The following is a 144,179-nucleotide window of genomic DNA, read 5'->3' on the forward strand; positions in this document are numbered from 1 at the left end:
GCTGCAACTAAAAGAAAGCCCATGCGCAGCAACGAGGACCCAACGCAGCCAAAAATAAATAAATAAATTTATTAAAAAAAAAAGAAAGTGAGGTAATAAATAGATGTTATTTTAAGCTGCTAAGTATGTGATAATTTATTAACCACTGTAAGAAAGTAATGAAGCATTCGTTCATTAAAAAAAAGGTCTGAAGAATGCTTTGAAGTGAATACCCATAGAACTACTGCTCAAATTAAGAGATAGTATCAATATATTGTCAACCAGCACCTTAAATGAACTTGTGGGTCCCATGTTCACACCATAGAACAAACACTTTCTGGTTTTATTTTATACCTTTACTATCTGGGAACACATTCCTAAGTGCAAGTTTTTAAAGTTTGTTTGAATAAAATTGTATATAGATGTAAAAATATACAGGAAAGGTATCTATTAATTAGATCCACTGGGGTATATATATGTGAAACTGTTTATGGGGTTTTCATTGAAGGAATTACCAAATTGTATCTCTGGTCCTGGAATCATTTTAAGGTTTGAGGTGAGTGAGAGGCAGGCCTTTCTTTTGTAAGTTGGGAGCCAAGTGAGTGTAAAAGACTGGGTGTATTATCAGTAAGAACAATTACAGGGATGAAAACTCGTTGCTTTAAAATTAGCTGTGACCTTGTACTCAAGTCTATAATCTTCGCACACCTCCAGGGTGAGCATGGGTGTCTTCCGTGGGAGACTGCTGCTTGTTTCTGTCAAATAAGGTTTCAAAGTTACCTTGTTTCTCTCTAATGTCTTGGTTGCTGACCTGGTTTGGACTTAGTGAATTGGGACAAACGCTCTGGTTTCTGCTTGTTTAATGGCTTCCGTTAATTGAGGTGTATTGTTTCGCTCTGATCTTTGGAGTCTGTCTATTCTGGGTCTATCTTCCTGGAGTTTTTGAAGTCTCCTGGCCCAGCAGGTTCCTTGGCTTCCTAGCTTTGTAACTGGATGGCCTCATCTTCCATTATACACATCTCAGGATGCACGGCTGCTTACGGTCCCCTCGGGTGCTGGAGGTAGTGACCTCAGTGCACCTGCCAGCCACCTTGCTTTCATTGACTTTATCATGAGGTACCAACGAAGTTAAACAATACTTTGTTGTCCTGCTTGGAAATCTGGCCCCTTTGTCTCCTTCAGTCTGTGTTCGTTTATCCTGCTTTATTCCTACTTAACCTCTTGGTCGTCTTTGCCCTTTTAGGCTTACGTGCTTTTTACATTTCCTTCTGAGATTTTAGTTTGCCCTGTTTCACGTTTTCTGAATGCTAGTGAAGATAAAACCATAAAAAATTCAAAATTTACCAAATTTTAGACATTGAGGGAATATTGTAAGTCATAATTTCTGTGTGTGTATGAAGTAGATTTGGGCATTGTGCAGAAGTCATTTAAGCCTGGGGGGTCTGAAGCTGTGAGAGAGAAGTTTGAGGACCAGCATTCCTGTAGGACTTGCTCATTCCTCTGTGATAGCACATGACATATATGCGTCCTTCACTCTTTCCGTCTTGCCAACCAATGTTATTGACCTGGGCAGTTGAAACAGAAAGGAGGGAAAAGAGATGAGGAAAGGGACAAGACACTTCTTGCTGGACATCTACTCTTGCAGAAGGGGATTTGCCAGTTTTCAAAATGGACTCTTTCTCCTGGAACGCTTTCTTGTCTTCTGTGGACACCCGTTTCCTCTCATGGTGAGGGGCTGCTCATCTGTAGTTCTCGCGTTCCAGCGAAACGCTCTTGCTTATGGCATCTGCAGACTCTTAAAGTCTGGTGGTCCACCTCTGGCTTCTGTTTGCGTTTGCTGAGGTCTCATGAACCTCTCCAGCTCGACTGAATGGGATTCAAGGTAGTCCCTATGCTGGCATTCTCTCTCTCTCTCTTTCTCACAAAGCCTGCATAGTGCCATTGCTTGCCCATACGGTACTTTTGTGTTTATTAGGAAGACGTGCACATTCCTCAAGACACTTTGGTTCTACCTGTTGGGAAATTGTGGTAATGTATGCTGGTTTTGTTAGAACAAGACCCTCTACTGCCGTGTGCAGAAAATATATATTCTACCATGTGACGACCCCACCCCCACTTAGTTAGATGCTGTACTCTTTTAAAAAAAATTTATTGAAATATAGTTGATTTACAGTGTTGTGTTAGCTTCAGGTATACAATAAAGTGATTCAGTTATATATAAATATATATACTTATTTTTATATTCTCTTCCATTATATGTTATTACAAGATATTGAGTAGAGTTCCCTGTGCTATACAGTAGGTCCTTGTTGGTTATCTATTTTATATATAGTAGTGTGTATATTTTAATACTAAACTCCTAATTTATCCCTCTACTCCTCTCCCCTATGGTAATCATAAGTTTGTTTTCTATGTCTGGAGTCTATTTCTGTTTTGTAAATAAGTTCATTTGTATCCTTTTTTTAGATTCCACATATAAGTGATATCATATGATATTTGTCTTTCTCTGTCTGACTTACTTCACTCAGTATTACAGTCTCCAGGTCCATCCATGTTGCTGCAAATGGCATTATTTCGTTCTTTTTTTATGGCTGAGTAATATTCCATTGTATATATATATACCACATCTTCTTTATCCATTCTAGATGTTGTACTCTGTTTTTTTTTTTTTTTTTTTTTGGCTTTGCCATGCAGCATGTGGGATCTTAGTTCCCCGACCAGGGATTGAACCTAGGCCAGGGCAGTGAAAGTGCCGAGTCCTAACCACTGGAGCACCAGGAAATTCCTGAGATGTTGTACTCTTATTTTTAAAATTTTTTATCCTTACCCTAATAAATTGCAAAGACATTCTTTGTTCTCTTTATTCTCAGTTTTACTGATTTTATTAGGCAATGGGGCTTCCTTTTTCCATGTGAAACCTGGGTCAGGCTAAGGCTAACCTCTACTCAACAACAATGCAATTAAACCTATTCTGTGCCAATTCAGTTTCTATCTATAAATAAATTGAAAAAAACTACTAAGAAGAATACATACTTTATCATTACATTTGTATTTGAGTAATGTGGAATTTTTTTTTAAATTTTTGAATTTTATTTTTTTATACAGCAGGTTCTTATTAGTTATCCATTTTATACATATTAGTGTATATATGTCAATCCCAATCGCCCAATTCATCACACCACTACCCCTACCCCGCCACTTTCCCCCCCTTGGTGTTCATACATTTGTTCTCTACATCTGTGTCTCTATTTCTGCCCTGCAAACTGGTTCATATGTACCATTTTTCTGGGTTCCACATAAATGTGTTAATATATGATATTTGTTTTTCTCTTTCTGACTTACTTCACTCTGTATGACAGTCTCTAGATCCATCCACATCTCTACAAATGACCCAATTTCGTTCCTTTTTCTCGCTGAGTGATATTCCATTGTATATATGTACCACATCTTCTTTATCCATTCATCTGTCGATGGGCATTTAGGTTGCTTCCATGACCTGGCTATTGTAAATAGTGCTACAGTGAACATTGTGGTACATGTGTCCTTTTGAATTATGGTTTTCTCTGGGTATATGCCCAGTAGTGGGAGGGCTGGGTCATATGGTAATTCTGTTTTTAGTTTTTTAAGGAACCTCCATACTGTCCTCTATAGTGACTGTATCAATTTACATTCCCACCAACAGTGCAAGAGGGTTCCCTTTTCTCCACACCCTCTCCAGCATTTGTTTGTAGATTTTCTGATGATGCCCATTCTAACTGGTGTGAGGTGATACCTCATTGTAGTTTTGATTTGTATTTCTCTAATAATTTGTGATGTTGAGCAGCTTTTCATGTGCTTCTTGGCCATCTGTATGTCTTCTTTGGAGAAATGCCTATTTAGATCTTCTGCCCATTTTTGGATTGGGTTGTTTGTTTTTTTAATATTGAGCTGCATGAGCTGTTATATATTTTGGAGATTAATCCTTTGTCCATTAATTCGTTTGCAAATATTTTCTCCCATTCTGAGGGTTGTCTTTTCGTCTTGTTTGTAGTTTCCTTTGCTGTGCAAAAGCTTTTAAGTTTCATTAGGTCCCATTTGTTTATTTTGGTTTTAATTTCCATTACTCTAAGAGGTGGATCAAAAAAAATCTTGCTGTGATTTATGTCAAAGAGTGTTCGTCCTATGTTTTCCTCTAAGAGTTTTATAGTGTCTGGTCTTACATTTAGATCTTTAATCCGTTTTGAGTTTATTTTTGTGTATGGTGTTAGGGAGTGTTCTAATTTCATTCTTTTACATGGAGCTGTCCAGTTTTCCCAGCACCACTTATTGAAGAGACTGTCTTTTCTCCATTGTATATCCTTGCCTCCTTTGTCATAGATTAGTTGGCCATAGGTGTGTAGGTTTATCTCTGGACTTTCTATCCTGTTCCATTGATCTATATTTCTGTTTTTGTGCCAGTACCATATTGTCTTGATTACTGTAGCTTTGTAGTATAGTCTGAAGTCAGGAAGTCTGATTCCTCCAGCTCTGTTTTCTTCCCTCAAGACTGCTTTGGCTATTCTGGGTCTTTTGTGTTTCCATACAAATTTTAAGATGTTTTGTTCTAGTTCTGTGAAAAATGCCATTGGTAATTTGATAGGGATTGCGTTGAATCTGTAGATTGCTTTGGGTAGTATAGTCATTTTCACAATATTGACTCTTCCAATCCAAGAACATGGTATATGTCTCCATCTGTTTGTGTCATCTTTAATTTCTTTCATCAGTGTCTTATAGTTTTCTGCATACAGGTCTTTTGGCTCCCTAGGTAGGTTTATTTGTAGGTATTTTATTCTTTTTATTGCAGTGGTACATGGGAGTGTTTCCTTAATTTCTCTTTGAGATTTTTCATCATTAGTGTACAGGAACGCAAGAGATTTCTGTGCATTAATTTTGTATCCTGCAACTTTACCAAATTCATTGATTAGCTCTAGTAGTTTTCTGGTGGCATCTTTAGGATTCTGTATGTATAGTATCATGTTATCTGCAAACAGTGACAGTTTTACTTCTTCTTTTCCAATTTGGATTCCTTTTGTTTCTTTTTCTTCTCTTATTGCCATGGCTAGGACTTCCAAAACTGTGTTGGATAATAGTGGCGAGAGTGGGCATCCTTGTCTTGTTCCTGATCTTAGAGGAAATGCTTTCAGTTTTTCACCATTGAGAATGGTGTTTGCTGTGGGTTTGTCGTATATGGCTTTCATTATGTTGAGGTAGGTTCCCTCTATGCCCTCTTTCTGAAGAGTTTTTATCATAAATGGGTGTTGAATTTTGTCAAAAGCTTTTTCTGCATCATATGGTTTTTCTTCTTCAATTTGTTAATATGGTGTATCACATTGATTGATATGTGTATATTGAAGAATCCTTGCATCCCTGGGATGAATCCCACTTGATCATGGTGTATGATTCTTTTTTTTTTTTTATAAATTCTTTTTTTTTTGCATGGTTTTATTATTATTGGTTTTTTAAATTAATTAATTAATTAATTTATGGCTGTGTTGAGTCTTCGTTTCTGTGCGAGGGCTTTCTCTAGTTGTGGCAAGTGGGGGCCACTCTTCATTGCGGTGCGTGGGCCTCTCACTATCGTGGCCTCTCTTGTCGCGGAGCACAGGCTCCAGATGCGCAGGCTCAGTAGTTGTGGCTCACGGGCCTAGTTGCTCCACGGCATGTGGGATCTTCCCAGACCAGGGCTTGAACCCGTGTCCCCTGCATTGGCAGGCAGATTCTCAACCACTGTGCCACCAGGGAAGCCCTATGATTCTTTTAATGTGTTGTTGGATTCTGTTTGCTAGTATTTTGTTGAGGATTTTTGCATCTATATTCATCAGGGATATTGGTCTGTAATTTTCTTTTTTTGTAGTATCTTTGTCTGGTTTTGGTATCAGCGTGATGGCGGCCTCATAGAATGAGTTTTGGGAGTGTTCCTTCCTCTGCAATTTTTTGGAAGAGTTTGAGAAGGATGGGTGTTAGCTCTTCTCTAAATGTTTGATAGAATTCACCTGTGAAGCCATCTGGTCCTGGACTTTTGTTTGTTGGAAGATTTTTAGTCACAGTTTCAATTCATTACTTGTGATTTGTCTGTTCATATTTTCTGTTTCTTCCTGGTTCAGTCTTGGAAGGTTATACCTTTCTAAGAATTTGTCCATTTCTTCCAGGTTGTCCATTTTATTGGCATAGAGTTGTTTGTAGTAGTCTCTTAGGATGCTTTGTGTTTCTGCGGTGTCTGTTGTAACTTCTCCTTTTTCATTTCTAATTTTATTAATTTGAGTTCTCTCCCTCTTTTTCTTGATAAGACTGGCTAATGGTTTATCAATTTTGTTTATCTTCTCAAAGAACCAGCTTTTAGTTTTATTGATCTTTGCTATTGTTTTCTTTGTTTCTGTTTCATTTATTTCTACTCTGATCTTTATGATTTCTTTCCTTCTACTAACTTTGGGTTTTGTTTGTTCTTCTTTCTCTAGTTCCTTTAGATGTAAGGTTTGATTGTTTATTTTAGATTTTTCTTGTTTCTTGAGGTAGGCTTGTATAGCTATAAACTTCCCTCTTAGAACTGCTTTTGCTGCATCCCATAGGTTTTGGATTGTCATGTTCTCATTGTCATTTGTCTCTAGGTATTTTTTGGTTTCCTCTTTGATTTCTTCAGTGATCTCTTGGTTATTTAGTAATGTATTGTTTAGCCTCCATGTGTTTGTGTTTTTTATGTTTTTTTCTCTGTAATTGATTTCTAATCTCATAGCAGTGTGGTCAGAAAAGATGCTTGGTATGATTTCAGTTTTCTTAAATTAACTGAGGCTTGATTTGTGACCCAAGATGCGATCTATCCTGGAGAATGTTCCATGTGCACTTGAGAAGAAAGTGTAATCTGCTGTTTTTGGATGGAATGTCCTATAAATATCAATTCAATCTATCTGGTCTATTGTGTCAATTAAATCTGTCTGGTCTATTGTGTCATTTAAAGCTTGTGTTTCCTTATTAATTTTCTGTTTCTATGATCTGTCCATTGGTGTAAGTGAGGTGTTAAGGTCCCCCACTATTACTGTGTTGCTGTCGATTTTCTCTTTTATAGTTGTTAGCAGTTGCCTTATGTATTGAGGTGCTCCTATGTTGGGTGCATAAATATTTACAATTATTGTATCTTCTTCTTGGATTGATCCCTTGATCATTATGTAGTGTCCTTCTTTGTCTCTTGTAATAGTGTTTGTTTTAAAGTCCATTTTGTCTGATATGAGAATTGCTTCTCCAGCTTTCTTTTGATTTCCATTTGCATGGAATATCTTTTTTTCATCCCCTCACTTTTAGTCTGTATGTGTCCCTAGGTCTGAAGTGGGTCTCTTGTAGACAGCATATAGATGGGTCTTGTTTTTGTATCCATTCAGCAAGCCTGTGTCTTTTGGTTGGAACATTTAGTCCATTCATGTTTAAGGTAATTATCGATATGTATGTTCCTATTACCATTTTGTTAATTGTTATGGGTTTGTTTTTGTAGGTCCTTTTCTTCTCTTGTGTTTCCCACCTAGAGAAGTTCCTTGAGCATTTGCTGTAGAGCTGGTTTGGTGGTGCTGAATTCTCTTAGCTTTTGCTTGTCTGTAAAGCTTTTGATTTCTCTGTTGAATCTGAATGAGATCCTTGCTGGGTAGAGTAATCTTGGTTGTAGGTTCTTCCCTTTCATCACTTCAAGTACATCATGCCACTCCCTTCTGGCTTGTAGTTTCTGCTGAGAAATCAGCTGTTAACCTTATGGGAGTTCCCTTGTATGTTATTTGTCATTTTCCCCTTGTTGCTTTCAATAATTTTTCTTTGTAATTTTTGCCAATTTGATTACTATGTGTCTTGGCCTGTTTCTCTTTGGGTTTATCCTGTGTGGGACTCTCTGCGCTTCCTGGACTTGGGTGGCTATTTCCTTTCCCATGTTAGGGACGTTTTCGAGTATAATCTCTTCAAATATTTTTTCGGGTCCTTTCACTCTCTCTTCTCTTCTGGGACCCCTATAATGTGAATATTGTTGCATTTAATGTTGTCCCAGGGGTGTCTTAGGCTGTCTTCATTTCCTTTCATTCTTTTTTCTTTATTCTATTCCATGGCAGTGAATTCCACCATTCTGTCTTCTAGGTCACTTATCTGTTCTTGTGCCTTAGTTATTCTGCTATTGATTCCTTCTAGTGTATTTTTCGTTTCAATTATTGTATTGTTCATCTGTTTGTTCTTTAATTCTTCTAGGTGTTTGTTCTTTAATTCTTCTAGGTCTTTGTTTAACATTTCTTGCATCTTCTTGATCTTTGCCTCCTTTTTTTTTCCGAGGTCCTGGATCATCTTCACTATCATTATTCTGAGTTCTTTTTCTGGAACGTTTCCTATCTCCACTTCATTTAGTTGTTTTTCTGTGGGTTTATCTTGGTCCTTCATCTGGTATGTAGCCCTCTGCCTTTTCATCTTGTCTGTCTTTCTGTGAATGTGGTTTTTGTTCCACAGGCTGCAGGATTGTGGTTCTTCTTGCTTCTGCTGTCTGTCCTCTGCGAGATGTACTCTTGACAGCATACAACCTGCACACCATATGTGGGCTGTAGGCCCACATATGGTCTACAGGAAACAGTCTTTGATTAATTAAATTCTGGAAATGAAGGCTGATCCCACCAAGGCAGCAAACTCTTTATCATCTTGTTGCCAAATGAGTTAGCAGAATTGTTTTCTCTTAGAGTAGTCTCCTTGATGCTCTTTTTGCCTTAAGGGTAAGGGTAAGTCTTTCCCCCAAACCCAATGGGATATTAAAGCACTGGGATTTAGAGGTATAACAGCTACCTTCAAAGAAATCCTCTTCACAAATTTTAAACTCTACCTAACAATCTGTTCTTTTATAATCTTAATGCTCATAAGGAATTTCAAGAGTAATGTACCAGGTTTTTGGTTTACTCCTTTGTAAATTTTGCATGTGGGTCTCATACCACCTTTTTCATCTGTTTTTATCATGGTGCTTTATTTGGAACTTCTATTTTAACATTCTGTTTTAAATATAAAATGCAAATATTTTTCCAAAGATGATAAACATCTTTCAGTTTACTTCATTGAGAATAACTTAACACGGATAGAACTTGTCTTCATTGGAAAACTAAAATATACCAAAGAGTCTTTTTTATAGGTTTTGTGTAGCAATGACAGGCAAATTTGTTTTAGAACAATTTATTAAGGAGGAATATCATGAGAGTCTTGTATTTTTGTCCCTTCTGTAAGGCACAAAGGATCATGTGAGAGATATCCCTGGGGACAGTTTAAGAGGAGATGGGTTAAAGCTGCAAATAGCAAGATTTAAGTTTAAGTATGAAGAGTTTCCTGACATAGAAAACTCTTTAATACTAGAATGAAATATCAAAAGGACCCTCCCTCCAGCAGTGCCTGCCAAGCTGACTTCTTGTGGGCTATTTAAACTGCTTTGTTTTCTGTAAGTGTTCATTGATCTCTGCAAGTTGATGATTGTTAATTATACTTAGTCTCTGATTAAACTAGGAAACTTCTGCTAAAAAGATCTAGTTACAATTTCTTTTTCCACAGGTACATAGAATTACCTAGCCATTTTAACCCATATAAACCAATATAGCCTTGTGATTCAGATTCTGTCAGGTGTCATAGTAAACAAAAGAAAAACAATAGTACGAGAGCAAACATACAATCTAAAGCAATTAAAATCTCTACTCAGTTTCTTATGTAAATATATGGGGGTAGCAAGTGGTGATGAGTATTGGGGGACAGTTTTCCATGAGTGTCTCACATTTTCTTGTGAAGGAAAGGACTGACTGCCCTTTATTCTGGACTATCTTTTCAAGGATGTTTGTACATCTAACAGCCTTGGAAGTTAGAGATTATGTTTCCTTCTGGAACAAAGGACAGTCTTGAGTGGTAGGCAGAATAATGGCTCCTCCAAAGATGTCCATGTCTTCATTCCAGGAACCTTTGAATATGTTACTTTATGGGAAAAATGGGAATTAATGTTGCAGATGGAATTAAGAATGCTAATCAGCTAAGTGATCTTGAAATAAGGAGGTTATCCTGGATTATCAAGGTGGGTGCAATGTAATCACAAGAATCCTTTAAAGTGGAAGAGAGAGACAGAAAAGGTTAGACTGATTTGATGTAAGAAGGACTCATCTTCTGATAATTTTGAAAATGGAAGAAAGGGGCCATGAGCCTATGAATGATGGTGGCCCCTAGAAACTGGAAAAGTCAAGACAGTAGGTTCTCCTGCCAACACCTTGATGTCAGTCCAGTGAGATCCAGTTTGAACTTCTGACCTCCAGAACTATAAGACAATAAATTTCTATTGGTTAAGCCACTAAGTTTGTGGTAATTTGTTACAGCAGCAACAGGGAACTAATATTTCCTGGTAGATAGGGGTAGTGTTTCCCTCTGGGGCCAAGGGTAAGTAAGCACACTCACTATACAATATGACAAAGAAAATGTTTCTTTTCAGGGCAAAGGCAGGCATACTATTTTCCATTATAAAATATTCAGGTTCCCTGAGTTGAGGTTTTCTCTGCTGTAACACAACTCACTGTGGATGCAGGTATGATCTGACTTTCTTTTCATTGCCCTGTGGGTGTTGGGGCTTGGAGCACCTGACTCAAATGCTGACACTCCAGCTACTGCTGTTGTGGGGAGTAATGCCCTGTCGTTTGTCTCTGACCCAGGAGTGTCATGCCTTTTGCCAGCATCTGTAAAGCTCCCGCAGGCCAACTTGTTAGTTTGCAAGTAGGCTTTTCACATTTGTTCACTGTTAATGCACTTCTGCAAAGTTTCTTTGAAAATCCTCTAAACCAGGGCTGAGCAACTAGGTAATTATTGCTTTCACGATACTGTGTACTTTCTTCTCATAATATAGGGATGAAGTGTCTCAATGTCTCTACCTTTAGAAAGATCAGAGATCAGTTGGCAACAGATTGGAAATTAAAAAAAAACAACAAAAAACTGGGACTTCCCTGGAGGTCCAGTGGTTAAGACTCCGAACTTCTGCACTTCCCCTGCAGGGGGTGAGGGTCTGGTCCCTGGCCAGGGAACTAAGATCCTGCATGCTGTGCAGAGTGGCCAAACCGCACCTCCCGCCCCCCTGTCCCCCCCCCCAAAAACCCCCCTCCCCCAAAACAGAACGTTGTTGTGTACCACAGATCCTTTAAGAAGCATTTCTGTGTTCTGAAAATTGACTGCTGTGATAGCTGCTAGAAAGTATCTTGGCTTTTGATCTCATCTACAGAATTTCCTTACTGCCTTGCTTCTCCTGTTTACCTTTTCTTTCTCCACGCGGTGCTGAATGAAGAGAAAATCCGTGGGAATTAGTTTCTCAGAGCTCTTCTCCCATGAGATAAGCTTTCCCATTCTCAATTTTTGATGAATTAGATTTCCTTCTTGGTTATACCATAAAGCTCCCTGGCTTCTATAGCCACTTTCTTGTTTTTATCCTAAGCTCTGTGGCAAAAGTCATGTCAGTGGTTCAGAAGCCATCCAGACCAAGGATTTTGTTGCATAGATGGGAAAACCAAAGCCTCTAATGAGCAGACAAGCTATTGCCTTGTTTAATTCTTTTCAGACCTAACTATCAATACATCGTGTCTTGGGAGAAACTAAGCTACTTTCACTCCCCTTTTCCCTGACACAAGGTCTGGCTCAGTTGTTCGTTTGTTAAACAGTATTGCTTCCCTCCACTCCTCCAGAAATATAACTGTGAAATTGAAATTACTGTGTTTTACAGGCTGACTGTGGCTAGAGAAATTGACCTATGAAAGAAGTTGGAAAGAAACTTACAACTATGCTTATAATTAATTAACTCAAGCATTTTTTGAGGGTCTGATACAGACAAGGCACTTTAGAAACTGGAACAATGCTTGGAATAAAGGCTGGGAGACAAACTTCCTGAGGAAGGTTGAAAAGGACTTTATTTGGGGAGAAATTGACATGTATTCCAGGGTCTGGAATTGTGAAGGAGTTTGGGGATTCTATTGAAGGGGAATTTTGTGCGGTTTTATCCTTGGATTTTTTTGCCAGGAGCATGTCATTTTTTTTTTTCCAGAGTCAGAAGTTTGACTGAAACATTTCTTTCTCTTAACAGGTGTAGTAAGAAAAGCTAGAGATTTTTAAAAAAATTTTCCAATTATCTTTGAGTGAAATAATTTAAAAATCTTAACTGCGTGTGCTCTTGGATGTCACTAATAGATAATGTGGGTCAGAACTTCGTCTATTAAGCAGTGGACCTGTTACCCAATGCAAGTTCATGTGCCTGACAGACAGTGAGGCCAAACAAATCGAAACGTCGGAGTTTGGAGTTTGGAGCGGAGAAAGGGCCACGCAAGGAGAATGAGTGGCTCACGCTCAAAAAACTCCGAACTCCCCAAAGGCTTTCTGCAAAGCCTTTTTAAAGGCCAGGTGAGGGAGGGGCGTCCCAGGATGTGTGGTCAGCTCGTGCACAGTTCTCTGATTGGTTGATGGTGAGGTAACAGGGCAGTTAACATTATCAATGCTTAGGCGCCAGTAGGTCTGGGGGCTACGTGCTCATGATCATCAAGTAGTTAACTTATTCCATTTGGTGGTGGTTTTTAGCATCTGAAAAACTCAGGAAATATGCATGAGATACTAATATCTGAGTACTTCAGAGAGGAGCTACAGCAGAGGAAATGGGGCAGGGGTCTGTTCCGGGAAGCCCCGCAGGGTCCTTCTGGGTTACAGACCCACTGAATTCTCCGTGCTGCTTCTGGGTTAGACATCTAAAATGTGTGCTCCATTTGTTCTGAGGACTGCAAAAAAAAAAAAAAAAGGAGCTGGGGATTACCGTGTTGGGTAATGTAAAATCTTAATGTAGTCTGTGCAAAATACATTATGCATAAAATATCCAATTTTTAAGGAAAGACAGTTGGGTTGTATAGAATTTTGATTCATAAAAGAATCATTTCTTGATGGAAAAACATAAAGAGTTTTGTGCGTTTTGGTAAAGTTATGTAATCTAAGCTTTTCTATTCTGACCACTACAAAAGAAAGAAGCTTCCATGTGTAGCAAAAATTGGTTGCAAAAGCAGGAGACCAGTCGACTCTACTCCATATCTGTTCAGTTTTTGAGTGTGAGGATGTCCTACATAGCAACAGAAGATGCTTCAGAACAAATTATGAGTCCTTAAGAGGCAGATGAATGTCTTTTTTATTAGTTGCAAAGGAATGGTTATTACCAGAAATATCCTGTATTGAGCTTACATCCTGAAGCTGTCTCTCAAACTGAATTTATGTATAGACAAGAGACCACATGTAATTCATTAACTGATACAACTGTAGGTGAGGACAAATATGATTTCTACCATTTTTATAAAACTACATTCGGATTTAGGAGCAGTTTGTGTTTATTGGTTGATAATTAGCTAGTTAAGGTGATTAACACATAATATTTAACCAATCTTCCTTCAGTGGGAAATATAGAGCAATGCTTATAATAAATTTTTACATGAAGACATTTTGCTGTAGAAGAAACATATATTGTGATTCATATTCCCATTCTTGGTATTGGCCGTTTGACCTACTAAACTTAAGCCAGGCACCACTCTATACCTGGTAACTTTTTCTAGAATTGGAGAAATGATGTTTGGAAAGAGAAACTATTTGGGAGTATACCTTATAAGTCTGTAAAGTACTGGTAAAATTCAGTGATGGAATAAAGATGTTTGGAAAAAATACTTTTCCCAGATGAGCAAGATAAGAAAGCAAAGAGCAAGACAGAATTAAGGAATATGTAAAAATAAGTAAACATGCTGTATTTCCTCTCATGGGATAGATTTTTCAACAACTCCTAAGGACCAAAATATAAATGATGACGTCTTAAGTTCCTTTGTGGTTCTGTTCTAAGAAGTAATTAAATCCATTTAGTATTCCTGCCTTTTTACAACATTAATTTATTCCTACTTTGACCTTAAGGGTTCTAACAGAATTTATGGTTCATTCATTTGCATAAATTATTTTTTTATTTTTTAAAATTTTTTAAATTTTAGGCTGCGTTGGGTCTTCATTGCTGCGCGTTGGGGCTTCTCATTGCAGTAGCTTCTCTTGCTGCAGAGCGCGGGCTTCAGTAGTTGTAGCTCGAGGGCTCTAGAGCGCAGGGTCAGTAGTTGTGGCTCGCGGGCTTAGTTGTTCCGTGGCATGTGGGATCTTCCCGGACCAGGGCTTGAACCCGCGTCCCCTGCATTGGCAGGCGGATTCTTAACCACTGCGCCACCAGGGAAGCCCCTGCATAAATGTTATAGATTATATAAAAGTATCTTTAAATGAGTTAATGTATATGAGGCACTTGGATGCGGGTCTGGTACATGTTTGTACTATGTAAATGTTATTTTTTCACAAGAGGGAAAAAAAATCGTAAAATCTCAAAAATCTTAAAAATCTAAAAGCGTTTAAGCTGTTTATGGTCAATCTTTAGAGTGCCTTTTGGTCAAACTTTCTGCAGCTCAGCATGACATTGGATTGAATGCAGTGAGCTTGTTTCCCAGATGGCTGGATGGCGTTTTTGACTTTTTTAGAATGACTTTGAGGCTGTCTTTGTCTGATGGTTTATGTCAAAGAATCTCTTTTCTAGCCCCTTGAGTTTTGGGGGCAGATGGAGTTGTTTTGAAGTAACCAACCATTAGATGTCGCTTTCTTCTCATCACTTTTGGTTTAGGAACAATATCCTGGGTTTAAGCTTTTTAGTTTTCTTCTTTTTTAAAAAAATGCCTATAAATAGTCTTTATGTCAAAGCTAAACGGGAAATTTAATTTTAGATTAGTAGATAAGAGGCACAGTACTCAACTCCTTGGAATGATTAAACTTTGTGCCTGTTTTAAGTGGCCTGACTCAATGTCCCTAGTTGACTAAATTTGGAAATGCAGTATTTGTGTTTTTCTTTCTTGCTGAAATTAGCATAGTCCTGTTTCTACACCAGACATGTTTGCCTGGGAATACCTTTATTCTGGTCAGAGTTCATGGGTTTTTATCTGTTGATCGCTGGGTAAAAAGTCTGTTCTTCAGATACCCGTTTAGAGTTGCTCCTCCGGGAAACCTCAGTGACCCGCCCCCCTCCCCTCCCCCAATTCGCTTAGGAAAAGCCCTGTGCTTACCCCGTCTTAGCGCTGATGACACTATATTGAAATTGTTCACTTATCTTTCAGCTGTATTGAACCTTCAGTATCCTTGGAAATGTAGACTCTGTCTTTTTCACTCTTATTACGTTCCCAGTTGTTGAAGGAGGTCATTGAGAGGATGTGACCGCTGGTTGACCCTCGAGCTGGACCCTGGCAATCAAATGCTCCTCACCCCCTCCCCTGCCCTTGGAAATGTACGTTCTGCCCACCGTTCACACACTAGGAGCCGTTTTCTAGGTTCTGGCTTTGAGAGACTGAGGTGGTGTTGAGACCATCTGGACTGTTTATGTGTCTTAACCTTGTTAAAGCCCCTCTGTAAACTCTTAAGATTCTGGAGGGCGGGTTTGGAGATCTATTCATTTTTCGACCACCCAAGACAAACCTCGTATGTAAATTCCCTTGCTTGTTAAATCTGCCACCTACTCATCTGGATGGGTCTGCCTTTCCTTCGGTCTCTCCTCGCCCTCAGTGTACAGGTGGCCAGTTTCAGATTTCAGCCAGGGGAACTCTTGAAGCTTCCAACCAACACCAGTGCATTTCACAGCCTTCTTCTATCAGGTGCATCATCAATAAGTATTTGTTAAACGAATGAATAAATAATTAAATGGGGCAGAAAATAATTTGGGAATGGTTTGATCTTGTTGCCTGCTATGTATCCAGAAGTTCTAGCTCTTTTCCTCTGCTGGAACTGACCACACAGAGACTTGTTTTGAAAAGTAAGTCATAGTCTGGATGGCATGAAGCTAATAGGAGCATTCTTCAGCAAGAGGCAGAATTGGGGCAATACTGGTTTTCACTTGGCTTCTAGGCTCCTGTCCATCTTTTACCTGGGCGTTTCTTTTAGTGTACACAGTACCAGCTTCTAGATGAGGTGGGGTTTTGTTTTGTTTTGTTTTTCAGGAATTGCTCATCAAAAATTTCCTTGGGAAAGAAAAAAAAAGTTCCTTGGAACTTGGAAGAACAGAACCTTAGACAGAAGGGTGAGGGTAATTATAAATTAAAGTGAAGTTTTTACTTGCAGTTTGAGTAATTGTTTCATTGCTCCAATTTACTGTAACTGGGAGGCCTGGCCTGATGCCGATGCTGGCTTTGTCCCCTGGAGGGGAAAAATGTCACCTAAAAAACTTGTGGAGATTATTTCCCAACATTTAAAGGACTATATCCCAAACGCTTCTCTAAACCTCAAGTTCAGAAATAGCACTAGATGATAGAATTTCCCTCATAGAATTTGATAAATTAAAACAAAATGTAAGTGGCCTTCGTAAATCTCCAATACTGGTATAAATAGCAGACTAAAGTCATTTATCAATTATCACAATAAACTCAGCTACAGTAAATAAAGTCCTTAGCACGGCCATGTTATATGACCTCATTGCTGTGTTATTAACTCAGTTTTTAGTCCTAAAGATATGCTTACTTACTTCCTTGGTATATTGTACAGTGACCTTGGGAGTGTTGCTTCCTCTGCAGTTTTTTGGAAGAGTTTCAGAAGGATAGGTGTTAACTCTTCTCTAAATGTTTGATAGAATTCGCCTGTGAAGCCGTCTGGGAGTTTTTAATCACTGTTTCAATTTCAGTACTTGAGATTGGTCTGTTTGTATTTTCTTTTTCTTCCTGGTTCAGTCTTGGGAGGTTGTCCGTTTCTAAGAATTTGTTCCTTTCTTCCAGGTTGTCCATTTTCTGGGCATAGAGTTGTTTGTGGTATACTGCACAGTGAGATCGAGTCAGGTTAGTTAAAGCAAAGCCCTCTAGACCTGCTGGCGGTTTCTTGGTGTCACATTTCAGCAGAAGCAGCTTTAACAGCAGTGGAGATGATTCGGGAGACAGTTATGAAGCAGAAGGTGTGAGACTGGAGACAAGATACTCTTGAATTGAGTTCTTTCTTGAAATAATAATTGACATTATTTTTTCTCTTTTGCAAAATTTTATGTGTTTCTGGTGTGGAGTTCTTTGAGATTTATTTCTTCGGTGTCATAGGCTTTGCTCCTTTGAAGAATTGTAACTAGTAAAGATCATTAGGAAGTTTAGGTATGAGAATGTGTTCAAAATTTAGGAAAAGCTCATCCAATATGACAGGATGAAAATTTATATAGATGTCCAAAAACAAAAATGTAGCTTTTTCCATTTTATGTAACTTGACCTCATATTGCTTTTGTTCTTACTGGCGTGGAAGGGAAAAACTGTAAAGTGGCCAATTAAAAGTAAAACAGTTTTTCTCTTAGAACCATCTCTTTTAATCTTTAAAAGGGGTCTCCCCTCATTCCTCCTTCCCAACATAGTGTCTGGATTCAAGCATAAGCTTCATATCTTGATAAGCTTGGTGCCCTCGTGGTGGGCTGGTTGGATCCTGTTCAGGGCATTTTCCTGACTTCCACTGCTAATGACCTTGAGATCTGCCATTGCCTCTGGAGGTGAGGTCTCTGTAGGCTTTCTGCCTTCTTCTCCAGATCCCAGGCCTCTTCCAGTCATTCTGAAAGACTACACTGGGAAAAAGATTACTGGGTGCCTTAATGGAAAACAAGGCATAGTCTAGCACACTCTTTTGGTTACCTGATTCTGTGGGGGCTCTATCCCTTTCATTCTCTTTGAGCTATTTTACAGTTCTGTAAATTTTGGAAAACTAATAATGATGCAAATGACTCTTATCTACAGAAATGCAAATTAATTGTACCCAGTGGAATGCACTAGTTCATTGCCCTGTGGATACATCCATTTTGCATCTATTTGTAAATTTATTGCAGCATTCATATATATGTGTGTGTATATATATATATATTTGTTTAAAAAGTATAGTTCCCTGTGCTATATAGTAAATCTTTGTCGCTTATCTGTTTTATGTATAGTAGTTTGAATCTGTTAATCCCATACTCCTAATTTATCCCTCCCCCCCTTCCTCCTTTGGTAACTGTAAGTTTGTTTTCTGTCTGTGAGTCTGTTTCTGTTTTGTATATAGATTCATTTGTATTATTTTTTGAGTCCATATATAAGTGATATCATAATAGTTGTCATATATATAAGTGATAGTAGTTGTCATATACATATACTTTGAACCAGTCATATCTTACCGGTTCTCTCCTTAATTAATGAGTTAAATACAGTCTTTGAGTGTTCACTTTATATTTGTGTCAGAGTCAATATTATAAAAATATTATCCTTTTTTAGAAAATAAAATTATCCTTTAACAAGTCCATCTTCTTCTCAGAATGTCCATGCTTCCCATGGGGGCATATGCAAGTTTTAGGACTCCCTGCATGCTGTACACAACTAACTGTGGGCAACTAGAAGTGCTGTCATTTAACTAGCCAGGCCTGAGGGGCAAGAGAGCTGTGGTCTGGACATTCATGGACTTTCTTCCATTATTTGGGAAGTCATGGTCCGGGAGGGTGATACGTGGGCCCTGATTTATTTCTTGGGATCCCAGACAGCATGTTGTCCTAGTCTTTAACCTTCCAATTTTTTCTACCTTTTGCTGGCTACTTGAACTTTTATTTCTTTTTCTGTGCATGGGAAAGCTGCTTTGATGTCATAACCTGGCATCTTCTCTACTTTGTCTTATAGAGAAATTCTATACTCAGAACTTAAAGCTCTGTGTTAATAGGAAAAAGAAAGATTTTAGGATTGAAAAAATCTGTTTCCCTGAAAGTAAAGCCAGTTATCTTAGTTGTATTCAAATATAATCTAAAACTTAAAGTTGACTTCTTATATGTCATTAGTACCATTGATTTTTACTTAAAATTACTTAATGATTAATCATACTTAAAATTACTTTAAAGAAATTAATACCATGTTATTGGTGTGAAAAATACATTGGCCTTATATCTAAAAATATTATCCTTTTTTTTTTTTTTGAAAAAGACATTTTTAGGTTTACAACAGAACAGAGATTTCCCGTTTACCCCTGTCCCAATGCATGCATAGCCTCTCCCATCATCAGTATCACTCACCAGAGTGGTACATTTTTTTACCAAGGACAAATCTGCATTGACATAGCATAATCACCCCAAAGCCCACATTTTAAAGTTTCTCTTGAGATTTTCTTCTTTAACCCTAAATGTGTTATTTAGAAGTGTGTTGTATCATCTCTACATATTTTGGGATTTTACAGCTATAGCTGTTATTGATTTCTAATTTAATTTCACTGTGGTCTGAGAATAGACATTGGCTGATTTCTATTCTTTTAAATTTAAGGTGTGCTTTATAGCCCAGATTGTGGTCTGTCTTGGTGAATGTTCGAAGTGAGCGTGATAAAAATGTTTGTTCTACTGTTACTGGATGAAGTAGCCTATATAGATGTTAATTATATCCGTTCGATTGATTGTGTGGTTGAGTTCAACGATGTCCTCACTGATTTTCTGTTAGATCTGCCACCTACCCTGCCTGCAGTGCCTGCTTGTTCTGTCTCTTCAAATTGTGTTTTTTTGTCTCTTGGTATGTCTTGTGATTTTTTTCTTGATAGCCAGACACGATGTCCTGGGTAAAAGTAACTGCTGTAAATAAGCCTCCAGTAACGTGGTGGTGAGGGAGGGCTTAGACTTTTAGTGAGCCTGTGCCTCTGAACTGTGAATTTAAGTGTTTCTCAGTTTTTTCTTCCCTGTAGGTGGAACAGGATGGCTAGAATGGGCTGGAGTTGGGTGTTTTTCGTCTCCCTCGTGGAAGTTAGACCCAGCTGGGGTTGGGTATTTCCTTTCCCCAGGTCAATTAGGTTCTGATCGTACCCGGCAGGTTAGGCTCTGGTTAGGCTCTGGTTAACTAGTTTCCCCTGAGGTCAAATCTTGTTAAGAAGAACCGAGTGCTCTTGTGTATTTAAGAATGTTTCTTTTTCTCCCTTTGCTGGAATTTATTTATTTGGGAATCTGGTTGAGCTCCTGAAGGCAAATCTCACAATATTGTGGAGGGTCCCCCGTGACTGGGTCCCCCTGAAGTTTTTTAACTCTCAGACTTGTTCACACTGAACCTCCAGCAATTCATCAATTACAGTTTAGGTTTTCCTACCCCTGCACTGGTTCTCACAGTGGTTTCTGCTAGTAAGTCTGTAACAGTAATCTGTGACTCCCTTGTTTTTGTCTGTCTCGCCAGTCTTGTGACACAGGTTTGCCCTGTGTCCTCCTCTCTCTTACGCATCCACAAAGAGTTGTTGCTTTTTCTGCCTGTTCAGCTTTTTACTCATCAGAACAGTTAGGGACGAATTCCAAGCTCCTTGCCTGTGGAACTGGACACCTACTATCATTATCTTCTTTTCATTATTGTGATTTTTTTTTGTTGGCTCCATTTGTTCCAGTGTATAACCCAATGTGTTCTTTGGCACTGGAGAAAATGCTTCCATTGCAGCATGTTCAATTAATGCTGTATCTCATGTGTACTTCATATTCTGGGCTGAAAATGCTTTGCTAACACTTTGAATCTACCTTTTTTTTTTTATAACAAAGGTCAGTATAGTTCCTTTGCTCTCTATTGCTTCACTGAAACTGGGGTTTTTTTGTTTTTTGTTTTTCCTTTTTCTTTCTTTCTTTTTTTGATACTGATCTCTGGCTTTTTTTCTCTAATCACATTTATCCCAAGGGTCATCTGTTTTTTATGCATCTCTTCATTTTATAAGTTGACCCTCTTGATATTTTTGCTACAGTTTGATTTCTTATATGTAAGCAATTTTTGTGCTCGGCTGGAAAGCTCCTTGAGACAGTCTAAAACATTGCTTTTTCTCATTTTTGTGTAGAGCATATGATGAACTTTATATCATATATCTTGCCTTTTCCTGAATTCAACATTTCATGCTTTAATTTATCCAAAACATAAATTTTTTGGCTTCTAACCATCTTTTCTCTTTATTAGATTTATTTACTTTATCTTCTCTTGCATCATCAGCCAACTTTTTTTTTTTGGGGGGGGGAGAAGCATATGGGAGGGCATTTTCACAGAGAATCAAAGAAAGTTTTATTACTTAACAAGAATAACTCTGGAGATCAGACCGTAGGGAGCTGTGTTGAACTGTAGATTTTGGGCCATTGTCCAGGGCCAGTCACTAAAATCATACTCACCTTGTACTCAGTTTAATTCCTTTCTTTGCAAAGTTAGACATTATCAAGACGTCATAAAGCTTCCATGTTTTTCACATTTAGTTACACCCATGGCTGTTAAATCCTTGAATGTCAAAACTAAAAGTAACCCAGACTTTATAAACTATGCTGGTGTAGAATGCTAATTTTAGAATCACTTATTTTTATGACTTGGCATTAAGCACAATAATACTAGCTAACAGCCATTGAGTGTGCCCTATGTATTGAGTACTGGTCTTAACATTTTCTGTGTATTAATTACCTTAATGTTATAACAATATTTTGAGGCAGGTAATATTATTACAATATCATTGTAAACACAAGGAGCTTGAGTCATAGGGAGCTTAGAATCTCCCCCAAGGTCACAGCTTTAAAATGTACCTGGTTTTTGTCTTAATCAGGTATAGCAAGATGTGTACACATAGAAATGATTATCATGAAGGAAGAGGTTTTTACTCACAATTCTCTGGAAATACAGGCACAGTCCATCACACAGGGCCACATGGGGAAGCACCAGGGTCAATCAGGAGGCAGAAGGAGCTGGAGGAAAACATGGGCAAGAGTCTTCATTGCAGTGTCCAAGGGAAGGAAAGAATGGGAGAGGCAGGGTAAGGAAGCAGAGGACTGGGTAGTTTGAATAATTTCAGTGGGCTCTGGGGCCTAGGGACTCCCCTGGTTTTCTGGTACCTGACCCTGGGACGATTAGGGCAGAAGAATATTGCTCCCTGGTGCGTAAGAGCCAGATACAGGGGTTGGTTCTGAGTATGGGCTCTGGATTAGCTGGATTGCATATGAAGGGTACATTTGAATTGACTAGCTTTCGGAGGGGCAGTCTCTCCCCGTCAGGAAGGCCCTAGATGCTGGACCATCAAGAATACAGGAAATAAGAAAATACTGTTAATACAGTCACACAACTAGTAAATAACAGAGCAAGGATTCCTCTGTAATATTTTGATCTATGGCCTTCTGACATCATCTTAGTTGGTACTGATGGATTGTAGATAACTATAAAATATGACATATGGATTAAAATGCCTTCCCAAGTAATATTACTGTGCTCCCACGTAACTGAATGAAGAGCTTCAAAAGAGATATAGTACTGCTGCTCTAAAGCTGTTACTTGACATTTATCGGTTCCCAGCAGTGTACTCAGTCCATCCCCGTATATTGAGGTGCGGCGGCAGCTGGTCCTACTTTGTAGACTTTGATTGACCTCAGTTGTGATCGTCAGCCAGGCCACAATGGACAAAAAGCTATTAGCTTTTAGGTTACGGGAACCACTATAAAAAATAATGATCCTGACACGTATTTCAATGCAAAGCTATAATCAGTTGTAAAAGGGCCTTTTATGAATTACTTTAACTGACCTTAAGCTAGAATTTTAAAACATTTATGCTTTTCCCAGCTCTATGCAAGATGCTGTAGTAAAACAAAAACAAAAACACCCCGCATTTGTCCCAATCAGGAGACAGGGTGATAAGGGCAATAATAAGTGTCAAGCTTTGGATGATACAGACTAAAAGTGCAATGTGAATTTAGATAAAGGATTTCAGATTGTTTTGAGATGAAGATAATGGGTTACTTAATGTCTTTGAGCTTTAGTTGTTTCATTTGTAAATTCAGAATAATTACACTTAACCCCTAGTATTGTGGGATGAAAGTGAAATAATGTGTGTAAAATAGAGTACTGACTTATCATTATAAGTCAATTCAAATGGGCTACTATTATGTTTTACATGTATTATATACATTGTATGTATATAAATTCTGTATACGTACAGATCTGTCTATCAATCACAGATAGAACAGCTTCACTACTAAGATGTTAACTCTTCCTTTTCCCCTCTCTCCCACTTTGTCTTCTCTTTCCTATCAGTAAAAATAAAGGCATGTTATTTCTGGAGTTCGTTGGTTTAGGTTACTTTAAAGAGCTGATTACAACCATACACAGGACATGGGATGGGAATTGATAACTGATAATACTACAGATACTCAATTTTTCCTTATTAAAACATGCAGTAACAATAGCTATTCTGAGTTTGGTTACATTTGAGGGTTGGTGCCACTGTCCCGACTTCTGGATAGGTCCCGTCTCACCAGATAGGCTGTATCTTACTGGGCAAGGGCTGTCTTCCTGAGTCACCTCAGGACAGAGGACTTCCTTGGGTTCTGAGAATCTGCTAGATCAGAGACTCAACCTGATGTGTATCAGAAGGGACTTGATCTCCATGAAATTACAGCTATGTGTTTTTAAAAACATTGTATATTGTGGTAAATACTAAATAACATGAGCTCTACCTTAAGTATACAATACGTATTGTCACCTGTAAGCACAATGCTTACAAAGCAAATCTCTAGAACTTTTTCATCTTGCATGATTGAAATTCAGTACCCCTTAAATAGCAACTCCCTACTCTCCCCCGTACCCCTGCCCCCGGCCTTGGCAGCCACCATTCTACTTTCTCTTTCTCTGAGTTTGATTGCTTTTGATACCTTGTGTAAGTGGAATCATGCAGGATTTATCTTTCTGTGACTGGCTTATTTCACTTGGCGTAATTGTTTACTGCTATGGAAAACTGTATAGAGGTTCCTTGAAAAATTAAAAATAGAACTACCATATGATCCAGCAATCCTACTTCTGAGTATTTATCCAAAAGAATTGCAATCAGGATCTCAGAGATACGTGCCCTCATATGTTCATTTCAGCATTATTTACAATAACCAAGAGGTGGAAAAAACCTCAATGTATACCCACAGGTGAGTGGATGCTACAACATGGATTATAACTATGTTTCAAGGGAAAATTTGGGGGGAGAAATTTGTACCTTTCTATCATCTTCTCAAAGGGATCTGGGGTCCCAACAAAGTTAAGTATCACTGCATCAGGGTAGGCCTAACATTGAACAGATTTGAGATAGGTTAACCTGCCCTCGTGCTTCCTGGGCCTGCTCCAGGTAATGACGTGCTCACGACACTCCTCTCCCTGCCCCAGACTTTAAAGGGTCCTTCTCTGTAGTTGCGCACTTCAGTCTGCACTTTCTGGATGGAGCGCTAATAGGGACACTACCATCCTATCCTTTAAAAGCATCCTTGTCCCAGCACTACTGTTTTCCAGGGAATGAAAATGTACAGAGCCCAGATGTAATGACTTGCCTTTCTCAGATGTGAGTATTTCTATGGAATTTCAAGAACCGAAGCTGAAGAAAGCAAATGGTAGATTTGGGGCACAAGGGCAAATTAGAATGGTGGAAGAGATTATGTCAGCTTTTTCAGGTCATAGGGCATACAGATTCTCCACGTGCAAGACAGATCAGCCTACTTAAAAAAAAAAAACAGATCTATTTAACAATGGCATCTAAAATTCATTTCTGGATCTTCAAGAAGGTCTCCTTAAAATGAATGTTACTTTGGGAAGTTCCCTGGCAGTCCAGTGGTTAGGACTCAGTGCTTCCACTGCAGCGGGCATGGGTTCGATCCCTGGTTGGGGAACTAAGATCCCGCATGCCACACAGCGGCCAAAAAAATAAATGAAAAAGGAAAAAAAAAGAATGTTACTTTGTAGGAAATGTATCCATTATTATAGTTGCCTTTTTTAGGATCACAGTATCAGGGGTTAAGGGTTCTGTTAGTTTTTCCTCTGTGTAAGAGCTTGTGGCCGGAGGTTTCTGTCACACAGGACTGAAGAATAAATCTCCGGTGAAAGTTTAACTTTTTTTTAACGCTCAGGACACTTCTAATGAACTTCATTTTTTCCAAAGCAGTTTCCTAGTAACATAAAGACTTGGTAGTGAGAGAAGAAGTTCCAAATTTTTTTTACTTATAGCTCCCACCTACCTTTTAATGTTTTCTTAAGGGATACCTTAACCTTTTGCATGATCTTTAGTAAAATTTGTGTAATTTATGTAACAAAAACAAAGTTACACTGTATTTCCTATAGATTTAAAGTATTGGGATGGGATGCGGGGGAGAGATAGGGACATGTACACACTGCTATATTTAAAAAGGATAACCAACAAGGACCTACTGTATAGCACACCTGAACTCTGCTCAGTATTCTGTAACAACCTAATCGGTAAAAGAATTTGAAAGAGAACAGATCCATGTATATGTATAACTGAATCACTTTGTTGTACACCTGAAACTAACACAACATTGTTAAGTATACTCCAATATAAAAGTTAAAAAAAATAAAGTATTGGGATAAACTCAAGTGTATTCTGTATAGACTACTTTGTTCTTAGAGTTTAAATCACTTTCTCATTCAGAAACTAAAGAGAAGCCTGTAGTCACTGGCTTAAAGATTGATTCCAAATAAATTTGTAGACATAGTACTTCCCACCCCAACTTCATTCCCATTTTACCCCCTTTATTTCCTTACAAAACAGACGCGAAATTTAAATATTTCTCTAATGTTATTGGCATAACCAACTTTGTCAAAGAGCCATATGGTTTATGCAAACACAAAGATAATCTTGGAACATTGACATATGTAAGTTTAATTTAAAAAGCCTATGCAAACAGTAGGAAGCAGATGGAGCGTTGCCATGGAAATCACTAACAAGTAGAAGAAGAGGAATGTTACTTTCGGGTCATTGTTATTTCTAAAGGAATGGTCAGACTTGCAAGGGTTTTTCCCACCCAGTTTTCAGTCATAAAAACAGTTTTTTGCATGTCATTATATTTTTTGTTTACCTATGATTTTGTAACGCTTCTGTTGCACTCAGTGCATTATAGGTATGCATATTTTCATTGGTAAAGATATTTTTTGGTAGTGAGAGAGAATTAGACCAATTATTCACCAGTATTTTAAATTAAAACATTATTTTCCATTGTTTTTTGAATGAAATTTTAAGTTGTCGCTTATTTTTGTTATCTATAAGCAAGTTTTCATCTTTTTTTATGTTATTATTTCTGCTTTTAATTTAATTTATTTATTTGTTTATTTATTTATGGCTGTGTTGGGTCTTCGTTTCTGTGCGAGGGCTTTCTCTAGTTGTGGCAAGCGGGGGCCACTCTTCATCGCGGTGCGCGGGCCTCTCACTATCGCGGCCTCTCTTGTTGCGGAGCACAGGCTCCAGACGCGCAGGCTCAGTAACTGTGGCTCACGGGTCCAGTCGCTCCGCGGCATGTGGGATCTTCCCAGACCAGGGCTCGAACCCGTGTGCCCTGCATTGGCAGGCAGATTCTCAACCACTGCGCCACCAGGGAAGCCCACAAGTTTTCATCTTAAGTCTCAGAATTACATAGTCTTTAAAAGAAGATACATTAAATGCATTTATGGGTTAATTGTATTAACTGTCAAAAATGGAGACTTAAGTCTGGATAGCTCAATGAAAGTGATAAAAAAAATTGCTTAGGCCAGATTCTTTATTAGAAATCATAATTTCTAGGCACTGCTCTTTGCTACAGTTTAATCATAGAGAAAGTTAAAAAAACCCCAATAGGAAGTCATTTGCATTGCTCATTTTGCACCAGTGATTGATTATTTATCACCTGATTGTTTTATGTATTCATTACTATGCCCTTTGGAAAAGTCAACAACTGAATTCTACTTCTTTCTCCTTTCTTCTGAGGCAATTTTAGTTGCTATGGTTCTGATGGAACAGACTCATCAAAAGAAGGAAAAGAATTAGAATTGGGCCACAGGAGATCCTGGAACATCAACATATTTAATAAAATGTGAAGTTGAATGAATGCTGCTTTTGACCTTGAAAATGGAATATGAAGAATAAAGGGATAAACATCTAACAGTTTTTCCAATTTGCAGTAGGAATTCATAAAAATTTACTCTTTTGCAAAATACTAAAATTGCACAGTGAAAATCAATGGGAATTTAAAATGAGAATGTAGGAATCAAAGTAAAACATGCTAAATTTTTAAAAGAATATAGATGGGTTAGCATCTAGATAATTAGTTTTTGTGTTTTTTTGGTAGATTTGGATGGCAAATTGCCTTTCTGTAATTGTGTTATGGCTACCATTGCAATTAAGAAATGGAAAATGAATTTCTGAGATGCAACAAAGTCTGTTCTCATCAGCATCAGAGCCATGTAAGGAAAGCAAAAACAAAACACAGATTTAAGAAAATGGCAAAAAAGATCCATGACTGAGAATGGGAAAAAATACTCAAAAGTGGCACAGCTGAACCTTGTGAATAAATCAGCCTTAGGAAAATTGCAGCCTGAGAGATCTGTCATTTGTGAATGGGCAAAGGTTTCGTTGGATTTATACCTGAGCCAGGAGTTCTTGAGATCCTTCATTTGTTGTGGGCAAAGAAAAATGAATGTTTCTATTTTGTGGAATGCTTTGGGAATTTAAATGTTTTATTGAAGTATAACATAGATACTGAAAAGGGCACAGACCATAAGGTGTAAGGCGTAGCTCAATTTCCACAAAGTGAAGGCAGTTGTACCCAGAACAAGAAACAGGCTGCTACCAGAAACCCCAGTGCCCCCCTTCCCCACCAGTATAACCTCCTGTCACTGTGGTCCCAAATGTAACTACAACCCTGACTTCTAAGCCCTAGAGTAGTTTTGCCTGCTTCTGAATTTTATATTAATTTAACCACAGAGGATGTGCTTTTCTGTCTTTGTTAGCTGAGTATTATGTTTCTGTGATTTATTTCTTTGTGGTATGTAACAATGTTAATTCTCAGTGCTCTGTAGTTTTCTGTTGTATGAGAAATCCACAGTTTTTGGCTAATACTAATAGTGCTGCTGTGAATATTCTTATAAGTGTCTTTCTCATAGGGAACAGAGGTACACATTTCTTTTTGCACATACCTAGGAGTGGAACTGCTGGGGCATACGGTAATCATCTTTAGTGGAGACTGCTGAATAGTTTTAACAAAGTGGTTTTATGAGAGTTCTGTTCAACTTCTTGTCCTTGCCAACTCTTGGTATTACCAGTCATTTTTATTTTTGGCCATGATGGCAGATGGTAGTGGTATCTCATAGTGGTTTTAATTTGTGTTTCAGCTAAAGAAGTTGAGCATCTTTAGATGTATTTGTTGACTCTTCAGATATCCTTTTGCAAAGTGCCTGTTCAAGGTACTTGACAAGTTTTTCTATTGGATTGTCTGTCTTTTTCTTATTGATTTTGGAAGTTCTCTTGGTTCTGGATATGAGCTTTTTGACAGTAAGATGTATTGCAGACATCTTCTTCCACTGTGGGGCATTATTTTTCTTAATGATGTTGTTGACAGACAATCTTAGTTTTCATATAGTAAAATCTATCAATTTTGTTACACTTATGATTAGTGCTTTTTGTATTCTGTTTAAGAATTCTTTTTCTATCCAAAGTTCATAAAAATATTCTCTTACGATATATTCCAGAAGCCCTAATGTTTAGCTTTCACATTTAGATCTGCATTACACCTGGAACTGATATTTGCATATGGTATAAGGTAAAGGTTCAAGATTCAAATTTTATATAATTGACCCAGCAACACTGACTAAAAACCATCCTCTTCCTAATTCATTGTGTTATAAATCAAGTGGATACTTTGAATGTTTGACTCAGCCTGTCAAGGTCCTTAAAAAAAAAATATCCAGCTGGGATTTTGATTGGGATTCATGGAATCTACAGATCAGTTTTGGAAGACTTGATATTTTTACAACACTGAATCTTCAAATCCATGAATATGATACATCTCTCCCAATAATATTTTCTAACTTTTTGAGTACATAGTGTTACATATCACTCAGTGAATTTATTCGTAAGTCATTGATTTTTTTTTGTTTTCTTTGAATTATTGAATTTTATTTATTTATTTTTTACAGCAGGTTCTTATTAGTTATCCATTTTATACATATTAGTGTATATATGTTGATCCCAATCTCCCAATTCATCACACCACCACCCCTACCCCGCCACTTTCCCCCCTTGGTGTCCATACGTTTGTTCTCTACATCTGTGTCTCTATTTCTGCCCTGCAAACTGGTTCATCTGTACCATTTTTCTAGGTTCCACATATATGCGTTAATATACGATATTTGTTTTTCTCTTTCTGACTTACTTCACTCTGTATGACGGTCTCTAGATCCATCCATGTCTCTACAAATGACCCAGTTTCGTTCCTTTTTATGGCTGAGTAATATTCCATTGTATATATGTACCATATCTTCTTTATCCATTCATCTGTTGATGGACATTTAGGTTGCTTCCATGTCCTGGCTATTGTAAATAGAGCTGCAATAAACATTGAGGTGCATGTATCTTTTTGATTTATGGTTTTCTCTGGGTATATGCCCAATAGTGGGATTGCTGAGTCATATGGTGGTTCTATTTTTCCTTTTTAAGGAACCTCCATACTGTTCTCCATAGTGGCTGTATCAATTTACATTCCCACCAACAGTGCAAGAGGGTTCCTTTTTCTCCACACCCTCTCCAGCATTTGTTGTTTGTAGATTTTCTGATGATGCCCATTCTAACTGGTGTGAGGTGATACCTCATTGTGGTTTTGATTTGCATTTCTCTAATAATTAGTGATGTTGAGCAGCTTTTCATGTGCTTCTTGGCCATCTGTATGTCTTCTTTGGAGAAATGCCTATTTAGGTCATCTGCCCATTTTTGGATTGGGTTGTTTGTTTTTTTAATATTGAGCTGCATGAGCTGTTATATATTATGGAGATTAATCCTTTGTTAATTCGTTTGCAAATATTTTCTCCCATTCTGAGGGTTGTCTTTTCGTCTTGTTTGTAGTTTCCTTTGCTGTGCAAAAGCTTTTAAGTTTCATTAGGTCCCATTTGTTTATTTTGGTTTTAATTTCCATTACTCTAGGAGGTGGATCAAAAAAGATCTTGCTGTGATTTATGTTAAAGTGTGTTCTTCCTCTCTTTTCCTCTAAGAGTTTTTTTTTTTTTTTTAAACATCTTTATTGAAGTATAATTGCCTTACGATGGTGTGTTAGCTTCTGCTTTATAACAAAGTCAATCAACTATACATATACAATATGTTCCCATATCTCTTCCCTCTTGCATCTCCCTCCCTCCCACCCTCCCCATCCCACCCCTCTAGGTGGTCACAAAGCACCGAGCTGATCTCCCTGTGCTATGCGGCTGCTTCCCACTAGCTATCTATTTTACATTTGGTAGTGTATATATGTCCATGACACTCTCTCACCCTGTCCCACCCCCTCCCCATATCCTCAAGTCCATTCTCTAGTAGGTCTGTGTCTTTATTCCCGTCTTGCCACTAGGTTCTTCATGGCTTTTTTTTCCCTTAGATTCCGTATATATGTGTTAGCATACTGTATTTGTTTTTCTCTTTCTGACTTACTTCACTCTGTATGACAGACTCTAACTCCATCCACCTCATTACAAATACCTCCATTTCATTTCTTTTTATGGCTGAGTAATATTCCATTGTATATATGTGCCACATCTTCTTTATCCATTCATCTGTCGATGGACATTTAGGTTGCTTCCATGTCCTGGCTATTGTAAATAGAGCTGCAATGAACATTTTGGTACATGACTCTTTTTGAACTATGGTTTTCTCAGGGTATATGCCCAGTAGTGGGATTGCTGGGTCGTATGGTAGTTCTATTTGTAGTTTTATAAGGAACCTCCATACTGTTCTCCATAGTGGCTGTATCAATTTACATTCCCACCAACAGTGCAAGAGTGTTCCCTTTCCTCCACACCCTCTCCAGCATTTATTGTTTCTAGATTTTTTGATGATGGCCATTCTGACCGGTGTGAGATGATATCTCATTGTAGTTTTGATTTGCATTTCTCTAATGATTAATGGTGTTGAGCATTCTTTCATGTGTCTGTAGGCCATCTGTATATCTTCTTTGGAGAAATGTCTATTTAGGTCTTCTGCCCATTTTTGGATTGGGTTGTTCGTTTTTTTGTTATTGAGCTGCATGAGCTGCTTGTAAATCTTGGAGATTAATCCTTTGTCAGTTGCTTCATTTGCAAATATTTTCTCCCATTCTGATGGTTGTCTTTTGGTCTTGTTTATGGTTTCCTTTGCTGTGCAAAAGCTTTTAAGTTTCATTAGGTCCCATTTGTTTATTTTTGTTTTTATTTCCATTACTCTAGGAGGTGGATCAAAAAAGATCTTGCTGTGATTTATGTTAAAGTGTGTTCTTCCTCTCTTTTCCTCTAAGAGTTTTATAGTGTCCAGTCTTACATTTAGGTCTTTAATCCATTTTGAGTTTATTTTTGTGTATGGTGTCAGGGAGTGTTCTAATTTCATTCTTTTACATGGAGCTGTCCAGTTTTCCCATCACCACTTATTGAAGAGACTCTCTTTTCTCCATTGTATATCCTTACCTCCTTTGTCATAGATTAGTTGACCATAGGTGTGTAGGTTTATCTCTGGGCTTTCTACCCTGTTCCATTGATCTATATTTCTGCTTTGCTGCCAGTACCATACTGTCTTGATTACTGTAGCTTTGTAGTATAGTCTGAAGTCAGGAAGTCTGATTCCTCCACCCGTTTTTTCCCTTCAAGACTGCTTTGGCCATTCGGGGTCTTTTGTGTCTCCATACAGATTTTAAGATGTTTTGTTCTAGTTCTGTAAAAAATGCCATTGGTAATTTGATAGGGATTGCACTGAATCTGTAGATTGCTTTGGGTAGTATAGTCATTTTCACAATATTGATTCTTCCAGCCCAAGAACATGGTATATGTCGCCATCTGTTTGTGTCATCTTTAATTTCTTTCATCAGTGTTTTATAGTTTTCTGCATACAGGTCTTTTGTCTCCCTAGGTAGCTTTATTACTAGGTATTTTATTCTTTTTATTGCAGTGGGAAATGGGGTGTTTCTTTAATTTCTCTTTCAGATTTTTCATCATTAGTGTATAGGAATGCAAGAAGTTTCTGTGCATTAATTTTGCATCCTGCAACTTTACCAAATTCGTTGATTAGCTCTAGTAGTTTTCTGGTGGCATCTTCAGGATTTTCTGTGTATAGTATCATGTCATTTGCAAACAGTGACAGTTTAACTTTTTCTTTTGCAATTTGTATTCCTTTTACTTCTTTTTCTTCTCTGATTGCCATAGCTAGGACTTCCAAAACTATGTTGAATAATCGTGGTGAGAGTGGACATCCTTGTCTTGTTCCTGATCTTAGAGGAAATATTTTCAGTTTTTCACCTTTGAGAATGATGTTTGCTGTAGGTTTGTCATATATGACCTTTATTATGTTGAGGTAAGTTCCCTCTCTGCCCACTTTCTGGAGAGTTTTTATCATAAATGTGTGTTGAATTTTGTGAAAAGCTTTTTCTGCATCTATTGAGATGATTATATGGTTTTTCTCCTTCAGTTTGTTAATATGGTGTATCACATTGATTTGTGTATATTGAAGAATCCTTGCATCCCTGGGATAAATCCCACTTGATCATGGTGTATGATCCTTTTAATGTGTTGTTGGATTCTGTTTGCTACTATTTTGTTGAGGATTTTTGCATCTATATTCATCCGTGATATTGGTCTGTAATTTTCTTTTTTTGTAGTATCCTGTCTGGTTTTGGTATCAGGGTGATGGTGGCCTCATAGAATGAGTTTTCTGCAGTTTTTTGGAAGAGTTTGAGAAGGATGGGTGTTAGCTCTTCTCTAAATGTTTGATAGAATTCACCTGTGAAGTCATCTGGTCCTGGACTTTTGTTTGTTGGAAGATTTTAAATCACAGTTTCAATTTCATTACTTGTGATTGGTTTGTTCATATTTTCTGTTTCTTCCTGGTTCAGTCTTGGAAGGTTATACCTTTCTAAGAATTTGTCCATTTCTTCCAGGTTGTCCATTTTATTGGCGTAGAGTTGCTTGTAGTAGTCTCTTAGGATGCTTTGTATTTCTGCGGTGTCTGTTGTAACTTCTCCTTTTTCATTTCTAACTTTATTGATTTGAGTCCTCTCCCTCTTTTTCTTGATGAGTCTGGCTAATGGTTTATCAATTTTGTTTATCTTCTCAAAGAACCAGCTTTTAGTTTTTCTGATATTGCTATAGTTTTCTTTGTTTCTATTTCATTTATATCTGCTCTGATCTGTATGATTTCTTTCCTTCTGCTAACTTTGGGTTTTGTTCGTTCTTCTTTCTCTAGTTCCTTTAGGTGTAAGGTTAGATTGTTTATTTGAGATTTTTCTTGTTTCTTGAGATAGGCTTGTATACCTATAAACTTCCCTCTTAGAACTGCTTTTGCTGCCTCCCATAGGTTTTGGATCATCGTGTTTTTGTTGTCATTTGTCTCTAGGTATTTTTTGATTTCCTCTTTGATTTCTTTAGTGATCTCTGGGTTATTTAGTAACGTATTGTTTAGCCTCCATGTGTTTGTGTTTTTTACGTTTTTTTCCCTGTAATTGATTTCTAATCTCATAGGGTTGTGGTCAGAAAAGATGCTTGATATAATTTCAGTTTTCTTAAATTGACTGAGGCTTGATTTGTGACCCAAGATGTGATCTATCCTGGAGAATGTTCCGTGCGCACATGAGAAGAAAGTGTAATCTGTTGTTTTTGGATGGAATTTCCTATAAATATCAATTAAATCTATCGGGTCTGTTGTGTCATTTAAAGCTTGTGTTTCCTTATTAATTTTCTGTTTCACTGATCTGTCCATTGGTGTAAGTGAGGTGTTAAGGTCTCCCACTATTATTGTGTTACTGTCGATTTCCTCTTTTATAGTTGTTAGCAGTTGCCCTATGTATTGAGGTGCTCTTATGTTGGGTGCATATATATTTATGATTGTTATATCTTCTTGGATTGATCCCTTGATCATTATGTAGTGTCCTTCTTTGTCTCTTGTAATAGTGTTTGTTTTAAAGTCCATTTTGTCTGATATGAGAATTGCTTCTCCAGCTTTATTTTGATTTCCATTTGCATGGAATATCTTTTTCCATCCCCTCACTTTCAGTCTGTATGTGTCCCTAGGTCTGAAGTGTTTCTCTTGTAGACAGCATATAGATGGGTCTTGTTTTTGTATCCATTCAGCAAGCCTGTGTCTTTTGGTTGGAGCATTTAATCCATTCACGTTTAAGGTAATTATCAATATGTTCCTATTACCATTTTCTTAATTGTTATGGGTTTGTTTTTGTAGGTGCTTTTCTTCTCTGTGTTTCCCACTTAGAGAAGTTCCTTTAGCATTTGTTGTAGAGCTGGTTTGGTGGTGCTGAATTCTCTTAGCTTTTGCTTGTCTGTAAAGCTTTTGATTTCTCCATCGAATCTGAATGAGATCCTTGCTGGGTAGAGTAATCTTGGTTGTAGGTTCTTCCCTTTCATCACTTTAAGTATATCATTCCACTCCCTTCTGGCTTGTGGAGTTTCTGCTGAGAAATCAGCTGTTAACCTCATTGGAATTCCCTTGTATGTTACTTGTCGTTTTTCCGTTGTTGATTTCAGTAATTTTTCTTTGTCTTTTATTTTTGCCAGTTTGATTACTATGTGTCTCGGTGTGTTCCTCCTTGGGTTTATCCTGTGTGGGACTCTCTGCACTTCCTGGACTTGGGTGGCTATTTCCTTTCCCATGTTAGGGAAGTTTTCGACTATAATCTCTTCAAATATTTTCTCGTGTCCTTTCACTCTTCTCCTTCTGGCACCCCTATAATGCGAATGTTGTTGCATTGAATGTTGTCCCAGCGGTCTCTTAGGCTGTCTTCATTTCTTTTCATTCTCTTTTCTTTATTCTGTTCTGCGGCAGTGAATTCCACCATTATGTCTTTCAGGTCACTTATCCGTTCTTCTGCCTCAGTTATTCTGCTATTGTTTCCTTCTAGTTTATTTTTCGTTTCAGTTACTGTATTGTTCTTCTCTGTTTGTTCTTTAATTCTTCTAGGTCTTTTTTTTTTAATACATTTATTTTGTTTATTTATTTTTGGCTGTGTTGGGTCTTCGTTGCTGCGTGCGGGCTTTCTCTAGTTGCAGTGAGCGAGGGCTACTCTTCATTGCAGTGTGCAGGCTTCTCATTGCGGTGGCTTCTCTCGTGGTGGAGCACGGGCTCTAGGCACGTGGGCTTCAGTAGTTGTGGCACACGGGCTCAGTAGTTGTGGCACACGGACTCAGTAGTTGTGGCTCACGGGCTCTAGAGCACAGGCTCAGTAGTTGTGGCGCACGGGCTTAGTTGCTCCGTGGCATGTGGGATCTTCCCGGACCAGGGATTGAACCTGTGTCCCCTGCCTTGGCAGGTGGATTCTCAACCACTGCGCCACCAGGGAAGCCCCTCTTCTAGGTCTTTGTTAAACATTTCTTGCATCTTCTCAATCTTTGCTTCCGTTCATTTTCTGAGGTCCTGGATCATCTTCACTGTCATTATTCTGAATTCTTTTTCTGGAAGGTTTCCTATCTCCACTTCATTTAGTTGTTTTTCTGCAGTTTTATCTTGTTCCTTCATCTGGTACCTAACCCCTCTGTCTTTTCATCTTGTCTGTCTTTCTGTGAATGTGGTTTTTTTTCCACATGCTGCAAGATTGTAGTTCTTCTTGCTTCTGCTGTCTGCCCTCTGGTGGATGAGGCTATGTAAGAGTCTTGTGCAAGTTTCCTGATGGGAGGGACTGGTGGTGGGTAGAGCTGGGTGTTGGTCTGGTGGGCAGAGCTCAGTAAAACTTTAATCCGCTTGTCTGCTGATGTGTGGGACTGGGTTCCCTGCCTGTTGGTTGTTAGGGTGAGGCGACCCAGCACTGGAGCCTACCCAGCTCTTTGGTGGGGCTAATGGCAGACTCTGGGAGGGCTCACGCCAAGGAGTACTTCCCAGAACTTCCACTGCCAGTGTCCCTGTCCTCACAGTGAGACACACCCACACCCCACCTCTGCAGGAGACCCTCCAACACTAGTAGGCAGGTCCTGTTCAGTCTCCTGTGGGGTCAGTGCTCCTTCCCCTGTGTCCTGATACACAGACTCCTTTGTGTGTGCCCTCCAAGAGTGAAGTCTCTGTGTACCCCAGTCCTGTTGAAGTCCTGCAATCAAATCCCGCTAGCCTTCAAAGTCTGATTCTCTAGAAATTCCTCCTACTGTTGCTGGACCCCCCAGGTTGGGAAGCCTGATGTGGAGTTCAGAACCTTCACTCCAGTGGGTGGACTTCTGTGGCATAAGTGTTCTCCAGTTTGTGAGTCACCCACCCAGCAGTCATGGGATTTGATTTTATTGTGATTGCACCCCTCCTACCATCTCATTGTGGCTTCTCCTTTGTCTTTGGATGTGGGGTATCTTTTTTGGTGAGTTCCAGTGTCTTCCTGTCGATGATTGTTCAGCAGTTAGTTGTGATTCCAGTGCTCTCACAAGAGGGCGTGAGCTCACGTCCTTCTTCTCCACCATGTTGAACCAATCTCTTGCATTATATTTCTATTAGACATCTCTGGTCTATCCTGCCCTGGCCTCCCTTCTCCCACCTTTTCCTGTTCTCCTCGACTCTCTAATCAGAGTAGAGATGCCCCTTGTTCTGGGCATCTAAAGCCCTCAGACTCTGTTATTGGCCAGTAGGATCTCCTGTGTCAGTCATTAATATTTTTTAACTGCTGTTTAAAAAATCTCATCTTGTTTGTTTGATGCCAGTATATACAATTACAATTGATTTTTGTATGTTGGCTTTGTGTTTGGAAACTTTGTTGAATTCTAATAGTTTGTCTGTAATCTTTTGGATTTTTTTTATATACACAGTCATGTTATCTGCCAGTAATGAAAGACTTACAGTTTTATTTCTTCCTTTCAAATAGTCAGACGTTTTATTTTATACCCGTTACTGGTTTTATTTTTATTTTTTTATTTTTTTGCCTTTTTTGCAGTGACCAAGTTCAAGACCCCAGTACCATGTTGATTAGAAGTGGTGATAACAAGTCTCTTTTCTCCTCTATCTCAAGGGGAAAGCTTTCAGTATTTTATTACTCAGTATGTTTTCTGTGAGTCTAGAAAGGTTTCATGTAAATATGTTAACTTTATTATGTAAGTTTTTTATTTTTAAGTGATCTGAAATTTTTATATCTTCTTTTTGATAACCAGGGAGCATCTGCCATTTCTTTCCCCACATAAAGAAAAAAAATTGTTTCTAAGATCCCAGACAATGTGTGCAAAGTTGTCTTCAGAGCTGTTTATATTCTTCATGAGGTCTGAAATTCTGGAAGCTGCCATTATGTTAAAGGTGGTACCTGGCTGCATCATTTGGCTAGGCTTTTACACTAATGTGAATGTTTGAGAAAGAAGGAAGATAGTATGTTATCCAGTCATACAATTTCTAGAATGATAGAACTTTAATAAAGCCCAAACATTAATTATTTACTTCTAACATCAAATACTGACTAATTATTAATGACATACATATTTAAAAGGTGACAATTAGAGTAACCCCTAAAATCTTCAACTGTTTCCAGCCTTTGCCTAGTCTGATTATGGTTCTTACTCTCCTGTAAAATTTTTTTTTCATTTTATTTATTATTATTATTTTTAATTGAAGCATAGTTGATTTACAGTGTTAGTTTCAGGCACACAGCACAGTGATTCATTTTTTTTTTTTTTTTTTAAAGATTGATTGATTGATTGATTGATTGCTATGTTGGGTCTTCGTTTCTGTGCTAGGGCTTTCTCTAGTTGCAGCGAGCGGGGGCCACTCTTCATCGCGGTGCGCGGGCCTCTCACTATCGCAGCCTCTCTTGTTGCGGAGCACAGGCTCCAGACATGCAGGCTCAGTAGTTATGGCTCACGGGCCTAGTTGCTCCACGGCATGTGGGATCTTCCCGGACCAGGGCTCAAACCCGTGTCCCCTGCATTAGCAGGCAGATTATCAACCACTGCGCCACCAGGGAAACCCATCATTTTTATATATATATGTACATGTATTATATATGTGTATATATACATATTTCTCTTCAGATTTTTTTTCCCTTATAGATTATTTGTTCTTATTCTGCTTTGAGCAGGAACAAGTAAACAGTTCATCTTTTTTTTTTTTTTTTGGCCGTGCCCCATGGCATGTGGGATCTTAGTTCCCCGACCAGGCATCGAATCTATGCCCCCTGCATTGGAAGCATGGAGTCTTAACCACTGGACTGCCAGGGAAGTCCCAAATAGTTCATCTTCTGAAAGGTCTTTAATGGTGGAAGATGCCTAAGCCTGTGCATGTTCCCCAGATCTCTTAAAACTTGCTACAACTTGTTACATACTGATGGACTTTTGGTAACACACTGATGACCAGTGACCAGCTCTTTTTTTTTTTTTTTTGGGGCGGCAGGGGGAGTTTGTCTTTTTTTTTTTTTAACATTTTTATTGGAGTATAATTGCTTTACAATGGTGTGTTAGGTTCTGCTTTATAACAAAGTGAATCAGTTATACATATATCCCCATATCTCTTTCCTCTTGCATCTCCCTCCCTCCCACCCTCCCTATCCCACCCTTCTAGTTGGTCACAAATCACCCAGCTGATCTCCCCGTGCTATGCGACTGCTTCCCACTAGCTATTTTACATTTGGTAGTGTATATATGTCCATATATACACTACCACCCTCTCACTTTGTCCTAGCTTACCCTTCCCCCTCCCCATGTCCTCAAGTCCATTCTCTAGTAGGTCTGCATCTTTATTCCCGTCTTGCCCCTAGGTTCTTCATGACCATTTTTTTTTTTTTTTTTAGGTTCCATATATATGTGTTAGCATACGGTATTTGTTTTTCTCTTTCTGACTTACTTCACTCTTTATGACAGACTCTAGGTCCATCCACCTCACTACAGGTAACTCAATTTCGTTTCTTTTTATGGCTGAGTAATATTCCATTGTATATATGTGCCACATCTTCTTTATCCATTCATCTGTCGATGGACACTTAGGTTGCTTCCATGTCCTTGCTACTGTAAATAGAGCTGCAGTGAACATTGTGGTACATGACTCTTTTTGAATTATGGTTTTCTCAGGATATATGCCCAGTAGTGGGATTGCTGGGTTGTATGGTAGTTCTATTTTTAGCTTTTTAAGGAACCTCCATACTGTTCTCCATAGTGGCTGTATCCATTTACATTCCCACCAACAGTGTATGAGGGTTCCCTTTTCTCCACACCCTCTCCAGCATTTACTGTTTGTAGATTTTTGATGATATGGCCATTCTGACCGGTGTGAGATGATATCGCATTGTAGTTTTGATTTGCATTTCTCTAATGATTAATGATGTTGAGCATTCTTTCATGTGTTTGTTGGCAATCTGTATATCTTCTTTGGAGAAATGTCTATTTAGCAGTGACCAGCTCCTGGTAGTGAATTAGACCCTTTTGTACCTTCTTTTCCTTTTTGCCTGAGGCCAAAGTTATTTTTCTGTACTACGAAGTCTACAATTTTGTCCCTCAGGGGAAGGAGTTAGGAGCTCCATTTCCATATCCATGACCTTCTTTTGTTCTAATTAGGAGATTTCTTTTCCACTCACATCCTCTTTCTTCCTCACTGAGGCCTCGGAAGTGCACACTTGTATATATTGATACAATATTTATTTCACTTTATGATATGTGGATATAAACCACTGGCTGGTTTAAGATTTTCTTTTAATCCATTTTTTTCTCAAAATATGGTTGCGAACTACCTGCATCAGAACCAGTCATGGTGATTGTTAAAAATGCAGATTTCATAGCTCTACAGTGGATCTATGAGTCAGCAATTCTGATGGGGTTCAGGGGTTGTATTTTAAAAACAACATGCCACTTAATTCATGTGCACACTAAATTTTAACATTAAGTCACTTGTGTAAGCTTCTAGTGTATTCCAAATGTGTTCTGTATTTTTCTAACTTGCATTTCAAAATGTAATTTTTTTGCAAGAAGATAATGCAAAGTGTTACACAAAATGTAGCTTAGTTGAAAGTCCAGCCCTGAAGGGATTATAATGGTTTATCTTTCATCTGTGAATGTGATGTTATTAACCTCTTATTAGTAGGATGTGTCCCTTTTGTTTGGCTGAGGATGGAAATAGGTGGTGATGGTTCTGGTCCCTCTTGTGTCCTTCAGCCTAACTTTGCTTGCTCAGTCTCTGACAGTGGAGCAGCAATTTCTTTCCCTACTCTTGGTGAAAAAATCCCTATGTTATTTGCACCAAAAACAAAAACCAACACAAAAAAATCCAAAACAAAACTAAATCTATTTACAGACTAAACTAAAAAGTATTAAAAGTAACACTTGGCATCTAATAAAAAATTATATTTTTATTAATGGCTTCAAGATTGGATGGTGTCAGAGAATTTCAGAAATGTTCTCTCTCTCCTGTCTCTACTCTTTTGACAGCTTTAAGAAGAGGAAGGGAAGCAGAGTGAGAGGCTGTAAAGGCTTTGCTTTTACTCATTATATGATGTTTGGAATGTCTCAGACCCCTCTAAGGTTCACTTTCCTCATTGTAAAATGGGAATATGTGATACAAGAATCCACTTTATAGATTTGCTGGAAGAATTAAATTAGGTAATGCGTGTAAAGCACTTGCCATAGTACATGGCACATAGTAAGTAGTTTTATTATCATATGCAAGATTTGTGATGTGTCTAAATCAGAGATTTAAGAAAATGCCAGCCTCAAGCTGCTTGTACGCTGGTTGTAAAGATAGTGCAGAGAAATACAATTATGGAGGACTCCAGGATGGGGGTGATGCCTTTGCATGTGTGTACAAAGTCCTGTGTCATCATTATGACAACTCTGATGAATGTGGTGTAATCCCTATTTTACTAGTCAAGGAAAGTTGGACTCAGAGACTTAGTGAAATGTTCAGTATCAGAAGCTAAAAGCAGCACAAGCAGAACTTAGACCAAGGATATTTGACTCCTAAGTGTAGTATTGAACATCCTACCTGCACCCTCATCCATTTCTCATAGCAGGTTGTGATCTCCTGAGACATCTGAAGGGCCCCGTCTGATTTGGAGGTGCCAAGATATGATCTCATCTATTTGTCTAATATATCTATTGAATCAGCAGGTTAGGGAAAAGGGCCATTTCCTGGCTCCCGAGAAATTGTAATGATTGTTCATTGCAACCCTTTGTGAAAGGGCTATAGTATGTGATTGTCATAAGAATCAGGATTTCTCCTGTCTCTTTCCGAAGAAACATTAAGGGAGAAATACATGTATTAATTACAAATCTTTTAAACAAATAAAATGACCAGTTTGGAAGCAGTTTATTCTGACTGATCAAACTATAAACATGAAGAAACCCTAAGAAGTGCCATTTGAGGGGTTAGAAATAATTTCACATAGACATTCCTGCTTCATTGTAGCGGTGAGTCATTCCATAAATATCCAGTGCTTGAAATTGGAGGAAGTGAAAGATAGTAATGCTGTGCTCTTTTCGGCAACTTAAAAACTGCTGGTTCTCCTAGAGAACGGACTTGTGGTTGCCGAGGGGGGTAGAAGGAGGGATGGATTAGGAGTTTGGGGTTAGCAGATGCAAACTGTTATACATAGGATGGATAAACAACAAGGTTTACTGTATAGCACAGGGAACTATATTCAATATCCTGTGATAAACCATAATGGAAAAGAATATAAAAAAAAAATGTACCAACTTCCCTGGTGGTGCAGTGGTTAAGAATCCACCTGCCAGTGCAGAGGATACGGGTTCGAGCCCTGGTCTAGGAAGATCCCACATGCAGCAGAGCAACTAAGTCCGTGTGCCACAACTCGTGAGCCTGTGCTCTAGTGCCCCCGAGCCACAACTACTGAGCCTGTGTGCCACAACTACTGAAGCCTGTGTGCCTAGAGCCCATGCTCTGCAGCAAGATAAGCCACCACAATGAGAAGCCTGTGCACCGCAACGAAGAGTAGCCCCTGCTCACTGCAACTAGAGAAAGCCTGCGTGAAGCAACGAAGACCCAATAAATAAAAAATAAATTTCTAAAAATAAGAAAAAATAAATAAAGTATACATATGCGTAACAGAATCACTTTGCTGTATAGCAGAAACTAACACAACATTGTAAATCAGCTATACATCAATTAAAACAGAAGAAAAAATAACAACCAAAAAAAACCCTGCTGGTTCTTGGCTGAGAAATGCTCTGGCTTAGCTCTTACCATCTTGTTTCTTGTGAAGGTAGGTGAACCAGATGTTGTGATGTGTGCCCAGGTCCCCCTTCAGGGCTGAGGAGCTTAGCCATCAGCAGCCCTGGGCTGAGGAAAGCCACCTCGCCAAGTTCATGATCCCTTCCGGGGGTAGGGAAACATCCAGTGACAGGTTAGCACCAGGTATAAAACCCAGTCCCCTTGTCCCAACTTGAAACAACTCGAGAACTGTTCCAGCCTCAGAGCTCCCTGTGAGTCAGCTTCAGCCTTTCTCTCGGCAGTATCTCAACCCAGTTTCTCCCTCTGCCCAATCCTGCTTCATTTCCTTACCCGACAATTCACATCCGCCAGTAAACTTCCTGAATCCTAATCTCTGACCTAAAACCTGTTTCCCATGGAGCCCAACCTGCAACAGTGGGGAACTGAGAAGGCTTGTTCTCACAGTTGTAGGGTGATACTCACAATTAGTGTACATAGTTGGCGTAAATACTAATAAGTGTAGTGTGATTCTGGATTGGAGCATACTGAAGACACACTTAGAGACTTTAGAAGTTATTTAGACCCATGGTGCCTAAAATTGAGATGTATATCAGAATCTCTTGAAGAGTTTTTTTTTTTAATTTGACTTTCTAGATTTTTGGAATAATAATCTTTAGAGGGGGGGCCCAGAGCTAACCAAAATAATTCTGATGAAACCAGTCTATGACTGACAAAGAAAAAATACTTCATTTCTAGATGACAAAAAATTATAGTCTCAAATGCCTACACCCTGATTTTTGTTGTATGTATTTTCTTTTCTTTGGCCACACCTTGAGGTTTTCGGGATCTTAGTTTCCTGACCAGGGATTGAACCCAGGCCCTCATCAGTGAGGGCACAGAGTCTTAACTCCTGGACCACCAGGGAATTCCCCCTGTTGTACATATTTTTAATGGCTGAAGGTGGAGGTTCTATAGATATGAAGGCATGTAGAAAGTGCTGGATAAATGGAATGAATGAGAGAATAAACCTGCCATTTACATAGGGGTTAATGATTACTGCTGAGTGGATGTGGATGTGTCTAATAACCCACGGGACGTTTAAGCAAACATTACCAGACTCTCAGTGACTAACACAGGGAAAAATTCCTAGTCGAGCTGCCCCCCTAAAGCACAGATTGCCGCAAGAAGTAATGGTGAGTTTTACATCATTTGAGGCTATTCAAGCAGAGTATGGCCTTTTGCTCCTTAAGTGGGGATTTCTGTACAGCGATGTAACTTTAGCCAAATAGTCTGGAAGAGTCTATGATGCAAGAGGCAGATGAGGAATGTATGTGTTCAGAGAAAGGCCAATTTCGGTGGGATCGTGTCAGTCAGTCTTGGGAGCATTTATTTAGCTGTGATTTTCAGTGGGTCAGCTTTGGATTAAGGCATGGCCTTTTCTAGGTCTTTAGTCAAAAATGAATGAATGCTCTGATAATTTCCTTTCTTTAAAAAAAAAAAAAAAGGTTAACTCTGGTCAATCCCAAATGGAAGGGATACTGTATGTGTGTATGTGTGGGAAGGAGTGTATGTGTGTGGGAGGGTGGAGTGGAGTGGGGAGATACAGCATGAGTGGTCTTTCTCCCACTGTGTGCCCTGGAGATCTCACACAGTCAGATTCCTCTGGGACTCTAATTGGGAGAACAAAGCTGTTTTTCTTAATGGAATTTGATCTTTTTGCTCCAGAGATGAGCTCAGAACAACAACAACAAAAGATTATCTTGTCTTAGAGAACAACTCAATATAGGTCACAGTGGCATAAGTTTCATATACTTAATTGAATCTTTTTATGAATGGCATTCCTTAATGAAATTTTTTATAGAAGATACAGTGTTTTCATTTACTAGCAACAAAAGGGAGAATTGCTTCATAGACATTTTAATAGAGAATTTATATATTGAAAACTGTGCTGCCTATTCAAGTGATTGTTCTGTAGATGTTCCCAAAAAGCAGGTGGGCTATCAGTTTGTGGCCTCAGGTATTGTCTTTAAAGAGCTCCAGTATTCAGAACTATGTGAACAGACATGTGAACCTACATATATATATATTTTATATATATATATTATATATATATATTATATATATATATTATATATATATATAATATTGATATATATACACACATATATATAATCTTTTCAGAAAAAACCATTTCTATATATATGTATATGTGTGTGTGTTTTATATATATCAATATATATAATATATATATATAATGTGTAATCTTTTCAGAAAAGAAACCATTTGGGGAGGAGTGTACTGTTAGGGTAATTTTTGAAGGCAAATATTCAATCATTTTGATTTGAGTTTTGAATTCAGTGATTGAGTTGAAGTGTGGTATAGTGGAAAGAATGATGAAACAATAATTCTGGTATTGATGTCATTCCCATTATCTCGGTGTGTGGTCATCAACAAGTCTGTTTTCTCTCTGAGTACTGGAATTTCCTTATCTCTAAAATGTTGGGGTAGGTGATCTCCAGGGACACTTCCAGGTGTAAAATAGAAGCTCATGTTATCTGAGTATTTAGTTTAAGACTTATTGGTAAACATATTCTTTTGGTTCTACATGAAGATGAAAAGCTATGGATCCATGCTCTTAACCACTACTGCAAATAATGATGTCTGTGTTGTAGAGCTACTCTGAGGATTAAAATGAGATCATATATTTAAAGTAATGAGTACAGCTCATAGCTATAGCATAGAAAACATACAATAAATGCTATTTTTAATGTCTTACAGATTATACTACCTTAACAAATTCCCCCCTCCCCCAAATATTTTTATTACTTAGACTCGTTAATCTTAGTGACAATGAACCTATTTGTTTTCTAGGAATGAATTAAGATTCCTAAATGGATGTTTCAATTTTTTGGGTAGTTGTGACTGATGAAAAATTATACCTAAGGTCCCCATTTTCAAGGCCTTATTTGAAATTTGGTGAAAGTTCTCTGATCAGGGATAAGATGTATTAGCATTTATGTACAAATATAAAATATTTTTATTTAAATTTTTTTTATTATAAAACCAACTTATAAAACTTAGCATATGAGGAAAATTCAACCGTCAAAACACATTGACCATTATCATTGTAGTGTGCCTCTTAAATCATTTATTACGTATTTAATTTTTAAAAATTTAAACAATCCAGTAGGTAGAATTTGGAATTCTGTTTTTATCATTTAATATGATATTATAAGCATGTGTCATGTAATTTGGTATCTTTACAAACATCACTTTTTAAAAAAAATAATTTTTATGTGGTCACTAGTTCCCTGCTCGCTATCACTTCTATTTATTGCCACCATTTATTTATTTTTTGGCCTCACTGCATGGCTTGCAGAATCCTAGTTCCCCGACCAGAGATTGAACCCGGACCCTCGGCAGTGAAAGCTCAGAGTCCCAATGGCTAGACCTCCAGGGAATTCCCTACAAACATCATTTTAATGGATGCACATATTTTAACTCTTGTTCTTATCAGCAAACCTGTTTTTTAAAAAAAATTTTTTTCTAGGTGTACAGTTTTATGATCCACACGTGATTATGTCTTTTAATAATTTCATATTTTCCTGTTGCATATCATATCGCATTGTCTAGAGCTCAAGAATTGCTAGTAGTTTAACATATTTGAACTAAGGCTCCACAGGATGGCGGTGAAAGATGACATAGGAGAGATAAAGTAGATTTAGATCATGAAGATCTAAATGCCCTTGAATGTTATGCTAACAATTTTGAACTTTATTCTGTAGAAAAGAGATGTGTGAAAAATGAAATTAGATCCTTATTTCACATCATTCAGTTCCATATGGATTACGGAGTAGATATGAAAGGCAAATATGTAATATACTTAGAGAAAAAAGAAAGAAGACTATCTTTATGACCTCAACATATGGAAGAATTTCTAAAACAAACATGAAAAGCAAAATCCATAGATTCTTATCAACAAATGGTTATTGAATACCTACTAAGCAAGACACTATTCTTTGTCCTTGTGATGTATCAGTGGTCAGAACAGAAAAGACAAAAATCCCTTTCATTATGGGATTTTTTTTTTTTTTAAATTTTTGGCTGTGTTGGGTCTCTGCTGCTTGTGGACTTTCTCTAGTTGCAGTGAGCAAGGGCTACTCTTCGTTGCGGTGCTCAGGCTTCTCCTTCTGGTGGCTTCTCTTGTTGTGGAGCGTGGGCTCTAGGCGCACGGGCTTCAGTAGTTGTGATGCGCAGGCTCAGTAGTTGCAGCGCACAGGCTTAGTTGCTCTGCGGCATGTGGGATCTTCCTGGACCAGGGATCGAACCCGTGTCCCCTGCATTGGCAGGCGGATTCTTAACGACTGCATCACCAGGGAAGTCCTCATTATGCGATTTTACATTCTTATAGTTTATAAAATACAAGACATAATATTGTAATACATAATTTGTAGTATTGTAAAATAAATACAATACATAATAAATTACAGTCAGCCCTTCCTTTCTGTGGGTTCCACATCCACAGATATAGAGGGCCAACTGAATGTACTATGACATTTTATGTAAGGGACTTAAGCATCCACAGGTTTTGGTATCCATGGCGTCCAGGAATCAATCTGTATCCATGAGGGACAACTGTATACAGTATATAAGAAGGTGGAAAATGCTATTTTCTCCCGAATCATTCTCCAAAACTCAGTCCTAGTTGTCTGTGTTTTTCTGTCAGTCTCTTTCCCTTAGTGATCTTAATGCGGTTCCCTGGCTGTAAGTACCATTTATATGATGATGGTTCCCACATTTTAATTTCTGGCCCAGAATTCCACGTTTGTATATTCAGTTGCCTACATGACAACTTCATTTGGATGTCCTATAAACATCTTAAACTTAACATATTCAAAACTAAGCTCCTGATTTCATCTACCAAACCTCCTCCACCCAGTCGTCCTCCATTCAACTAATACCAGTTCCATCCAACCAGTTGCTCATTATTTGGCTCCTGGTACAGTCTGGTTCCATCTCCTGTCATTATTTTTCCTAGCCTCTTGGGTCTCCTTTTTGTACTTTTTAACAAAGTGTTAGACTCCCACTTAGTCAAGGGCCTTTGCAGTGATTGTTTCCTCTGCCTGGATTATTCTTCCCTGAGCAATTGACATGGTGAACTCCCTCACCTTTTCTAAGTCTTAATGCCATTTTTAAAACGAAGCCCATGATGACTGCTCTATGCAGCTTTATAGCCATTGATCATTATTGCCTAGATTTGTTATTTCATTAATGATTTCAAGTCATGGTGTTTAATTCTATAAGTTCTTCTTTGTTTATTAGCTGGAATACTTTTATAAAAAGAAATAATCCTTCATCAATTATTTGGTTATCCTGAGGTATAATTATATAACAAAGGAGAGAGAAATGCTTGATTCTTTTTATGAAAAGACTTCTAACTTTTGATTGAATGCCTTCAATCATTATAGGATCATTCATATTTTATGTCAGTCCTCTTCCAAGTTATATTCTAATTTGCTCTGAATTTTATTTTTTCTACTAATTTTTAATTCCATAAGCTAGTCACTATAGATATTATTATTTGCATTTTATGTATTAAAATTGTTTTAATATAAGCTGTAAATGGTTGATTTTATCTTTTAACAGAATAGTTTATTCCATTTACATTTATTGTAATTAATATACTTGAATTCATTTCTACCATCTTAATTTGGGCCTTTTTTTCAACCCGCTTTTTTTCTTTTCTGTTATTGTCTACTTTTAGATTAAGTTGTTTTTCTCATTTTCCTCTTCTACTAATAAAGATATATGCACTTTATTCTAATCTTTTTGTAGTTACCCTCCTGCTAGACAATATAAAGACTTAGAATGCTCAAATTTTGATTAGTATTTTTGTTCTATCTTAATATTTTAACTGCCACATTAGATGCTGTCGCTATTGATTTATACAGTGCTTTTTCAGATTCACCTCATGTTTGCCATTTTCATTGATTGTTGGCATATCTTGCATCTTAGCCCTTCCCTAAGAAGTTATTTTCCTTCTTCATGAAGTACTTACTTTATACATTCCTCTAGTGATGGCTGTTATTAATAAACTCTTTGAGGTTTTATTCTTTTGTAGATGCCCTTATTTCACCTTTATTCTTGAAAGATAGTGTTGATGGGAATACAATTCTGTCTGAAAATTGTTCTCTCAGTGTTTTGAAGATATTCCACAATTCTTTTAGCTTCCATTGTTACTTTTGAGAGATTAGTCATCAGTCTGTCATTCTGTTGTAGGAAATCTATTTTCTCTCTCTGGTGACTTGTAAGATCTTCTTTTTGTTTTCAGTCTTCTATAATTTCACAACAATGTGCCTCAGTGTGGATTTCTTTTGATTTTACCCTCCTGGGGTTTGTTGCCTCCTGATTGTGAGGATTTATATATATATTTTTTACTTTAAAAAAAGTCTGGAAAATTATCAGCTCTTATCTATTTAAAAATTTCTTCCCATTCTCTTTAGTCTTTCTTGTAACTCTATTTCATCTTATACACCCTACCTCTTAAACTCTTTTATTTTCCATCTAATGGTTTCTCTGTGATACATTCTGTGTATTTTCTCACTCTGTTTTCTTGGTTTCTTAGCTCTTCTTTTCTCCCTAATTTTCCATCTGAGAAATTCTTCTGAATAAGTTCTTCAAAAATATTTTCTAGTTCTCTAATTCTCTTTTCTACTTTGTTTATTCATATATTTTAACCAATATTGTTTCTAATTTCAATTATATTTTCATTTTTAGAGGTTGTATTTGGTTTTATCTTCAAATCTGCATGGTCAATTTTGTTCCTTCATTTATACTTTCAGTACACTATTTCTTATATTACTACATAAATATATTTATTTTTATTAATTATATTCTTATTATATAATTACTTTTTATTCAGTATCTGGTCATTCTAATATATGTAATTGTTGCATGTGTGATTTTTTTCTCTTCTTGATTCTGCTAGTTTTTACTCATAGTTGCATGTTTCTTCTTTTCTTTGTTTTTGTTGTTGAGCTCCTAACCTTGGAAATTTAGATTTGGAAATTATTTGAGAGAGGGTTGGAATGTATTTCTCCAGAAATAATGTTTGTTTTTGTCAGGTGCCTGGGGGCACTACTGTCCTAGGGCTACTTTAAACTTCATTTCAGTTTGGAGTTTTTCCAATAACAGAGGTAATATAAATTTCACTTCTGATTCCACCATGGGACAGCCTATAAGTATGAGTTCTCCAGGGGGAATGTCTATCCCCCTTCTCCCAGAGCCAAGGCTACAGCAGTATACATTTGGTATCTTCCTGTAATTCTTTCCCTTTACTTCACTAACTTATGCTTTTATGCAGGATTCTTTGATTTGCTTTTCTACTTTGTAAAGAATCAAGGCTTTGTGTTCTTTCCCTTATGTTTGAGTCCCATTAAAACCCAATCACCAGAGAGCTATCCAGCTGGATTCCAACTTTTATGTGAATTTAGGCCTCTTAGGATTTCTTTTTTTGGGTCCTGCTAACCCAGTCATGTATTTTAAAACATGGTTTTGCATTTTATCTAGCTAAATTGACATGTAAGATTAAAAAATCTGAATAGATGAGAAACCATGGAAGAACTGTGAAGTTTTAAGAACTACCTTAAAAATGAGTTTTCTAGACTCAGAAGATGGTGTGGACAAGTACTTGGAACTGTTATGAAACTGACACTTCTCATATTCTATAAAAATTTTTAGATCATAGGAAAAAATAGCCTTAATACAAAACCTAATGGAAGATAGTTTCAATAAAGTTTGTGGGTCAGTCTCATTTGTGCCTATCAATTTAGGAATCTGGAAAAAAAGCACAACATTTTAAATCAGGGTTTATTTCAGGAAGACAAAGATAGTTGACTATCAGGGAATCTAATATGTAAAGGATAAAATATATATTGTCAGTAAATCCTGAAAAAGCATTGATTATATTGAACACAAATTTAGCATAAGTACTTAGTAAACTGGGAATAGAAACATTCACAACATAATGAAATATAGTTATTTTAATTCAGTAATTAATATATTTTTCATGGTAAAAACTTGAGTTTAGAGCCCAAATAAAAGTGTCAAATTAGTGGTTTTACTTTTGAGAATCATAGTTTTGTAGTTCAAGATGGGGAAAAAAGGAATCACTAAAAGAGGAAGATTAGAATTGAAAGAGAAAAGAACCAAGAACAGAACTTTGAAAGTGCCCATAATCGGGGTTAGTGGGGGGGTAGAAACTGAAAAAGATGTCGTTAAAGAGTTTGAGAACCTGGGCAAAACAGCTTCTTGGAAAATGTAATGAAAGAATTTTAAGAATAAGACAAGACCAAATGATGTAAAATATAGAATGGTTGAGAAAAAAAAGGACTAAGGAAAAAATCATTGGATTTGACTATTAGGAAGTCATGGTGACTTTTCAGAGTGATATTTCAGTAGAGAGATGTGGATAGAATACAGATTGTAGTTTATTGAACTGTGGACTCAAAATGGAGTAGATACGTGATTATACGTTTCCCCACCTTGTTTGTTGGTAAAGAATAAGAGAGAAACAAGATAGACCTCAAGTTTTGTTTTTGGTTTTTAAATAAGCAATGGTATTTATAGACTAAAAGGAAAGAAACTTGTATAGAGAGATTAAAGACTTTGATGGAATATGTTTTGGATATTAATACACTCAAAGGAAGTAAACTTTCAGATGGAGAGATTAAAGACTTTGATGAAATATTGTTTTGGAGAAGTCAGGAAACCATAGAGTAAAGAATTAAGTAGTAAGAATTAACCTTGCTATGGAAAGAGACACTTTATTATCTGAGAAAGAAAGAAAATATAAAAATATGTGTTGAGCACACAAAGAAATTTAGGAGTGGGAGGAAAGAGATTAAGAGAATTAATGTTTAGCCTTGATTTCAATGAAGTGAGGTCATTTACTGAGACAAAAGAAAGTATGAGTAGGCTTTTGGAGACTTGAAAAATGTAGGAAAAGTTCTCAATTGGTGATGTTTCATAGTAAATTAATCTAGGATGATTAAAAGATAAATTACCAGAATTAAGAGGAGCTGAAATAACATTAACTTACAGAGAAGAAGCTTAAAATGTAGTGTTTTCCATTATGGTATAATTATAAATGTTGCGGGTCAGGTTGCCTAGAGAGCACACTCTGAGACAGAAATTTGCAAACAGGATGTTTATTTTAATTTTTAAAATTTATTATTTTTTAAAGTGGCTCTTGTTTACATGTTTAATCTTAATGAACAGACCAACTCGGCACACTAATCTTCAGGACACAAACAAGGAGCAGGCAGCCAGGGCCACGGAGCCCAAGTCCACCGGGACAGCTGGTCGACCCGGCAGCAGGGGCCGTGGAGCCCAAGTCCGCCGGGACAGCCTGTCGACCCGCAGCAAACAGGATATTTATTGAGTGAATGCTCTTGAGATCAACACCTGTGGTAGAAGAGAAGGAAGCAGGATTGGGCAGAGAGAGCTGTGATGCAATCTCGGCCAAAGCTACCACTAACCTCAGAGGATGGGTGCCCTGCCGAGCTGTCCTGCATTGAGGACAGCTTGAGGGGGCCAGGCTGCTATAGCCCCATGTTGATCTGTCATTAATGCAGGCAGCCCCTGGTAAGAGGATGTGACCTTGGGCAAGAAGGCTGTCTTTAACTGAGGGCATTTATAGAAAGGCCTGATGGCTAAGGGCTGTTATCTGACAATACCTCTGTAGTGGGAGAAGCAAGTCTGTAGTCCTGAAGGGACAGAGCTTCGCATTATAGCATCCACTTCAGTCTACCCCTTACGCTACTTAAATCCACTTTTAAAGTATCACTTCTGGGAGGAGGTCCTCCAGCATTCTGTTGGACCCGTTTCTGTGGGGGAAGCTTACAAGAGGATAGTTAGTGGGATAAACCAAGGTCTGTATTAGTAAGCTGGGCTTGAGTGGCAATTGACAGTCATCCACTCCCATCTCTTTATCTATTATATGTTGCCCTCATCCTCAGCTTGCATCTCTTCTGGTCTAGTTGGCTTATCTTCTGAGCTAGTTGAGCCCCTGGTCACCATGCCCTTTTCAGGCTATGGCTGTTGCACTCACTGGTTTACCTTCAAATTTGGGCAAAAGAATACCCAGAGGTGCCCAAATGGATCACCGGGGTGCCAAATATATTCCACCCTGCCTTATCTCCTAATGATGATCAGGGTCAGTTATTCTTGACAGGATGATGATGCCCTTCTTGCATACTGCTGCTTTGGCAAAAGGATGCCAAAGTGCTTGGGTACCAACTATAGATTAAAAATTGCTGAGTCTCCTTTGGGAGCAGGAGGGAAGCCTCGACATCTAGTTTGAGCCAAGTGGGAAGCATTTGTCCTTAACAGGGAGGAGTGGGCCACTTCTACACATACTTGGAGGACTTAGAGGAGTCTATGGATTCTGGATTTATAATGCATCAACTTAGATGACTCCTATCCCATATCTCATAGTCCCATTTTTTGCCAGCAACAGCCTTGACCTTGGCATAGTGGATTGAGAAATTAATTTTCTTTGGAACTCTGCTAAGTACTGGGCCTATTCCTCAGCGTTTTCTGTCCTGCAGCTGCAGGAGATAAGATTATGTGCTGCCACGGAGACCTCCTGACTTTCACCCTTAGCTGTTTATTTTTTCCCCAAACTTTGGATTTTAAAGAATTGAGATGTAATTCACATATCATAAAATTCACCCTTTTAAAGTGTAAAATTCTGTGGTTTTAGTATACTCATGAAGTTGTACTTCTAATTCAAAACATTTCTATTTCAAAACATTTCCATCACCCCAGAAAGAAACCCTGAGCCCATAATACTCTTCATTCCCTTCTTCTAGCTTCTGTAAAGCACTAAGCTACTTTGTCTCTATGGATTTGTCTATTCCACACATTTCATATAAGTTTTAATGAAATACGTGATTTTTGTGTCTGGTTTCTTTTACTCAGGATGTTTTCAAGGTTCATCCATATTATAGCATGTATCAGTACTTCAATTCCTTTTTATGATTAAATAATAATCCACTGTTTGGATATAGCATATTTTGTTTATCCACACATCAGTTGATGGACATTTGGGTTGTCTCCACCTTTTGGATGTTACAAATAATGCTGCTGTGAACATTCATGTACAAGTTTTTTTGACATATATTTTTAAATTCTCTCAGGTATACACATAGGAGTAGAATTGCTGGATCATATGGTAACTCTATGTTTAACTTTTTGAGGAACTGCCAGACTGTTTTTCAAAGCAGCTGCATGATTTTACATTCCCATCAGCAATGTAGGAGGGTTCCAATTTTTCCACATTATGGTCGACACTCGTTATTGTTTATATTTTTGACCAGTCACCTAGTGAGTGTAAAGTGGGATCTCATTGGGGTTTTGAGTTGCATTTCCGTAATGACTCAAGACAGCATGTTCCTTTTGTCCATTTGTATATCTTCTTCGGAAAAATGTCTTAGTCCTTGCTCATTTTTTACTTGGATTGTCTTTTTGTCATTGAGGCGTTCTTTGGATATTAAACCCTTATCAGATATGTGTTTGGGAAATGCTTTCCCCCATTCCGTGGTTTGTCTTTTCACTCTTCTGATAGTGTACCTTTTTTTTTTTCTTTTGCAATGTTCGTTTATCCTTGTAGATATGCAATTATCATAATTTACAGGACTTTTTTTAGTAATTAATTGGACTATAAGAAAAACCATACAGAAAGTTTGTACCACAAAATTATGTCCCTAAGGGATTAGGGTCCTCAGTAACAGAAATAAAGAAGCTCAAAAGGGTCACTGCTCAGCAACTTCTGGTAACTAAAGAGAGCAGAACACAATCTGCTATTTGTGGAAATGAGACTTCATAAAAATATCTTCCAAATGTTCCCTATTACAAAAGGGAATGCCTATTAAAATGCCATTGTTTATTCTATATAAAATATCCTTTCTACCCCCTCAAAAACTTTTTTTTTGCTTTAAGATAAAGAAAAGGCCATATTCCTAAGATACACTTTGTGGACATTATCTCAATACAAGATCCAAAGATTTCCATTATTTACTGTCCTTACTCAAAATCACCTGCATGTACCAGATGCAATTTTCTAAACTTCATCATTGATGAGCCTATTCCAAAGCAGAATTCTTCAGCAATACAAAAGACACAGACTAAAATAGTCCTCACAGTTATACTTTAAAATAGATGTATTCAAAATATAAATATAATAATTCCCCAGACCATTATTTTTCCTAACGACTAAACTCTAAATTTAAAAAAAAAAAAAAATGGAAGTTTTCAAACCAATGATGTGTGCAGCCCATTCTCATGACACAGTCATTTAAACTTCTCATTCTGCATGAGAAAGTTTCATTTCTTCCCTTTGTCTTGCAGAATAATTTAGGTTCCCACCTTGGGCACGCTTCACCAAGTAGAGTAAGACCACAGATAAAAGAGAGAAAGAAACACAGGCAATGAAGAAAACTTCTAAAAACAGATATCCCCAAGTATCCAATATCATGCCAGCAGTGATGGAAATGACTGCCAACCCAAGATTCTGAATGGGCTGCATGAAGCCATATGCAGTTCCCAGTTGATGTTTGGGAACTACAAATGCCACCGTTGGCCACAATGCACAGGCAAGCAATGAGTAGAGAGTCCCAGGAGACACATAGCAATCCAAGGGTTCCACAGCCTGAAGGCCAGCATCATGTGGGAAGCAAGAGTGGTCACCACTGCACACACAACCCAGATGATGTTCTTTCCTGTTTTATCCACCAGAAGCCCAAATACTGGGGACATGGGAGCTGATATTACATATACAATACTGTTAATAGCACTCGCTCCCTGGGAGGAAAAGCCAAATTTCTCTGTAAAGAAAACTTTCCCAAGTCCAGTGAAAGGGAACACAGCAACATAATAGCAGACACAGATGATAAATATGAGCCACAGGGGTAAGGAGAAGTCCTTCACATCAGTTAACTTGATAACTTCAGCTGTTTTTCCTTGTTCTTTATGAAGGATTCATTCTGCTCTCTGATCCAAGTAAGCAAGGGCCAAGGCACAGACTAGTGAAAGAATACATGTTATACCCCTGATCATAAGTGTGACCCCAAGGGTTGTGTGACCAGCAGAACCCAGTGAAGCTTCAACCTTAGAATACAGCCATCCCATGAGGTTCACGTTTACTGTACTTACAATTCTAGCCATGCTAAGTTGGAGTCCAAACACCAAGTTTAATTCTTTGCCTTTAAACCAACTCACAGCATATGTATTCTGGGCAACTGCTAAGGACTCCCGACCAATCCCAAACACAAACCTTCCAAATTCCATCAGCCAAAAAGCGTGAAATATTCCACCCAGAGCAAAAACAACCTGTCCAATGCAAACAAAGCAACTAAACATAACGGCGCCCCATCGTATTCCAAATACGCAGTTTATCAAAAAGCCACCAAAGAAACACAAAACTACATTGGGCCAAGAATGCCAGGCATACAGCATCATGAATTTCGTGGTATTCACCTGCATATCCCGTTTAACCTGAGTCTGAAGGGCAGCAGGATTGTCATAGCAAAAATAGCTGCCGAAACCAAGGAAGCACATCAGCAACAGCACCAAAAGCCGGTGCTCCAGGCGACTGGGGTCGCAGAGGGCCGGCAGCGCCCCGGGGGCAGGGGGGGTAACGGGGGCGCCTCTGCTGGCCTCGTTGGGGCCGCCAGGCAGCAGCGCCCTCGCTTCCTCCTCCTCCTCCTCCATCGGGCCGATGGGAGACCGAGAGACGACAGTGACTCCTGATAGTGTACTTTTGATACACAGAAATCTTTCATTTTAGTGAAGTTCAGTTTATCTAATTTTCTTTTGCTGCCTGTACTTTTGGTTTCATGTTTAAGAAACCATTGCCAAATCCAAGGTCGTGAGGGTTTGCCCCTATATTTTCTTCTAAGAGTTTTATAGTTTTAGTTCTTTATTTATTTATTGAAGTATAGTTGATGTACAATGTTGTGTTAGTTTTAGTTGTACAGCAAAGTGATTCAGTTATATATATATCTATTCTTTTTCAGATTCATTGTTAGATTATTACAAGATACAGAGTATAATTCTCTGTGCTGTACAGTAGGTCCTTATTGGTTATGTATATATATATATATATATATATATTTTGTTTTTTGTATTTCTTTTTTTTTTAATTTATGGCTGTGTTGGGTCTTTGTTTCTATGCGAGGGCTTTCTCTAGTTGCGGCAAGTGGGGCCACTCTTCATCGCGGTGCACGGGCCTCTCATTATCGCGGCCTCTCTTGTTGTGGAGCACAGGCTCCAGACGCGCAGGCTCAGTAATTGTGGCTCACGGGCCTAGTTGCTCCGCGGCATGTGGGATCTTCCCAGACCAAGGCTCGAACCCGTGTCCCCTGAACTGGCAGGCAGATTCTCAACCACTGCGCCACCAGGGAAGCCCTATTTTTTATATATAGTAGTGTGTGTATGTTAATCCCGAACTCCTAATTTATCCCTCTCCCCCTTCCCTTTTGGTAACCATAAGTTTGTTTTCTGTGCCTGAGTTATTACTCAGCCATAAAAAAGAATGAAATAATGCCATTTGTAGCAACATGGATGGACCTAGAGATTATCATACTGAGTGAAGTAAGCCAGGTAGAGAAAGACAAATATCATATGATATCGCTTATATGTGGAATCTTAAAAAATGATATAAATGAACTTATTTATAGTTTCAGTTCTTAAATTTAAGTATTTGATCCACTTTGTGTTAATTTTTGTATATTCTGAGTTAGAGGTTCAACCTTATTCTTTTGTATGTGGAAATCCAGTTGTCCCAATATCACTTATTCAAGAGACTATTCTTTCCCTATTGAATAGACTTGGTACCATTGTCAAAAACTATCAATGTATGAATTTATTACTGGACTCCATTGATTTATATGTCTATCTTTATGCCAGTACTACCCTATCTTGATTACTGTATCTTTGTAGTAAGTTTGAAATCAGCAAGTATGAGTCCTCCAACTTTATTTCACATATAGCTTTTAATTAATGATTTATAACCACCAGACTTTCATTCTTTTTCTCCAGAGCATAAATTCTCAGAAACTGCTCTAATTATATTTTTCTTAGAATGTCTATTTCCTCAGATTCTCCAAGTCCTGATACATTGCACTTGCTAAACCATTTCTTCCCACTGGTGTGTCATCCCAGTTCACCACGGGTGAAAATAACAATTGCACTGTCTACTTTGATCCAGGTTTCTTAGAATCTAGTTTTATAATATTCTTCTGGCTGCTTCTGGTCCATGTTGAGTAGGTGGAGGGCAGGTAGGAGGACCTGGAGTTACCTGAGATCCACCACCAGTGATGGGGTTCTCATTGCTAGTCAGCCAGAGAATATTGAAATACCAAAATCTAATCTTCATATTTGGTTTCTCAGAGGGTACTGGTACTAACTGAAGCAGACTCTGAGACAGACATTAGTGTGCAGGGAACTTATTAGGGGCCCAGTATTTGTTGGGGAAGGAAAGGAAGAGGCATTGGGCAGAGGCAGAAATTGGGCTGTGATGCAGTCTCCACATAGCCTCAGCCAACTTCACGGGGAGCTCAGAAGCTGAGGAGGCCCTGCAGAGTTGCCCCGAGTTGGGATGAGAGGGTCAGTAAACTTGTGTACGGACTAGTCATCTTATGGGCTTCTGTTTATGGGGGATGCAGCTGTCTTCAGCTGAAGTCAGTTCCTGGAGAGGGCTGAGAGTTGAGGAATCTGCCAGCAGCTCTTACAGCCACTGGGAAATAAGCCCTTCAGCCCTGAAAAGGGGATCTGAATGCTTATCACAGAGCCCACCATCAGAATCTGTCAACCAAGAAATATAATTCCAGTGATATGTCTGAGACAGTTACAGGCTTTTGGCGTCCTCTTAGTTTCCCACTGATATGAAAGAGGGGGTTGGAGAGGAGGAAGGCATCAGGCACTGGCGGTAGTACAGGACCAAATCCAGGGGGATTGTAGAGAAGGCTAAAGCCGCTGAGGGGAGAGAAAACAGTTCTCTGATTCCATGATTGCATCCAGGATCTGCTTTCACTCAACTGTGAAGAAATGGAAGCAGAAGGCTATATTTAATTTAATATAATTTAAAAATGTTTTCCCTTTACACAATAGAAATTTACCTTCTCACAATTCTGGAGGCCAGAAATCCAAAATCAAGGTGTCACCAGGGCTGTTCTCCCTCCAAAGGCTCTAGGGGAAGATCCTTCCTTGCCTCTTCCAGCTTCCGGTGGCTCCAGGTATTCTTTGGCTTGTGGCTGTGTCACCATCTTCTGGCCTTCTCCTCTCTATTTTCTCCTCTTCTGTTTTGACTTCGATATGGTTTTCTTCTCATTGGTCTGATGTGTAGTCATTGCTCGGTTAGCCTTTAGGTTTTTTCAGAGGTAGTTGTTCCATATGTAGCTGTAGAACTGGTGTATCCGTGAGAGAAAGTGAGTTCAGGATCTTTCTACGTTGCCACCTTGAACCAGAACTGCTGCATTTTATTACGATTATTTGTCTTTTTGTTCCTCGGGAACTTAGCAGAGATCTTCTCTAACCCTGCAGCACCGGTGTGACTTTGCATGGTTTGTGAAGATTTCTTCACCTAAATAAAGGAACTTTATTTTCAGAGGATTCTTGTTAGAGGTGTCATTTTGTTGGAGTTCACTTAGTGTCAATGACGTTGATTTATTGGTGTTGCATGTTGGGTCCTCCAGGATTCACGCTCTGAGACAGGGGTTATTGTTATGGTTGTATATTAGGGAGTTTCCTTGGGGTGAGACCTATAAGGGTTGGGCAGGTGAGGAGCCCAGCTAGATATAGGCCCAGGCTGGCAGCCTCTGCTGACCCCATGGGGAGCTCTGGAGCTGAAAAGGCCTGTCAGAGATGCCTCACATTGGGCCAGAATTTCCAGTCCTTTAGCCCTTGATTAGACATTGTATGCAGGCTACTCCTGGAAGGGTGTGACTTTGGGTGAAGGGGTTCAGTGTGGCCGAGGCAGAGGGAATCCTGAAGAGGCTGCCAGGCAAGGCCACACGCTCCGACTTTCTCAGTGTCACATGGCTCATAAGTGGTCAGGAATCTAGATTTTCTGACTCCTACTTAGGAGATTTTTCCTCTCTCAGATGCTGCCCCTCACCTCGTGTAACTGCACAGTGGGACCAGCACCAAGCTTGCCACTTGCTTTCTGGGCCTCATTCTTGGCGGCAGTGGTTGAGCTGTGTGGACTTCATGTGAAAGTAATATTTTTGAAAGACCTCAGGCGGCCTAGGTTTAGCAGAGTCAGCTCCAGGATTGGCCGAGGCAAAGCATTCCTCGAATGGATTCGCTGCTAATTCACCAAGTTCTCTCGGACAATTTATAATAAATCTGAAGGGACACCGAACCAGCCAGCTTGCTTCCCATTTTTGTTCATTTCCAGGGTGGATACGGAGTTTGGCGTCTCACTGGCTCTTTTTGCTGCCTGAATATGTCAGTCTTGAACTAAAAATAGCCTGCAGCTTACTGGGGTCGATGTGGGTTGACTAGAGCTCAACTTCTCAGCAGCTCTGAGGAGGTTGGAGAGGAAGATGAAGGGGATCATTAAAGGAAAGAGATTTTATTTAGTGGTTAATATAGATGGCTTTGAGCTTTAGAAAATAAGAGTGATTGCTTCATGAAGTCTAGGTTAACAAAAAGGAGGTTATCAACATTAGGAGACCAAGGAATTGTTTTGCAGACGTGTAGGCACGATAGGAGAGAGGCAATGACTGATGGCTTAGGAGGCACTATGGAGGTAAAGCAAAGAGTGTAGTCCAGGAGTGGATACGGAGTCAGTCTCTGGATACTAGTTCTGATTCTGCTACTTACTAGCACATACCTTTGGGTCAAAGTCTTGCTCTCTCTCGGTTTTAGATTTTCCATCTTTAAAATGGGTCCGATTACATATGATTTGCCTTATTCCTTTGATTGTTACAAGGAGCAAATGAAATAATAAATGTAAATGTGTGAAGTTCCATAGACAAAAGAATAAATTTCTAGGGCTCTCTCACATGAATCTCAAGGCTTTGGGCAATTCTTGAGACTCTGGGATACATACGAAATGGATAGAGTTTGGAAGTTCATAGATCTGGGAGGTCCTAATTACCTCAGAAAGCATGGTTTAGAGGAAGGAAACCGGTTTCTAGTTCCTCTTCTCTAGCTTCCAGGAGTCTTGATTCATCTGTTCTTTTGGAGGTTCTCTGGAAATTGAGACTTCACTGGGCCCTTATAAGTGGCTTTAGTCTGTTTGGCCCTGTCTCAACTGTCTTGGACAAAATGAGGTTCTCTTGGAGCAACTAAAAGTTCAGGAAATGAGTCAGAATGACTGATAGTAGCTAGTGGTGCAAGATGATGCGGCTCTAACAAACATATATTCTTTGTGGAGAAATTGAAGGTTTGAGAAAAAACTCACATCTCTTGTGAGAACTCAGTCAAGTAATAATGAAATTTTGGAATGAATATTCTCTACAGATTCCTGATGAAGATACGTATATGAGAGGACCATGATGTTTCATGGAAGACATAGCAGAAGCAGGACTCATCTGCTCTATTGAAGTAACCTTCTGACTCATCTTACTGTGTCTAGTTTCCTCTGTTCCAGTTCATTCTTCACACTGTCGAAAGAGTTACCTCTGTAAATCTGCTTGTGCTGTTTTTCCTGCTTAACTCTGTTGCTTTCAAACTAAGGCCTAAATTCTTCAGTGTAGCATATGCTAGACTCTAGGGCAGGGATTTTGTTTGCCATGTGCCTACATTATCTAGGATAATTTCTAGCAAATAGTTAAATGCCCAATGAATATTTGTTTATGAATTAATAAAGAACATTCATGATTTGGCTTTAATCCACCTTTTCAGTTACCTCTCCTGTCTCCTCTTGCTCCACCTGTTGGGGACAAGTGACTCGGTGTTCCCAAAATCAGTTTGCTTATTTCAATCCGTGTCTTTGAAATACTTTTCTTGCTGACTGGAATGATCCCCTTTATCACCTGTGGCTGAAAAATATTCTTTTGATTCTTTAATATTCAGCTCAGTTGTCACCACTTCTTTGATGACTTTGTTGACCCTCATGGTCTATGTTCCATTCAACTTTGTTCTGCAGAGGTCACACTTCAAATGCTGTAAAGCACTTGTGTCCACGTCTGTGTCCCTCACAAGGTCTTATCTTGCTTATCTTTGTCAAGTTCCTGGGCATAATAGGTGGTTAATTAATGTGTGTTGAATGATCAAATGGATGTATTTTATGATGAACCGGATAGCTTAGTGATAAGTGTACCATATTCTCTGCATGGGCTATAATTAAGGAACTGGAATGAAAGACAGGTCAAACAGTACGTACTGTGTTCAAATACTGCTTTTGTTCTCGGTTTCCAAGATGAGAACTAGCAACATGTTTCATGGTCACAAATCTTATGGGCTCAATGGCTAATCACAGGTTTAAACTCTGGTGCTAATGAGGTTTGTTCTCCCCATGAAGTATGCTCTGTCATTTGGGAGAAAACTCTCTTCGGAGGGTACTGACTGAGCTACCAAGCTCTGGCTCAGTATTTCACACATTCCCAGTAATAAGTCAGTACAATTTTTCTTTTACTCCTACTGCAGGAACAATTTAAAGTATTTGTATATTGGATGGCAGGACTTTGTGTAACAGACTAGATTTTGTGAGACAGCGACTCAAAATAACATGATTTAGTGTCTGACATAGTACCTAATACAGTAATATATTCATTAACTATTAAATCACCTTGGAAATAAATTCTTACTTGTTTGGATCTTTATTGGAGAGGGGCAGTTATGATCTGTGTTAAAAATGGAGACATATTTCAAAGTTAAGCAAAGCCCAGGAGAAAGTTTTTCATTTCTCTTTCCCATGTTTCATATTTACTGGTCTTAAATAACTCTTTAGTTGGTTAGAACCTCTTTAATGATAACCAGGACGCAGAATTAATTAATGACTTTTTAGCATTGTGAGAGCTGGGGACAAAACAGAATGTTCTGGATCCTCAGCAGTATTATATTATCATGCCTATTTTAAGGATCGCATATCACATGTGATGCCCCATCACCATATTTTGATTATTGTGGGATATCTGGAATTAATTTAAGACTCAGTCCTTTACTTTCTTACCACCTCCCTGGTTAGCTATATAGTGAGAGTATAGTTAATTTTTAGCTCTCTCAACACAGATTGTTCCAAATCTGCTGTTCCACTATCAATTTTCCTAATCTAGTCTATGTCCTTGTATGCTGGTCTGGCTTATTTATATGTTGCAAGCTCTCTGTGCCAAAGGAATCCATCTCTGTGTCATCTGATCTACATAAAAGTCTTGTGAAGTGAATATTGTCCTTCCTATTTCATGGAAGGGAAAATGGGCTAAGAAACATTTGCAAGACCATACTACTAGTATTCATTCATTCACCAACTATTTAATGAGCTCAGTGCAAGACACTGAACTGATAGTTGCCAAAAGGAGGTCTTTGCTCTCATGGAGCATATATTCTAGTGGATGTAAGTTATAGAGCCTTTGACTTCAAGACTGACACATACCCAAGCACCCCAGACTGTAAGATTCTTGAAAATAGGGACCCTATTCAGGGACTGTATCAATTCAGTTACTGAATTGAATGGAATTCTGGCAACTAGGATTTATTCTTATCTGCTATCCCTTGTTTTCTCCTTAGTGGATGTTTAACAAGGTGAATACATACGTGTGGGTAGAACAAATGGATAGCCAGTTCCTAAGCTGGTATCCTTTGATGACTTTTCTTTCCCCCAAATTCCCACCACTGGTCACTTAACTGAAGGTACTGTCATATCTGGCTTCACCTAATAAGCTTCAAATGTATGTGGTATGGGAAATGCATAATCTAGTAACTTAATACCTCAGTACAAATTAGTTTATTAGGTAAACAGCCTGTTTTGGCTAGAGGGGCCCAGGTCTGAAGCATATGCCAAGAAAGTAGAAGTCCAGGTAGGTTGTTTTGACTGAGGCGTTTGTTTGTTTGTTTGTTTGTTTTTCTTCAAGTGAAGCTGGGTGTGGCCTAAGTAACTAGGATGAATCACAAGGCCTGGGGCAATGAAGGTGAAGATGTGTATGGAAGTATAGACCAAGTGCTAAGGAGCTTCGGATGATATATGGGCAGTGTGTGAGGCTGCGTGTGTGTGTGTGTGTGTGTGTGTTTCACAGCTTTGCCTTAAGCACAATTTGTATCCAGGAGTTGTCATGTGTAACTAAGACAATAGCGCCCAAGTGAAACTTGTGTTTCTCCTTGGATCTGGCTGCTGAAAGACTGTACAATTTATGTAGTGCTTTCATTAATGGGACCCCATTATAGTTCCTGGGTTAGCTTGGGTCAGCAATGCATCAGAAGGCCAGTGCTGTATATTACTCACCAGCTAAGAAGATGCTCGCAGTCATGTATTACCATGACAGTAGCTTCTACTCCGTGGTGCCCATCTTTCACTTAAGGAAGAATTAAGGGAAGAAATGGCACAAATGGATGTTGTTGCTATAGATAAGGGGCTAGAGTAGCTTTGTGGTCTTAATTTAAAACCTATTATAGAGAAGGGATACTCAGAGGCAGGAAGTAAGAGGTGTTCCACACAGCTAGCTAAACTAAATGGGAATGTGATTCTTAATGACTCTTGAGACAGTGCTGAGGACAGTAACGGTTGTAATATTTTTGAAGATCAGTGTGTAAATCCAATTAAAGGAGAGAAGAGATTTCGCATTTTCCTGTTTTTGGAGCCAGCAGGATTTCCAGCTGCACGTAATTTCAGGAAGTACTGTGACTATTTATTCAGTAATAGTTTGCAAATTTCCTAGGAAATGATGAAATCGTTCTGATGGAATTAAAATGGCTATTGAAATATACGTCATAGTATTTGCCAAGTATCATTTTTTGTCTGTTTAAACCATATTAATTTATTTCAAAATGGAAGTCAAATCTTAACAAGTACTTCATATAGGCATATTTTCCCAGAGTGAAAATACAGTATCAAAATTCACATCACCAAAGCCAATCAAACAGGGCACATGGACACGTGAAACTACAGCTTTGGTAAGTGCTCTGCAAGAAAGGCACATGGTGCTGTGATGATACCTGAGCATTGATGGAAGGCTTCCGTGGAAGTGGAATTAAAGCCAAGACCTAAAGGATGACTAGGAGTTAGCGAAGACTCATGGCAAGAGTCCTCCGGATGGCAGACAGCATCTTCAAATGCCTGTGGTGGAGGGAAGCAGTACAGAAGGTAGTTTGGGGATGGATGGCGGGGGCTCATGGTACAATATAGGCTGGAGAGTCGGGGGTTAAACCCAGTGAGGTTTGTAGACCATGTGAAAAATCTTCATCTCTATTTTAAGAGCAAGTAGATGCTGTAAAGGGGTTTTAATAGCAGGGGTGAGAGTGGAGGGTGATACAATCAGATCTCTGCTTTAGCTGCAATGTGGAGGCTGGATTGTAGAGGGACAGTAGTTCAGGTGGCCTCATTACTCAGTAATGAGAAAGAAGGTTAGCTAAGCCTATGGATGTGGACATGCTTTAAGGTTTGGTTCACATGAATGTACAGTATCCTCTCACCACATTCTCACCTATACTCTCAAGAGCACACACACAGGAAGCTGGTGGAAGATGTTTAAGAACCTTTTCTTCAGAGTCCAGTCCTTGGTTGTCTTCTCTGGCTTTGCATCAGGAAGACAAATAGTTTTTTAATTCAAGTGCCAACTCTGGTTGGTTGGTAGTGGATGCTGGGGGAGCAATACCGAGAAGGTTTCTGGAATCCTCTTTGGGTTTAGCAAGAGAGCGCGCTCCAATAGCTTTGTGATGCTTTCCCCAGGCACGGAGCTAAGAGTCCTGGGAGTGGTGGTGTGCATTTCCCTCCTCTGTACGCCCTCAGTCCTTACCGTGGCTTCATTATGCATGTTGTGCTGATTCAGAGTTTTTGATTTTTTAAAAATTTGACTCAAATCTGTACCTCTAGGTGAGTTCTTTCCTGAATTGTAGATAATTTCCAGCTTTCTATAGAACTTCTCTTCCTAGATGTCTGGTGGTAACTTAAACATTGTGTCTCCAAATTGACTACATTATTTTCCCTTGTCAAAGGGATTAGTTCTGTCATGTTCCCTATTTTAGTTAATGACATCATCACCATTCCTGTTTTCTAAGCTAGAAACAGAAGATTCATCCTTGCCTCTTTGCTTTACCTTTCTCCCTTACATCCAGTTGAGAAAAATATTCCATTAATCCTACTTTATTTTTTTTTATTCTTAAAAATTTTTAATTGAAATAGAGTTGATTTACGACATTGTATTAATTTCTGCATACAAAGTGACTCAGTTATACATATATATTCAATCATACTTTATAAATGTCTCTGGAATCCTGACTCTCCTCTCTATTCTATAATATTACAATTGCCCTAGTTCAGTGTCTAGTTTTCCTCCTAGAGATAAGAAAGTCACAGTCTCCTAGTTGGTTTCTCATTATTACATTCTACCTGCACCCTGATTAGCTTTTATACTACAACCAGAATTGTCTTTCTAAATCTGATCATGTCGTTCTTCTGTGGAAATTCCCTTTCTTGTGTATAAATAACATGCAATGACCTCTCCTTAGCTTAGAAGCCTTTAATGGGTGGGCCTGTACTTGTCCCCATCATTTCTCACTCTTCACACCATGCACTCCATTGGTCAAACATGCTGAAGCTTTTGAGACTTGCCATACTCCTTCATGACTGTGTATCTGTACACGCTGTACTGTCAGCCTGGGATGTCCTACTCATGCTACTCAAAGTTGTGCCAGTCTTTTAAGTATCAGTTTAAACATCCTTCTTGGTCCAGTTAATTTCTCCAGAGATGAATCTTTTCATGTCCTGTTTTTGGGGTATAAGTCTGGCGGCCAGCATCCCCGAAGCCTAGGACTACCACCCTTCAACATGTAGATTTTCACATCATCCCTTTGTTTGTGACATGGTACTTCATGCCCTCCCTCTACTATGCCTTTTGGTTTGCATTCTCCATGGCAGACTTTCTTTTTCCAAGGTGCAGGAGTGGTACTTGCCCCAGCCCTCATAGCCACTTTCATAAACACTCTTTGCCTCTAATTCCTGTACTTTTCTGGGATTCTGCAGTACAACTGGTCATGGGTCCTATTTGTTCATCCTCTGAATGTATTCAACTGTCTCAGATCTGTTAAATCGGTTACTGTCCATTCATTTGCTTTCCATGTTCCAAAATTTTGTTAACATCTCTCATTTGCTGTTGTATTCATTCTAGTTGTCTGGTGGATCACTCACTTTTTATTTAGTAACTGTTCTCTTTTAGTCCATTTATGTTAGTGGAGTTTCATTTATTCAATCTTCTATTTGTTCAGTCTACCCTGTTTCATCAGAACCTGTGCAGTTGTTTTCCACTTACGCTCTTTGTCATATACTTATTTATCTTTAACAAAGGGGATATGTGAGCATCAAAGAATAAGCATCTAGGGCTTCCCTGGTGGCGCAGTGGTTGAGAATCTGCCTGCCAATGCAGGGGACACGGGTTCGAGCCCTGGTCTGGGAAGATCCCACATGCCGCGGAGCGGCTGGGCCCGTAAGCCACAACTACTGAGCCTGCGCGTCTGGAGCCTGTGCTCCGCAACAAGAGAGGCTGCGATAGTGAGAGGCCCGCGCACCGCGATGAAGAGTGGCCCCCGCTTGCCACAACTAGAGAAAGCCCTCGCACAGAAACGAAGACCCAACACAGCCATAAATAAATAAATAAATAAATTAAAAAAAAAAAAAGAATAAGCATCTATTAGGACAAGCAGCTTTTGGAATCAAGGCTTTGGCAGATCTTTACAGCTCCATCACTCATGACACCTCCACATGTACACTGTCCTTCAGTCACACCAACCGACCTGTAGTTTGCTGTTTTGATACAATTTCTACAGACAGTTGTTGATTATGTTCTCTGGATTTGGAATTCCTTTTAGCTAGGGTAAACCTAGATAAAAATCTCTCAGTCTTTTAAATTTGGTTCAAGTGCCCTTTATTCTGGAAGCATTTCCCTATCCAACCCCAGGGTGTGATTTATACACTCTGTCTTTATCCTTCATCTAAATGCCTCTGCTGGGCTCTTACAATGTCTTTGCCTTCTTGTTTATAAGAATTATCAGTGTATCATAATACTGATTTTCTTGCCTACTCTATAAACTAGACTGAGCTCTTTGAGAACAGGGTCTGTGTTTATTCCTACTGTATCCTCCTTACCTGTACTACAAAGTAGCACTCAATACCCATTTGTTGAATTAATGATGACATGATACCCTACTCATAGAAGTGATCTGTTTTCCTTCCTTTAGGAAGTTTGTCTTACCAGGGGTGCTTTTTTCATAGTTGCAACCACTCTATGGACTCAAGTGACCAGAAAACAGTTTGCAGAGAATACATGTATACGTGAAACATGCAGTTACTGCAGATCAAGCGTGTGATTTTGATTGTGGCACTGGGCAGCTTGATGAACCTTGCAAGCACACTTTAGAAATTCTCAAGTCTACATACTGCAGGTGAAATACATTTGATGTTGAAGCAAGTGGCTAATTATTGAGAGTTGGTTGATTATTAACGCAATAGCCTCTTGTTCAATCTGTTATGCATATGGGAAACACAGCTAAAAATATCATGAATGCTCTGAAAAAGCCAGTCCAAAAAAAAAAGCTGTTAGCTTGAACAGCTGGAAGCATATTTTGCCAGGATATGTATTTACTAATATTTGAGTAACATTGGTTCCCAATTTTTACTTAGGGTAATAACATCACTCAAATCCCCAGAGGAGGAAAATGTCTTTATACTAGGTATTTCTCTAAGCATTCCCCCTTTTTCCTCTTCTTCCTCCCCACAACTTCAATCACATAGTCAGAAATCTGTGATACATAATTTCAAAGACCCAAGAGGGAAAATAGAGAGGCAGTATAGTAACTCATATAAAGCACAGGGTCTGGGCGTAGGTTGCCTCAGTTTGAGTCCCATCTTCAATAGTACTAAGTGTATGACCGTGGAGAAGGTCATACATTTAGTACCCTTATGTACCTCATTTGTAAAACAGGGTTACAAAGATTGATCTTAGTGTTGTTGTAGGATTAAATGAGATAATACTTACAAATCTCTTAGGGAAATGCTTAGCATATCATAAGCAGTCAATTATTGCTATTATTCCCATACAGTCTTTTTTAAAAAAATATTTATTTATTTTTGGCTGTGTTGGATCTTCATTGCTGCGTGCGGGCCTCCTCTAGTTGCGGTGAGCGGGGGCTACTCTTTGTTGCGGTGCTCAGTCTTCTCATTGCGATGGCTTCTCTTGTTGTGGAGCATGGGCTCTAGGTGCGTGGGCTTCAGTAGTTGTGGCACGCAGGCTCAGTAGTTGTGGCACACGGGCTTAGTTGCTCCGTGACATGTGGGATCTTCCCGGACCAGGGCTCAAACCCATGTCCCCTGTATTGGCAGTTGAATTCTTAACCACTGTGCCACCAGGGGAGTCCCCCATGTAGTCTTGAGGCTATATATCAGTATTGATCCTTTTTCTAGGTGTGGTGCTAAATTTCTGTTTTTTTCCATAATTCTTTATGTTAATGGTGTGATGTATATTCATACCAGTAACATAAAGAATTAGTGCCAAGATCCCCCATGTGTGCTTTGATTAATGCTTCTTAGTATTTGTAATCTCTACCTGCATTCTAGTCTCCAACTTTTAACTCTCATTGAGGAAAGGGAGTGTTTATGGCCAAGGAACAAGTGTCCCCTTTGGTCAGTATCCTGTTTAATTCCTATATCACATGCGTTTTTTTTTCTAAGGGTGAACTCTCTAGAATTGAACTTACAGAAGTCTCAAACAGAAAGGTGGATGTTATTAGGTTTGTCAACCCACAGGAGTTGTTGATCAAATATCTGAAGTAGTAGCTGTGTTGTAAAATCTAATACAAAATATCAGAATGGGTTCCTACAATCCCACACATACTCTCCATATGTGGTATGAGATGTCATGGACTTGAGCTGATACAGTATTTCATATATGAATAGAGGCTGCTCGAAGGCTTGAGAATAATTTGTTAATTAGTATAACTCCATCTCCATTTTACTTATAGTACACTTTGCTCAGTAATATTGCCTTTCATATACTGTATGAAAGCAAATTTCAATCCTGTCTTGTTGAATTATGACAGAGTACAAATTACTGTGTGTGTATATGTATATTTACGTATATATATATTTCTGCATATGCCAACTATACTTGTTAAAAAGTGACAACATGTGGATCCTTCGGTTTATAGACGAAGACACTAAACTACTATTAATTTTTAAAATTATACTATACAAAAATAAGCCACTAAAATTAGTATTCCAGAAGGAACCAATAGATGTCAGATAGGCCGGTAGGATCTGTAATAATGGATCGACTCACTGAACAAACACTTTAACAGGATAAGTCAATTAAGTAAATGTAATGTGACTTCCCTATGAGAACTTTTTTCTGAATAAAATGACCAGGTCTATTAAGAAGTAAAAGGAGAAGTTTAAGTACTTCACTAAGACTTTCAAAAACTCTTTGAAAATATTTTCAAACATAACTATCAAATTAGTCACTGTGAACTTGGAAAAATGTTTTATAATGTAGAGGTTTAGAGACTGAAGATAAATAGTAGGGAGATACAGATACTTCTTGAGGTGAAGAAAATTCATAGTGTTGGGTGCTAGGGTTTGGAAGAAGGGAGTGAAAGTTTGTGCTACCCAGGAGCAAAGAAATGTAATTTGCTTCCAACAGCTGACGTGGTAGCTGTTGAGCTGTGTTTTGACTGTTGGGGAAGCAGAATAGCAGGCTGCCGAGAGAGCCAGCAACTATCCACACGTCGTCTGTATTCTCGAGGGGTGGGAAGTGGCTGCTTCGAGGGTACTGCTCTGTGATTATCAGGGAGGCTTGGGGTCAGATGTCCCTTGCGAGGAACCTCCACGGTCAGCAGCCATTGGAAGTGTGCCAGTGTTGCAAACAATAAAATTCACCTTAGCTTAACTACGCAGGAAAGAAACTTGTTAAAATATATTTGACGCATCAAAGAATCTGCATTATACTTAGGGTGTCTGGCTCAGTCACTGCACATCCAGAAACGATACCTAGACCAGACCTCAGTGGCTACTCCAGCAAAGACACCAAGGCTGTCTCCACCTAGTGCGGACGTCGCATTTTGTTCTGGACATTGTAACTTCCAATGATGATACTGGACTGGGCCCCAGAAGCTCTGGGTTTTCTGACCTGAAAAGATGGATGCTTCTGCTGCCACACTTACTGAAAGATGGGTTACATCTGCATCTATTTTCTCATGTCACCAACTTCCCAGACTAAAGTCCCATGTGGGAGCATCGCATGCCTTTGCCCTGCTGCAAGTAAGTTGGAGTTCTGGCTTCTGTGTTGAAGAGACAGGGCTCAGTATGTGTGAGACTGTTCAGTCAAAAGTGTGGTGTTCAAAGGATGCTGGATTGCCGCAGACATGACAAGTATTCACCACACCCCCAAAGTGGTACTTAGATGGCATAGGAGAGGGGTGTTGCCAGCTTCGTATACCGATCATTTAATTAATACTGTTTGTATTAATAATACAGTATTAATAAAATGCTGTAGTATGAATACCTGCTCTGTATTTTACGTTATGTCAGGAGTGCTGTGAGTAGAAAAAGCATATATAAAGGCTAGAAAATGGTTGGACTATTCACTTGATCCTTAAATCCCAATATATTAGAATGAAAGAACACTTTGAAGCTTATTAAAACATGAGTATGAACACATAGTGTATAGTAATGAGCCTGCTATCCTTATTTAGATAAACTTGACCATTCTCTACTTTTCATTGAACCATGTGCATAATGTTACCATAGCAAATATAATAGTTTATTCCATTTTTCCCCCTCACGTATCTGTCTCTAGTCTGTTTTGTATAGGGTCTCGTACTGGCACATGGTAAGAAATGAAAATGTTTGAATAAAATAACAGTATCAGGGTGCAAACAGGGACGTCTGGGGTATGTCATAACTTTTTTGAGATAGATGTCTTAAGTATCAGCAATGTTTTTCCCAAAGGTACATTTTGGCATCGTAGTCATTGAGGATATAGACGAGGCAGTGATGTGGCCATGGATAGGAGCAAAGCAAAGTGCGGGCAGCTACCCGGTATGATAGTTAGGATTTAGGTCAAGGAGAGGTTGGCACATCTAGATCAGCCAAGAGAAAGACTCATTTCTTGGTTTTGTTTTGCCTTTGATTGGATGACTGGTGAAATAGTTATTTACATAAAGGTAGGGTAAAGTTGACATCATCACCTCAATCTTCTTTTCTAGATAATTTTATTTATGCTCTTTCTAAGAATGCAGTTAAACACTTTATATACAACATTTTCAAATTTGAAGTAAAAGGGTTTTGATGTGACTTAGTATGTTACACATTCAATGAGTAGCATACAAAAACACATGAACTACCTATTAAAATATTTGTAGGAAATGACTGGTGTTGGTTTTAATTTAATATATTGAGATATTAAAGACATTTTTGTTTTTTTAATAAATAAATTTATTTATTTTTGGCTGCGTTGGGTCTTTGTTGCTGCACGCAGGCTTTCTCTAGTTGTGGCGAGCGGGGACTACTTTTCATTGCGGTGCGTGGGCTTCTCATTGCGGTGGCTTCTCTTGTTGCGGAGCACGGGCTCTAGGTGCACGGACCTCAGCAGTTGTGGCATGTGGGCTCAGTAGTTGTGGCACACGGGCTTAGTTGCTCCGTGGCATGTGGGATCTTCCCGGACCAGGGATTGAACCTGTGTCCCCTGCATTGGCTGGCGGATTTTTAACCACTGCGCCACCAGGGAAGTCCCAAGGCATTCTTTTTGAATAAAAGGAGACATTGTGCTTCTAACTGAGCCTTTGTTCAACCAATGAAATTAGAGCATTATAGGATAGATTATTACGGTTTTATTAAAAATACTTGTTACCTAAATGCATGTTATAAGGACCCATCTCTTGCTAGAGATTTCACAGATCTCAAACAGAATTGTATTTATATTTAGTTTCATATAGTGGATTTTGATTTATCACAGGGTCAATGCCTAAAAGATGCTACCTGTTTTTAAGGCCACAGTTGAAGTTACTGCTTAATGTTTTATGAGGTCTTTCATATAAGGACTCAAATGAAGCTAAATTCCTGTTTGACTACAGTTCCAGGGGGGAAAAAACCCTGAATAATGTGTTTTGTATAGATAGAAAAAGGAACCTGCTACTCCATTTTTGCCTTAACTTCCAGAAAATTAAGAGCCAGAAGAATTGCCTAAGTGCTAATCCCCATTTAAATGTGCCTGAAACACTAATTTTATAACTGGAAATTTGTACCTCTTAATCTCCCTCACCTGTTTCAGTTCTCCCACTTCCCTCCACTCTGGCAACCACCAGTTTGTTCTCTGTGAGTCTTTTTCTGTTTGTTCATTTGTTTTGTTTTTTAGATTCCACATATAAGTGAAATCATATGGTATTTGTCTTTCTCTGACTTATTTCACTTAATATAATACCCTTTCGATCCATCTATGTTGTTGCAAATGGCAAGATTTCATTCTTTCTATGGCTGAATAATATTCCATTGTATATAATACACTACCTCCTCTTTATCCATTTGTCTATCAATGGACACTTAGGTTGCTTCCATATCTTAGCTATTGTAAATAATGTTGCAGTGACCATGAGAAGGCATATATATTTTCAAATTAGTGTTTTTATTTTCCTTGGAAAAATATCCAGAAGTGGAATTGCTGGATCATATGATTGCTCTATTTTTAACTTTTTGAGGAACCTCCATACTGTTTTCCGTAGTGGCTGCACCAATCTACATTCCCACCAACAGTGCACTGCGCTTCCCTTTTCTCCATATTCTCACCAGCACTTATTATTTGTTGTCTTTTTTTTTTTTTTTTAACTTCTAGATTGAGTTTTTATTTATTTATTTATTTATTTACTTATTTTTGGCTGTGTTGGGTCTTCGTTTCTGTGCGAGGGCTTTCTCTAGTTGTGGCGAGTGGGGGCCACTCTTCATCGCGGTGCATGGGCCTCTCACCGTCGCGGCCTCTCTTGTTGTGGAGCACAGGCTCCAGACGCGCAGGCTCAGCAGTTGTGGCTCACGGGCCCAGTTGCCCCGTGGCATGTGGGATCTTCCCAGACCAGGGCCCGAACCCGTGTCCCCTGCATCGGCAGGCAGATTCTCAACCACTGCGCCACCAGGGAAGCCCATTTGTTGTCTTTTTGATGATAGCCATTCCAACAGGTGTGAGGTGATACTTCATCGTGGTTTTGGTTTGCTTTTACCTGATGATGAGTGATGCTGAGCGTCTTTTCATATGTCTGTTGGCCATCTATATGTTTTCTTTGGAAAATTGTCTATTCAGCTCCTCTGCCCATTTTTTAATCAGGTTGATTTTTTGTCGTAGAGTTGTATGGGTTTTTTGTATATTTTGGGTATTAACCTCTTATCAGATATATTGTTTGCAAATATCTTCTCCCATATAGAAGTCTGCCTTTTTGTTTTGTTGCTAGTTTCCTTTGTTGTGCAAAAGCTTTTTAGTTTGATGTAGTCCCATTTGTTTATTTTTACTTCTATTTCCCTTGGCTGAGGAGCCAGCTTTAAAAAAATGTTGCTAAGACCAGTGTCAAAGAGGGTACTGCCTATGTTTTCTTCTAGGAGTTTTATGGCTTCAGGTCTTATGTTTAAGTCTTTAATCCATTTTGAGTTAATTTTTGTATATGGTGTGAGAAAGTAATCCAGTTTCATTATTTTGCATGTAGCTGTTCAGTTTTCCCAACACCATTTATTGAAGAGGCTGTCTTTTCTCCATTGTATATTCTTGCTTCCTTTGTAGTGGATTAATTGACCATATACTCTTGGGTTCATTTCTGGGCTCTCTCTTCTGTTCCATTCCTCTATATGTCTGTTTTTGTGCCAGTTTTGATGACTAACTTTGTAGATTCTTTCGGCTATTCAGGGTCTTTTGTGTCTTCATACAAATTTTAGAATTATTTGTTCTAGTTCTATGAAAAATACCATTGGTATTTTAATAGGGATTGTATTAAATCTGTAGATTGTCTTGGGTAATTATGGTCATTTTAACAATATTAATTTTTCAATCTATGGACACAGTGTATCTTTCCATTTGCTTGCGTCTTCAATTTCTTTCATCAGTGTCTTACAGTTTTCCAAGTACAGGTCTTTTACCTCCATAGTTAGATTTATTCCTAGGTATTTTTTTCTTTTTGATGCCATTGTAAATGGGATTATTTTATGGATTTCTCTGAGAGTTCATTATTAGAAAGGCAACAGATTTCTGTATATTAATCTTGTATCCTGCAACTTTACTGAATTCATTTATTCTAATAGTTTTCTGGTGGGGTTTTTAGTATTTTTTTTTATATAGTATCATGTCATCTGCAAACAGTGACAGTTTTACTTCTTCCTTTCTAATTTGGATTCCTTTTATTTCTTTTTCTTGTCTGATTGTTGTGGCTAGGACTCTCAATACTATGTTGAGTAAAAGTGGTGAGAGTCGGTAATCTTGTCTTGTTCCTGATCTTAGAAGAAATGTTCTCAATGTTGAATGTGATGTTGGCTGTATGTTTGTCATATGTGGCCTTTCTTAGGTTATGTCCCTTCTATACCCACTTTGTTGAGTATTTTTGTCATAAATGGATCTAGTGTCTTTTTATATGTGTGTCAGTGTCTATGTATTTGTTAAATATGCTTATTCTCTAATATTGCCTTAATTAGGATCATACCTAATAAATACTTTTTATATCAAAATATATCAAAATCATATATCAATACATCAAAATATGCTAAAGCATTTTTCTAACTCATAAGCTATTTTTCTAAAATATGATTTTTCTTGGCTCCATAGTATTCCATTATAATGAGAGAGAGAAATTCATTTTATTTTTTTTAAAGGATACATTTTTTTTTAAAAAATTTAATTTTATTGGAGTATAGTTGATTTACAATGTTGTGTTGGTTTCAGGTGTACAGCAAAGTGATTCAGTTATACATACATTCATTCTTTTTTAGATTCTATTCTCATATAGGTTATCACAGAATATTGGGTAGAGTTCCCTGTGCTATACAGTAAGTCCTTGTTTGTTATCTACCTCATATACAGTAGTGTGTGTGTGTTCATCCCAAGCCCCTGATTTATCCTTCCCCCCGTTTCCCCTTTGGTAACCATATGTTTGTGAGAAATTCATTTTAATTTTAACAGTTCAGTATAGGTAGACATTTATAATATTTCTATTATTTACCTGTTGTAATTAACTTTGAGATAAACAGCCTTCTAAATAATTTAGTGTTCATTCTAGAAATTGGATTAGTGGATGAAAGGGTATGGATATTTGTATATTTTAAAGGATATATCTATATCATCTATATTTTTATCTGTATCTAAATGCTGGATCACTTTACTTTCCTGCTGGCTGCTTATGTGGGTAGTGTGGTTTCCTCACACTCTCAATAATTCTCAGCTAGACTGGTGAATTACAGAAATTCTTTGACTTTTAATTTATTGGCCACAGATACTTCTGTTTTTACCATTTTGATGAATTATTTCACGTTTCTGAAACGCTAATTTCTGGACTCCAGGTTAGAAGCAAGTTCCAGCCTTGACTCTGCTACTAGCTATGTAGGAACTTGATAAAATGTAACCTTCGGGTCCTCTGTTTTTTTATCTAGATAATCTCAAATATATTTTGGTACTGATATCATTTTGATATATTCAAAAAGCAAATTTGATTGTGTGACTCCATGGTTTTCACTTGCTAGTGGCATCCCTTGATCTAGAGGGAAATGTCATTTCTTGCTACGTGGGGCAGGGCCAACTATTTGGCTGATAGATGAATTTCATCTATGAATTTCATCAGCAGAGAATGTAGTTCTAGCAGATCACCAGTATGCTTCATTGTACTGAAGCACAATGAAGCACACCCAATATGCTTCATTGGGTTACGTCAACCTATGGTTTATGGTTTAGTGTTTACTAGTATATTACAAGCTCTCCTGGATTTTCAGTCTTATGGTAAACATTATTCAGGTGGAGAAACCCAGTAGGTATTTTCCAATTATGAAAAATTGAATGACTGATCTCAAGTGATTTGTAAAATGGTCTGCCTGTCTCAGAGGGTGTCTTGAAAAACAAGTGAAATAATTTATGGGAAAATATTTTATTATGGAGTGTAATACAAATATAAATTACTCTTGGTCAGAATGTTGTCATTGTAGTTGCTCTGTGGTGGTTTTCAATGTTGAGTAAGTATGAGGAGTGGCGTGTTCTACGTGAACTCATTTCCTCCGAGTTGTCTACTGTCATGAACTTGGTGTAAACTCATGACTGGGTTCCTGCGTGCTTGTGGATATGGTTTCAGAGCTCTGTCATTATTACTTTGGCAAGGTTGGTGGAGGCACACAAACTGACCTAAAGTCATTCTCAGAGAGTATGTGAGCTGCAGGCAACTGCATCCTACATCCTGGTGCCAGTGATGAGAAAGTTGTGAAAGTATGTCACCAATACTAAACAAAATGACAATTTGATCATGAGAGAGTTTTAATTCAAAATGCAGACTGTGAGTAACGTGTAGTGTGGCTTTACTCACACTCATTCACATTCATAAACAGAGGAAACAACAAATTGATACCATCTTTCAACAAAAGAACAGTAAATATATTGGGTTTTTTTCCCATGTAGATTTTGTCTATCTCTATGCCTAAATTCATTTAAAGTATATACTAGTTACTTGATTTAACATTTTAATAATTGGCATTTCCAAACAACCTCACAGCATGGCCTCATGAGAAAATAAAAGATCTTTAGTGTCAAGAATCAGTGAATTGTTATGGGATTACGTTTACAATATACGTAAGGCAGAAAATGAATAGGAAGCCAAGGACCCTTAAGGGCTGTGCTTGTCTATCACTTGGCTTCTTGGTGATACTGAATATCATCTACTTAGAATGGTTATTTTCCTCTAGTTCAATGTTTTCTGCATGGGAAGTTTCATGTACTTTTTCGAATAAAAAGTATTCCAATTGCCTTATACACCTCCCTAGGTGATTTTAGGATTGTGCTAATCAGTTATCCAGTATTTCAGGCAATAGAATACACTTTCCTGGCATCATCTCAGGCTTAGTGCCAAGTCATTGGTTGGATCATTTTGTTTTTATGTGAAATAGTTTGTGAGCAGCTCCATTGCTCGAGGGGGTCCGTTTAAAAGAAAATCTTTCCTGAAGGAGATTTTGGGAGGGATTGAGAAGAATGAGTATACTTGGTGGGCTAGATGTTACCATCAGAGCACCTCATAAAGGACAGAGCCTCATAAAGGACATAAGTGTTTCAGCCTGGCCTCCATCTGCCCACTGACGTCAGTGTGGAGGCGTGAAGTGATGGTTATATCTGCTGTATGACTTTTCAACTTAACTGTGTGCTTTCTTTCTTTCTTTTTTTTTTGGGCTGCAGTGGGTCATCGTTGCTGTGCATGGGCTTTCTCTAGTTGAGGTGAGCGGGGGCTACTCTTTGTTGTGGTGTGCGGGCTTCTCATTGCAGTGGCTTCTCTTGTTGCAGAGTACAGGCTCTAGATGCGTGGGCTTCAGTAGTTGTGGCATACGGGCTCAGTAGTTGTGGCTCGCGGGCTCTAGAGCGCAGCCTCGGTAGTTGTGGCACACGGGCTTAGTTGCTCCGTGGCATGTGGGGTCTTCCCGGACCAGGGATCGAACCCGTGCCCCCTGCATTGGCAGGCGGATTCTTAACCACTGCACCACCAGGAAAGCCCTGTGCTTTCTTTCTTAATTGAATTCTGTTAACAGAGCTACCCTTCAGTTTGCTGCTGTGAAACTGAGGAAACTTCTGACAATTTTGACACTATTTCCCACTGTTATAAACACTCCAAATACTCTAGCTTTTTAGAAGGTTTTAAAAGGAAGACATTGTCTACTTATTCTTAGACCTGATAGGTTTACAGTTTTTTAATATGGTAAATATTGTAGGGTATAATTAAAGTAAGTACTTATTTAATTCAGAGAGTAATACTTTGGTATATTCATATGGCTTGTATATTTTGGACATTAAGACACATGATTTTCCTGTTTAGGCTCTGTACATCAAATTATTGAAGAGCTCAGAGTTTTCATAAGGCAGAGTATAGACTCAAGTTTTAGAAGCTATTTGTGGAGTTACTTTTATTGAATAGTTAGAAAGACACTTTTAGACAGCTTAGGCCAGCAGATGGCACTCTTACCTTTGTGCTTTTATAAAGAGATGTTTGGACTCGTGGTGACTTTTCTCAGCTAGATCTCAGAAACTGCTGAGGATTGCATTTCCCTATTTTTATTTGAACACAGTTTTATAACAAAGCAATAAAGATATTTTTACTGTTATAGAGAAAAGCAGATGAATGGACAAAGCCATTTCTTTAGATAGGCTGTTCAGTTATTTGTTAGCACGTGAAATAGTTAAGATTCATATGGATGAAAAATGCACTTCCTGCAAATGCAAATTCTATATTGTATCAGTGTCTTTTCTTCCTTTATTTATAGCTCAGAATCTTAATCTGATAAATCCAGCTGGGTGGACAATAGAATGAGAACAATGCCCCTCTTTTCCTTTGTTTTTGGGATTTCATAATATCTTGGAATCAAAATTTTAGTGCTTCAGGCAACATTATAGGGATCATCTAGTTGAACATACGAACTTTTAGGTAAGGAAATCATGGCCCACAGAGGTTAAACAATTTGTCCAGTCTGAAGGTAGAAAGACCCACTTTCAATTAAAAACAGAAAATGGGCCTCTTCAGAGCAAAGCTGGCACAATAGCCTAATACTCTATAATCTCATATTTCTCTTGCTATTCTCTGGTGGCATAGAAGGCAGGAAGCTTTGGGCACTTAACTTATTGGTGGAGATTGATTGATTCACCACGCTTTGTCTGCCTCTGCTTTGCTTCATAAAATCTCTGCACGAAGCAGTTAAGATTCCCGAAGTGCGTCTCAGATATAGTTAAGTGTACAAATGAGACCAAAAGGTGTGTCAGGAACAACATTTTTTCCACGGTAATTACTAAGTTAAAGAGGGCTACATGCATCCTTCATCAAATTTAACCAGAGGGGGGCATCCCAAGACTTAAGGTAACTTACTTGCTACAGATATAAAATGTCAAAACCCTGAGCCAGCTCAGTAAACTTAACTTCATGAGTAGTTAGTTCCTTTGCAGTAGAGATATTTGTGGAGCCAGGGAACATTCATAGAAGGAGTATGGGATTAACAGGGTAAGGTTTCCAGTTAGCCTAAGGCAAGGGAGGATTGTAGAAAGCCCTTCCTGCTACAGTAAAGCTATGTCAGCATTTTCAGCTTGTCACCGAGATGCAAAAAGCATCTCACTTCATTGTTCTGGATCCGCTTGGCTAGCAGGACATCCAAACTCAAGTTGTTTTTTTCAGTATACCTCCCCTTACCCACACCCTGCCCCATCCCACTCAGAACAGCAGAAGAGCCAAGGGGGCTGAACAGAACCAGAAAAATTGGACAAGGGCGCCTAGGTTCTCTGTCGTGGTTGAGGTGTGTGCTGTTTAAGCTTGTGTGGCTCACTTGAAGGTGGTTCCCCATTAACATTCACTGCCTCCGTGGGGCAGGGGGCTTGGGACCCCGAGCTGTGCAGCGCTCAACGTCCTGACCGTCACACAGAAGCTCTGCTGCCTGTACTCCCAGCCTCCCACCTCCCCTCGAGGTCATCACCCCCAGCTTCCGGTCCCTGCAGATCCATTTCTCTTCAGGGTCTGTTGGGGCAGAAACCTCCATGCCTTCCACCTCTGAGATCGTGAGTTTAATCCACCCCAATGGTTCTGAAGTCAGAACTGGTTCCTTTCCTCCCAGGGAATTCAGATTACAACCACATGTCTAGGAGAACAGAAGACAATGATTTTTTTTAGCAAGGAAGAGAAGACAAATTTTAGTTTCTCAACAATATGGCCTGTTTTATGAGGCTACACTTTATTCTAGACGTACGTTTTTTAGGATGGGTGATGTTACCCGAGGAGGTAAAAGGAAAATCCAGATTCACAGAGGCTGCTGCTTCTAGTTGATTTTCTAACCAAGTCCCTGAGCACTTGCTGGATGAAAAATAGGTTGAGTTTAAGTGGGACAACTGTTAGAGTATTAAGGTTGGAGTGTGCAGGGGGGAAAGGTGAGTTGTTTTTCCCGGAGGATTGGGCCTCATCTACCACGCAGCTGAAAAGGATTCTTGGTCCTCAATATTCTGTGTCAACGTGATTTCTTATCTTCTCAGAAAACTCTGCTTCCCGTTAAATGGAATTCACACTTACTGCTTATTTACTCCTCAGCGGTCCTGGAGAATTCCCTGGGCTAATTCATGCTAAGTGCTTTATCTTAGTCAATAATAATACTAATAAGGGCTATTATGACATCATCGAGACAAGTGAAACTAATAACTCTCCCCTCCCATTTTTTCTTTTGGCTGTTCTTGATGTATCTTCTAGTCTAGGATCTGGGATAAACTACTAGAAAACTTTCCAGTGAGGCGGAGGAAAAAATCATTTCTGATACGCTCCCCTACCTCCTCAAATGTTGGTGTAACAGCTGAATTTGGGGGGGTGTGCTTCATCTTTCATGTCAGTTCAGGCGTCTCAGAGTGGATTCATGCCAGTTTGTGCGTATCTCTTCTCAACGTAGCGTTGGGAACATCATGGTGGTAGCTGCAAATCAGCCACCGCGGGAGTGTTTACAAGTGACAGCTTATTCTTAAACACTTAGCACATCACAGCCTAAAAATCACAGTCAAATTGGTTTACTAAATAATTTATTTCAAAAAATGACCGAAAAGACCTAGTCGTTTTTTGTTGTTGTTTTTTTTTTTTTCCAATCTCATATGAAAAGAGTGTCTATAGAGAGAGTTTGGGTGATTCATAATGGGAGGGACTATTCATTGCCTCCCCTTCAGAATATATTGATAATAGTAATTTTAAAATGCCAACACTATGTTTGTTTAATAGAGGTTAATTGCCTGTGTGCCAATATAACATGTTTTACATTTTCTAAAAAGAGAAATCTTTTGAATCGATGCTGAAGAAAAGTATATGGAGTGATAATAAAGGAGTACCATTCAGTTCTACTGCAGGTGACCTCTATTTTTAGAAAGAGCTATTTGTACTGTAGTCTTCATTGGTTTTTTTTTTCCCTCCAGCTTCTTTTTCCCAAGCTCTGTCAGATCTGTCCTGCTAAACCTAAATTACTTTGACAATTATCACAGATTCTAAGGAATATTGTGCTAATAAGCCTCAGGAGATGTAAGTGGATTAAATGGGATAATGAATTAATGGCTGCAAAGTATTATGCTATTGAAAAAAAAAATTCCTCTCTTTTCCCAAACACCTCCATCTCCATAAACAAAATTCTGTGCTTGACTCAATGTTTATCACCATCGAGTGTGTCTTTATTTTCATTATAATTATGGTGTGAAGGGCAAAGAAATGGTTTTTTATATATTGTTAATCATATTTCATAGCAGGATTGATGAACAGTTGAGGATTCTGTTAAGTCTCCAGGAAGTTCAGGTATCAAATATTATCATTCGAAAAAGAGAAAAAAAAGACCTCCATGGGAAATTAAGGCAAGTGGTGGGGGGCCTTTCCTAGGATGTGGAACCTTGCGTCATTGCTAATGCCATGGTCTCTGTAGTTACTGTTTATACTTGAAATACTATTAGCTACACAGCCATGGACTTATGAAGCAATGCCTCCAAGACCCTCAAGAAGTCATCTATACAGGCTTCTAACTTTAGGAACATCTCATGTTGGCTTTTTAAAAATATCTTAGGAGCCGCTGTGAACCACAGATGCACTGGTGCCCTGAGCCTCAATTCAGAGGGGCAGGTAAACCACATGTGCGTTCCCCAGATATGCACCTCTACCCAGGTGGCTGGATCCCCTCCTCCATCCCTCCAGGGAAGAGAGGGCCTGGTATGGAGTCTGGCTAGAGTACCAGAAACTTTATTTGTACAGATAAAGTACATTTGTACTTTATAGTCTTCTCTTCTTATGTTTTCTAGCTCTGAAATGGTTATCCAGAAGTTACTCTCCCTGCCCCTCCCACCCCGCATTTCTTATATCTTATTAGGCGTGAGGGTTAGAGACACATGAATGACTGGGTTTTCCTGTGGGCCTAAGCATGCCAGATCTTAAAAGTTCATGGACTTGAGTATATACTTCTAAAGTCAATGTAAAAAAATAAATAAATAAAGTCAATGTAACCCTCATACCTAATCTCACTAACCCAACCCAGTATAAAAAAAAATGTTCAGAATTTCTGATACACTATTCGAACAGTGCTCTGAATTTCTGACATGGGGCCATTTATAAATTAAGATACTCAGGTTCCATCATTATATTTCCATGTATTAGAGTTTATGAAAGCAGTTATTTAACAGACATTTCTTGAGACCAAAAATCTGTATATGAAACAAATCAAGAAGAGTATAAAATAATAAAGCAAACCATAAATAATAGTACTTAATATTTGCTGTCCACTTTTCCTGTGCCAGGAACTGTGACAAGGGCTTTCAAGGGACTGTTCGTTTCTGAGAAAATCTCAGATCACATAGCCCGTAATTTTTAGAGCCAGGATATGAACACAGCTGGTCTGTGTCTGGGTTTAACCCCCTGCAGTATAGCTATCACATTGTACGCAATAATGTAAATGGGTACCAAGGGGACAGCTGCAGAGGGATTGAGGAAGGAAGATTTCTTGAAAGATGTAAATTTGGAGCCAGTTTTTGACATATGTTCCTGTGGTCTAATGCCATTGGGTATATTAACAACTCAAGTACATAGATTTACAATTTGAAAATCATTTAAAATTTTGGAAGGAGTAAATGCCACATGTACTAACAAATTTACAGGGACATGTAATTGATCACCATTTTCCATTGCTTTATCTCTCTAATCCATCAAAACACCACTGTCAGAACTTGCGTGAACTGTCATTTCAGCTCAAATACCTTCCTACCATCACCTTCCCAAGTTTTGGTCCACAAATTCCTGTTAGTCACCTCTTTTGCAGTTGGTCAACAGAACACTTTCATGATCTTAGCCCTAATCTTGGTGTCTGGCTTATCGTAGATTTTTATAGATGGTTGAATGAATTCTGATGAAAGATTGTCTCATTTTTGTCTTCAATTCTTTCTCTTGTTTTTAAATCCACACTATTTTTATTAATGAAACTTTCTCATTCCAAACTGCCTCCACCCCTCCCCTTGCAAAGAGGAAAAATATATAATATAGATCTCTTAACAAGAATGAGAAGGGTAGGAGGAATTACAACCTTTCTGAGAGTTGTGGTGAATGCAATTCTAAGACAGGAGATGGAAGTCTCTGGAAAGATAAAAAGCTCAATTTGGGCAGAACGGCTTCTTGATCCTGATGTGTGTTGAAGTGGTGTGCATTGGAAAGTTGTTCTATCAATGGCTGCCAGCTAGATTCTGTTGATGATTTGACTCTGAAAGTATTCAAAGGAGTGCCTGTAGAAGTGGTCAGGAATTACCTAATTGCTGCTTTAGACTGGACAAATACACTTCTTTTTGGATGACACTCATGCTTTTCCCAAAGGGACATTGTCACATAATGTTTGCACAAGTGCTTCCTATTTGTAACTTTGCCAGAACTGCATTCTGTGTGATTCTGCTTACATATCCAAGACTCCTTGAGTTGCCAACATTCAGACATCACTAATGACCTCATTTAATACCATTTTGATAAAACATTTACATCACTGCTTCTCTTATATCTTGTTCTTGACGCATATCAGAATGTCTGTGCTATATTTCCCCACATCCTTCATTTACCACATATTTGTTTGATGTGTTTTTTGAGTTGTTAGTAAGTGTTCTGTACTTTTAATTCCCTTTTGGCCAGAACCCAAATGTGTGGTTCGCCAGGTCGTGAGCCTTGCACCTTGGCAAGAAAAATTCTGCTAAAGGCATGATAGATAATGAGGAGTATTGCCCATTCAGAGGTCTCATGTGGTTCATCTCCCTGCCTCCCTGTTACTTTGAAAAGAGTTCCTTTTCTTCTCTGTGCAGGACAGCCAGTTGACCTTGAAGGGTATCTGCAACTGCTGTTCTTTCTTGTACCATTTCTAGCTAATTTCACTTCCGCAGTGGTTCTCTTCCATGGGTCCTGAGTTGTCTGTTCTCTGGAATTGGTTACTTTCCTAACAGAAATCGCTTTTGCCTCGGATTACTGTCACTTCATGGTCCCCTGGTCCTGATACTGACTTTATTTGTTCAGATTCCTGAATGACAACTTTATATTGACCTCTGCGCTATGTGCTCCTTAACTTTGGTCTTCCTGAACTTCCTGTTTTATGCTGATATAGTTCATTTATATCTAATCTATATCGGAAATTCCTACAAGGATATTGGTCTGAGACTAGTAAGAGGGGATTTTTGTCCTTAGTTCTTCACTCAGCTGTTAGCTCTTTTGTTCTCTTTGCCAGGACCCTTCTTTGTTAAGCAGCCAGTCCCACCTCCCACCCCAAACAAAAACCCCAAACAAGAACAAAACATTAACTAACTTTCCTTACTGTTGAATGCTTAATATGCAAGTGTACACTTTGAACCTTTAGAGGGGTATATATTATGTAGCTAACAGTAGCCACTACAATATTTACTTCTTGGTTACCTTCTAAACCTCCACATCCCCAGTTTTATGGGTGTATCCCAATTACTCTGAAGTGGTTTCTTATCCCTGGCTTCATATTTGAATCATCTGGGGTGCTTTAAAAAATGCCCCAGTCCCCTTCCCTTCCAGACATATTGAATCAGAGTCTCTGGAATGTGGGAACTGCGTGTTTTTTTTTTTATTTTATTTATTTATTTATTTATTTACTTACTTACTTACTTATTGGCTGCCCTGCGTGGCATGTGGGATCTTAGTTCCCCACACCTCAGAAGTGGAAGCACGGTGTAGTCTTAACCACTGGACCACCAGGGAAGTCCCAGAGCTGGTTGTTTTTAAAAGTACTTCCTGGGTGATTCTAAGTGCAGTTGTAATGGAGAACAGTAGTCTTAGCCAATCGGTGTGCTCTGACGTTTCCCCTGGTGGCTGTTATTGGTTTACTTTTCAAGGCAAGGATGCACATTCACATTTAAGGGCAAAGTGAAGGAGGGCAACCCCAGTTGCTGCTGGTTGTCATCTCATGATCAGCCTTAGGATGAAGTTGATGCTTTGGACTAAATGTGATCTTTTAATGACATCTTCAAGCCATTGAATTAATTAACCCTGAAACTTGCTGTACCTTTGGACTTGCTATTATGTGAGAAAATAAACTGTCTAAGCGAAGGAAACTCGGATCAAGAGATTAAATGACTCATGGAAGAAACTGAAACCCGGGTCTTACAGTTCAGTGTTCTTTCTGTGTACTCTATGAAGATAGTGCTCAAGAAATTAGTAAGTATAAAAGAAATGAGAAAACGGTGCCTACACCCAAGAAAGTCACAATCTCTTTGAGGGAGATAAAACACAGTTGTTGGGAACCTGATCAAACAATCACTGTAACCAACTCTGACAGCATGTTAGAGTTTACAGAGAAATTTGACGTCCCTTTTAATCCTCTCAAGAAACTCTTAGGTAGGATAGTATTATAGCTACTTCACAACTGAGAAGATCCGAGGCCAGGAGAGGATTTACGGTTTGCCCAAGATGATCCAGTTCGAAACTGTGCTAAGAGCTGAACCCAGATCTTCAGACTCAAAATCCACGGTCTTTTTTTGCTGCACCTCTACCTGTGAATGGTCTTTATGTTTTGGAATTCCATTATCTCTTCCTTACCTGGATATAGAGACACAGGGATTCAGGAGAGAGTAAAGCTATCCTGTCCCCAGGAGCAACAGTGATTTGGGAAACACAACAATCTCAGCTATATGGGGAGTGGTGGACTTCTGTTCTGATTTCTGGAAGGTGGATGAAGTTCATGGAAATTGTTGAGTTCAGGGGAGGAAAGTTTTGTCTTGGGAGATTAGAGTCTAGGGTTTCTGGGGAGGATTTCATTTGGGTTAAATGGCTCAAGATTACCCATCAGTGGGAACTGGGTTCAATTGTGGGAGCAGGAGGGACACTCCTGTTTTATTCCTATATTGTTGTCTGCTCTTGTGCACTTTTGTTACATCCTTTTTTGGGTATAACAGCTACATTCTTGATATACATAGAAGTTCCTGTCGTCTGTGTTCTGGAACTTTCTACTCTTTTTCCCAGTCCACCAAACTCAAGGTAAACAAATTACCTCCATCTATAAACTGCTTCTGCAACATATTTTCCCCTAACTTCCCACAGGATGAAAAGAACAGTCTAGCAGTCTTCCCCTGTATTGCTCATAATTCTGGGAAGATAGTAAACCAATTAAATAGCGCAGCTGTACAAACATTCCAGCTATAATCTATGAAGTTCGGATCGTGAACACAGTTTCATTGTCTTCTTTCCCCATATGGAATTTCATTGTTTCTTTTGATTGTATTTTTAAAACGGGTTTATGTAAGATAGAATGTTTTGTAGCTAGTGAAAGTACATTTAAGCTACACTTGAAATGTTGAACTGAATTTTTTGAGGAGAAAATAGTTTGGGGAGGAAATTTTTTTAGAATAAATAATAGTTTCGGGGAGTGGAAATGGCTGAATTTCTGAGTCTATCTTAGACTACGTCAGCATGAGAGTCCCCTTCTTGTTTCTCGGCAGTTATTTAGTGGGACCACCTCTTGGGATGGGTGCCAGCTGAGGAAGCTGGGTCACTCTGCTAAAGGTGTAATCAGTGCAGTGAACATTTAGGAGCACTTACTCTAAAGCAGAGCCTGTTCGAAGCACTTCACATGAGTTATGCTATTTAATCTTCAAAATGACCTGATGATGTGCTTACACTTACCATCCCCATTTTGCAAATAAGGTAACAAAGGTATAGATCGGTGAGTAAATTGCTGTGTCCTCTAAGCCAGGCATTTTGACTCCACATCTGTACTTTTAACCGCAATGCTCTATGACCTTCAAAAGGAAGCAACCCATTTAATTGGTTTTCCTTTAAGTGACCTCTTTCTTCTTAGAGCCCCTAACTAGTCGACCAACTAACTGGTTAAACAGGCGTCACATGACAGTGACATGGTTTTTTGTACCTCGTTACCTAAAGGCAGACCAGGAAAAATCATTTCCTGGAAGCAATTAGAAAGAGAAAAGAGTTTTGCAACTCTTTTAAACATGTGGACAAAATTTCCTGTTACACTTTCTTTCCCTTTCACTTCTTGATTGTTGAGAGCATGTAATCAAAAATAGAACCGTCTGTTGAACATTCCGTATCCCATACTTTTAACTTTCCTGCCTCCTCCTAGAAAATGGTTCTTTGAGTCTCAAGGACAAATTCATTTTTTTTTTTTTCCCAGTTCATACTTGTAACTCTCTAGGAAGTGACAGATTTCCAAATGAGCTGCTCCAATTGATGGCTCTTTATTCATAGGCTCTGCTGTGTTAGGAATGTAGCTTTGCTCCTCTTTAGGCAAGTTGTGAATCAGTGGCGGCTAATGATTGAAAGTTCACTTCTAGTTCTTGATATTTCTTTGTATAAATCTAACTTTTCCCAAAGCATATTTTAGATACTTTAGGGATGGAGACACAGAAGATAAATGACTTTTCAAAGGTCATGCATTTGGGGAGCCAGAGCTGGAATGATTGTCTTAACTTAGAACATTTTCAGCTTAATTTCTCTCCCTCTCTCGTATTAATTGCACTTTGATCATTGTAGATACCAGTCAAGCAAGAAAGTGTGCTTTGAAGTGGTCTGCCTCTTTGAGGGCTGGTCATTTATCTATATTTTTGAAAATGTACCAAATGTAAGAGACCTGCTGTGTTCTGAGGACCTGAGGAACTCCTGTTCTGGCTTCTGTCGAACTCTGTTGATCAGTATAACCAGGGATGATAAAGCTTTAAGAAGCTGAGTCACACCAGCAGGATAGAAAATAAACAGGGATGCTAGTCAGCTAATTTGCCCCTTTGCTCAGTGTTGCTCCACTGAGCTATTATTCCTACGTTTCTTGGAGGAAAGCAGCAAGAAACATTCTTGTGAACTCTGATTGTCGAGGCTGCTGCCTACCAAGATGGTTCAGTGCCCCATTAGCAAAATCCCATGTGAGAAATCCCATTTAGCCCTAAGAGCTAAGAAAAGTTCTGCTTTCTCTGATGAACTGTTGCATCTTTATTTCTCTCCTGTTAACAACAGAAAATCAACCATGATTTCCTTTTCCCTTTGACTACTTTAGAAAAATGAATTACATAGACACTTATGATCTGAATACTTGCTTTACTGCCTCCCTTAAATTTTCCCAGGAGTGATTAGTTATTATCGACAGTGTGAATGAAGAGAAATGAAGAGCGTTGTTCATCACCCAGTTCTACAAGGGTTAAGTCATAACCCACTGCAGTTGCCCACCAACTGCACCCTGAGAGGAATTCAGGATGAAAAACAGGATGAGGCACTCTGTGCTTTGGGTAAACACGTCCTTAGATAGTTAGACATGTATCTCAGGAAGAATTTCAGTGACCCCAGCTTCTTGCATCTTCCCATACATAAAAAAGCACTAAAATCATTAACTTGAGATATATTTGTGATTAGCATAATCTTTCATCAAGATGTATGCTTGACTGCATGGATTTCCAGGCCAAAAAAATTCATATATAAACTGGCTTCTCCTCTACCCCTTTGGAGCTGTTCCCTCAGAGCTACTGAGAGGCTGTCTCCTGGACTACAGTCCTCAGTAAGTCCCTGAATAAAACTTAAACTCACAGCTCTCATGTTGTGCATTTTTCTTTGTCAACAATAGTTTACTATTTTACTATATGGGTTTTTGTTGGGTATTGCTTAAAATTCTTTGTAAGATTTAGCATGGGTATAAAATATCTATAAATGGAACTTGTGAGAATAACAACTGGGTGAGAAATGGGTTTTGTCTTTTAGCTAGTTCTTTTTTATAAAAGAAATTCTTTTTTCTTTCCTTCTGTTAGGGAGGAAAACCCTTTGCTCTACCCTCTTATGTTTAATGATGGTGGGCATGCAAATTAAACTGACAAAGATTGGCAAGAGAAAAGACAGATTTTTATTTGCGTATATACAGGAGTGTTCACAGAAAAATGTGACTCACAGAGGCAGTTAGAATTTGGGGCATATATACCATCTTAATAGGGGGAAAAGATGGGGAGAAGGCCACTTACGAGAAAACAAATGACTTTCAGAAAGAGAAATATGGGCCTTTAGAAGATTAGATGTGAGATATGATTGTTTTGTGACGTCTGTTTTAGGCAATTTCTTATGCTGGTGCCAACTTCTTGTCTGCTGTCATAGGAGTTAATCTTCCCTGATAATTTCTCCCGGGGGGGTGTTTATGACAAATGAATTCTTTTGAGAGGCTCTGCTTTTAGGCAGTTAAGCGGAGTTCAGAAAAAACAAAAATAAAAACAAAAAACTTTTCACAGTGATATATTCTGAATCCCTTCACTTCCAAAGACCACTGCTGTCAAGAAGGGAAGTTAATCTGGGTAGACCATTTGACATTGCAAAGTTTGTTTGTGGGTTAGAATGGGCTCCAGTGATGTATTTCTCCAGGTTTTAGTCAAATCTGATAGTTCAACACACCCTTTCCTGACTAGTTGTGGTGTCATATCCTCTGATAAAATTTCCAGAGCGCAGGGTTGACATTCTGATTTCCTCAAACCCTCCATTTCTCTGCCCCAACTCACCACACAAACCTTCAGGATTATGGTAGTTCCTGACATCTCATCTCCTGGTTTTTCAAATGTAAATATATTCTCCCTTCTTCCTTCCAATGACAAATTTGTGCTCATTTTGTGTCAGTCAACACTCCTTTGAATAATAATTAATACTACTTAGCACTTCTCACATTAGGGTAGAACATACATTTAAAAAAAATAATTTATTTTTGGCTGTGTTGGGTCTTTGTTGCTGTGTGTGGGCTTCCTCTAGTTGCGGCGAACGGGGACTACTCTTCGTTGCAGTGCATGGGCTTCTCATTGTGGTGGCTTCTCTTGTTGCAGAGCATGGGCTCTAGGGTGTGCGGGCTTCAGTAGTTGCGGCATGCAGGCTCAGTAGTTGTGGCTCATGGGCACTAGAGTGCAGGCTCAGTAGTTGTGCCGCATGGGCTTAGCTGCTCCACAGCATGTGGGGTCTTCCCGTACTAAGGCTTGAACCCGTGTCCCCTGCAGTGGCAGGCGGATTCTTAGCCACTGTGCCACCAGGGAAGTCCCAGAACATACATTTTTATTGAAGGAAGTACATATCAAAAGGAGGTCCTTTCTGTTTGCACTTTTATTTTGCCTTAAATTTGTTTTGTTTTTAGTTTAACTAGGCTCACAGGATCCTAATCACTTTATTCTTGCCAGTATTAAAGACTTAAGTACTAAAATAGAAGTTAATTCGAGTACATAGAAATTGCTCAATCAGAAATTCGTAGTATCTTATAAAACTGTGTTGTATTATCAAGTCCAAAGTGCATTCTCAGTCTGTCTACTTTATGTCCCACTGTTATCCTGGTTTTTACCAAATCACTTCCCATCTGTACTATAATAACTTCCTAATTGATTATTTTGCTACCTTTCTTGCATCCCTGTAACCAATGCATTTGTCCTGCAGTGTGGACAATGTGATCTCTTTTTTTTTTTTTAACATCTTTATTGGAGTATAATTTCTTTACATTGTTGTGTTAGTTTCTGCTGTGTGACAAAGTGAGTCAGCTGTACGTATACATATATCCCCATATCCCCTCCCTCTTGTGTCTCCCTCCCACCCTCCCTATCCCACCCCTCTAGGTGGTCACAAAGCACCGAGCTGGTCTTCCTGTGCTATGTGGCTGCTTCCCACTAGCTATCTATTTTACATTTGGTAGTGTGTATATGTCAATGCCACTCTCTCACTTCGTCCCAGCTTACCCTTCCCCCTCCCCATGTCCTCAAGTCCATTCTCTACATCTGTGTCTTTATTCCTGTCCTGTCCCTAGGTTCTTCAAAGCCATTTTTTTTTTTCAGATTCCATACATGTGTTAGCGTACGGTATTTGTTTTTCTCTTTCTGACTGGCTTCACTCTGTATGCCAGACTCTAGGTCCATCCACCTCCCTACAAATAACTCAATTTTGTTTCTTTTTATGGCTGAGTAATATTCCATTGTATATATGTGCCACATCTTCTTTATCCATTCATCTGTCGATGGACACTTAGGTTGCTTCCATGTCCTGGCTATTGTAAATAGTGCTGCAATGAACATTGTGGTACATGACTCTTTTTGAATTATGGTTTTCTCAGGGTATATGCCCAGTAGTGGGATTGCTGGGTCATATGGTAATTCTATTTTTAGTTTTTTAAGCAACCTCCATACTGTTCTCCATAGTGGCTGTATCAATTTACATTCCCACCAGCAGTGCAAGAGGGTTCCCTTTTCTCCACACCCTCTCCAACATTTATTGTTTGTAGATTTTTTGATGATGGCCATTCTGACTGGTGTGAGGTGATAGCTCATGGTAGTTTTGATTTGCATTTCTCCAATGATTAGTGATGTTGAGCGTCCTTTCATGTGTTTGTTGGCAATCTGTATATCTTCTTTGGAGAAATGTCTATTTAGGTCTTCTGCCCATTTTTGGATTGGGTTGTTTGTTTTTTGATATTGAGCTACATGAGCTGCTTGTGAATTTTGGAGATTAATCCTTCTCCAGTTGATTCATTTACAAATATTTTCTCCCTTTCTGAGGGTTGTCTTTTGGTCTTGTTTATGGTTTCCTTTGCTGTGCAAAAGCTTTTAAGTTTCATTAGGTCCCATTTGTTTATTTTTGTTTTTATTGCCATTTCTCTAGGAGGTGGGTCAAAAAGGATCTTGCTGTGATTTATGTTATAGAGTGTTCTGCCTATGTTTTCCTCTAAGAGTTTGATAGTGTCTGGCCTTATATTTAGGTCTTCAATCCATTTTGAGTTTATTTTTGTGCATGGTGTTAGGGAGTGTTCTAATTTCATTCTTTTACATGTAGCTGTCCAGTTTTCCCAGCACCACTTATTGAAGAGACTGTCTTTTCTCCATTGTATATCCTTGCCTCCTTTGTCATAGATTAGTTGACCATAGGTGTATAGGTTTATCTCTGGGCTTTCTATCCTGTTCCATTGATCTGTATTTCTGTTTTTGTGCCAGTACTATATTGTCTTGATTACTGTAGCTTTGTAGTATAGTCTGAAGTCAGGGAGCCTGATTCTTCCAGCTCCTTTTTTTTCCCTCAAGATTGCTTTGGCTATTCGGGGTCTTTGTGTTTCCATACAAATTGTAAAATTTTCTCTTCTAGCTCTGTGAAAGATGCCACTGGTCATGTGATAGGGATTGCATTGAGTCTGTAGATTGCTTTGTGTAGTATAGTTATTTTCACAATGTTGATTCTTCTAATCCAAGAACATGGTATATCTCTCCGTCTATTTGTATCATCTTTAATTTCTTTCATCAGTGTCTTATAGTTTTCTGCATACAGGTCTTTTGTCTCCTTAGGTAGCTTTATTCCTAGATATTTTATTCTCTTTGTTGCAGTGGTAAATGGGAGTGTTTCCTTAATTTCTCTTTCAGATTTTTCATCATTGGTGTATAGGAATGCAAGAGATTTCTGTGCATTAATTTTGTATCCTGCTACTTTACCAAATTCATTGTTTATCTCTAGTAATTTTCTGGTAGCATCTTTAGGATTCTTTATATATAGTATCATGTCATCTGCAAACAGTGACAGTTTTACTTCTTCTTTTCCAATTTGGATTCAACAGTGTGATCTTTTAAAGGTAAGAGTGGTGATTAAAGGTCAAAACCGTTTCATAATTATCCACTGCCCTTAGAATAAAACCCTAACTTCTCAGTAACCATGACCTACAAAGCCCTCTATGACTTTGGCCCTGCCTCTTATCTCGGACCTCCTTTCTTATCTCCCCTTGCTTGTTGCTTTTCAGCCACACTGGCTGCCCTGCAGTTCTTGCTTTGGGCTTTTGTACAAGGTGTTTCCCTTGCCTGGACTATTTTTGTCTAGATTTCTCATTGCTAGGTCTTGTCATGTGAGTATCACTGCCCCAGGGAAGCCCTCTCTTACCCTTTCCGCTTACTCTGACATTACCTTATTTTATTTTCTCCATATCACAATCACTATCTGAAATTATTTATTTATTTATTGTCCATCTCCTCTACAGAATGTAAACTCAGTTAATACTAAGACACTGTCTACAAAGTGAGAGAGTGGTAGTGTATATATGGACATATAAACACTACCAAATGTAAAATAGATAGCTAGTGGGAAGCAGTTGCATAGCACAGGGAGATCAGCTCGGTGCTTTGTGACCAGCTAGAAGGGTGAGATAGGGAGGGTGGGAGGGAGGGAGACGCAAGAGGGAAGAGATATGGGGATATATGTATATGTATAACTGATTCACTTTGTTATAAAGCAGAAACTAACACACCATTGTAAAGCAATTATAGTCCAATAAAAACATTAAAAAAAAAAGATATAAAGGGCATGCCATCATTCTACTGCAGTCAATTTTGTTATTGAAAGAATTTAGAAATGCACATTATCTGTGAACTTCCTTGATTTTTCTAATACTGAGTATAACTCACAAGGCGTACCTATGGGCCACTAGTTGGCAAACCTTGGCTTATATCCCGTCAGTTAATGAGAAAGATAAGAACACTAAGGTACTCATTGTCATCCCAAATTGAATCCACAGTTTGGAAACTAGAGGCAAAGAGGAACATGGAAGGTGCAAAAGGAGACACAATCACTTTCTTATTTCACTATGTTAGCATGATTTGATATTTTATTGAACTGTCTGCAATTAAATTAAAATCTCAGAGAATGTGTTTTCTTAAAAAAATAAATGATTAATACCTGGAAAAAAAAAAAGACACTGTCTACTTTATTATGTGCTGGCACCTTATTACCTTCTCTAATATGTACTCATTGACTGTTTTTGTTGAATGCATCGTATCAACTAGAAAAAAAAAGTACCACTTTCTCAATAGTTACAGAATGATGTTTCCCAATCAGACAGCCAATTAATGGAGCAGATGTGGAAAATTGGTTTTGAATTAGTTTTATATAAATATTTTGGAAATAATTTTACTTCAATGCTTGGGCAGACTTTCATATATGTAAGTTTTAAAATTTTGAAATAAGCATTAACTTTAAGAACAGTTGGAAGTACAGTCCCAGAATTTTTTTTTTTTTTTCTGAATCATTTGGTAATATGCTGCTCACTCCTGAATACTTTCATGTGTATTTCTTACTGACAAGGATATTCTCCTACATAACCAAATTTAACCACCAAATCAGGAAATTTACATTTATACATTGCTTTGGTATATTCCTCAGAATTCATTCAAGTTTCATCCATTGTACCAATAATGCCACTTATAGAAGAAGGATCCATTAGAATCACTTGTTGCATTTAGCTGTCATCTCCCTTTAGCTTCCTTCACTTTGGAACAGTTCTTTAGTCTTGACTCTCACAATCTGGACACTTTTGAAAATAAAAGGCCAATTATTTTGAAGATAATTGAATTTTGAATGATCCCTTCATTTGGGTTGTCCTGATATTTCCTCAAGATTAGACTCAATTGTGAGTCTGTCAGGAACATGCCAGAGGTGATGCTAAGTTCTTTTCGTTGCATCTTATTACATGGCGTATGATTTTGATTTGTCCTATTGCTCATGATTGATTTTTTGATTAAGGTGGTGTCCACCAGACTTTTCCCACTGTAAAGTTACTGTTTTCTCTTTGTAGTAAGTATTTTGTGGGGAGGTACTTGAAGACAATATAAAATATCTCTTTCCTCACCAAACTATCAATTTATCTATTTATTTAAATATGATTGTTTCCCACTTTATTCAGTGGATTATACCCCATTACTGTCTTTAGTTGATGTGATCCTCAGGTTGCTCTCTGTTTAACCACTAGAGTTTGTTGAAGCTGGTTTCCATGTCCTTTTGACATATCTCCATCATTCTTTGTGCACATCCTTGGTCTCTGGCATAATAAGATGTTCCAGGGTCATCTTGTTCTTTCCCTGTTTCAATCATGTCTATAGTCAGCCATTTCTCCAAGGAGCCTTAATTTCTTTTAGCTGAGAATGGCAATTAAAAGCCAAGATCTGGACACTAGGTGTATTCATGGTTATTGAGGTATCATTGTTTCCAGGCCCTCTCAGTGGGCAGATCTAGGGAGTAAAACTATAGATAATACACATATTTACATCTGTAATTCTGTGTGTATGTATATGTGTATATATAGCTCTATATGTATCAGTCTGTCAGGATTTATAAATTCACACAGTTCATCCAATGCAGTCTTCCCTAACCATATCCTAATCTGCTCCATTGGGTTAGTTTATACACATGATGACTTTGTCAGCCTACATGTACCCCAAGTCTAGTCTGGCCTTTGCAAATTAAAAAAAAAAAATTCCATCCATGATGGGTATTACATTTATTGTCCAAGAAAAGCTGTGGTGGATGGGACATTTGGGGGCAAGACATAAGAAAAAAGATTGAAAAATGTATACTAAGTATTAGATGAGTGTGTAGTAACAGGTTTTCACAACTATCATACTCTTTTTTTAAAAAATTCATAAGAAAGTAACACCCTTTCCCCATCTCCTCCATCTGGATTCAGGGAATCACTACTTATGCTTTTTCTGCCTTTTTAGTTAAGGTAAGTTTCTTGATGTTCTTCAAGTTTGTACCAATTTGTTTCCTTATTATATCTATCTGTCTATATCTATCTATCATATACTTATATGATATTGAGGTAGTTGTATAAAAATAGGATCAACTTATGATCTGGGAATAGATGAAATGAGATGTTTAGCAATTTCAGGTTTCCTCAGTAAAAACCAATGCCAAATCATCTAACACCTGGTAAATACTGAGTGACTCAGAGGGAGAACAGTGAGTATTCAGGCTGTCAGAAATGAGGTGCCCAGAAAAGTGAGAATAACAACTCAGCCTGATGATTGGGTTTCTATTTCAAATACAACCTTAGTGTTTTCCTAAACCAATGTGAGTGCAAAGTGGCCATGAAATATTAAAGCCCACTTTTATATCAGTAAAAATGGGAAGCTATGGTAATTATGAGAAAAAAAGGACCAGCATTGGGATGAGAAAAGCTGGTACAGGGAGAGAGCTAGAAGTGCTAGGCTGGTTCCCCTGGTGGAGTGGAGGAAAATTCCTGTCTTGAAGGCAAGGTAAAAACAAAACACCTTGCCAATTAAGTAACCATTCTGAAGTTTAGTCTTGAGCAAGATTCCAGGTTGGTCTGCTGAAATGATTCAGGTCAGTAATTAAAGTCAAAACATTGTACCTGTTATCCTTAATAATATATTCCTTATGAGACCCAGATCTAAATGCTCACCCTTTTCTTGTCTTTTGCTCTACAACTCTCCAGAAATATCTGAAAAAGCAGTTGCCTTTCCTGTTCCAGTAGGAAAGAAAGCTAGTGGGGAGAAAGAGTATTTGCACTGAAGTCAGTTTTTGCTTAATTTTCAGTCTCATTTCAAAGAAAGGCACAAAAAGATTTCTATAGAAGAGACACATAAACTACCTTAAGGTTACTGAATGGTTTAATTGATTCACTGTTATTTCATTTTAATGGTTTCATTTGTGATACAGATCATTAGTTTTCTATTAGTTTTTTAAAAATTACAGTCATATTGCTTAAAAAAGTAATGCTGTTTAACTAATGTTCTACAACATAAGGGGAATTGGTTTATTCTGGCTTTTGATGTCTCTGGAAAGATTAATTTTGGTAAAACTGTTTTATCTCTTAACAGTACTATGGCTTGAAAAAATAGAGAAACCTGATGGGAACAAATCTATCTTGGCTCTAAGCTTAATTTTGTTATCATGAAAAAGAAGAAGATTCAGTTCAAATTCTTTGCTTTTTCAAGTATTTTTTTCTTGCTCAAATACGGTTATAAATACAGTAAATGGCCATTATTTAGAGTTCAGGGTTTTTTTCCTCCTTGATTATACGAAGGTGGAGCAAAGGTAAAATTCAAATGTTGTTGAGGCCAATAACTGCATTGATTCTTCTTTGCCACTAGATGTCCCTGTATAGATGCTCCTTCTACCTGAGAGGCTTTCTTAAAAAGATACCAACAAAATCAGACAGACGTTTGCTACTCCTAAGGCTCTTTTCCCTTCTCTAATTTAGCACCCTGGTTATGACCACATGCTTTCTCCTTCTTTCTGGAGTATTAATTCCAGAGGACTGGACAGGACTTGAACTAAACAAAAAGTGAGTAAAATTAGGCTTAGGCATTGGTCCAAATATGTATATCTACTAACTACTCATCCTAGAAAATGTGAGAATCCTTACAGATATAATTTAGATGTATAGAAAACTTTCAAGTAAGCACGCTAAAATGAGGAGGGGCTTGGATTTGCATTGGATAATCAGTGGCAGATAATTTAAAACTACGTTTGGTAGTAAAATATATTTGTATTTTTATTTTGAATATGGTATTCTGGGAGTCAATAATGGACATACAGATAATATTACTCCTCAAGGATTGGAGTTTTTGAGATTTATTATACAGCTTCTTATCTCATAACTCGTCTGTTTTCCATACTTGACAAAGATTAACCATGTCAGCTACCAGAATAATGTGATAGGATAGGCAAACTTGAGCTCATTTCTTTGTAAGTTTGTCTAATTTTTAGTTCTAAGTTTATCTGCAAAGGAGGAGGTAACTGAATGTTTGATACAAAACATTCACAGAAATAGAACAAAAAATACTAAAAATTTGTATGGAATCATAAAAGATCTTGAATAGCTAAAGCAATCTTGAGAAGGAAGAACAAAGCTAGAGGTACCATGCTTCCTTATTTCAAACTGTATTACAAAGCTATAGTAATTAAAACAGTATGGTGTTAGCATAAAAGACACATAGGTTGGTGGAATAGAATAGAGAGCCCAGAAATAAACCAGTCATGTGTGGTCAATTAAATTACAATAAAGGAACCAAGAATATACGATGAGAAAAGACAGTTTCTTCAAGAAATGGTGTTGGGAAAATTGGGCAGACACATACAAAATAAACGAGACTACTATCTTACGCCATACACAAAAATTAACTCAAAATGGATTAAAGACGAATGTAAGACCTAAAACCATAAAACACCTAGAAGAATGCATAGGCAGGAAGCCCTTGGTGATGATTTTTTTGGATCTGACTTCAAACTCAAAGGCAACAAAAGCAAAAATAAACAAGTGGATGACATCAAACAAAAAAATTTCTGCACAGCAAAGGAGACCATCAACAAAATGAAAAGGCCACCTACTGAATGGGAGAAAATGTTTTCAGAAGTGGGAGAAAATATTCTCATATATCCAAGGGGTTAATATCCAAAATTTATAAAGAAGGCAATCGCCTCAATAGCCAAAACAAAACAAAACAAACCCAATCTGATTGAAAAATAGGTAGAGGATCTGAATAGACATTTTTCCAAAGAGCACATTCAGCTGGCCTACAAGTAGATGAAAAGATGCTCAACATCACTAATCATCAGGGAAATGCAAATCAAAAGCACAATGAGATATTACCTCACACCTATTAGAATGGCTGTTATCAAAAAGACAAGAAATAAAGTGTTGGCAAGAATATGGAGAAAAGGGAAAAAAATCCTGTGCAATGTTCGTGAAATGTAAATTGGTATAGGCATTATGGAAAACAGTACAGAGGTCCCTCAAAAAATTGAAAATGGAACTACCATATGACCTGGCAGTTCCACTTCTAGTACTTATCCAAAGAAAACAAAAACACTGCTTTGAGAAGATATATGCACCCGCATGTTCATCACGGCATTATTTACGACAGACAAGATATGGAAACAATCTGAGTGTCCATTGATGGATGAATGCATAAAGAAGATAAGGTATATATGTGTGTGTGTTTTATATATTTGTGATATATGTATATACACACACATGCCATTTGCAACAACATGGATGGACTTTGAAGGCATTACACTAAGTAAAATAAGTGAGACAGAGAAAGATGTATAATGTTATATGTCAATTATACATCAATAAAATGATATCTTTTGCTCGGGTTGTATAGAGTCATAAGACTAGTTTGAAATAATGAAATTTCTTGTTATACTCTCTGTTTTAAATTATCAGAATCATTCAATAACTTTTTGGTAGTAAAATACAGTGTTAATAATCTTCCTATTTAAAACCTGAATTTTATTAAAAGCTTTTTGTGAAAAAATTATTCATTAGAACCAACAGATAATTTCAAAAGGATTAGATTCTGCATTTAAAATACTATGGTATTCATTTATTGATTGAATATATTCTACTCAATTTTGTGTGCTTAAGTAACATTTTCTCTTATATTTCATGACATGTTACTTATTATAACCCAATATAGGAATAATATAGGGAAATAAAAAAAAAATAGTGCCAAATAACCAAAATTAACTTTTTTTTTTTTTTTTAATAAAGCATCTGTGTTTGGGGGGTTGTTTTTATGCAAAATTTTTTCTCAGTGTTGAAGAAAAAGACACAAGTGGATACCCAGTCTTCGGTTTCTCTCAATGCAAAGTGATCTTTGAGAAATGGTGATATTTGGGCAAGTTTGAAGAATGGGCATAAGTGCGGGAGATGGGCAAAGGCCACTGTCTCTTAAAAAAAATTTTTTTACAACCTGAAAGCTGGAGAATTTGGTAATACTGGGCAGAATTCTTGAAAATATCCCGGAATGGAGTTTGCAAGCCCTTTGGAGAAGGAAAAAGTGATCATTAAAAATAACCATGTGGCATCTTAACCAAGTTGGATAAGAGTTGAGGAGGATATGGAGAAATAAGAACCCTCATACGCAGCTGGTAGGAATGTAAAGTGTTGCAGCCAATTTGGAAAACAGTCTGGCAATTCCTCAAATGATTAAGCATGGAGTTGCCACTGACTCAGCAAATGGTTATATGCCCAAGATAAATGAAAACGTACATCCACACAAAGATTTGTACCCAAATGTTTATAGCTGTGTTAATCATAATAGCCAAAAGGTGGTTACAACCCAGCATCTATCAGTTGGATAGATGGATAATGGATAAAATGGATAAAATGTGGTATATCCCTACAATGGAATATTGTTCAACCATAAAAGGAATGAAGTCCTGATACATGATACAACATGAATGAGCCTAGAAAACAGTACATTAAGTGAAAGAAACCAGCCATAAAAGACCACATACTATATAATTCCATTCACATGAAAGTCCAGAACAGAAAGCGTATTAATGGTTGCTTAGGACTGGAGGAGATGGGCAGAGAGTAGGGTGATAGTTAAAGGGTACAGGGTTTCTTTTGAGGTGACAAAAAGGTTCTAAATAGACTGTGGTGATGCTTGCACAACTCTGAATGTACTAAAAACCAGTTAATTGTACACTTTAAATGAATGAATTGCATGTTATGTGAATTATGTCTCAATAAGTTAAGAAAAAAGAAAAGAAGGAAGTGAAATACTGATACATGCTACAACATGGATGAATCTTGAAAACATTAGGCTGAGTGAAAGAGGCCTGTCCCTCAGGGGAGCCCAAAGGTATTTATTGTTCTCCCAGATGCAGTCTGCCAATCAGAAATCACTTCTACCATAAGCAGAGTTGCCTGGTAAGGTATGTAACTTGTCAGCTTTTATTGGGTTACCAAGGGGACAGAGCTAGAAAGTTAACTAAAGGGCAAATTCTCATATAGAAGGTGGAAAGGTATTGCTCCCTTTGCCCTCAGGTATGTACTGAACTCCTTACTCATTTATTACCTATTCGGATTCTATTCATCTTGGCTTAAGTGATTTCCTTCTTATCTTTGGAAGAATCAGTATTATTTATGCCAGAAAGGCATTTTGATTGTTGTTGCTTTTTCTATCCATCAACTCTACCCATCATCTTCTTTCAGGTAATTGGAAAACCAATTGTAAGGATAAAGATCACCAGTGATGAGGAGTTAACAAAGTCAGGACATTTTAGGCATTGCCAGAGCATAGATTTTTCTCTATTAGTATTAGAGAGAGCACCTTCTGTGCAATTAAAATGATTGGAGGTAGATATATCTGACCAAAGATGACCTGAGATGCAAAGTTCCCAAATAGTGACAGGATTTTGAAATGATGACAACAGCTGACATTCCCAATGTAACTGACCTACGTTTTGTGGAAATGTGCCTGATGTACACATATTGGTCTTTTTACCCTCTCATACGAAGTTACGTTCTAAACATATTTTCCTTGAGTGGTTTTCTTCTGTGAAATGAAACAGAGATACAGTGTATGATGTAGCTAAATCAATTATTCAACCAAGGTCCAGTGAACAGCCAATTAGTGATTTATTTGCAAGTTAGCATCTTTAGGCAGGGGAGTGTCAATCTAAAGGTTGTTTGATGCCTGTTGTTTTTGTTGAGGGTTAACAGCAGTTCAAATTTATCTTGTCAAGCCTAGCAAAATGGTAAATTAGGTTTATGTTGATTCTGTTGATTCGCAATGCATGTTTTTTGAAAACAGAAAGTCCACCGATACTCACAGAAAGCAATGACTGTCAAATTATTCTAGCCAAATGTGTTCCTCAAATGAAATCTAACGTGGAAGCCAATATGTAAAACAAAATGGAGTTGCTTAGTTTGAAATGGCGAAAGGATAATGGGGTCTGGTGTTCTGCAGCAAACTGCTAAAAATCTTCCTTAATACCTGAGGCACGCTTTGATCCAAAGCATCTGCAGATCCAAAGGTTGTAGAGAACAGGAATATCTCTTGTATAATGCACAGGATATTAGTTGGAGTTCTAGACTCATCGTCACAATTAATTAGCTGGGTAATTCTAGATAAGCCTCTCTATCCCTCTGGGTCTTCGTTTTCCCTGTGTGGAAAATGGAGGGGGGTAGAATAAAATGATTTTCAAGGTTCTTCCAACATAGATATCTTTAGATCAGGACCTAGTCCCCTTAATGAAGACAGGCACACAGAATATTAGGTTGAGGCTAGAACTTGGCTAAAGGCATATCACAAAATTTAATTTTAATTCATTGATCAATATACAAAGATTTAGAAGATGATTTTTTAATTTATTCAGTTTTTAAGCTCTAGAGCTATAAGACTCTATTAAATATAAACCAGTACCAGCTTTCATATTTAAGAACCCTGTTTAATCTGCTTCTATCTGTGGGAATTAATCGACAGCATATTTCTGGTGTATGATATTTACCTTATTTGATCCTCACTGAGTTTTAAATTTTATATCACAGGCTATAAACAGAGGAAGAAAGTCACATTTTTTAATTATTTTTGAATGACTTTTCATTTATGCTAACTGCCCTGCTTTTTTTTTTTTTTTTTGATACAATGCAGTGCTCTAAGCATCACTGGGACAAGTGCATGCAATGTCAGAGCCCAGGAAAGACGCTTTTTTGGATGAAGTTTTCCACCCTGGCTTCACTGAGGTTGCATAGGGAAATGTTCCGGCGGCCCACCAAAGCAAAGCACACATGGGTGTGTGTGGGTCTGGGTAGTAGCCTGGACACCCACCTGGACCACAGGTAGTTCTTCCTCATTATTGCTGTACTGTGTTGTGCAGTGTCCTGGTGTTCAGGTGAGTGACATGGAGCTATGAGGGTGTTTTTGCTACTTACAGCATTGAAACAGACAATACTCTTTTTCAGAACACTTAAACACTTTCTTTAAAAATCCCTCTTTTGTTTCTCTGGGGCCAGCAATGTTCTAGATCTTGGCCTGTGGTGCTGGGTGTTACATGGATGTTTACTTAGCGATAATTCATTGTGTCTTACATTTATGCTTTGTGACTTTACTTTGTGTTAGACTCCATTAACACTAATTAAGAAAAAAGAGTCACAATAATATCAACTCAGTGCTAAAATCAATGTGACAAATATCTTCTTTTCTGATGTCCAGCTCCCAATCTTCATGTCCCTTTGATGGAGGGTCTTTACTCTGGTTCTTAGACTCTTTCAACAATTTTGCATCTTGTCCTAGTTCCTCATTTAAAAAACTCTCAATTGAAACCTTTATTTTAATACCTGTACATTCATTTTAACTACAACGTAGTGAATATTAGTGCCAGATATCAGCCTCTTACTTACATCGTTTCGGGAAATCTTCCTACAAACTCAAAAAGGTTAAGAATTGTTACTTTCATTTTCCAAATGAAGGCTGTAGGAATCAAGTAACCTGCTCAAAGTTGCAGAACAAATAAATGGCTGTGCTAAGATTTGAACCCAAAGTTCTCTGATCCCAAAGCCCATGCTTTTACCCATAAGACCATTTTTAGTCTCAGAACAAGGATTCAAGTCTGGTGAACAAAGTCAGCTTGAAACCAGAGGAAATTCTCTGGGAGGTTTATGGCTCTCTTGGTGGACAGAACTGAGCCTGTCCTAAACCAAACAAAGTAAAAGAGTGAAAAAGGAGAAGAGGTTGTCCTCAGAAACTTACTCAGCCATTGTGGTCTGCCGGACACCATTTTATCCTGCAAAATAAATTGTTAGTTGTCTCAGGACTAAGACGATCTATTTATGAACTTGAGAAGGGTGCATCATTTAGGGCTCTGACATGGAACCAGGCAGTAATTGCCTATTAGGCCAATTTAGGGAAACAGAACTTGAGCTCCTGAAGAACCAGGTATCTGGTCTAGCGAGAGCAGCGTAGTGAACGATGGAGCTGGGGTGTTCTAAGTGACTAAGTTCTGTTTTGCAGAATTTTCTTTGTGGTGCTAGAGCATTAGGATCTCACAGTACTGAGGCCCAAGGGTGGTTTAATTCTACTCCTTGTTGAATAAAATGTGTGAGGTGCTGGTGAGTGTGATAACAGTGTCCATGTTTGGGAACCAGAGTGTCATGTGTTGCTTTGCATCAGATTCTTGGTAAACTCAACCCATTGAATTTAAAATGTATCCTGAAAGTATTTTGTGTACAATGTGACTTCCAATTTTCCTTATTATAAACATAGTAAAGGGACTTCCCTGGCAGTCTAGTGGTTAAGACTCCGTGCTTCCATTGGTGGGGGCACGGATTCGATCCCTTGTCGGGGAACTAAGATCCTGCATGCCGCGCGGTGCAGCCAAAAAAAAAAAAAAAAAAAACAAAAAACAAATCCACTGTAGATAATTGGAAAACTAAAAGAAGATAGTAGAAGATAGTATAATTATCTATAACTCTACTATTTTAGATCTGCGTTGCTAATAACCTTTTTCATCTTAATCTTTTTTTGATATAGCTGAGCTCAGAGTATGTAAACAATTTCATTGTCTTTTGTTTCAGTTAACTTTAAGACCTCCTCCTTGTTGTTATGAAGTTCCTTTTATATATATTTATATATATTTTAATATTTATATGATTCATCATGTGGCTAAATCACAGTTTACTTAAACATAACCTCATTATTGGATCATTAGTTGTTTTTTTTTCTCTGTGCTATTAAGGCTACAATAAATATATTTCTGTATAAAACTTTTTTGGGGAGGTTATTTTGACATGTTTCTTAGGTAAAGTTCACAAGAGTAGAATTACTGGGTCAAAGGGCAAATACAAATTTTTAATGCTATTTCTCAAGAAATGGCAGAAATAGATTGTAATAGACAGGAATCAAAAGTAATTTTCTTAAGAGCAAGTGGTTAGAATATAAACTATGTTGTCATTTGTTCCCTTTTTATGTTTCCTTTTTAAAATAAAGAGACTCAAAATTAATGGAACAGTGTGAAATAAGTTTACTTATTTTTAGAGTGCTCATTTTGAAAGAACTCAAATTTTATCACATTAATTCACACCATTCTTTGAAGTAGGTGGCAAGATTATTATATCATAATTGAAAAAAATGGAGCTAATGCTTTTTTTCAAATTCACTCAGCCAGGGTCTGACAGAACCCCAAATAGAGTCTATCTTTTTCAAAAAAATCTTACCTGCTGTGTATTTGTGACCTTAATATAACTTCTACAGAAAACGATACATCAAAGGGAAAAATTATAGGTGCCACGAATACTTATTTCCCTGAATAGAATTTCAGCAAAGAAGAAAAGGACTAAAAGAGAATAAAGATGAAATTTCCTCATTTTAAAGTGTCCTAAAGAATTCATGTAGAGAATGTATTAGCACATGTTGTTTTTCCTCCTTGGATACATTTAAGCATTTAAAAAATGGATATTATTCATCAGTGATGCCAGACTTTCTACTTGTTTTCCTCCTTCCACATTTCCCCCTTCAATTCTAGATGGATAAGTGTGTGTGTTTCTTTATTTACAAGTATGTAAAGATTTTTCCAAATCTACATTCAACAAACATTTATTTTAAAAAGCTTTTCTTATTTTTTTTAATTATGGAGGAAAAAACACAGTCTTATATTATAAAAAGACCACAAAGATATTAAAACTAACAATATCAGCTTCATTGGTTTGTTGTGAGGATTAAATGTGTGGGACTGAGCCCAATGCTGTGTTATCTCATAGAAGAGCACTAAATATTAGCTATTGGGGATATTAGACTTGCACATTGGTATATCAGAAAACCAAAGATGTGGGGAAGTCTAGAGAGCAGCGATGGAGTTGCCAAAGTGAGTGGTTTTGTGGTCCAGATTGGGAACCTAGAGAATGGTTGGAAATGTTAGCAGAGAGGTAAGGTTGGGCATCTTTAGTTAGGAGTGGAATGAAGGGTGGATGAAAGGGGTCTTTTGAAGTATTCAAAGTCTATTCAAAGAACTTGATAACAGAAAACTTCTCCCAGGGAGCCTATAGTTATCAGCAAAGCTCTGCTGAGGAGAGTTGGCTCATATACAGTTGATCATTTTATTATTTCTCTCTGAAATGTAAATAAACAATTAACACACTCTTTTACATATATATTTCATGGCAAAAATGCAACAGAGAAAAGAAAATAAAGTTTTTACTACCATCATTATTAAAGAATAGAAAATACAATAATCCTAAGATTATTTCACCTCACTGATAAAGAATTTGAACTTGGAAATGGTATCTTGACGAATCTTTGAAATTTTCAGAGGGAAAGTATCCTTTTCTTCATAAGATTTTCTACTAGCCATTAAACAGAAAAGATGCCGTTGCACAATGAGGAAAGAAGTCCAACAGCAGAAGAAAATTCATAGGAAAGAATATAAGTTGAGCATGTCTAACCAAAATACCTTGAGAAAACTTTCAGAGCCATGGGCCAAAGATTACAGAAAAGGGCAATGCATTATATCTTGAGTTGATATAAAACTATGCTTCACAGATTATTAGTCTCTCCATGCAAGTGAAAGTAATGTGTGTTGCCATTTTAATCAGAGGCAGTAAATCTCATTGGGTGAAAACTCCTGAGTGAGTTATAGTGGAGATTCACTTAGGGAAGGAAGTTCAGGAAAAAGGACATGATCATTTCAGGAGAGAAAGGCTTAGTTTGTAAAGGATGCAGCAGAGAGGGTATTCTGCCATCTATGATGAAAGAAATTTGAGAGAAGACAGTGTTACGTAAAGGTTGACAAAGGTGATATTATGGAAAATTGAAATCATTTGAAATCGAAACGTTGATTTCTGTATGCACATACCAGCCCATTTGCAGTGATTCTAGACTTCAAAATCCAGCCTGATTAAACAATTCATTTTATAAAGTTAAATTTTTTTTTATAAGTAAAATAGTGCTAATCACCAATGGGGGTGATTTATTAGATATTTTTTAGAACTTTCTCTAAATTTTAACCTGACAAATATTTATTCTTAATAATTTTTATTGCTTTTAATGTAGTATAGTTTTCATATTCTTTGCCTCAGGACAGTTACTTTTCTTTTTAACCAGTTTGCAGGTGAGCTGAATTTGGAATATTAATAGCTAACAAGGGGCAGGATATAAAACCATGCAGGTATGGCTGCTTGTTGAGAAATAAATTTGGAAAAAAATCATGAAAATGTGAAGAAAGATCTTACCTTTGAAAGTAAATATAACTGGGAATGAGCAGAAATGGCTTGATGCAGGTGTGATGGCAGGATGTTCTCTTATTTTTGGATGAAATCAGTTTAGAGCATTTGGCTTTAATCATCTTATAGGCAGAAAAGCCACAGGAAACATTCTGATAAAGCAAAAAGTGTTCAACCATGTTATATTTAAAATATTGAAGCCAGATGGTCTTTTGTTTATACTTAAGATTTGCTTAGAGTTGGTGTCCCTCTAAGAAACACTAATCAAAGGGCTCTGCCATGGACTTTACAGTAAATGCTGTGTGTGTGTGTGTGTGTGTGTCTGGGAATAGAGCAGACAAGACAAATATATAGTCCTAACCCTTACGTAGCTTACTGTATGATCTCATGGAGCAGAAAGACGTTGAACAGCTACAGAGAAAACATCCAGGGTGCAATAAAATGATAAAAGAGGGAGTCTAGTCTACTCTGCAGATGACATTTTGCTGAGGATGAGAACACAGTAGTAATACAATAAAGACTTTTTGATTGGATACCAATAGCATTATTGGAGGTCTAAGGTTTTTGGAAAATTCTTTAATTCATAGTTAAAATTGTTTTTATTGAAGTATAGTTGATTTACAGTGTTCTGTTTCAGGTGTACTGCAGAGTGATTCAGTTATACATATTGGGTTGGCCAGAAAGTTCGTTCGGGTTTCCCATATGGAAAAACCCGAACGAACTTTTTGGCCTCCGTGTGTGTGTGTGTGTGTCTGTATGTATTCTTTTTGAGATTCTTTTCCATTATAGGTTATTACAAGATACTGAGTGTAGTTCCCTGTGCTATACAGTAGGTCCTTGTTTAATTCATAAAGTTTTTACTTGTCAAATTCCATATTTTATCCTAGCTCTCAAGTAACTAGTCTAAGAAAGAATAGGCATCTGCCTCTAACAAAAACTTACAAAATGCTCTATACGTCCCAATTCAAGGAAAATATAACTAACGGAAATAAAGATGGCACCAACTGTGATAACTTTCTTTTTTGACTGCTGCCATATTTTGTTTCATTCACTGTTATTTGGGTCTTGAGAGACGCTGCTGCCCATTGACATGGTTGTTCTGTAGATAATTGTATGTTCTAGGAATTTTGTGAACCTTATTTCCGCCATACAAATCAATTGGTTAATAATTCAAACATATTTGGAATAAGAAAGTTAACCCGCAGGGATCCCAGATTTGTAGCCCATTACATGAATTTAGGTAAGTCTAATCTCAGTGAGGCACAGTTTTCTCATCTGAAAAATAGGCATTTTTCATTATTGCTGTCAGAATTAAATGAGATAACATGTGGAAATTGCCATTACAGTGCCTGGAGCATGAGAGTTTCTCAGCAAGCATTAGGCTTCCCTGGTTGTCTCAATAGCATAGTAAAGTATTTAGCCCATGACAGCTTCACAATAAAGGTCGATTTCTTTTTTCTGAATTTTACTAGTAAAGAGCAGTTATTAGATGAGGCATTCTTTAGGTAATTCCAGAGAAGGAAATAATTACAGAATAGGACAGAAAAAAAAAATCCCAAGACTCACATCCCAAGAGAAAATATTATAAGCAGTAGTAAACAGAGTGTTTGGCATAGTCACTAGGTACCCAGCTTTTATGAAAAGAGTTCACAGTTTTATAGAAGTTGTTGAACAAATTATAGATTAAGTATGTGATATATATATTATAATGGTATACTATGAGCTGGACCTGGTGCTTGACATTCATTGTATATATGTGGCCTATTGATTGTGAATATATTCTCTTTCAAGTATTGTATGTTATTTTTTAAATGAAGTATAGTTGACTTACAATATTTCATTAGTTTCAGGTGTACAGCATAGTGATTCAGGTATTTTATTTTTTTTGCAGATTACATTCCATTATAGGTTATTATAAGATATTGAATATAATTCCCTGTGCTATATGGTAAATCCTTATTGCTTTTCTATTTTATGGATAGTAGTTTGTATCTGTTAATCCCGTACTTCTAATTTGTCCCTACCCCCCACCGTTGGTAACCATAAGTTTGTTTTCTGTCTGTGAGTCTGTTTCTGTTTTGTATATAGATTCATTTTTTAGATTCCACACATAAGTTATATCATATAGTACTTGTCTTTCTCTGAATGTTTCTCTAAGCATAATATTCTCTAGGTCCATCCATGTTGCTGCAATGGCAATAGTTCAGTTTTCTTTTTATGGTTGAGTAATATTCCATTGTGTATATATATCACATCTTCTTAAGTCAATCGCCTGTTGATGGGCACTTGGGTTGTTTCCATGTCTTAGCTATTGTAAATAGTGCTACTATGCAGGACCTGTGCTGCAGGGGGAAGGCAGCACGGCCTGAGGGCTGAGGGGGGCCTTGGAGTGTGGAGTTCCAGAGTTTAGAGTGACCTTCAGTGACTGTAAGGGAAATGACAAGCTACACTATGAAGTTTCAAGCCCATACTTCAAGGTGAACAACGATGGCACCTTAGTCGCCCTGAGAAACATAAATGTGGTGGTCAAGACTCTATTTTTCCATGCCCGGACTACCCATGTGGAAGACATGGCAGAACTTGTGATTGTTGGGGAGAACGACATCCAGGGCTACTTGCAGGCTCCTCCTTGCCCCCATCCCATCCCACAGCCTGTTCTGTGGTTCAGGCCATGGAAGCCAGACACCTGGTGGAGAAGCTAAGACTTTCTGTTTTCTCTGCTCAGGTTCAAGTGAGGAAAGACAGCAGCATTTCCAGTGCAGACCCTTTACTCTCAATAATTCTGTCAGACTGACTCACAAGTCTTCCCAGCCTGTCTGCTCAGACTGTACAGTCTGGTGATTAAAACTTAGAACAATAATTAGACCCTTTATTTTTGAAGCAGATTTGGTTTCCAGACCAGACATCAACATTCATTACAATACAGACTAATAAAAACAAATCCAGGAGATTGGTTCAAGATGGTGGAGTAGAAGGATGTACGCTCACTCCCTCTTTTAAGAGCATGGGAATCACAACTAACTGCTGAACAATCATTGACAGGAAGATACTGGAACTCACCAAAAAACGTACCCCACATCCAAAGACAAAGGAGAAGCTGCAGTGAGATGGTAGGAGGGGCGCAATCATAATAAAATCAAATCCCGTAACGGCTGGCTGGGTGACTCACAAACTGGCAAACAGTTATACCACAGAAGTCCACCCACTGGCGTGAAGGTTCTGAGCCCCATGTCAGGCTTCCCAACCTGCGGGTCTGGCAATGAGAGGAAGAATTCCCAGAGAATCAGACTTTGAAGGCTAGCGGGATGTGATTGCAGGACTTTGACAGTGCTTGGGGAAACAGAGACTCCACTCTTGGAGGGCACACACAAAGTAGTGTGCACGTCAGGACCCAGGGGGAAGGAGCAGTGACCCCATAGGAGGCTGAACCAGACCTACCTGCTAGTGTTGGAGGGTCTCCTGCAGAGGTGGGGGTCGGCTGTGGCTCACCGCAGGGACAAGGTCACTGGCAGCAGAAGTTCTGGGAAGTACTCCTTGGCGTGAGCCCTCCCGGAGTCTGCCATTAGCCCCACCAAAGAGCCTGTAGGCTCCAGGGCTGTGTTGCCTCAGACCAAACAACCAACAGGGAGGGAACTCAGCCCCACCCATCAGCAGACAAGTGTATTAAAGTTTTACTGAGCTCTGCCCACCAGAGCAACACCCAGCTCTACCCACCACCAGTCTCTCCCATCAGGAAGCTTGCACAAGCCTCTAAGATAGCCTCATCTACCAGACAGCAGAAGCAAGAGGAACAACAGTGCTGCAGCCTGTGGAACTAAAACCACATTCACAGAAAGATAGACAAAATGAAAAGGCAGAGGACCAGGTACCAGATGAAGGAACAGGTAAAACCCCAGAAGAACAACTAAATGAAGTGGAGACAGGCAACCTTCCAGAAAAAGAATTCAGAATAATGATAGTGAAGATGATCCAGGACCTTGGAAAAAGAATGGAGACAAAGATCGAGAAGATACAAGAAATGTTTAACAAAGACCTAGAAGAATTAAAGAACAAACAGTGGTGAACACTACAATAACTAAAATGAAAAATAAACTAGAAGGAATCAATAGCAAAATAACTGAGGCAGAAGAACGGATAAGTGACCTGGAAGACAGAATGGTGGAATTCACTGCTGTGGAACAGAATAAAGAAAAAAGAATGAAAAGAAATGAGGATAGCCTAAGAGACCTCTGGGACAAAATTAAATGCACCAACATTCACACTATAGGGGTCCCAGAAGGAGAAGAGAGAGAGAAAGGACCTGAGACAATATTTGAAGAGATTATAGTCGAAAACTTCCCTAACATGGGAAAGGAAATAGCCACCCAAGTCCAGGAAGCACAGAGAGTCCCACGCAGGATAAACCCAAGGAGAAACATGCTGAGACATAGTAATCAAATTGACAAAATTGAAAAACAAAAATTTTTAAAAACAGCAAGGGAAAAAAGACAAATGACATACAATGGAACTCTCATAAGATTAGCAGCTGATTTCTCAGCAGAAACTGTACAAGCCAGAAGGGAGTGGCATGATATATTTAAAGTGATGAAAGGGGAGAACATACAACTAAGATTACTCTACCTGGCAGGTATCCCGTTCAGATTTGATGGAGAAATTAAAAGCTTTACAGACAAGCAAAAGCTAAGAGAATTCAGCACCACCAAACCAGCTCTACAACAAATGCTAAAGGAACTTCTCTATGTGGGAAACACAGGAGAAGAAAAGGACCTACAAAAACAAACCCAAGACAATTAAGAAAAAGATAATAGGAACATACATATTGATAATTACCTTAAATGGGAATAGATTAAATGCTCCAACCACAAGACACAGATTGGCTGAATGGATACAGAAACAAGACCCATCTATATGCTGTCTACAAGAGACCCACTTCAGACCTAGGGACACATACAGACTGAAAGTGAGGGAATGGAAAAAGATTTTCCATGCAAATGGAAATCAGAAGAAAGCTGGAGTAACAATACTCATATCAGCTAAATTAGACTTTAAAATAAAGAATGTTACAAGAGACAAGGAAGAACATTACATAATGAACAAGGGATCAATCCAAGAAGAAGAGATAACAATTGTAAATATATATATGCACCCAATGTAGGAGCACCTCAATACATAAGGCAAGTGCTAACAGCTATAAAAGAGGAAATTGACAGTAACACAGTAATAGTGGGGGACTTTAACACCTCACTTACGCTAATGGACAGATCTTCCAAACAGAAAATTAATAAGGAAACACAAGTTTTAAATGACACAATAGACCAGATAGATTTAATTGATATTTATAGGACATTCCATCCAAAAACAGCAGATTACACTTTCTTCTCAAGTGCGCACAGAACATTCTCCAGGATAGATCACATCTTGGGTCACAAATCAAGCCTCAGTAAATTTAAGAAAATTGAAATCATATCAAGCATCTTTTCTGACCACAACCCTATGAGATTAGAAATCAATTACAGGGAAAAAAAACGTAAAAAACGCAAACACATGGTAGCTAAACAATACATTACTGAATAACCAAGAGATCACTGAAGAAATCAAAGAGGAAATCAAAAAATACCTAGAGGCAAATGACAGTGAAAACACGATGACCCAAAACCTATGGGAGGCAGCAAAAGCAGTTCTAAGGGAAGTTTATAGCAATACAATCCTACCTCAAGAAACAGGAAAAGTCTCAAATAATCAAACCTTACACCTAAAGGAACTAGAAAAAGAAGAACAAACAAAATGCAAAGTTCGTAGAAGGAAAGAACTCATAAAGATCAGAGCAGAAATAAATGAAATAGAAACAAAACAGTTGCAAAAATCAATAAAACTAAAAGCTGGTTCTTTAAGAAGATAAACAAAATTGATCAACCTTTAGCCAAACTGATCAAGAGAAAGAGGGAGATGACTCAAATCAATAAAATTAGAAATGAAAAAGAAGTTACAACGAACACTGCAGAAATACAGTGCATCATAAGAGACTACTACAAGCAACTCTGTGCCAATAAAATGGACAACCTGGAAGAAATGGACAAATTCTTAGAAAGGTATAACCTTCCAAGACTGAACCAGGAAGAAATAGTAAACATGAACAGACCAATCACAAGTAATGAAATTGAAACTATGATTAAAAATCTTCCAACAAACAAAATCCAGGACCAGGTGGCTTCAAAGGTGAATTCTATCAAACATTTAGAGAAGAGCTAACACCCATCCTTCTCAAACTCTTCCAAAAAATTGCAGAGGAAGGAGCACTCCTAAACTCATTCTACGAGGCCACCATCACCCTGATACCAAAACCAAACCAAGATACTACAAAAAAGAAAATTACCAACCAATATCACTGATGAATATAGATGCAAAAAACCTCAACAAAATACTAGCAAACAGAATCCAACAACACATTAAAAGGATCATACACCATGATCAAGTGGGATTAATCTCAGGGATGTAAGGATTCCTCAATATATGCAAATCAATCAATGTGATACACCATATTAACAAATTGAAGAAGAAAAACCATATGATCATCTCAATAGATGCAGAAAAAGCTTTTGACAAAATTCAACACCCATTTATGATAAAAACTCTCCAGAAGCTGGGCATAGAGCGAACCTACCTCAACATAATAAAGGCCATATATGAGAAACCCACAACAAACGTCATTCTCAGTGGTGAAAAACTGAAAACATTTCCTCTAAGATCAGGAACAAGACAAGGATGTCCACTGTCACCACTATTATTCAACATAGTTTTGGAAGTTCTAGCCATGGCAGTCAGAGAAGAAAAAGAAATAAAAGGAATATAAATCAGAAAAGAAGAAGTAAGATTGTCACTGTTTGCAGATGACATGATACTATACATAGAGAATCCTAAAGATGCCACCAGAAAACTACTAGAGCTAATCAATGAATTTGGTAAAGTAGCAGGACATAAAATTAATGCACAGAAATCTCTTGCATTCCTATACACAAACAACGAAAAATCAGAAAGAGAAATTAAGGAAACAATCCCATTCACCATTGCAACAGAAACATAAAATGCCTAGGAATAAACCTACCTCAGGAGGTAAAAGACCTGTACTCAGAAAACTATAAGACACTGGTGAAAGAAATTAAAGATGACACAAACAGATGGAGAGATATACCATATTCTTGGATTGGAAGAATCAATATTGTGAAAATGACTGTACTACCCAAAGCAATCTACAGATTCAATGCAATCCCTATCAAATTACCAGTGACTTTTTTTTTTACAGAACTAGAACAAAAAATCTTAAAGTTTGTATGGAGACACGAAAGACCCTGTATAGCTAAAGCAGTCTTGAGGGAAAAAAAGGGAGCTGGAAGAATCAGACTCACTGACTTCAGACTATACTACAAAGCTACAGTAATCAAGGCAATATGGTACTGGTACAAAAACAGAAATACAGATCAATGGAACAGGATAGAAAGCCCAGAGATAAACCCACAGACCTATGGTCAACTAATCCATGGCAAAGGAGGCAAGCATATACAGTGGAGAATAGACTGTCTCTTCAGTAAGTGGTGCTGGGAAAACTGGACAGCTCCATGTAAAAGAATGAAATTAGAACACTCCCTAACACCATGCACAAAAATAAACTCAAAATGGATTAAAGAGGTAAATGTAAGACCAAACACTTTAAAGCTCTTAGAGGAAAACATAGGAAGAACACTCTTTGATATAAATCACAGCAAGGTCTTTTGTAGATGTAGAGTAATGGAAATAAAAACAAAAATAAACAAATGGGACTTAAGGAAACTTAAAAGCTTTTGCACAGCAAAGGAAACTATAAACAAGATGAAAAGTCAACCCTCAGAATGGGTGAAAATATTTTCAAATGAATCAGTGGACAAAGGATTAATCTCCAAAATATATAAACAGCTCATGCAGCTCAATATTAAAAAAACAAACAACCCAATCAAAAAATGGGCAGAAGACCTAAATCGACATTTCTTCAAAGAAGACATGCAGATGGCCAAGAGGCACATAAAAAGCTGCTCAACATCATTAATTATTAGAGAAATGCAAATCAAAACTTCAGTGAGGTATCACGTTACACCAGTTAGAATTGGCATCATCAGAAAATCTACAAATAACAAATGCTAGAGGGGATGTGGAGAAAAGGGAACCCTCCTATATTGTTGGTGGGAATGTAAATTGATACAGCCACTATGGAGAACAGTAGGGAGGTTCCTTAAAAAATGAAACAGAACTACCATATGACCCAGCAATCCCACTACTGGGCATATACCCAGAGAAAACCATAATTCAAAACGTGTCATGTACCACAATGTTCATTGCAGCACTATTTACAATAGCCTGGTCATGGAAGCAACCTAAATGTCCATCGACAGATGAGTGGGTAAAGTTGTGGTACATATATACAATGGAATATTACTCAGCCATAAAAAGGAATGAAATTGTGTCATTCATAGAGACCTGGATGGACCTAGAGAGTGTCATACAGAGTGAAGTAAGTCAGAAAGAGAAATATACCGTCTATTAACACATATATGTGGAATCTAGAAAAATGGTACAGATGAACCAGTTTACAAGGCAGAAATAGAGACAGTTGTAGAGAACAAATGTATGGACACCAAGGGGGGAAAGCGGGGGGTCGGGGTGGTGGTGGTGGGATGAATTGGGAGATTGGGATTGACATATATACACTAATATGTATAAAATAGATAACTAATAAGAACCTGCTGTATAAAAATAAATAAAATTTAAAATTTTCAAAAAACAAAATAGTGCTGCTATGAACACTGGGGTGCATGCATCGTTTTGAATTAGAGTTTTTGTTTTTTTCCGGATAAATACCCAGGAATGTGATTGCTGGATCATATGGTAGCTCTAATTTTAGTGTTTTTAGGAACCTCCATACTGTTTTCCATAGTGGCTGTACCAATTTATATTCCCACCAGTAGATATTGTATCTTTATTCTGCATTAGAAAGTGTAACTTTCGGTGGATTTTGGAACAGAATTAGGTGGTGCTTAGGAGAACATCAAATTGAATGAACTCAAGGAATGATCATGAAATAATAAACATAGAAATTTCTTGTTTTCTGAAGAATTCTGTACTTTGCAAAGAACTTTCATATAATTAACTTTTTGACTTGGATCAAAAGTTGAATTTTTCACAACAGTCCGTTAAGGTAGGTATCATACAGATTTCTTTTTCTCCTCTCCCTTTCCCTGTCCTCCTCTTTCTTCTCTTTCTCTTTTTTCTTTTTCTTCCTTTTAAGAGAAAAGATAAGATTTTCCCTAGTGTACATACAGGAAACAGAAGAACTGGGGTCTTGGACACAGGTTTTGTAGACCAAGGTCAATGTATCCACTGCTCGCTATGCCTAAGGTCAGCCAGTCACATGCACTCATTCCCTATAGTCCTTCATGAAAGAAGCTGTCTAGTTTTAGTCTCTTTCCACCCTCAGCCATTAATTTTCTTTTGCCTTTGGAACATTCTCCAGGTGGAAAGCATCGAGGATGAAGATGCTTTGGCCATAATGCCCTGTGGTTTAATCAGTAGCCTGTAAATGCTGTAGCAGCAGCAGCTTAGATAACCCTACCCACAGGAGCACTGAACTTTTGTTCCTGTAGTCTTGGCTTGACTTAGAGAGGTGCAGTGAAGGTAGGCTTCTGTTTCTAGGGGAGGAACTTTGACTTAAATCCTTGACTTACTAGACATTTTATGAATCTTAAAATGGTGTCATTTGTAGTAGTCCTCAGCAAGCAATGTTCTCTTCTGGCCATTTAATAATTTGCTCAACAGTTACTTTGTTGCTAATTATGGTCTTGTTGGGACATGAGGAATTTAAAGCGATTTTGTTTTCCTACACCCCTGAAAAGAGAATTCTACATCCAGATTCTTTTTTTTTTTAAAGGGTTTAGAGCATAGCCCACCACTCTCCTGTAAACTGTCCTTGACAGCCCTGATTTCCAAGGTTGCATTCTGCATAACTCTTTGTGTCAGTTTCCCCTTATACATGTTCTTTCGTTATTCATTTAGAATGTTGAGGTGATGACTTGGTGTGGATTAACCATGATATTTGCAGTTTGTTTTATCTGTGATTCGGAATTCAGTCATTACCTTTCTCTACCATGTTAATCCATTAATCAAAAGTTGACTGTGTAGATTGTTGGTTGGAAAAGTTAACTGCTTCCAAATCATACAGACGACTTCTCTGTATGACTTCAAATACTAGTTTCAAGTATCAAAGAGTGTCCGGGCAAGCCAAGATATCCTTGAACAATAGAGGTCAGTCCACTGTGGTAGCTCAGTCTTGTGGTTCTTCGCCTTGACTGGAAGTTATAAAGCTGGAGCCAGAACCTCCTTCAGAGAAATCCTAAGTATAAATTAGTCAGAAGTGAAATAAATCCCATTTGGCAAGGGCATGAAAAATGTCCTAGAGTCTTGAATATATTTAAATGCCATAAATGGTGAAAGTTGCAGCTCATTAAATATGAGGAAATTATTTAAATGATAACCCCCCAAACTTCCAACTCACTGTTATTTTCTTCTGCCACCTTCAATATCCAGCCAGGAAATACTGTCATAGAAAAACTTGTGGTTCAACTCCCTGCTTCAAAAGAAGTACATACAAGTTATCTTAAACTAGTTCCTTCAAATGAGTGTCTAACTGATTCTTTAAAACCTCTGAGGGAGAGTCCATAACTCCTTTGGTAAACTCAAGCAATGTTTGAATGACCTTGTAGTTAAAAGGTGGCTCCCAATATTTAAACTGAATTTTCTTATTGATGTCAGAATATCATCAATGAGTTTGCTTTTGTGAATATTAGAGATGGGAAAGATCTGTCTTGAGGCTACGTGGGAAGGACTTAAAACAGTACTTTTATATTTACTACATTATTTCTTGAAAGAAGTTGTTTTATTCTTTTAAACATGTTGTAGGAATAGCTGTTAAATTTGTTCATTTAGGATTCTTGTTAAGTAAATTATATTTATGATATGTACTCTTTCTGTATAGTAACATTTATGATGGTGCATTGGTTTGGAAGGATCTGAGGGTACTTTCTATTCTGAGATTTTATGATTTTTTTTTTAGTTACGACTATGAGTGATGGGGGTGATTCAGAAAAGCCTATTTTACCCTAAATGTTCTAGTTCTGTTTCTTGGGCTATAAATAGGGCAGATAAGATTTAGACAAGTCTGTGAACTTTCCACTGGCTTTATTAGAACAGTGTTTTCCACTGGTTATTCCTGAGGGGCAAGGGCAGATCTGACATGAGATCGGCTCAGCATAAATACCGTGCATGCTGGGTAAACATGAGCATGGAAGCCAGAATGTGAGAAATGACAGACATTTGTAAGCTTAAAATAGTTTTCGGGTTCATACCATGGTTACCCATCTACTTTATATATATTCCTTGGATAAACTGATCAACTTATCCATTCTTGAGGTTTAATCTACCATTTGCATATTATAGATTTCCAGAGTTTTTGTTTTTGCCTAAACTCCTCTTCTGACAGTGTTTCTACTTGGATTTTTATGAGCACCCCATACTCAACACATCCAAAATCCAATCCTCTACTCCAACCTGCCCTTTCCTATCTTAGTGAATGGTACCACCTTTTATCTGTTCTCAAGCAAGAGATCTTTTTCCATTTCATATACCTGGGTCAGTTAGGACGAGGTTTTACTCTAAGTTACAGAAAGTTCCTTTCAACAGTGGCTTAAACAATATAGAAGTTTATTTTAACTGCACATAAAAATCTGAGTTGGCACTTGAAGACTAATAGGTGCTGTGTAACTTGAGGGACAAGGGTTCCTTGTATCTTATTGCCTTGTCACAGATGGTGGCATCTAAGTTCCAGGCAGCAGGTTAGAGGAAGGGAGAAAGAACAGAGCAAAGGGCTGTTCTGTCTCATCAGAAAGATTCCCAGAAGCTGCTTCATGAACACTTTTGCTAAGCATCCCATTGACCTGGTCACATGACTCTACCTATCTGCAAAGGGAAAGCCGAAGCTGCAGACTCTATTCTGGGAAGCCATGTGCCAAGCTCAAAAGTGGAGACTCTGTCGTCATTGAAAGAAAGAAGAATGGATATTGAGGGACCACATTTTGGTCTTTTAACATCCATGAACACACTTCTGATCATTCATAGAACACCATCAGCTCCTTCCTATGAACGATGGAACACCAAGTGCCATCAAGTACCTCATCCAACTCAAAGTCCTTGATCTCTAGGCACGCCCGGTATTCTCCATAAGGGCCACATGTAGCTTCTTGTGGTTTGGTAACCTATCTAAAAGACATTCTGTTTGCCCCATGATCACTCAAAATCTAATGGTAGAGAAGAAGTAGAATAACTACCACAGTGTAAAGTTTCCCATTTGGGAAAGAGGGAAATGAGAAAGACGTAGAAATCACTATCCATGGCAATGATCAGATTCTGCCTGACAGGAATTACGAAGACACGCTAGCTGAAAATATACAAATTAAAATGTCCAGAAGGTTTGGTAATTAGAGGTCATTTGAGACCTTGCAAAGCAAGAGCAGTTTCAGTGGCGAGTTGGTGGCATGAGTTGGTAGTGGATCTGGGAGAATGGGGGGGGACACAGCAAGTTTGCACCTGGTTATAAAGTGAATGAGAGGTAAGAGGGGAGATTAGGAAGTTGAGATTCAAATTCTCAGATTTTGTTCTGAAGAAGGTAGGATTTCAACTTGTAAGACACTAGGGAAGGTGTCATCCATTTCTACTCTGTTCCCTCTCTTAGCTCTGGATCAGTTGATGTGCTCCATCATGGCAGGTGGCATTGGCTGGGAATTTAGATTTTTTTTCCCCCTTGCAAGGTAGTTGGAAGAGTTGAAGATGAGAGCCTTGGCCAGACCTCAGGGAATTTACAGACTGTGATGGAAAAAGAGAAAGGCTTTGATGCCCAGAAATATTTATTGTAGAGCCTTCCTTTGTAACCAGATCAATTAAATACGACTGTTTATTACGTGCAAGGCACGGTGACTGGCACCAGTACAATGAGCGTTCCCTGAAAAAAGAAATTATCTTTGTAATTCAGACTCTGCTGCAGTCAAGTTTAATGAAATGGCTCTCATTTAAGTCCCTGATACAATGATCCATGAAGGAATATTCTCCTAGGATTTGGTAGTAGCATTCACCGTGTCTTTCCTGAGAAACTTCACTTGTCTTTTGCTTTTGGATAGTAATACTAGATAACATCCTTAGATGTCTCCCACATGCCAGGCACTGTGCCAAACACTTCTCCTGCATTTTCTTAGGATGTTCCCATGATGTATCTTTAAAGACACACTGTCATAATTCCATTGGTGAGGTGAAGTAACAGGTTACTACATTTTCTTCTCTTTTTTAGCTGCCAGGAAGCTTAGAGCTAGGTGTTAAGCCCAATCACAGCTGCTGCACTGACCTTGCCTTTTTATTTTTCTTTCTTTTTCAGTGTAAAAGACATTTATTTCACCTTAAGTTATAATCAAAATGCTTAAACATTCAGATAGGATGACAATTTTAGTTTAAGGCTCCTGACATTATATATATATATGACTATTTTTCACATGTTATTTTCTCTAAAGTTTTTTTCATCCTTAAAAATAGTTGAAAAAAAAATAGTTGTATTTATCATTTTTAAGTGACTGAATATATTTTTGAAGAGAAACAGGGTGCAAAATCATTGAATTTTACATTTAATTGCATTCATATAGTGACATTCTATAATTATGAATTGAGTTCCTAAGTTGGATCTTAGACTATTGATATTGCCACTAATGAAATGATGACACAAACATCTACTATAATTTATGCGCCTTTAAGTCTGTCTCTTTATATGTATAATAACATTTGCAACCATATGATAAATTTTACATGTGTATTTTGGGGAGAGAACTAGTAAAAAGAAACATTTAGAATGCAATTTGGAGCAGTCAGTTGTGAGAAAAAAATTGATGCTTCATATATTAATTTTCCTGGTAAATTTTTAGTCTGGGGAAAGCTTTTCTCTGATTCTAGAATTTGAATAGTTTTTTGTTGTTAAAATATGGAATTATGGAGTAGTTTTTTTAACTATGCATTTAAAATAACTCTTTGGCATTAATTCTTATGGTCTGTAGAATTTCCATCCAGAAAATTTAATGAAAGATTGCCAGAACACATCTTTAGATGACTTTCAGGCTGTTTATATGCATAAACTTAACTGGCCAGCTGTGATTGGTAAACTTGCATAAATGTGATTTACCACACCTAAGAGATTAGGAATCTTATCTTAATTTCCTCAAGTTTATATTTAATTTTGACACATTCATAAGAATGATTTATAATATAGAATACTTTCTCATATTAATCATTAGTCATTATAGGATAACTAAGGATGAATAACATTTTCAAGTTTTGGCATTAGATGGATTATATTTTTGAGAAGTTGGTAATAGAGATAACTGCCTGGAACTCTAAGATTTTCCCAATTTAAAATAAGTTGGGACATTTTCCTCAATTTAGAATAAATTGGAAGACATATGTATTGCACTGGATTGTGAATATTTAATACAACGACATCAGTTAACCACTGGTTTACTAGGGTGGAAGACGTTATAAAGGTCTCCAAATTATAATTCCAGAATGAAATGACCCATCACTCAGATCACTCTTTATTAACAAATGTGTAAACAACTTTTTCATATACTTAGAAATAGCAGTAAAATATATGAATAGCTTGTTCCATTAATATTTATTGAGTACTCTCTATATGCAAGACACAGTGTTGGTACTTTGCGGACAAAATTGATGCATCAAACTTAAACTCTGCACTCAAAGACGTGTTAGTTTCATGGGAAATATTAGACATGTTTACAGAATACGAAAGGCCCTAATATGGAGCAGATAGAGGTCCCTGGGACTTAAGAATTTATATATCCTGAATCCCCCAAAATATTGGATACGACCAAGTTAAAAGTGATTAATCATAGAATTTGAAAACCAATGAAGCAGAAACAGGTACAAAACCCCTACATGATTATGCATTAAATAAATACATACATACATATATTTCATTGAATATTGTGAACTTGGCGGCCTACAAATATAAAATGGTTTTATTTTCTCTAATCACTTCTGTTGTGTCATGGTGAATTCATTCTTTACATTGCTTAATGACACTTTGTATCTATCCCCTATTTTCCAGTCACTTTCAGTTATTAAACACTCTCTCTGGCCCAGTGTGAAGTATAGATCTCATATTCAATTCCATGAATATCTCCTTCTCTTCCCCCAGCACCAGCCAGGCTTAGGCCCCAAAGACTTCTTTTTTCCTCCCTTTTCCCAGTGGGGAGTAAAAGTGGCAGGGTGGGGAGGGATGTGGTTTGCTTCTGGGTCACCACCTCCTCTTCCCTTTTTTGGATCTGCACTGGTCCTCAAGGTTTATTGGGCTGCTGGGAGAGAGTATAGGAGAAGTTACATTCTTATGTGCGTTGTGTGTCACCTGTTTCCATACCGAACTATGGATATTTTTGTCATTTAAAACTTCTTTATTTTTAGCATATATGCTGCTTATTAAATTTTTCCTGCCTTCTCCTAATTAATATGGTTGTAAAATATCATTTTCTCATGTTATTGCAAAGTATTTTTCCAAATAATTTTCAATGTAGAAACATATTCCATTGTATATTGACATTGATCAATTCACTTACTAATTAATCATCACTTAATCATTTCACAATTTCAGATCATTTAGCTGGCTTCAGATAAAAAATATAAGTAATGCTGAGAACAGCACCTTTGGACAGACATGTTTTTTTCACCTTCTGTATTGGATTACTCCATTTGTATGAACAATAATGCCTACTTAATGAATGACAGCAGGAGTTACTGAACTTATGTCTCTGAGAACCTTGGAAAACATTTTATATTAAATATAGGTGTCATTTGGTGTTGGTTATGCTTTCTAAATGGTATTATCTCTGACTCTGGACGAGACCTTCAGATTCTTTTGGTTATAACTAGTTTCTGTCTCTAAGTGGATTTTCAGTGGAATATTTTTATTATTTAATATTTTATTTTCATGGTTTGGCAGCAAGTGGTATATTTATTTCTGCTCTGGGATTTTGGCAGAAGCTTTCTGTAAATGTCAGAAGCACACCAACCATTTTACACTCTCTGCCATCCAAGACCATGATCACTTCCCTGAATCCGAACAACCTGGTAAATTTTGGGGGAAATTCATGAGTGCCTTTTCTGGAAAGCCTGTCGGAAGTCCCTGATTAGGCTTCTTTCTTTTAATGAGCTCTTCTAATAGCCTAGTTAAACTTTTATAATTTTCTGGAATATATCCAGACCTTTTATTTAATAAGTGCTTTTCTGTCAAGAGTCTGAAATAAAATAAAACAAAATATTAGAAAAAGAGAATGGCAAAGCTCTCTGTTCCTGATCGCAGCTTAGGTGGGCCAGGTGTGTGCAGCTTATCAGGAAACTGATGGAGTGAGCAGAATGAACGTGTTTCTAGAGCATGAACTGCACAGCAGTTGATCTCTGAGGCAGACAGCTCTCAGAGTGGCCTCTTTACGGTCCATCTCTCCCTTTTATAGATGGAGGAAAAAGGGGGAGTATCCTAAACACCAAATATGAGCAAAAAGATTTCTCAGGTACAGGTCTCTTACAACAGACCTCTACTCTTAAAATGGATTAGGAAAAACAACCCATGAGTATCCTTACTGTTGAATTCCTTTGTGACCATTTCCTGGGGATTCACATTCACTGGGTGGTACATTCCTGACGATAAGGAAATGTAGACACTGGCATGATTATGCAGCTTAACATCAGCTCGAATTGTAGTTGCTGTTTGAGCAGACCCAATAAAACAGGCCAGGTGAGAGCTCAAGTGGGCAGATCTTGGAAGACCCCTGACCTGAGGGGCCTTCGTGAGTGGGTGAGTGAGCTGAGTGCAGAGGGTTGTCGTGGATGGGTGTGGGTAATGGTTAAGAACAACCTGATGAGTCAGATCTTTACTCAGGTTACCTGATGAGTCGGATCTTTACTCAGTCATTTCCTAGGACTGGAAGGGGGAAATAAAATAATAAGGATTACACAACAGCAGTCTGGGTCCACAGAGAGAGGATCCAAAAAGAATAAATGGAGGCATAATGGGAGAAAACTACAGGAAATAAGCATTAACATTATGGCCCAAGTCCAGAAAACTGACCGGGTGGTTTTCTCAGTATAGCTTTGTATATCTCTTTGGGGGAATGACTTAGGGAAGGAGAAACCCAAACTGAGCTGTTTGACTATATCCTGAGACCTTCTGTGAATCATACAAACCTCTTCAGTTGAAGGAATGTCATCCTTCCATTTGATTTTGATAGGCCAACTGGACCATACACTTAGTGACTTTATGTTTGTGATGTCATCCAGTTAAAGCAGAGGTGACTCAAGACAAAACGAAGTGAATAACCTTCCTCTCCCCGCATCCATGGAGGATCAGCTCGGCTCTGTAGAGCCTCCCCTTGTGTCTCATAATGAGGGAGGATAGCTGAGGAAACTGATACATGGGATGACCCTGCTATAGGTCTGTTGAGAGGGGAGAAGACTAAGCTAGAAATCGGTATATCAGAATCAGGCTGCCATAGGAGTGATGTCAGAAATCTGATTATGGACGCTCTACTTTAGCTTCTTGGCTAGAAATCTGTGGGTGGTTTAGCCAAAGTCAGACCAGGCATATTGATGAAGCAACCTTCTCTTATTATAATCTCTTGCCCCACTTGGACTCCTTAGATTATAGTCTAACTGTGAGTTTTAGAGTGGGGAATCTCCTCACAGAGATGGGACAGTACATTCCCTGTCACGACAACTCTAGACTAAGATATTTAGAAAAAGACTACATTATAAAAGGAGGCCTTTGGGAACCCTCCTACACTGTTGGTGGGAATGTAAATTGGTGCAGCCACTATGGAGAACAGTATGGAGGTTCTTTAAAAAAAAAAGTACTAAAAATAGAGCCACCATATGATCCAGCAATCCCACTTCTGGGCATATATCTGGAGAAAACTCTAATTTGAAAAGATGCATGTACCCCAGTGTTCACTGCAGCACTATTCACAATAGCCAAGACGTGGAAGCAACCTAAATGTCCACTGATGAATGGATAAAGAAGATGTGGTACATATATACAATGGAATAGTACTCAGCCATGAAAAGGAATGAAATAATGCCATTTGCAGCAACATGGATGGACCTAGAGATTATCATACTAAATGAAGTGTCAGACACAAAAGACAAATATCCTGTGGTATTACTTATATGTGGAATCTAAAAAAAATGATACAAATGAACTTATTTACAAAATAGAAATAGACTCACAGACATAGAAAACAAACTTATGGTTACCAAAGGGGAAAGTGGCGGGGAGGGATAAATTTGGAATTTGGGATTAATAGGTACATACTATTATATGTAAAATAAACAACAGTGACCTACTGTATAGCACAGGGAAGTATATTCAATATCTTGTAATAACCTGTAATGGAAAAGAATCTGAAAAAAATAGATATATATGTATATATATAACTGAATCACCTTTGCTCACACCTGAAACATTGTAAGTCAGCTATACTTCACTTAAAAATTAAAAAAAAAAAAAGAAAAGAGGCCTTTTGCTCATTAAGGGTAGAGTGTAGTAGAACTGGAGGGGGGGTCTCCAGATTCTCCTCGTAGCATGGTGTGTATGTTTATTATCACCACCACCTTGCCTCTGCTGTCTGCCAGCCATCATCAAGGCAAATCATAACATAAAACTGAATGAAAATTTAAGAAGGGAGAAGAAAAAAGTTAAATTCTCCACAAAAGACCAAACAAATAAGGATTATATAAGAAATGAGATAAAGAATTTTACAAACCTAGAGACAGCTAAAAGAAAGATTATAAAATGTGTTGAATTTAAAAATAAAATAGGTCGACTTAAAAATAATAAAAGTTAAAGAGAATGCCCAAATCATGTAATTTTTTAATAAAGGTAAGTAAAACCAATAGAAAAAAAATGAGAAAAAGGGTGATAAGAAAAATGATTAGGAATAAGAGTGTGTGACTTAAAAGATAAAGACAAAAGTAAAAGGAAGAAGTAGGGAGATGAGAAAGATGATAAACATGCAAACAGAAAGTTAAGTGGTGTGGTTGAGCTGCAAGCTAAAACAATGCTGAGATGAGCCATGTTTTTTAAAAGATAAAATCTAGCCTGAATAAAAATAAGAAATCAACTGACCAACTAGCTGGAAGCCAGCAAGTGGCAGGAGTCCTTAGCAGAATTCTCTGGACAATTTTCCATAGTAAGAGGCCTCCCCCTAATAGGGGAGGGGAGAGAGAGAAGCGTTTGCTCTTGGGCTCTTGCCCTTCAGAGCACCTTGGGCACCAGAGCCCTGTCAGCACTTCTCAGAAATTAGGAGGCCGGGGCAGGGCCCTGGGGGGGCTCAGCCTTGTGTGTAGGCTACTGGGCCTTGCAGACCCCACTGCAAATTCAGGTGAAGCAGACGTTGTTAATAGTTACGGAAGAAAGCATTCGTTTATAATTTACATTTGGCCCTTGGATGTGTGGGTTTTTTAATTAAAAAGAAGACTCGGGCTTCCCTGGTGGTGCAGTGGTTGAGAATACGCCTGCCAGTGCAGGGGACACGGGTTCGAGTCCTGGTCCAGGAAGATCCCACATGCCACGGAGCAACTAAGCCCACACACCACAACTACTGAGCCTGTGTTGTAGAGCCCGTGAGCCACAACTACTGAGCCCACGTGCCGCAACTACTGAAGCCTGTGCGCCTAGAGCCTGTGCTCCTCAATGAGAAGCCACCGCAGTGAGAAGCCCGCGCACTGCAACGAAGAGTAGCCCCCACTCGCCGCAACAAGAGAAAGCCCGTGCGCAGCAGTGAAGACCCAACACAGCCAAAAATAAATAAATAAATTAAAAAAAAAATAATTAAGGGCTTCCCTGGTGGCGCAGTGGTTGAGAATCTGCCTGCCGATGCGGGGGACACGGGTTCGAGCCCTGGTCTGGGAAGATCCCACATGCCGCGGAGCAACTAACCCCGTGTGCCACAACTACTGAGCCCGCGCGTCTGGAGCCTGTGCTCCACAGCAAGAGAGGCCGCGATGGTGAGAGGCCCGCGCACCGTGATGAAGAGTGGCCCCCACTCGCCGCAACTGGAGAAAGCCCTCACACAGAAACGAAGACCCAACACAGCCAAAAATAAAAATAATAAATAAAAAAATTAAAAAAAAATAATTAAAAAATTGATGAATCAAAAAGTATAATAAAGATATTAAAAAAAAAAGAGACTCATCCCCCATCTCTCCTCTCATGTCTCCCTAAAGGTCTCTGCTGTGAACACTTTGCTGTGTTTCATTCTTGACCTTTTTCTAGGGATTTAAAACAATTATACATGGAATTGTATAGGATTTTGTACATAAATAATAATCATAGCTAGCATATATGAAATGTTTACAATATGCTAAGTACTAGAGATGGATTATACAGTGTCACGGGCTGACACCTGGGCTGATCTAGTCATTGTTCCTTGAATAAGTTTTGCTCTCTCTGACTCTGATTTCTTTGGGAAGACAAAATACGTACTTGTGAGTATACTAAAAGCTATTATACAGCCTTATTACCAGCACAGAGCAAGGCACACAGTAGGCATACAATATTTGCTAACTTGCTTTGAACAAACCCCTTTTAATATTATTTTGTGCAGACTTTGTCCTCTAAAGTGTTGTAAAAATTTTAGTTTATATATTATCCTTTTCCAGTTATTTTTCCTCCACAGTCTTGTGCCAGCACCCTTGCTTGGAACCATATATTTTGCTAGTTGAACCAGGAAGCCTCTCAGTGTGGAGAGTGGTGCCTTGTGTTCTATTTTAGGCATCTCACCGGTTGTGTGGCCCCTCCTGTCAACAATCTGTGCCTGGCCTTTCACTGCAAGGAAGGGTACTGGAAGAAGACACAGAATGGGTAAAAATCTAAAGTGGAAAACAGGGGGATACACCAATTGAATGGGAAAGCTTTCTCATTCAATTGGTAAAGTGTACCATTGCCTCACGTGTATCTTTTCCTCGTGTCTATTTTCCATGTTTTTAAAGTGTAAAAGCATATTGTTACAAGAGATTAATAAGATAGTCTTCTAAAAAGCAAAAAGATACAAAGGAACTTATTTCCAAAACAGAGAGACTCACTGACATAGAAAACAAATTTATGGTTACCAAAGGGGTAAGGTGGGTGGGGGAGGGATAAATTAGGAGTTTGGGATTAACATATACACACTACTATATATAAAATAGGTAACCAACAAGGACCTCCTGGATAGCACAGGGAACTCTACTCAGTATTTTGTAATAACCTATAAGGGAAGAGAATCTGAAGAAGAATATATATGTTTGTGTGTGTGTGTGTATAACTGAATCGCCGTGCTGTACATCTAAAACTAACACGATCTTATAAATCAACTATACTTCAATAAAAAAATTCATTGAGAAAAAAAATTGGATATTCTAGACTTAAAATACTTTCCTCTGCCTCTCTCCTACTGAGTCATTTAAAAAAACTATGTTTCCTCCTTCCTGTAAGTTTTGTTGAAAATGGGAAAATAATAGGATTCTGAATTTTTTTCTTCTGTGGGAGTGTGTCTGTCTAGCAAATTCATATTTCTTCCCCATTTAATAGCAGTAGGAGTGATTCCCCCCTCCCTCATTTTTTTGTGGTCTCTCCCTCTCTCTGAAAATATGTATTTTAACTTAATTTTCCAGTGTGGTGAAACAGACAAGTGTGTCTAACACGTAGTGAACAGGAAATAAGATGTTTTTGTGCACAGAGGATGCAAGTGCCGTCCAAAGTCAGGCGAGCAGTTGATTAAAAAACATCAATCTGTGCAAACATAAAGAAATGGTCCAGCTGGGAAATTGGACCAATTTAGAAGTCAGTAAAATCTACTTATTTCCAATGTGTCTGTAAACTTAGAGAAAAAGTTTTTGGTTGAATGGTTGCATAAAAGGGATATTTCCCTAAAAAATATTGTCGCTCTCCCCAAGGTAAGCATTTATTCTTTGGTTTAGAATTTACATAAGGTAGTAACTTGTGCTTTGGAAACAATACATACAGACTGGAACATTAGAGGGGCATCTATTTTTTCTGCATCTAAACTCAATATGGATGAAATCTTAGATTGCTATGGTATTTTACTTTTCAAATTAGCATGGGAAATTTTTTTTTTAATAGCAAAAAGCAAAGATAAGGTCTAAAAGAATTCGGATGTTCCACTCCCTGGTTGCTATAATGTTTTGGTTTTCTTTTTAAAAAGAACTAATATTAATTGCAAATCCTTTGGTAATCAAAAATATGAAGGAAAAAGAAATATCAGATGTTGGTACATGGCCCTCGCTATTATGAATCAAATAATGGTCTCACAAACAAAGGCAGCTTATTTATCTAACCTCATTGTTCCTTATAATGACTTTTTGGGGTAACTAAGGCAGACTCCATTAATCACGTAAATGTTTTTAGTAGAAAAATTTCTAAAATATATGGCAACTTTCTTTTCTGTTAAGCTTCTTGAAGATAAATTAAACTTTTGCTAATGGTGCAGAGAAATCTCATGAGTGTTCATTATTTTGCAGTGCTGGAAGACAGTCTAGAGCACTAAAGATAACAGTAACGGTCATCATCGTCTTCACAGTAGCTAACATTAGTGATCATGTAGAACATTGTGTGCAGGCATGCTTTTAAGTGCTTTGTTTGTATTAACTCATTTAATTCTTACTAGCACACTGTGAAGTAAGTACTAGTACCGTTCTCAGGCTGCAGTTGAGTTAATCAGGAACAGGCACAGAAAGGTATAGTAACTGGCCAAGGTGGCCCAGCTCAGAGGTGGTAATGTCAGGATTCACATTCAGCCTCAGGCTTTCTGGCTTCTGAGATAAACACGAGATTGGGCTCAAGTCTGAATTTTGGCTTTGCCAGTTGATATTTGGGTGGGGAGGTAAGTTGATTAACTTTTCCAAGTTCCAATTTCCTTCTTTTAAAATGAGAATGATAACGGCACTAAATTGCAGGTTCTAGGGAGGAGAGAATGAAATAGTGCCTGCAAAGAGCTTGGCACTGAGGAAGTCAAGAAGTGTTAATTTTTGTTGTTGTTGTTCTTTTTATTTCTCCTGTTATATGAAAAGGTGAGAATCTGCATGTGCTCCTGTGGCATGGGGAAATATTTGCACACTTGAAAAAAGGCCCTCAAATTTGCTCATTTTGTTTTGGTTTGTTTTTGAATCTGCATTTATGATTTTTTTTTCCCTCGTTGGTTGTCTCCTGTCACTTTTTGACCCTTTTGGTAGTCAAGAATGTGGGCTCCAGAAATCCCAGGTTCCACTGTTGACTGGTTTGCAACTACAGGCAATCTACTTTTATTTCTTTAAGCCACAGGTTTCCTGCTATAAAATGGAGATCTATATTCTTAATGAAACAGCTCCATGAATGTGAAAATACAGTATTTCTGTGATCTGGATAACAATTTTGAGAAGATATTCTACATCTTAAGGTGCCTTTCTAGTATGTAGTATTTTCTATTACTTTATTTCCAAATTTGTCTACTTAATTTAGCATTTTAAATTTGGTCAACACCACCAACTCATTCATTCCTTCTTCTTTTCCCCAAATGCTTGATTGCTTTTGAATGTCTCCTGTGTTTGTTTTTCATTTCTTAGTGCAGGCAGATCTGGTGTATCTGTTGCCATCAGTTGGGGTGATTTGGCAGGAAAGGTTTCCCCAAGGGAGAAGGTATTCGCCATCTCTTTTGTGGGGAAGCAGATTGACTTCAGTTACCTGTTTTTGACACATTAATATTGTTGAACTTGATCGTATGCATCTGTTCTTGGAATAGTTAAGTTCCACTCTCTATTTTCCTGACTGCTCTTGAATGAAGCCTATTTCCTCTGGCTCTTTTTTGTACTTGCACAAAGCATATTGTTGCTCTATGCATATGAAATGTAAATAATATTGATGTATATGTTTAAAGGAAGAATACCACACTATTGTGCTTGGGTGAATTGTTAGGTGTGAAAACAACAAACTCACATCAGCTTTTAAGCTCCTTCTCTGCCTATGTTAAAAGCTCCTAACTTTATTAGTCAGTCTTTTTTGCTGGCCGGGTGCAGTTGTTATGAATTGGTTTACCTGACCTGCACCAGGGTCCTTGCCTGGGCCAAGACCCCGTGTCTCAGCCAGTGAGGTTTTTTTTCTGATCGGATTTGTGCAGCCAATAATGAAACCTACACTGAGACTGAAACAGCACAAGCTTTATTCAATGGTCAAAGAATGGAGAAGTGGGAACCTAGTTCACAAATCAACTTCTCAACCCAATATGGGCAGAGACACCAAATGTGTAGGAGGGTCAAGGTAAAAGGGAGGAAATTGGAAAGAGTGGGAGGAATATTCATGAATTATCTGAAAACAGAGGTGTGGTTTGGACCTGGAACTGATGCAGCTCTCCTTCTCTGTCCTTGTATGGGCTTTTCTACTTGTTGTCATGGCAGTCGTCAACTGTCATGGAGCTGGTGACTGTGTGACTTGGCATGCTAATGTATTACAATGAGTGTATAATGAGAATCAAGGTGTGTTGGAAGTCGAATCTTCTACCATCTTGGGCCTAGTTGGTTCTAACCAGTTCTTGTTTTTTTCTCTTGGCAGCTTCCTCCTGAAACTTAGATAAGAGTAACTGGTTTCTATTCGAGGGAGGGACAGGGGTATGATTCTGGGGCAACAGCCTTGGTAACATAACGATATGGAGGACACTTGCAAGGAAGCTGCCATTGTAAAGACAGTCATCTCACAGGGAGAAATCATAGAAGAGTTGAAATGCAAAAGCTGCACTGGGTCTTTCATCTCTATGCCATTATTCTTAAGAACTCTTAGTTCTCGATTTTTATGCCAATTCTTTTTATTTTCAGTGTTTGCAGTTTAGTTTGTGCACTGACATTTTAGACTTTAAACTTTCTGAATAGGTGATATTTTCATATGGTTCCTCTAAAAACAATATTAAAAAGGTAACACTGAGGTCTTACTCTTACCTGTTTTTGAGAATTTTTATGTACTTGCCCCGTTTTCTTTTATTCTTAAGTATCTTTGAAATATACAAGCAAAAATTCATACCTATTCTTATTTTATTTCTTATACAACTAGCTTTTTCTTTTTACTTAACAATGTATCATAGACATCTTTCTATATCACTGTCTGGAGATAAGTGGGTATATTGTTTATACAAGTGGTCTTATGTAGATACACATTGGGTGTCTCCCTTTTTATTGGTGCTACAAACAGTGCTGTAGTGAATGGCATCGTATGTATGTCATCTAGCATGTGGGCCATTTATCTGTGTAGAGGGAAAATGCACTTGGAAGTTTTAGTTATGGCCAAGTGGCCCCCCACAGGGCATTGTACAGGGCAGTCAGCAAAGTAGGAGCTGCCTCTTTCCCCTCAGCTTTGTCAGAAGAGTATGCTATCAAATACTAGGCTTTTGACCTCTTAGGTGAGAAATAGTATATTCATATAATTTTAATTTAGTTTAAAAATTTAGAATTTAGAGATCAATGGTTTAAGTATCTTTGTACAGGTTAAGGGTGCCAGTCTCTTTTCTCTCAGTCTCTAGGAGTTCTTTATATATTAGGGAAATTAGGCTTTTGTCTATGACATGAGCCACAAATATATATATATGTATATGTATACACCCACATGTACATACATGGCCAGTTTGCCACTTATTTTTGGCTTTACTGAAAGTATCTAGTAGAAAATTTTTATTTTTTCTATAATAAATTTTTTCAATCTTTTCTTTCATGGCTTTTGAATTTTTAAAATAATTAATTAGTTTATTTTTGGCTGCGTTGGGTCTTCGTTGCCGTGTGCGGGCTTTCTCTAGTTGCGGCGAGCGGGGTCTTCGTTGCGGTGCTCTGGCTTCTCATTGCGGTGGCTTCTCTTGTTACAGAGCACGGGCGCAGGCCCAGTAGTTGTGGCACACGGGCTTAGCTGCTCCGCGTCATGCGGGATCTTCCCTGACCAGGGATTGAACCTGTGTCCTCTGCATTGGCAGGCGGATTCCCAACCACTGTGCCACCAGGGAAGTCCCGTTTTTGGATTTTGATCACTGGTTAGGAAGCCCTTCCCCTGTCCAAAATTATACAGGAATTTGTCTGTGTTTTCTTCCAGTAATTTTATGGTTTCATTTTTATTTAGCATTTGAATTTATGATTCCCTTGGATCCAACTTTATCTTTTTCCAAATGGTGATTCATTGTCATGGCACCATGTATTTAAAAAGTCTATTTCTTCCTCGGTGACTGGAGATGCTGTATGTAATTGAGCCTATTTTTGGACTTTTTGTTCTTTTCCATTGGTTTGTGTGTCTATTTGCTTGGCTATAATACAGTACTGTTTTTTCATGAAGTTCTAAGTAATTAAAAAGTTGTATGGGCCTATCAACCACAGAGTCCTAGACCTCTTTACACAAAAGGCTCTGAACTTTGACACACAAAGGAAGCAACAAAATGAACTAAGGACTTAACTCAAAAATTATAAAAATAATTAAAACTCATAGAAATCTACAGGAGAAAATAAATGATGACAAAACAAGTCTTTCATCAGGATTTTGATGTGATTCTACATCTTCTAAATTCTCCATTGCAATTATAAAAATAAAATAAAAATTAGAATTAAAATCTCATCTTCAAAATCGAAAAAATGTTCCAATTATTTGATATTGTTTATAAACCTATGGTATTTGGTGAGTTAAATATTCTGACTGGAAAAAAAGCACTTGTATGGATCCAATTTATTGTCTGTTCTTGCTTTCAGTCTAGCCCTCCTCCTCTTCATTTTTGATACTGCTGCCAGCCTGATCTTTCTTACTGTGATTATGCAAATCTCTTACGTGAGCGGTTCAGTGAATCTCCATTGGCCATGTGATAGAGTTAAGGTATTATGAATGACAGTAAAGACACCTAAATTCAAAAAATAATTTTTTGAGCACCATGTTTTATGCAGAAGTGACACATAGAGGAAGGAACAAAACAACCCTTGTCCCTGACCCCATGGGGCCTATGGTCTAATGAGAAAGACTGACGGTAGGTAAGTGGTGACCGTGAAATGTGATGTAGGCTATAATAAGATATTAGGCTACCTGTCTAGGCTTGCCAGGTCTAAACACCCTGTTCTCCAGCTTTGACAAAATATTTGCACTTCCCCAAATTAACTGTTGTTGCTCATCTCCAAGCTTTTGCATTTACAATGTTTTTTTGGTAATACCTGGATGCATTTATCTGAGTCGTTCGTGACCCTATTGAAGCAACATCTCTTCTGGGAAACTTGCTCGTGCCCTTTGCCCTCTGCTGTGCATCGGCTGGGAGCCCTCCCTCTGTGCACCCATGATACTCTGTGAATACAGTATTTCTTTTTCTTTTTTTTTTTTAAATTGGAGTATAGTTGATTTACAGTGTTGTACCAATCTCTGCTATACAGCAAAGTGACTCAGTTATACACATTCTTTTTTTATATTCTTTTCCATTATGGTTTATCACAGGATATTGAATGTAGTTTCCTGTGCTATACATTAAGACCTTGTTGTTTATCCATTCTAAATGTAATAGTTTGCATCTACCAACCCCAAACTCCCGGTCCATCCCTCTCCCTCCCCCCCTCCCCCTTGGCAATCACAAGTCTGTTCTCTATGTCTGTGAATCTGTTTCTGTTTTGTAGATAGCTTCATTTGTGCCATATTTTAGATTTCACATATAAGTGATATCATATGGTATTTATCTTTCTCTTTCTGACTTCACTTAGTATGATGATCTCTAGTTGCATCCATGTTGCTGCAAATGGCATTATTAATTCCTTTTTATGGCTGAGTAGTATTCCATTGTAAATATATACCACATCTTCTTTATCCATTCATCTGTCGATGAACATTTAGGTTGTTTCCATGTTTTGGCTATTGTGAATAGTGTTGCTGTGAGTACAATGTTTTTATTGTTCATTTATGGTCTTGTAGCTGTTTGCTTCTCTGTCCTTTTCTCTAGACTGTGAGTTTTTTGAGGACAGGGAAAGCAGGTATGGGTCATCTCATGTAAATGATAGTAATATTGTGTATAATCAACTCTTTTGAGGACTTGTGTTAAATAGAAGTGAGGCAATAGCCTGAGTGAAATGGAAGTTATTATACATGTTTATTGGGTAACAGGAATGATCAAAAGAGAGTACACATTTGATACTATGTATATTTCTTGCTCCCAACATCAGAAAGGTATGGAGATAACTATTTTCTCTAATCTAACTTTCCCATGTTATTCAACTTTTATTTTTTTAATTGAAAAGTTAGGAAAAATACATTTCCATCTAAGTAACGTTTTTGAAGGTCCTAAAGCTTGTAAGTGTCAGGTATGGGATGCATCTCAGATCGTTTTATACCACTGTGCCTACAGGTGGGTGACCTAGTGGCTTAGATACTGTATATATTCAAAGCATTTTCAGCAGTGGTTTATTCATGAAAAGCCTAGGCTATTTCGATGGGTGGCCCATAGAGCCTGTCTTAGGACATATTCTTTTAAATATTTGAGTAAGTTGTCTAAAAAAGGGATCAAGGTGATTTTTTAAAATCAAATTTTCACCAAGAAAGTTGTTTAATACGATTAATATTTGAAATTCATAATGATCTTGACAATAAGGAAAATAATTCTTTAACATTAGGACAAGGTGCTCTGTGGAACAAAACAAAAGAAAACCAAGCATTAAGCACCAAGGTGGTAGTATTTAGGTGTAAGAATAAAAGAAGTAGATCTGCAGAATCTGTTTCAACATATGCTTAATAAATAGTATAATATTTTAGTAAAAGGAAACTCGGTTCTATAATGTAGTAAATGGGATGTTATGTATAAGATTCAGGAAATAATTCTTGCTTATTCTAATTATTATTATTTAGATGCTTAGTGAAAAAGACTTAATTAAAATACTGTATCCACTTTGGGTCACCACATTTTAAGTAAATGACAAGGAAACCAGAGTCAAATTCTGAGAGTACTGACCAAAATGAATAAAAGAGAACACAGCACAGTGTTCTACACAGGTAGGCCTTCATTGAATATTTGCCTAATTAAATCCTGGAAGAGACGGAGAGTTGTTTAAACGTTTGAGGATTGCACAGAGAAGAGTCAGTAAAGATAACCTAACTGTATGATGGTAAGAAATTGTATTAGATGTCTCCTGAGGTTCTGTGGATTGATCTATCTATCTATCGTTCATCCATCTATCCATTTTTCTATCATTTATCTAGCTATGTGATTACATTAATCTTGTCAACAAATGTTATAATTATTCTCAAAATAATGGCTACCATTTATTTTTTTCGAAAGTTTATTTTTTAAATTGGAGTATAGTTGCTTTACAATGTTGTTAGTTTCTGCTATACAATGAAGTGAATCAGCTATATGTATACATATATCCCTCCCACACTCCCCATCCCACCCATCTAGGTCATCACAGAGCACTGAGCTGAGCTCCCTGGGCTACACAGCAGGTTCCCATTAGCTATCTATTTTACGCATGGTAGTGTATTTATGTCAAACCTAATCTCCCAATTCGTCCCACCCTCCCCTCCCTGCTGTGTCCACATGTCCATTCTGTACATCTACGTCTGTATTCCTGCCCTGCAAATAGGTTCATCTGTACCATTTTTCTAGATTCCACAAATATGCATTAATATACAGTTTTTCTCTTTCTGGCTTACTTCACTCTGTATGACAGTCTCTAGGTCCATCCACGTCTCTACAAATGACCCAATTTCGTTCCTTTTTATGGCTGAGTAATATTCCATTGTATATATGTACCACATCTTCTTTAACCATTCATCTTTCGATGGACATTTAGTGTGCTTCCATGTCCTGGCTACTGTAAATAATGCTGCAGTGAACATTGGGGTACATGTGTCCTTTTGAATTATGGTTTTCTCAGGGTATATGCCCCGTAGTGGGATTGCTGGGTCATATGGTAATTCTATTTTAAGTTTTTTAAGGAACCTCCATACTGTTCTCCATAGTGGCTGTATCAATTTACATTCCCACCAACAGTGCAAAAGGGTTCTCTTTTCTCCACACCCTCTCTAACATTTATTGTTTGCAGATTTTTTGATGATGGCCATTCTGACTGGTGTGAGGTGTTACCACATTGTAGTTTGCATTTGCATTTCTCTAATAATTAGTGATGTTGAGCATCTTTTCATTTGCCTCTTGGCCATCTGTATGTCTTCTTTATTGAACTGTCTATTAGGTCTTCTGGCCATTTTTTAATTGGGTTGTTTGTTTTTTTCATATTGAGCTCCATGAGCTGTTTGTATATTTTGGAGATTAATCCTTTGTCAGTTGCTTCATTTGCAAATATTTTCTCCCATTCTGAGGGTTTTCTTTTCATCTTGTTTATGGTTTCCTTTGCTGTGCAAAAGATTTTAAGTTTCATTAGGTCCCATTTGTTTATTTTTGTTTTCATTTTCATTACTCTAGGAGGTGGGACAAAAAAGATCTTGCTGTGATTTGTGTCAAACAGTGTTCTTCCTATGTTTTCCTCTAAGAGTTTTATGGTGTCCGGACTTACATTTAGGTCTTTAATCCACTTTATTTTTGTGTATGGTGTTAGGGAGTGTTCTAATTTCATTCTTTTACATGGAGCTGTCCAGTTTTCCCAGCACCACTTATGGAAGAGGCTGTCTTTTCTCCACTGTATGTTCTTGCCTCCTTTGTCATAAATTAGGTGACCATATGTGCATGGGTTGATCTCTGGGCTTTTTACCCTGTACCATTGATCGATATTTCTGTTTATGGGCCAGTACCATACTGTCTTGATTACTGTCGCTTTGTAGTATAGTCCAAGGTCAAGGAACCTGATTCCTCCAGCTCCGTTTTTCTTTCTCAAGATTGCTTTGGCTATTCAGGGTCTTTTGTGTTTCCATACAAATTGTAAAATTTTCTGTTCTAGTTCTGTGAAAAATGCCATTGGTAGTTTGATAGGGATTGCGTTGAATCTGTAGATTGCTTTGGATAGTATAGTCATTTTCACAATGTTGATTCTTCCAATCCAAGAACATGGTATATCTCTCCATCTCTTTGTATCATGTTTAATTTCTTTCATCAGTGTCTTATAGTTTTCTGCATACATGTCTTTTGTCTCCTTAGGTAGATTTATTCCTAGGTATTTTATTCTTTCTGTTGCGATGGTAAATGGGATTGTTTCCTTAATTTCTCTTTCTGATCTTTCAGAAAGATCTTGTTCTTAGTGTATGGGAATGCCAGAGATTTCTGTGCATTAATTTTGTATCCTGCAACCTTACCAAATTCATTGATTAGTTCTAGTAGTTTTCTGGTGGCATCTTTAGGATTTTCTACGTATAATATCATGTCGTCTGCAAACAGTGACAGTTTTACTTCATTTCCAGTTTGTATTCCTTTTATTTCTTTTTCTTCTCTGATTGCCATGGCTATGACTTCCAAAACTATGTTGAATAAGAGTGGTGAGAGTGGATATCCTTGTCTTGTTCCTGAATTTAGTGGAAATGCTTTCAGTTTTTCACCATTGAGAATGATGTTTGCTGTGGGTTTGTCGTATATGGCCTATATTATGTTGAGGTAGTTTCCCTCTATGCCCATTTTCTGGAGTGTTCTTATCATAAATGGTGTTGAATTTTGTCAAAAGCTTTTTCTGCATCTATTGAGGTGATCATATGGTTTTTATTCCTTAATTTGTTAATATGGTGTATCATATTGCTTTATTTGTGTATATCAAAGAATCCTTGCATCCCTGGGATAAATCCCACTTGATCATGGTGTATAATCCTTTTAATGTGTTGGATTCTGTTTGCTAGTATTTTGTTCAGGATTTTTGCATCTTTGTTCATCAGTGATATTGGTCTGTAATTTTCTTTTTTTGTGATACCTTTGTCTGGTTTTGGTATCAGGGTGATGGTGGCCTCATAGAATTAATTTGGGAGTGTTCCTCCCTCTGCTATTTTTTTGGAAGCGTTTGAGAAGGATAAGTGTTAGCTATTCTCTAGATGTTTGATAGAATTCACCTGTGAAGCCATCTGGTCCTGGACTTTTGTTTGTTGGAAGATTTTTAATTGCAGTTTCAATTTCATTACTTGTGATAGGTCTGTTTATATTGTCTAATTCTTCCTGGTTCAGTCTTGAAAAATTGTACCTTTCCAAGAATTTGTCCATTTCTTTGTGGTTGTCCATTTTATTGACATATAGTTGTTTGTAGTAATCTCTTATAATCCTTTGTATTTCTGCAGTGTCAGTTGTGATTCCTCCTTTTTCATTTCTAATTTTATTGATTTGCGTCCTCTCGCTTTTTTTCTTGATGAGTCTGGCTAAAGGTTTATCAATTTTATTTTCTCAAAGAGCCAGCTTTTAGTTTTATTGATCTTTGCTATTGTTTTCTTCATTTCTATTTCATTTATTTCTGCTCTGATCTTTATGATTTCTTTCCTTCTACTAACTTTGGGTTTTCTTTGTTCTTCCTTCTCTAGTTCCTTTAGGTGTAAGGTTAGATTGTTTATTTGAGATTTTTCTTGTTTCCTGAGGTGAGGTTGAATTGCTATAAACTTCCCTCTTAGAACTGCTTTTTCTGCATCCCATAGGTTTTGGGTTGTCATGTTTTCCTTGTCATTTGTTTGTATGTATTTTTTGATTTCTTCAGTGATCTCTTGGTTATTTAGTAGTGCAGTGTTTAGCCTCCATGTGTTTGTGTTTTTTGCAGGGTTTTTTCTGTAATTGATTTCTAATCTCATAGCATTGTGGTCAGAAAAGATGCTTGGTACGATTTCAATTTTCTTAAATTCTGAGGCTTGATTTTTGACCCAAGATGTGATCTATCCTGGAGAATGTTCCATGTGCACTTGAGAAGAAAGTGTATTCTTCCACTTTCGGGTGCAATGTCCTATAAATGTCAACTAAGTCTATGTGGCCTATTGTGTCATTTAAAGCTTATGTTTCCGTATTTATTTTCTGTTTGGATGATCTGCTCATTGGGGAAAGTGGGGTGTTAAAGTCCCCTACTATTATTGTGTTACTTTCGATTTCCCCTTTTATAGTTGTTAACATTTGCCTTATGTATTGAGGTGCTCCTATGTTGGATGCATATATATTTATAATTGTTATATCTTTTTTTGGATTGATCCCTTGATCATTATGTAGTGCCCTTCCTTATCTGTTGTAACAGTCTTTATTTTAAAGTCTATTTTATCTGATACAAGTATTGCTACTCCAGCTTTCTTTTGATTTCCATTTTCATGGAATATCTTTTTCCATCCCCTCACTTTCAGTCTGTATGTGTCCCTAGGTCTGAAGTGGGTCTCTTGTAGACAGCATTTATATGGGTCTTGTTTTTGTATCCATTCAGCCAGTCTATGTCTTTTGGTTGGAGCATTTAATCCTTTTACATTCAAGCTTATTATTGATATTTATGTTCCTATTACCATTTTCTTAATTGTTTTTGGTTTGTTTTTGAGGGTCTTTTTCTTCTTTTGTGTTTCCCACTTAGAGCAGATCCTTTAGCAGTTGTGGTAAAGGTGGTTTGGTGGTACTGAATTCTCTTATCTTTTGCTTGTCTGTAAAGCTTTTGATTTCTCTGTCAAATCTGAATGAGATCCTTGCTGCGTAGAGTAATCTTGGTTGTAGGTTTTTCTCTTTCATCACTTTAAGTATATCCTGCCACTCCCTTCTGCCTTGCAGAGTTTCCAGTGAAAAATCAGCTGATAACCTTATGGGGATTCCTTTGTATGTTATTTATTGCTTTTCCCTTGCTGCTTTTAATATTTTTTTTTTTGAAGTTAATTTTTGTTCGTTTAATTAATATGTGTCTTGGTATGTTTTTCCTCAGGTTTATCCTGTATGGGACTCTCTGTCCTTCCTGGACTTGGGTGACTCTTTCCTTTCCCATGTTAGTGAGGTTTTCCACTATAATCTCTTTGACAATTTTCTCAGACCCTTTCTTTTTCTCTTCTTCTTCTGGGACCCCTATAATTCGAATGTTGGTGCATTTAGTGTTGTCCCAGAGGAATCTTCAATTCTTTTCATTCTTTTTTCTTTATTCTGCTTCTTGGCAGTTATTTCTACCATTCTGTCTTCCAGCTCACTTATTCATTCTTCTGCCTCAGTTATTCTGTTATTGATTCCTTCTAGTTATTTTTCATTTCAGTTATTGTGTTGTTCATCTCTGTTTGTTCTTTAGTTCTTTTAGATCTTTGTTAAACATTTCTTGTATTTTTCTCTGTGTGCCTCCATTCTATTTCTGAGATTCTGGATCATCCTTACTCTCATTACTCTGAATTCTTTTTCAGGTAGGTTGCCTATTTCCTCTTCATTTATGTGGTCTTATAGGTTTTTACCTTGCTCCTTCATCTGTGACATATTTTTTGGTTGTCTCATTGTTTTTTTTTTTTGGATGGGTGGGATTGTGTTCCTGTATTACTGGTTGTTTGGCCGGAGGCTTCCAGCACTGGAGTTTTTAGGCTCTTGGCTAGAGCTGGGTCTTGGTGCTGAGATGAGGACCTCCGGGGAATATTCCCTGGGGTCTGAGGTTCTCTGTTAGTCCAGTGATTCGGGCTCAGAGCTCCCACTGCAGGAGCTCAGGCCCGACCCCCAGCTTGTGACCCAAGATCCTGCAAGCTGAGCAGGGCGGGGGAAAAAAAAAGAAAAAAAAAAGGAAAAAAAGGAGCAGAACAAAAACAAAGAGTAAAAAATAAAATAAGATTAGAAAACTAACAGATATGTTAGAAAAAATAAAAAAATAAAAATATAGAGGAAACAACAACCAGAAGGTAAAACAGAACCACAATAGCAAAAAAGAGGAAAAAAAGAAAAAGCCGGAAAAGGCCCTGGCTGTGGGTGGTGGGGCTTAGGCAGGGACGGGGTTAGGCGGTTGGCAGGGCCTATGTTTAGGACCCACAGGGCTGGAAAAGGCTGTGGGGGGTGGGACTTAGGCTCACTGCAGCAGGAGGGTCCCAGGAGTGCCTCTGGCCTTGGAGGGTTGAGGACCAGGTCTGGGACCCTAGCAGGCTCCTTAGACTTGAGTGGGCCAGGGAAATGCTAGGTGCCTTCACCCTGATCCTCTGATCCTGCAGGGCACCCCCCAGTCTGCCTCTCTTCTTCTCCCCTTGCTTCCCTCCTATGCCCCTAGGAGCCATGCGTCCTGGAGGGGGCCTCAGTGGGTAGAGAAATGCTAGGCATGCTCCCCCCAATCCTCCAAGCCCCTGAGGGTCCCTCCAGGTGAGGGAACCCCTCCCCTCTCCCAGCCATCACTCAGGGACGCTGGTCTTGTCCACCCTCCATTTCTCCTCCCCCCTCACTCCCCACCACATCCTACCCAGTTGCTCGGGGGTTCCACCTGTCTCATTGGGCGTCAGGGTCCCCCACCAGCATCTGACAGGTGCCCTAGTTGTCGCTACCATTTATTGAGAAATATTTACCAGATTCTGTCCCAGGTACTTTAGTCATCTCAATATTTAAAAAAAATAATAATGGAATATAGGTAGTAATAGCTCAATTTTATGGGTGAGACCACTAAGGAGTACATTGCCTATGTCATGTGGAAAATGACAGAGTTAGGAGTGGTATCACTGGACAGATATTGGACAGTTGTACTTTATATTTTAGTCAGTGTGGACATTTGTTCTTTCATGGACCCTTCTGCTTGTTGTACATGCAGAACCCAGAACTCTGTGACTCTTAACGCTACCCTCTCAACAAACATTCTTCTCTCCCTCCTTCCCACCCTACCTTCCTTCCTTCCTTCCTTTTTCAACATTTATTATTAAGTGTCTGTTATGGGTCAGGCTCTGTGCCAGGTACTGGAAGTACCGTGGTGATGCAGAATGGTTAAATTCTTGTTTTCACTGTGTATAAGGTACTATGCAGTGAGTGCATGGAGAATACAAGTATAAATAAGCAAGTTCTGTTTCCAAGGAAATCACAGTCAAGTGGGGAGACAACACATAAACCCTATAAAACATGATAGCAAGTGAAATGGTGGAGCTATTTGGAGAGTGTCATAAAATCACTTGAGAATCATTTTGGGGTAGTGTGGGTGCACCTTGGAAGAGAAGACAACATGAACAAAGGTGATGGAGGGAGAACCAGCAAGAAGAGCACACTGCAAGCAGTTTATTGAAAACTGGTTAATGATGTAATGGACGAGGATGGAGTGGAACTCAGAGATCTAGTGTAGAAGACTTGGGATGCCATGGCAAAGAGTCTTGGACACATTTCAGCAGGGAAGTGATGTGGTTAGAAAGATCATCCTTGGAGGATATGTAGAGGGGAGATTTGAAGACTATGAGACGGAGGTAGGGAGACAAGTTTGGAGGCTGTGGCAGTACTCCAGGTGAAAGACCATAAAATCTTGAACCAGAGTAGTAAGAGCAGAGAAGGAAGTAGAAAGGGGAGACTGGAGAACCATTTTAAAGGTAGACTCACAGACCTTGGTAAATGATTAGATGTGGAAATGACTGAGACAAAGGCAGCTTTCAGAGAAGACTAATTCCTCATTAGAGCATCTTGTAGAGAAGAGAGTGTTTTTTACATGATCATCTGTGTTGAGGACCTTCTGCCAGTCTCTACCATTAGCTCTCACTTTCCTGAGAGTCTGAAGCAGCCCAGCAGAACAAGTTCCTCCAAATACACAAATCCACCTCCAAAACCATTGATGAATAAGGGAGACTTTATCTTTCCTTTTGCATGTTTATTGTTGTTTCTTTTATATCTCTTACATTTATTCAGTGCTCATGATTTCTCTGGTGATGGTTTTCAGAAATTTACATGAATTA

The 144,179-nt window shown here is 38.1% G+C and overlaps 1 long non-coding RNA gene and 1 pseudogene across 2 annotated transcripts; one reads left to right on the plus strand and one right to left on the minus strand.

The window, feature by feature from the left end:
- Nucleotides 1-26,426: 26,426 nt before the first annotated feature.
- Nucleotides 26,427-116,068, plus strand: LOC309609926. The gene is made up of 2 exons (XR_014233662.1): nt 26,427-31,445; nt 114,842-116,068. It is a non-coding gene; the product is annotated as an uncharacterized lncRNA (long non-coding RNA).
- LOC309609881 (lysosomal dipeptide transporter MFSD1 pseudogene) lies at nt 44,215-56,156 on the minus strand (annotated as a pseudogene). Its single transcript has one exon. The product of its transcript is annotated as a lysosomal dipeptide transporter MFSD1 pseudogene (transcript).
- Nucleotides 116,069-144,179: the final 28,111 nt, after the last annotated feature.

This window comes from Balaenoptera borealis, assembly GCF_965194805.1.
Source record: "Balaenoptera borealis genome assembly, chromosome: 13".
NCBI classification, from domain to species: Eukaryota; Metazoa; Chordata; class Mammalia; order Artiodactyla; family Balaenopteridae; genus Balaenoptera; species Balaenoptera borealis.